Consider the following 144,179-nt stretch of genomic DNA (forward strand, 5'->3'; position numbering starts at 1 on the left):
GTCCATCCCAGAAAGTTTTAATGTTGGGATCTGATAAAGTGGTGAACGGGGAGAGTTGTGATAGGCTAGGTTATCCAATGGGAAAAAGAAAACCAGATGCCATTATGAAGTCGAACCCAATTTTAGAGTTCTGTCAATTTGTGTGATCCCTTATTAATGTTCGTAGCAAATATTTGAGCAAGTAAACAAAGAAACAAATGAACCAACACACCTCCCTATTACTAACCCTTTCTCTCATTTGACGTTAGTAAAGATTGCTCTTCCTACATTTTAGTTAATTCTAAAAAAAGATCATCAATCCTGCAGACTTTATCTTAGAAGCAGATATCATGGACATAGAGACTCGATGCAAGAAAGCGAACTGTGAATTGTCATGCCGTCGTAAAGCACTTGGGTAAAAGTAACATAACATCTCATTCCAAGAGGATTAAGATATCACAAGTATCCAGCAATGCCACAACTCATTTCTCAAATGAAAAGCTGAAACAACATTAAACATGCGGGATTGTTACACGAGCTAACAGGCATTTTTCTGCCACATCAGTACTAAATCATAGCACATCCCTCCGTGAATAAACCACAACAGCCGACTGAAGGTCTCTATCAACCTTGAAATGTGAGTGGAAAAATCTCCTCATCTGCCAACCATAACAATTATTACCAATGAGTTTGAGTATTACTGTTATGAAACAATAAATCCTATCATTATTGACATGTACTCCCTCTGAATCAAACATATGGCGATTTTCTTCTTTTTTTTGTCATCGTCTTTCAAAATACAAGGTTTGTACGAAATAGCAGGGCAGTAAAAAGCATTTTTTTCTGTTAAGGCATCCAAATATTTGCATGTGTAAGCGATTTAAGATTCAAAGTGATAAATAAGGAAATGACTTATGTTAATCAGGATTCCATATAAAATTTGTAGAGTTGCGATCAGTGTCCTAGAGGGCTAGAATACTGCCAAATTCATGGAAATTCCTACGCTAGTTAGTAACAGGTACTGCTTGACAAATAAGAATGCTAGAAAGCGGTAGCTAATGCGTGTCTATTGAACTCTTAAGTGAAAAAGATTAAAAGAAAACAAGTTATATCTAAGGCACAATGATGTGTTACCTCAAGAAAGGAATTGTGCAGAAGCAACTGGAGAACATGTCTTTCTTCTGACTCGAATAATACAATGTGACTGAATGCAGATAAATTTCCAAAAACATCGCCGACAAACTCAGATGGACTTGTAAGGAAACGATGTGACTCATCCAAGGTCCCTTTGTTATCACTGAGTGCAGTAGAACGAGTCAGCAGGGACATATGTATTCAAGCACAAGTATAGATATGAAAGGTTAACTATTTTTTTCATTAAAAAACAAATAAAATAACCACCTAGGAGTGCAGTCCAAAAAACGCATAGGTAGATTGTAATGTAAGGTTGAGTAGTAAGGTGTTGAATGACAAGGCATGAGAAAGAGAACACTCCTCACTCTTCCATCATGGGCTTCTTTTGACAAATAATACATAACATCTTCTGTTCCCCTCTGCCACAATGAATGTTGAATATGGGATAAATGGAAATAATGGATAAGCAACAAAAGTGATCCATAGATGCATAGAGCAATACAAAAATATTGAAATAGGGAAAACCTACTTGATGGAATAAGGACATATATAAAGCCATGGGAACATTGGTTATGACGAGAAGAATAACAGAAAGCTGCAGCCTTGAAAGACTTCCTTTCCTATGCTGATTTTTGCCCTTGGACTGTGACATGGAGGCTAAGCAGTAACCTGAGAACATCAATGCTAAAGGTAGCACTGGAAGAACAAACCTGCAGTATTCAATCTTTTTGTATCATATCATGTGAATAGAGAGAAGAGGTTACTTGACTACAAGGGCACTATACACTTATAGTAAACAGAAATGGTAGGGATTTGTGGGCTTTATGAAAGAAAAATTAAGGATATCAACCAAATGGCCTAACTTATGACATCAGTGACTTCTATAACTTCATTGATGGCCTAATTGACATTAGTGTGCAGGAAAAAGAAATTTCAGACTACACATAGGAGAGCATTAGCACGTCATAGTAAAAGAAGACAAGCAAGCCAAGAGAGCAAAAGACTGGATTTAAGGGGGGAAATGCAACAGAAAAAAGTGCCAAAAAAAGAGGAACGCATCCTCACCACATTTCTGGGAAAGCTTCCTTCTACTTTGCTGGAAAGAATGGGCAAAGGGAGAAAAAGAGAGAGACAGGAGAAAATCTGGCGTACCTTGTTGGCGTTAGGGACCAGCTCCTGCAACGCCTTCATCCTCTCCGTTATCCTCTCCCTCCGGAGCTGCAACGAACGCGCGGCCAGCGTGAGCGAAACTGATCGGCAAAGGCCCGGAGAATGCACCAAGCTTCTGGCTGAAGCAGAGCGCACCTTCTGGCTGAAGCCGTAGATCTCATAGGAGCGCACCTTCTGGCTGAAGCAGAGCTTCTTCTCTAGGAGCATGACGAGGATGAGCAGGGACGCGACGAACGTCGTGGTGTTGCAGACGAAGAGGACCTTGAGGCGCGCGTCGTGGGGCCCTCCCTTGAGGATCACGAAATCCTGTACGCTAGGGAAGGAGGACGTGGATGAAGGCCCTGGTTGTAAAGAGAGTTGAGTTGCAGCTGAGGCGGCGGGAGCAGGGGCGCGGCCGCCGAGATCTGGGATTACCTGACTGAGGAGAGGGGAGGAGGTGGCCTCGGATCCGGAGGACGCGGCGGAGGTGGACGGCGAGGTGTCGGGGTCGGGGGAGCCGAGGAGGACGCATGAGAGGGCGAGGAGGGAGAGCAAGAGGCACACCCACCACGGCCGCTGCTGCCACCGGCGCTTGAACGACGGTCGTCGCTAGTCCAGGAACGGTCGCCGCCTCATCGGACCACGCTCTCGCCGGCAGGGCGGGAGGGGATGCAGCGCGGGCAGTGGACTGCACGGTAGGGGCGGAGGAAGCGTGGGGGAGGCGGGGGAGAGCGGGCGTAGCGGGGATTAGCCGCGGGCGGTTGGGGAATCGCGGGCTCGCGGTGGCGGGGGGCGAGGGAATCGCAGGCGCGTTATCCGCGGGCGAGAGGGGATGCGGCGGGGGCAGTCTACAGTTCGCTCTTAATAGTTGTAGAGATATTTATGTTGCGTTGACCTTTTGGTCTCACGCTGAGCAATTAAATTGTATAGTGGGTGCTTGGACATGTCGACCATGTTACGTCATTAATCGGTTGAGTTATGATATTGGCTAAGCATTGGCTGCGCCCTGGCAACACGACACATTATTTGTGTCGTACGAATTTGGCTACATCATTTGATTGCTATGTCGACATTCACGCTTATTTGGACCACTCTCGTTGAGTCGGACTGCCATCATCGAGTCACGTATTTTTTGTATGCCCTGTAGGCACTATTCGTCTATCGTGATCATCGAACCACAATTGTGCCTGTTGCACACGTCGTGTGGACTTATCTTGTACCCCAACTATTGAGCCACAACTGTGCCTATTGCGTTTATTACGAAGGCTTGCTATACTGTCGTAGCCCTGATGGCCACACACACGTTGACGCCAGATACACTAGAGCTTGTACTCGCGTGGATTGTGGTGGGTCGTTCAAGCCCTTTAAGTCACATTATGCGCAACCTTCATAAACAATTTTGTTTGGCTCTATATTTTATTTGATTGTGTTATGGCATCATATATTTATATATATCGCCAAGAGGCCATAACAACTATATCAAGCTCTATAGTGCTTAGAAAATCTGGGAAATTAAACTGAAAATACAATAAAACACAGATAAGTTAATTCTCTGTTCTATCCTCATGCATAAAGTTTTACCCGAAGTAACCCGAAGATATATAATATAATGCATGAAAGCCTTTTTGGCATATAAGACATCACAAATTGGGATTCTATTAGTAAGCAAAAAGACCTTACCAAATAATTTAAGACCAGAAATCTCAGTCATACATTGCTCAACCAGATGTTAGCACATTGCTCTCTTTTTCACTGAATGATATGAAGCAAACTATGAGATAAAAGGACATGTAATGCCAGCAACACAAAGTTGTGAGTATACCGAGAGGTTATTCTGAGAATTTTTTCACTATGTTGGTGTGAAAACCATAGTGTGTTACCGTCGAACCACATTACTCGTTCTATCTAGGACCTCTATGCTTGTGTCGCATACATCTCTCAGAATTGTAAATACTTATAGTCACTGAATTGACTCGGGATAGTCCTTTGACAAGTTTGGTATACACTGTAAGCTAAATGGTAAAAGTCGGTCCTGAATGGACACATGCCTAGGGTTTATGTAGCCGAACTACACTGAATTCCACCCTTTGGCATGCTTACCATTATCTACCTCTGATCTACCAGAAGTGAGAAGAGTAGACAAATAACTATGAAATCCCACATTACCACAGAGCTTGAAGTGAAATTGGACATTAATATGTCATTGGTCCTTGGCGCCGGAAGATCCATAATTCTTGACCACTAAGCTATTGTTGATGGTAATTTGTGATAGAAATATGAAGATCTTATGGAGACCAGATGTATTCTCCCTTGTCTTGATGACTCCTTCGCATGAGATCAGTATTATTTGTTGTTGAAGACTAGTCCCAGACGAATATTGGTATTTCTTTCGCTCTTGCCAAGCAGTTATCTCCATTTGCTTTGTCGAAAGCGTAGGAATCAGATGATTTTTCCCAGATAAAATGAATTATTGGCCTTGTCTGTTCTATTCCAAAGCTTCTCTTTTTGCTGAGCAATGAAGAGATCGAAATAATGCTTTGTAGAACAAGTTGGTATATAATATGAGGAGAAATGTTTGCCCTGCTGGCAGCATCACAAATTATTAACTATTGTTATAAATTCTCTCTCAAAATTATAATACCTAAAAATGTTGCATAAATCGATACCCAATTTCAGAGCAGTATGAGTAATTGGGTAAACCATGGACAGTGATAAAAACGAGCTGGACTATACATCTCTGCATATAAAAATCTTTGTTTGGCAGCATTGGCCTGATGCCGTGCACTTTACTACCATTATCTACACACATTTTCCTATGTGCTTGAAAGCACAATGCAACCAATGAATGTCTTTGTGAGCGTTAGACCCTGATGGTCATTTTACTTGTTGATTTGAAGTCAACTAATGGCTCCAAACGACGAATGACATTCATGAGCCCCTAAAGGACCCTTATGGATAAAATTGTGTTGTGCATGTTAGTCTAAACCTTAATGATTGACTGTGCATTTGGTAATAATAACAATAACTTTGCAGAATTGTAACCACGAAGCAACTTGTTATTGCGTGTCTCGTTGGATGTTGAGACTAACCCTTCATGTTGAAGGACAAATATGTAGTATTCATGCCACTACATTAATCTAAGTCCAAAGCTCATTGCATAAAACCCCGATCTGTAATGTGCGTAAGATTTCCCAAATAAATCACCACAATAGCATACATTGGCCACAACTGGATGATTGTGGTTGGGGATTTTATCTGTATGCTTTTAGAACATCTCGTCATTAGGGGGAGGATGCCCATATAGTGTAATGCCTCAATATTCTATTAAACGCACAAAAGCCAAACTTGAACCTGTCGTTCGGTGTGTACTCCTGTGTATATGGAGTTTGCCAGAAATCGTTGAGGAGTAACCATATTGGTTTGAATGCTTCTACCTGGTGTAGATGTGGATATACCCGGGATTAATATCATATCCACATTTGACTTATTGGCATTTGATGTATTCTCGGGGACGCTTGCGAATATGATCCATCGGCCTTAGTCAAAGCATATGTTCTGATTGCAGATTCACGTGGTCTGTAATAACTCTCCTCCGATGAACTCGCCCTACTGATGATTTGCCTCACGAAGAGGTTCATCTTGATGATGAAGTTCCTAGCAATGCGCACAATATCATTGTGCTGGGAATACGGAACAATGAATCTTTCGTTTTGGGAAATGATGGAGATCATTATTAAATGTGGGAGACAAATGTGTCGACACCTATCTTGCCTCTATAGATTGCAAAGGGATCCAAAAACAAAGTCCTAGGCATGAGTGCTTTAAGCTCTCTTATCGGGTCATTGATAAATGCAATCGAGGCTGAACCAATAATCGCAAAATAAAAGTCGCGAGCTTGAAGTTCGGACATTTATGGGCTCTATTGAAATAATGTGTGGTGAATGCGATGGTTCAAGTGGCCTTGTGAGAGATCCATCCCACATATATGTTGAATAAACATTGTTCCGTTGTGTAATATATCTGGCAATGGCATGAATTAAAATATGCAGTTAATAGGATTCTTAAGATCCATCATGAGATCCTATGAGGATTCATATCATTTATTTATAAATATGCAACATATAAATCTCGTACCGAATAATACATTCCTGACGAATGAACACTCTCCTATGTAGAGAGAATATCTCCTAGATGAGATTATAGTTCCTTAATGGAACCTTTCTAGAAGAAATAAAGTCCGTGTTAAACACCAAAGTTTGATAATCCCTATAAAAGGATAAAGACCCATACAGAACCAAAAAGGAATAAGATGAGCTACCAAAGGACTTGAAGTTCACCGAATAAGCACATGTGCATTCCATGATCTTTACTCATGGTATTTTCCACTAGATGTGGAATTACGATATCCTCTAAAGCCACGATGGTAGAAATCTATAAGATTTAGGTGTTACTGGCAAAATATCCCCATTGTGCCAGAATGACAGACTATAACGATGTATCTGATCGATGAAAAAACCCTGATGGATTACGATGTTTGATGGACTTTTGTTACACCATCATAGATGTTGCAATGGATAAACGCCTGGAGCAATGTGTCATATTTAGAATATGTACTATTGCAGCTATATTATCCCCTAAGTCCTATTGAAGGACATGTTATTTGTGTTGCACAACTATGTATAAATTGTGGTGTAAGATACAAAATGATAGCACTCCAACCTCATCCATTCTCATTATTCCAGATGAACAATGAGACATATATCTTGAAGAATATGCTTGAGTTATGAGGGATAACGACTTTGACAGATGTCATCGTCAGGGGGAGCGAATATTTATATTGATCACAATCGTGAGACAATAAATGTCATATTCTATGCCCTGAAGGAGTGAGCTTGATGATCAATATGTGAACCTTTATGGAACTTTCTATCAAATATATAGATCCAGTCAATCGAACACCATCAGTCAAAGTGGCTTATTTATATTAATATGTGCACTTACCTCGTATATCCTAGAAGTGAGTAGAGGTAAAGTTCCTGAAATAGTCCTTGCAAGGATATGCAATCCGTTTGCTAAATCTTTATGTGCATATACTTCCAGAAGAAGATGTTTTGCTTTATTGATACGGTTTTGCAAGGATCTGGGGGAGCACATTTCTAAAGTTAGCCCTTGTAGAAGATTTGATAGAATCTTGATCCCAGAGGATCGAAATCTGTCCCGATGACAGCTGTTGTACTCTTTTTCCCTTGGTGAGTTTTCTTGAAGTTTCTCACATGAGGATTTTAACTAGGCAACAAAGTGCAAATGCAATTTGTATCACCGTGCACTCTTTCTTCACATTTTTCCCACTAGATTTTTCGGAGTTTTAACGAGGCATGTGTTGGTCGCGGTATTCGCCCAAAGGGGAGTGTTAAGTAACCCTAGTTAGGGTTATGTCGGCAAATACCTGCTTTGCCCCTGAGGGGTCTCACGTCTCTATATAAGGAACCTGTACACCCCCTCATAATAGAGAGAAGAGAAAGAGGCCAGAGGCCCAACCCTATATCCTGTGTCTCGTGTGTTCCTCTGTCGTGATTCTGGGAAGGGAGACAGATCCTCTACAAATTCTCGCGCCTCTATTGCTGACGGGAGGGAAGGGAGCGGATCTGTTGATTCGTGATAACGTAGTTCTCAACAAAAACGAAGCGATATGGTTTTTTCTTCTTCCCCCTCCTTTTTCATCTCAGCAAGGAGGAAGTTTCCGTCGCGATGCTTGAACGCGTGGTGCCAGCGCTGCTGCTAGCGGTCACAGACCCAGATTCAGGCTGCAAGCGACTGAGCGACGGCAAGAAAGTCGCCACCGGCATGCTCGCGGGGAGGCACGGCAGGGGTGCCTCGAGCCGGAGCACGCTGACTGCCTGTCTGATGGACGGCCTCAGGGCGCGGTCAGGGTGCACGCACCAGAGCGCGGTGACCATCACAGGCTCCGCCTCCTCGCCGTCGAGTTCCCCGCCCAGCCGTGCATCTGCGGCGTCGATGTCAGCAACCTGGCAGGAGAAGATGAAGCACGGAAGGAGGATGCCCGGTCTAGCACCATAGCGGTTAGGCGACCCAGACGCAGCAAACGTTTCTCGAAGCCCAACGCCAAATACTACGGTCCACAATGGGATAATTGAACCCATTTGTAATAGATTCGTATATAAACTCTTACCCGATTTGGTGAACAGCATGCTCTACTGTCGGGTACCATAATTAGGGGTACCCCCAACACTCCTAAACACGACTGGTAACCACCATCAGCACAAGCTGCAGAGACTGATGGGCACGATTCAGGTCAAGGCTTCGCCTACTCAAGGGACGCGATCTCGACTCGCCCAAGCCCAGCCTCGGGCGGGAACAGTAGTCCCAGATAACTTCTCGCCTCGCCCGAGGGCCTCCTCAAGCAACGGGCGCACCCTCGACTCGCCCGAAGCCTAGCTCGGGCAGGCTTCACAGTGAAGCAACCTTGGCCAGATCGCCTCACCAACCGACCGTATCGTAGACACATTCAATGCGAGGATCGCCTGACACCTTATCCTGACACACGTGCCTCAGTCGGCAAGGTCGAAGTTACCGCAGTAACTTCATCCTTCCACTGACCGACCTGACAGGAAAACAACACCGCTCGCCCCTCTCCAACTGTTGTGTCACCCGCTAGGGTGAGGTTAACAACAGCTAAGCTCAGCCTCAGGCGCAACAGGAAGCTCCGCCTCGCCCGACCTTGGGCCTCGACCTCAGGAGTAGGTCTCCACCTCGCCCGACCCTAGGGCTCGGCCCCCGCCTCGGCCTCGGAAGGTGGTCTCCGCCTCGCCCGACCCCAGGGCTCGGCCTCAACCTTGGCCTCGGAAGGAGGACTCCGCCTCGCCCGACCCCAGGGCTCGGCCTCAACCTCGGCCTCGGAAGGTGGTCTCCGCCTCGCCCGACCCAGTGCTCGGCCTCTACCTCGACCTCGGGAAGAATCACGTCCTCGCTCGACCTCGGCCTCGGCCTTAGGAGGAGTCTCCGCCTCGCCCGATCTCGGGCTCGGACCGACCGCACCACGGAGGATGCATCATTACCCTACCCCTAGCTATCTCAGGCTACGGGGGAACAAGACCGGCGTCCCATCCAGGCTCGCCCCGGTAACAAGTAATGATGGCTCCCCGCGTGCGTCCATGACGACGATGGTTCTCAGCCCCCCTACGGAAGCAAGGAGACATCAGCAAGGTCCCAGCAGCCCCGATAGTTGTGCTTCTACAGGGCTCAAGCGCTCCTCCGACGGCCACGATACCACGTACACCGGGCTCTAGCACCTCTCCGACAGCCACGTTGGCATGTACATAGCGCTCAGGCACCTCTCTGCCGGACACGTTAGCGCATTGCAACACCCCCATTGTACACCTGGACCCTCTCCTTGCATCTATAAAAGGAAGGTCCGGGGCCCTCATGCGGGAGGGTCGCGCGGGAGAACGACCTGACGAGCAGGCTCGCTCTCTCTCTCGCGAACACTTGTAACCCCTACTGCAAGCGCATCCCCCTGGCGCAGGATAACACGAGCCGCGTTTTCCCCCTTGTGTTCCATCTTGTGCCAACCCATCTGGGCTGGGATACTGTCGGCGTTTCGAGACCGGGGGGTCCCTGGGCCGACGAGTGAGTGTCGCCGCGTGCCCCAGCCCAGATGGGTCGAGCGCGAGGGCGAGCGCGAAGGGGGGAGAGCGAGGCGGCCGGAGACTGACGTGAGAGAGGTGGGAATCCTGCGGCCTTCGTGTTCGTCCCGCGCCCAGGTCAGGTGCGCTTGCAGTAGGGGGTTACAAGCGTCCACGCGGGAGAGGGAGCGAGCGGCTCCAAGCGAGCGCCTGTCTCATCCCCGCGCGGCCAACCTTCTCTAAGAGGGCCCTGGTCCTTCCTTTTATAGGCGTAAGGAGAGGATCCATGTGTACAATGGGGGGTGTAGCAGAGTGCTACGTGTCTAGCGGAGGAGAGCTAGCGCCCTAAGTACATGCCGTTGTGGCAGCCGGAGAGATTTTGGCACCCAGCTGGTGTGATGTCGTGGTCGTCGGAGGAGCGATGGAGCCTGGCGGAGGGACAGCTGTCAGAGCGGTTGGGTCCTTGCTGACGTCCTCTTGCTTCTGTAAGGGGGCTGAGAGCCGCCGTCGTCACAGAGTACGCGGGGCGCCATCATTGCCTATCTGGCGGAGCTAGCCAGATGGGACGCCGGTCTTGTTTCCTGCGGCCCGAGTCAGCTCGGGGTAGGGTGATGATGGTGCCTCCTGTTGACGTGGCTGGCCTACGCCCTAGGTTGGGCGATGTGGAGGCTCCTCCGAAGCCGAGGTCGAGTCTGTCTTCCGTGGCCAAGGCCGAGTCCGAGCCCCTGGGTCGGGCGAGGCGGAGGTCGTCGGCTGAGGCCAGGGCGGAGTCCGAGCCCTGGGGTCGGGCGAAGCGGAGTTCGTCGTCTTCCGGGACTTAGCCCGAGTCCGAGCCCTAGGTCAGGCGGAGCGGAGTTCGTCGTCTTCCAGGACTTAGCCCGAGTCCGAGCCCTGGGTCGGGCGGAGCGGAGTTCGCCGTCTTCCGGGACTTAGCCCGAGTCTGAGCCCTGGGTCGGGCGGAGCGGAGTTCGCCGTCTTCCGGGACTTAGCCCGAGTCCGAGCCCTGGGTCGGGCGGAGCGGAGTTCGCCGTCTTCCGGGACTTAGCCCGAGTCCGAGCCCTAGGTCGGGTGGAGCGGAGTTCGCCGTCTTCCGGGACTTAGCCCGAGTCCGAGCCCTGGGTCGGGCGGAGCGGAGTTCGCCGTCTTCCGGGACTTAGCCCGAGTCCGAGCCCTGGGTCGGGCGAAGCGGAGCTTCCTATGGTGCCTTCGGCAGGGCCTGACTGCCTGTCAGCCTCACTCTGTCAAGTGGCACCGCAGTCGGGGTGGCGCAGGCGGCACTGTCCTTCTGTCAGGCCGGTCAGTGGAGCGGCGAAGTGACGGCGGTCACTTCGGCTCTACCGGGGGGCACGCGTCAGGATAAAGGTGTCAGGCCACCTTTGCATTAAATGCTCCTGCGATTTGGTCAGTCGGTGCGGCGATTTAGTCAGGGTTGCTTCTTAGCGAAGGCAGGGCCTCGGGCGAGCCGGAAATATGTTCGCCGTCGGAGGGGGGCCTCGGGCGAGACGGAAATCCTCCGGGGTCGGCTGCCCTTGTCCGAGGCTAGGCTCGGGCGAGGTGTGATCGAGTCGCTCGAATGGACTGATCCCTGACTTGATTGCACCCATCAGGCCTTAGCAGCTTTATGCTGATGGGGTTACCAGCTGAGAATTAGGAGTCTTGAGGGTACCCCTAATTATGGTCCCCGACAGATACGCAGCGACAATCTTACTCGTCGGTCCAGGGATCCCCCGGGGTCGAAACGCCAACAGTTGGCGCGGCAGGTAGGGGCCTGCTGCGTGTTGACGAACAACTTCCCGTTGAGTTCCAGATGGGTAGTCTCCAGCAACCTCTTCAGCCCGGGACGCTGCTCCGTTTCGGGAGTCTCGAGTTCATGTCCCTCGACGGCAGCTACGACATGGTGCTCCTTCCCCCGCAGCGCGACAGCGACAACGACGGCCGTCAGCTCGCCCAGCGGCGGCGAACTCGACGACGTCTTCCCCCCGTGGCGGAAGAGCAGCATTCAGGTTTGTCCCGTCACCTTCCTCGCCGTAGGAGGAGGAGACGGGGCAACCGTGGCCAGGCAGGAGGCGGCACCTCGTCGGCTGTCGAGCGAGTCGACGACGCTGGCACCCCAGCGGGGGACATGTCGGGTGTTGTCCTCGTGCCTAAGACAACGACGGGTGTCGTTTCCCCGCAACGTGCCAACCCCAAGCGGACAGATGACGCCAGCACCCTCACGGAGGGCTTGCTGGGCGTTAGCCTCGTACCTGAGATAATGGTGCAGTCCGACCCCGACGCGACTTCGTCACCGTCCATCGATCGAGAGCTACCGTCCGTTTTCCACCTTGTGCCTTTTAGATTTAGCTTCGATCCACCAAGCGACCCCGCTTCGGTGAGCGCTTTCATAAAGGCATATCCTAACCTTCCGGGGTACCATATGTGGTCAACCTGGGACCGACTGACGGCCGTCTCGACCTACGGGGCCCTGGGTTTCGAGGACGAAGACGTGCCCGACTCTGGTTGGGATTTCTCCGGGCTCGGTAATCCCAGTGCCATGCGAGACTTCATGACCGCATGTGACTACTGCCTCTCTAATTGCTCCGATGATGGCCACAACCTTGACAACGAGGGTTGTGGCCCAAGTCACGAATGTTTCCACGTCAATCTAGGGGGTCACGACGAAGGCAACCACCTTGGTATGCCGGAGGATGACGATCCCCCTGGGCCTGCGCCTCGCGTTGATATCCTGCGGGAGCTAGCTGTGGTCCCAGTCCCTGCGGGGGGTCAGGACACACAGCTCGAGCAAATCCGCGAGATGCGGGCCAAGCTCGACGAGGAAGCAAGACAACTTGTGCAGCTCCGGCAAAACATCGAGCAGGAGTGGGCAGGCCGAGCACTCGCCAGAGAAGCGCGTCATCAGGCCCGGGACATCCAGCGCCCTATCGCTGACGATGCCAGGGCAATGCTGTCCCCGGCCTCCAGCGGGGTCGGCCAGAATCTGGCTGCAGCGGCAATACTGCTTCGAGCGATACCGGAGCCATCCACCACCGAGGGGCGGCGTATCCAGGGATAACTCAAGAATCTCCTGGAGGACGCCGCGGTTCGACGGGCCGAGAGCTCTGCCTTCCGAAGGCAAGGGTGCCCCTCGGGGCATCGCGCAGCAACTTCCCGATTCATGCGGGAAGCCTCGGTCCACACTGGGCGCACGCGGGACACAACGCCTGCAGCCCCGGGTCGCCTCGGCAACGAACACCACCACAGTGACCGTCGAGCCCGCCTCGACAAGAAGGTGCGCTGAGGCTACCACCCCAGGCGTGGGGGACGCTACGACAGCGAGGAGGATCGAAGCCCCTCGCCCGAACCACCAGGTTCGCAAGCCTTCAGCCGGGCCATACGACGGGCGCCGTTCCCGACCCGGTTCCGAGCCCCGACTACTATCACCAAGTACTCAGGGGAAACGGGGCCGGAACTGTGGCTTGCGGACTACCGGCTGGCCTGCCAGCTGGGTGGAACGGACGATGACAACCTCATCATCTGCAACCTCCCCCTGTTCCTCTCCGACGCTGCCCGAGCCTGGCTGGAACATCTGCCTCCCGCGCAGATCTCCAACTGGGACGACCTGGTCAAGGCTTTCGCTGGAAACTTCTAGGGCACGTACGTGCGCCCTGGGAACTCTTGGGATCTCCGAAGCTGCCGCCAGCAGCCAGGGGAATCCCTGCGAGAGTACATCCGGTGGTTTTCAAAGCAGTGCACCGAGCTGCCCAACATCACCGACTCGGATGTCATCGGGGTGTTCCTCGCTGGCACCACTTGCCGCGACCTGGTGAGCAAACTGGGTCGCAAGACTCCCACCAAGGCGAGCGAGTTGATGGACATCGCCACCAAGTTCGCCTCTGGTCAGGAGGCGGTCTAAGCCATCTTTCGGAAGGACAAGCAGCCTCAGGGACGCCAGCAGGAAGACATCCCCGAGGCGTCCGCCCAGCGCGGCACGAAGAAGAGGGCCAAGAAGAAGGCGCAAGCGAAGCGCGACGCCGCTGACGCGGATCTCGTCGCCGCTGTCGAGCACAGGAACCCTCGGAAGCCTCCCGAAGGGGCCAACATGTTCAACAAGATGCTCAAGGAGTCGTGCCCCTATCACCAAGGTCCCGTCAAGCACACCCTTGAGGAATGTGTCATGCTTCGGCGCTACTTCCATAAGGCTGGGCCCCCGGCGGAAGGTGGCAAAGGCCAAGACAACGATAAGAAGGAGGGCGACAAGGCAGAGGAGTTCCCCGAGGTCCACTGCTGTTTCATGATCTACGGTGGGCGAGTGGCGAACGCCTTGGCTCGGCACCGCAAGCAGGAGCGCCGGGAGGTCTGCTCGGTAAAGGTGGCGGCGCCAGTCTACCTAGACTGGTCCGACAAGCCCATCAACTTCGACCAAGGCGACCACCCCGACTACATGCCGAGCCCAGGAAAGTACCCGCTCGTCGTCGACCCCGTCATCGGCAACACCAGGCTCACCAAGGTCCTCATGGACGGAGGCAGCAGCCTCAACATCATCTACGCCGAGACCCTCGGGCTCTTGGAGATCGATCTGTCCACGATCCGGGCCGGTGCGGTGCCCTTTCACGGGATCATCCCCGGGAAGCGCGTCCTGCCCCTTGGACAACTCGATCTGCCCATCTGCTTCGGAACTCCCTCCAACTTCCGAAAGGAAACCCTCACGTTCGAGGTGGTCAGGTTCCGAGGAACCTACCACGCGGTGCGGGGAGACTGTGCTACGCCAAGTTCATGGCCGTCCCCAACTACACCTACCTCAAGCTCAAGATGCCGGGCCCCAACGGGGTCATCACCGTCGGATCCACGTACCGACACGCGTACGAATGCGACGTGGAGTGCGTGGAGTACGCTGAGGCCCTCGCCGAGTCTGAGGCCCTCATCGCCGACCTGGAGTGCCTCTCTAAGGAGGTGCCTGATGCGAAGCGCCACGCCGGCAACTTTGAGCCAGCAGAGGCGGTTAAGTCCGTCCCACTTGACCCCAGCAACGACGCCTGCAAGCAAGTCCGGATTGGCTCCGAGCTCGACCCCAAATAGGAAGCAGTGCTCGTCGACTTTCTCTGCGCAAACTTCGAAATTTTTGTGTGGAGTCCCTCGGACATGCCGGGCATACCGAGGGATGTCGCCGAGCACTCGCTGGATATCCGAGCTGGAGCCCGACCCATGAAGCAGCCTCTGCGCCATTTTGACGAAGAAAAGCGCAGAGCCATAGGCGAGGAGATCCACAAGCTGATGGCTGCAGGGTTCATCAAAGAGGTATTACATCCTGAATGGTTAGCCAACCCTGTGCTTGTGAAAAAGAAAGGTGGGAAATGGAGGATGTGCGTAGACTACACTGGTCTAAACAAAGCATGACCGAAGGTTCCCTACCCTCTGCCTCGCATCGATCAAATTGTGGATTCCACTGCTGTGTGCGAAAACCTGTCATTCCTCGACGCCTATTCAGGCTATCACCAAATCAAGATGAAAGAGTCCGACCAGCTCACGACTTCTTTCATCACACCTTTTGGCATGTACTGCTATACTACTATGCCATTTGGTTTGAGGAATGCAGGTGTGACATACCAAAGGTGCATGAACCACGTGTTCGGAGAGCACATCAGCCGAACGGTCGAGGCTTACGTCTATGACATCGTTGTCAAGAAGAGGAAGGCCTCCGACCTCATCTCTGACCTTGAAACGACATTCAAGTGTCTGAGAGCGAAGGGCGTGAAGCTCAATCCCGAGAAGTGTGTCTTCGGAGTCCCCCGAGGCATGCTCCTGGGGTTCATCGTCTCCGAGCGAGGCATCGAGGCCAACCCGGAGAAAATCGCAGCCATCACCAACATGGGGCCTATCAAAGACTTGAAAGGAGTACAAAGGGTCATGGGATGCCTTGCGGCTCTGAGCCGCTTCATCTCGCGCCTCGGCGAAAAGGGCCTACCCTTGTACCGCCTCTTGAGGAAGACCGAGCGCTTCACTTGGACCCCTGAGGCCGAGGAAGCCCTCGGAAACTTAAAGGCGCTCCTTACAAACGTGCCCATCTTGGTGCCCCCGCTGCGGGAGAAGCCCTCTTGATCTACGTAGCCGCAACCACCCAGGTGGTCAGCGCCACGATCGTAGTCGAGAGACGAGAAGAAAGGCATGCACTGCTCGTCCAGAGGCCGGTCTACTTCATCAGTGAAGTACTATCCGAGACTAAGATCCGCTACCCGCAAATTCAGAAGCTACTGTACGCAGTAATTCTGACGCGGCGAAAGTTGCGACACTACTTCGAGTATCATCCGGTGACTGTGGTGTCATCCTTCCCCCTGGGGGAGATCATCCAGTGCCGACAGGCCTCGGGTAGGATAGCAAAGTGGGCGGTGGAGCTCATGGGCGAAACAATCTCGTTTGTCCCTCAGAAGGCCATCAAGTCCCAAGTCTTGGCGGACTTCATGGCTGAATGGGTCGACACCCAATTGCCAACAGCTCTGATCCAACCGGAACTCTGGACCATGTACTTCGATGGGTCGCTGATGAAAACAGGAGCAGGTGCTGGCCTGCTCTTCATCTCACCCCTCGGGAAACATCTCCGCTACGTGCTGCGCCTCCATTTCCCGGCGTCAAACAACGTGGCCGAGTACGAGGCTCTGGTTAACGGGTTGCGCATCGCCATCGAGCTAGGGGTTCGGCGCCTCGACGCTCGTGGCGACTCGCAGCTCGTCATCGACCAAGTCATGAAGAACTCCCACTACCGCGACCTGAAGATGGAGGCCTACTGCGACGAAGTTCGGCGCCTGGAAGACAAGTTCTACGGGCTCGAGCTCAACCACATCGCTCGATGGTACAATGAGACTGCGGATGAGCTGGCTAAAATAGCCTCGGGGCGGACAACGGTTCCCCCTAACGTCTTCTCCAGAGACATACATCAACCCTCCGTCAAGACCGACGACACGCCCGAGCCCGAGGAGGCCTCGGTCCAGCCCGAGGTATCCTCGGCCACCGAGGGTGAGGCACTGCGTGTCGAGGGAGAGCGGAATGGGGTCACGCCCAATCGAAACTGGCAGACCCCATACCTGGAATATCTCCTCCGAGGAGAGCTACCCCTCGACAAAGCCGAAGCTCGGCGACTGGCACGGCGCGCCAAGTCGTTTGTCTTACTGGGTGATGAAAAGGAGCTCTACCACCGCAACCCCTCAGGCATCCTCCAACGATGCATATCCGTCGCCGAAGGACTGGAGCTATTGTAAGAAATACACTCGGGGGCTTGCGGTCACCATGCAGCACCTCGAGCCCTCATTGGGAACGCCTTTCGACAAGGCTTCTACTGGCCGACCGCGGTGGCCAACACCACTAGGATTGTGCGCTCTTGCCAAGGGTGTCAATTCTACGCGAGACAGACACACCTGCCCGCTCAGGCCCTGCAGACAATACCCATCACCTGGTCATTTGCTGTGGGGTCTGGACCTCGTCGGTCCCTTGCAGAAGGCACCCGGGGGCTTCTCATACCTGCTGGTCGCCATCGACAAATTCTCCAAGTGGATCGAGGTCCGACCCCTAACCAGCATCAGGTCCGAGCAGGCGGTGGCGTTCTTCACCAACATCATCCATCGCTTTGGGGTCCCAAACTCCATCATCACTAACAATGGCACCCAGTTCACTGGGAAGAAGTTCCTGGACTTCTGCGAGGTCCACCACATCCGTGTGGACTGGGCCGCTGTAGCTCACCCCATGACGAATGGGCAGGTGGAGCGTGCCAACGGTATGCTTCTGCAGGGACTTAAACTGAGGATCTACAACGACCTCAACAAGTTTGGCAAGCGGTGGATGAAGGAACTACCCTCGGTGGTCTGGAGTCTGAGGACGACGCCGAGCCGTGCCATGGGTTTCTCACCGTTCTTTCTAGTCTATGGGGCCGAGGCTATCTTGCCCACAGACTTAGAATACGGTTCCCCGAGGACAAAGGCGTATGACGACCGAAGCAACCAGACCAGCCGAGAAGACTCACTGGACCAGTTGGAAGAGGCTCGGGACGCGGCCTTGCTACACTCGGCGCGGTATCAGCAGTCTCTGCGACGCTACCACGCCTGAGGGGTTTGACCCCGAGGCTTCTAGGTGGGAGACTTGGTACTTCGGCTGCGCCAAGATGCCCGAGGGCGCCACAAGCTTACTCCTCCCTGGGAAGGGCCATTCATCATCGCCAAGATTTTGAAGCCCGGAACATACAAGCTGGCCAACGAAGAAGGCGAGGTCTACAGCAACGCTTGGAACATCCAACAGCTACGTCGCTTCTACCTTTAAGATGTTTCAAGTCGTTCATATACCTCGTTCTCTTTACATACACAAATAGAGTCTAACTGTCAAGGAAGGGTCAGCCTTGCCTCGGCGAAGCCCGACCCTCTGTGAATCATCTAGGCCCCTTTGGTGATATTTTGGTAATTAATGACAACTGCTTGTGGACTAACGATTCTTCGAGAAATAAGAATGCAGGGTTGGACCACATAAAACAGGAAATGTTGGAGAATCATAAACATTGGTTGTGGATCAGATAAAGGCAAAGGTATAATATAGGTTTTGTTTTTGCCGGTCTTGAGGAGTTTAGAGAAGATACCTGACCGGATTAGTAGGCTAGATAGCCGTACTATTAAGAGGGGTCAATGACTTTGATCTGTGTGAAACTTAGTGCCTCATAGAGCATCAAGTAGTTGCATTTGCGTGAGGACTAACAGCGCTTCAAATCTCGTGAGTTAAAAGTTCTTTCAAAAACAAGTTTGAAAGTTGTAAAGTCTTGGATGCGCGGACTGTCCGGGCCTTGAGGGCGGACTGTCCGCGATCCACTAGAGGGTCCGAAGACTGACTACTTCGGGGGCCACCTTGTTACTTTGCACTGCGGACCGTCCGGGCCTTAGGGCCGGACCGTCCGCAGTCCTGACCAGAGAAGGCTGGTTTCGGATCAGTCCCTGAATTATAGTGCGGACCATCCGGCCGTGCAGGGCGGACAGTCCGCAGGTGTCAAAATGTTTTTTGGTCAGGGACTGTGCGATTTCTTTGATTTGTACTACGGACTGTCCGGGGGACTAGTCCGGACAGTACTATCTCAGGTCGCGGACCGTCCGGATTTATAGGCGGACGGTCCGCGCGTGTTAACTGTTCTTGGTCCAAGGCTCGGGTGCCTCATGCTGCCAGGTCGCGGACGGTCCGGCCTTGGAGGGCGGACTGTCCGGACCTACCTTTTCTGACAGTTCTGACAGTTTTCAAACGGGAATTATAGTCGTTATGTGTACGGCGGACCGTCCGGCCCTAGGGTGCGAACCGTCCGCGTGTGCGCAGAACATGTGCTTTTTGCACATAACGGTTGGATTTTGATGGAGGGGTATAAATAGAAGGGTAGCTCGTGTGAGAGACCTCTCTTGGCTATTCCTTGCTCACATTGAGCTCATTTGTGATCCTCCAACTCACTCTCTCACTCTTTGCTTGAGATTGCATTCTAGTGAGAGATTGAGGGTTCCTAGTGCATTTGCATCATTTGGTGATTCTTGAGGCACTAGGTGGTACACCGAGCAAGCGTCATTGGCTTGTTACTCTTGGAGGTTGCCGCCTCCTAGACGGCTCAGGTGATTGTCTCCGTCGAGCTCTCCAAGAAGATTGTGGAGAAGCCGCGGTGTTGATTGTGATGGGTTTGCGCCTACCTCGCCGGAGCGGCAAAGGTGACATTAGTGGAATCGAGGTATTGAGTGATTTCTTGTCCACTTGGCTCAAAGATCAAGCCGTGACTTGATAGAGGAGCAAGTGAGAGCTTGAAGTCCACCTCAACGTGGATTAGGGGTGATCGGCAAATCACCGATACCACGGGATAAATTTCGGTGTCTCTACCTTCTTGCATTACTTATTGCTTTGGAAGTAATTAGTGTTTTGCATATTGTTCCTCAAGTATTCAATCATCGTAGTTAAGTATTCAATCACCGTAGTTGTTTCTCATACATTGTTTACTTATTGTCACTAGAGAATTTATTCCTCTTGTTATATTGATTAAATTTACCTAGTGTTTTTGATTTTAGTCAAAACCGCCTATTCACCCCCCTCTAGCCGGTGTCCTAGATCCTACAAGTGGTATCAGAGCCGAGGACTCCATTGTTTGTGGATCTAATCATCCCGGAGTGGAACTAAATGGCTAGTAACAACAATGTGCACATTGGGAAGCCACCGCATTTTGATGGGAATAATTATGACTATTGGAAAATAAGAATGTCAATGCATCTTAGAGCAATGGGTGGAAAAATTTGGCCAATTGTCAGGGATGGATTTGTTGTGTTGAAAGAAGATGAACCATCCGTTAGTGATAATGAGAATATCCTCACAAATGATCAAGCCATGAATGTCTTTTATGATGCTCTTGATATAAATGAGTTCAATCGTATCAAGAATCTCACAACCGCTCATGAGATTTGGATTAAGCTAATGGAAATTCATGAAGGAACTACAATTGTGAAGAGTGCCAAACTATATGTGTGCAAAGGGAAGTTTGAGCAATTTATTATGAAAGAAGATGAGAGTGTATCCGATATGTTCAATCGGTTAAATGAGATAGTAAATGAACTCAAGGGACTTGGTTTTAATGTACCGGATGTGGATTTCACTCACAAGTTCCTTATATCACTTCCGGAGAAATATGAGACCATTGTGACAATGTTAGTAAGGAGTGATGTCACACCCGGGTTTTAGGGACACCAAGACCCGGGCGCGAACAAAATCACCAGGTGTGCTGGGACCAAGTCTCACACATATGATGTATAGTGGCACAGGATCGAATGTCACATCTTTATATATAACAGGAGTTCTATACAAAATAAATAATTACATTATAAGGAGACAACGGTCCAGCAACCCAAAGTTGACTAGGAGACGACGGCCTAGACCTCTCACGAACACATCGCAGCATCCTCCAAGCGCCTCATCCTGCGGTACCTGTTCTTGACCTGTGGGGGGGGGGTGTGAGACAGCAAGAGTGAGCTCACATACGTTCATCGCTCAACAAGTTGTGGGGAATAATGTGCATGAACTCACCAAAGGTGGGAGCTCACGTGAAGTGTAAGGCTTACCAAAGAGGATGGTTAGAGCTGAGCATTGATTTTAAAGTTGGTCAAAATTTTATTAGCAATTACTAAGTATAAGTAAATATCAACCCAATTAAATAGTAGAACAGAAGTAACAACATCACCTGCGATGCAATGCATATGACAAATTGAATTTAAGTTCCATAAATTAATCATGTGAGTGTCCGAGCCGCTCATGACCGTGAGCACGGCTAGTATACCAGTTTTACACTCTGCAGAGGTTGCGCATCTTTACCCACAAGTCATGTTACCCATCTGCCAAGGGATCGCGACTTCCCATACACCTCTACCGAGGAGGCGAGGCAGGGTAACACTACGAGGCCTTTACAAAGTTCCACTAGCTTCAGAAAACCCGCTACAGTTTATAGGAAGCTCCAATGCAGGAATCCCTTGCAGGACCGCCATCGCAGCAAAATCCTCCCGAGGGCCTCCCTACACTGACCACTCCCCTACTGCCCTTGCCCCTTTCGGGTAAGGTAGTCTTCCACTAGCTTTCCTAATTAATCGGCCAAGGGCGTCCCATTAAACCCTTGTGGTAGCACTGTTTTCCCGGGTGGTTCTCCATGTTCCAATTAACATAATGATCTTATCATGAACAGTAAATAGCAACTGATAACAAAAGTATGAATAATATGTATCTCAATGCCCAAATCCACATATAGCACTAGCAAGTACTACCCAGAAAGTTTAGTGGTAAACAAGGCATAAAGATAGACAAACTAGGGTAACCTATTGGGTCCCATCAAATTAACCTATGCAGATCATTATGATTAATTAGAACATGAGTGGGTAAAAGAAGTGATCAAGGGCACAACTTGCCTGGGACTTGAGATTCCAGGTACCAACTTGCTCTTCAGATGACACGTGTCCTCACTGCTAAACGTAGCAATACAGAAAAACATGGTATAGGCAAAATGAACATCACATCAAACATAAGATCAAACTGCATAATAATAACCTATGCGTTGCTACGAGAATAACGCAACTCGAACGGATCAAATCGGAGTTAAAACGGGAAAGTTATGAATTTCCGAAGGTTTTATGTACTTGGTATAAGATTAATTAGGGGATAAATTTTATTATTGTTTTCATGTCAAAACAGAGGAACTAGGTGATAAATAATATTAAAACAAAATTATTGCAACTGGAATGGGTCAAAAAGGAGCTAAAATGAATTAGTTATGAATTAAATAAGTGTCTGGATTTATTTTAACACTAAAAATCATTTTCTATGATTTTCCTATCCACAGGACTGCGCCTCAATTAAACAGAAGCGCATGGGTTAACTTAGAACTTTTACTAAGACCCAGCGCACAGTTAGACTGGACTGCGGGTTGATTTGACTCTCTTCGGGGGTCTCTTTAGAAAATGTTACACCGCGAAGGGGTATCTGTTGATATGGGCCGTCAGATTAGAAACGGACGTCCCAGATTAAATACGATCAACCCGAACCGGTATGTATCACGGGCGCTCCGATCCATATTCATCGGCTTGGATTTTAAACATTCAAGATATAATCGTGACCGTCAATCGCAGAACGGACGATCACAGATTGAATCCACCTAAACGCTACCCCTGATCTAATCCCTACCGTCCAGCTCGGATAGACGGCAGGGAGGTCGTCTTCTCCCTCCTCTGTGCCCAGGTGGCGGCGGCGCCATCCCACCCGGTGGAGTTGTGCCAGAGAAGGCCGAGCCGGTGCCCAGGTATCCCAATGCGTCGCGGCTAAAGCTAGAGGCAGCTGAGGATACGGTGAAACAGAAGAGGAGATTACTCACCCGCCAAGCGGCCATGGTGGCCCGCGCACCACACGGCGCGGCGGCAATTCTCCCCGCATGGCATTCATTCATCCAGCCGGCTTGGCGACGCTTGAATTAATGGCCGAGGAAGGTGTGGCGGGGGGTCACTTTTATACTCAGATGAAGCATGAAGGTAGAGTCCGAGCCGAGTCCAACCGAACTCGAATTTGGCGGGCGTGATTTCAGCGGGAGACCCGGCCGAGATGGGATTGGGGATTTCCCCCCCGCTATTTACGTGTTCAGTTCGGGAGTCTGCTGCCAGCGATTCTTGGGGAGAAGACGGCTGACAGGAACGGGAACGCGCGCGCGCGAGCAGGGAGGCTGGCGTTTCGCGAATTTGTTCTGCTCACACGGATTCGCATGGAGCTGCTCGGGGAAGACGATCCTGACGGATTGGGCCCGCCAGCCAGCGTCCCCGAGCCGTGACCTGCGCGCGAGGTGAGTTCCAGGATGGAATGAAGGTTGGCCGATGCGAGCGGACCATAGCATTGGATCGAGGACAGACCGAGCTCGAGGAAGTCCCTGTGCCAGCGATATGCGCATGAACGCAGGATGTGGAGTTTGTGCGGCTAGCTTGCATGCTTATGTCACACATGCATCATGATGACCTCAATTGCGGCAAGAGAATAAAGAAAAAGAAAATGGACGTTGACATGGGCTGCAAGTAAAGCATATTGGGCTGGATTAGTGACGTCCGAATATAGATTATTCCTATTTCTATTGGGATTAGTGAGCATATTAGGCTGCACGTGGTAGGAGAAATACTTTTCTTCTCTTTTTTTCTCTTTTATGTTTTATTCCTATTTCTATTTTCATTTTCTAACTTAAATTCAATAAAGTTGTGAATTACAATTTCAAACACAATGCACAAACGATTAAAACTTAGCATGATATGTAAAGTCACATATATATATATATATAGTTATAGTATTTAGAGCCCTGGGCTCCTAATAACTAAATGAAGCCCTAGCCAACCTAGTAAGTCTGGATCGACCAAACCCAACCGAGCATCTAGTCATATTGACCAAAACCGTCTCCATGCCCCTGAAATTTCGCTCCAATCTGACCAAACTTCACATCTTCACCCAGCGTGCCTGTTGGAACCTGCCCTCAATAGCAAGGAGGCCAACAAGGGTGAACAGTGGTGACAACAGGGTTACGTGCTCGGGGGCAATAGCTCTGTTAATCTAGCCTCTCACGGGCACTGTGCGGGGGTATTTATAGGTATCTGAGTGCCCAACGCCTTGTGTCAAGGACGCATGTGCCCTCAGACACCTAGTTTATTCCCAGAATATTCCCATAAAGCAGGGTTACAAGCTGTAATTACAAGTATGCTTTTACAAGTTAGGCCCGTAATACAGAGGCGGCCACGCGGGGCCTGTTACAATGGGCCAGATCACGCGTGGGCCTTAGGACTGAACGAGGCCGCGCCGCGGGAAGACATCGCCATGGGCCTTCGTCAAAGTGCCGAATCAAGCGAAGGGTGTCCCTGCCCGCTTTGTCTCTGTCAGACCATCCACTGTCGGCGGAGGCCTCGAGCGAAGGGTGGCGTCTTTGCCTTCGCCCCAACATTTGCCCTCCGAGGGACCAGTTCGACAAAGTCACCTGGTGCCGAAGACGTCGCTAGATGGCGGAGACGCTGCCCTCGCTCGAAGTGGTTCCGCGGGGGTTTTTGATGTGACCGTTGATGGACGGCGTACTGTTGGATTGCGGGTTTCCCGAAGCGTCGCGCCCTGTCGGATTGCGGGTTTCCCGAAGAGCCGCGCCCTGCCTATAAAACGGGGCGGGGGTCGGCGCTGTTTGAACTTTGCCTTCCGCGCTCCGTAAAAACCCTAGCCACCCGCCGTCTTGCTGCTCCTCTTCCTCCGCTGCTCCTTTTGCTCGCCGGAGTTCTGGCTCGAGTGAAGCAGACTGCCCGCCGCCGCCGACGGTACGTAGCAATGCCATCCTCTTCTTCTTCCGCCGACGCCACGCCGCCGGTCGCCGCCTCGTCTGAGGAGACGTTGAGTAGCGTGATGGTGGAGGAGTTGCGCGCCGACGACTCTGTTGGTTTTGGTGTGTCACGGATGACGTCAGCCCGCGTTGAAGATATGCAGCGGTTGGGCTACTTTGGCGGCGGAGTCGCTCGTGCTCCGGGGACGGAGGAAGTCCCCGAGCCGGAGGGCGAGTTGGTTGTTTTCGAGGCGTTCTTCGTCGCCGGTCTCCGCTTGCCTGTGCACCGGTTTGTTAGCGAAGTCCTGCGTAGATTCAACGTTCAAATACATCAGCTGACACCGAACGCCATGGTGGCGCTGGCGAAGTATGTCTGGGCGACGACTTCGTACGGCGGACGGCCGTCAGTTGAAGTTTTTGCGAAGAATTATTGTTTGCATTGGCAGAAAAGGATGGTTGAGGACGGAGTTGCCCAGTTCGGGTCATGCACATTCACGCCGAAGACCGGCAAGACCACAATGCCAGTAGTGGAGTTGGTTCCGTGCGCCCGCAACAAGTGGGGCAATTGGAATGAATTTTGGTTTTACGTTGCTGAGGCTACTGTCGAAGGCCACGAAGGACTCCCCGTTTCTGAGATGTGCTCTCACTATTACTCTGCGTATCCGCCTTTTGAAGTGGCAGAAGAGGATGCAGACGAAGGGGCCCTTCGGTGCGCCGCCGGTCAGAGCAGTGGTCGTGATTTAGTTGAAGAGTTCGTGGCATACGGGGTCTGGCCCTTGGCGCACGGCTGGGCGTTGGGCGAAGTGTGCCCTCGCCAGATGCCTTTTCACGGAGGAAGGGTGGTGCGAAGTCCTGCCTTCGCACTGAATTTGCGAAACCGTGACCCGGCCGCCTTCGTGCGTGATGCGTAGGACTTGGCGGTGCGGCTCGTGGGGCGTTACGTGCCGAGGACGGAAGGCCAGCGCAGCTTTGATATCCGCGGGTCCAATGAACGTTTGAACAGGGTCTTCGAATTAAATCAATTGCCGTACGACGGCTACCCTGGTCAAGACGAAGCGGACCGCCGTGGGAAGAAGCCGGCGGTGGAGACTGGAGGCGACCCTGTGCTGGCGGCCGCCCCCTCCTCAAAAAAGAGAAAATTAGGTACTGCGATGGGAGGACTTGGGGTGTCTGATAGTTTTGCTAGAGAGTTAATGAGGACGTGTGCGGCCCCGGGGCAGAGGATGTCTTCGCCCGAGCTCCGGGAGTCTTCGGCTCGGATGCTGAGGGTTACCGGGGGTTGTTGGCCTAGAAATGTTCCTATCCCCTGCGCGGCTGAGGAGGACTGTTTTACATCTCGTATGGTTCATCGGTGGAGAGTTTTTCCTTACGGGCGAAATATCGGTCATGTTGTGTGGGCAGTGATGGACAAGGATCGCCAAGGGGCGGCGCAAAAACGCCAGGCGACTGTCAGGGTTCACGAAGCTCGGCCGAAAAGGCAGCGGGGAACGGCGAAGGCTGCGGCCTCCGGCGGAGGCAAACCGCCGCTGCCGGCGAAGGTGGGCGCCTCTGCACCTAGCAAGGCGCCGGAGGCGACGGTGGGCGCCGGAGGCTCCAAGCTGACGAAGGTGGTGCCGTCGGCCAGCGGAGTGGCGGAGGCTGCGAAGGCGGCCCGAACGTTGCCGCCGCCGGGCAAACGCGTTGCCGACTTCGGCACCGAGATTAATGTGGAGGATTATCTTGGGGGTAAGTCTATATATATATATATATATATATATATATATATATATATATATATATATATATATATTAATTTGTTGACGCGTTGCAGGGTCGGACGAGGGCCCGCTTGCTCTAGTTGCGCCTGGCGCGGCGATCGAGACAGCTGCGCTAGCGCCGAAGGCAAGGGGCGAGACCCTTGGCGTCGGAGGCGAGGTGTCGGCCCTCGCGCTGGTCAGGGACGAGGCGGGTGTGGCGACCCGCCGGCTGAAGGGAGTGACAGAGGCGCTGAGTCAGGCGACGGAGGCGCTGAGTCGGGTCCGCTGAGCTATGCCCTCTCCACCCCCCTTCCCCTCTTTTTTTTAAGCAACGGCCTTACGTGCTCTGCAGGTGGCTGACTTCACCAGCCGCACTGCGTCGGGGGCCCTTACGGCAGCTTTGTCTGCCGAAGTCGAGAGACTTCGGACGCAACATGCTGACGCTGTCCGTGAGAAGTCGGCCTCCGACAGCAAGTGCCGCAAACTGGCGGACAAGGTGGCCGCCCTGGAGAAGGAGAAGGCTGACCTCCGGCGCCAGCTGGCGGGGGAGAGGAGGGAGGCCAACGAAGCCATCGCCAAAGAGCAGGCTGCGCAGGCGGAGGCCAGGCTGGCGCGGGCGGAAGGCAATATTGCCAAGGAGCTCGCCGGAGAGCTGCAGGGGCGGCTTACTGCCCTGGAGAGCCGCGCGGAGGGGGCCGAGGCCGCGATGCGAGCGGAGGCCGAACGGACGCGCACGCAGCTCATGGCTGCATATCGCGAGCTGGGTGCGCGGACCGGTGACTTCGAGGTGCCGGAGCGAGAGGCCGGGCTTCGCTGTCTGGAATGGGTGCAGGAGGAGCTGCAGGAACTCCCCACTGTCTTGGAGGGGTTCATGTCGTTCACCTCCCTGGTCACCTGCGAGGCGGCGATGAACGCACTCTCTCGCGAAGGGTGCCGGCACTTTGAGGCCCTCGACCAGGCAGATGAGGATTTTGGGCGAGATATCTTTGAGGTCGAAGACCCCGTGGTGAAGGAATCCGCCGGGGCCCTCTATGACCGGATGTGGGGTTCGTACGGTCGTGAGGTGGTCAAGGAGCGGGCCGAGGCTGCGAGGGCTCAGGTAACGTTGTCGTTTGTTCGGTGTTTGCTGGATGTGGTCTGTGCGTATGTTTGCTGAATTTTTGTGTGCTTTGTCTTAGACGGAGCGCGACGAGCGGGTGGACGACTTCGGGGCACTGAACAGCGCGTTTCCTGACCCGGAGACGACCCCCGCGGAGGCCGCGGCTGGAGTCGCCCTGGGACCGACCCTAGAGACTGCGGAAGACGCACCAGGCGCCCCCGCATCTGCTGCGGCCGGCGAAGACCTGCCCCCAAAGGTGGCCGAAGGCGCGCCTGATGCCCCCGCAGCTGCTGTGCCGAGCGCTGAAGATCCCGCGGCGGTGGTGGCGGAGGCAGCGGCGGAGGCCTCGGCGGAGGCCTCCGCAGCGGCAGGGCCTTCGCAGGTGGCGTAGTGGGTGTTTAGGGTTGGGGAATTTTTGGATGCTGTACTGAATTTTGGTTGCTGCGCAGGTTCAAGATTTTGGGCCTGCGCACGCAACCGCTACTACTGAGTTTTTGGTGGCTTCGACCGCGGAAGGTGGGAATGAATATGGTGGGTCTGTATCTGAGTTATCTGATTTTACTGACTCTGGGAGCTCGGTTGAGTGGACTGAGGAGTCGTCGGAGGAGGACTTGGATTATTTTGCGGCCTTGGATGTGGCTGCGGCGGAGGCTTCGCCATGCGCCGCGGACGCGCCAGACGTGCCAGGTCCTAGCACCGGGCGCCGACGACGAAGGGCGGTTGCAAAGCGTAGGGTTAGTGCGGAGGAAGGGGCTCGGCTTCGCGTGAGTAGGGCTGGTCGGCAGGAGCTGTTGTCTTTGCCGGCCGCCGCGGGTACAGGGGAAGGGGAGCTGCGAAGTCTTTTTGCGGGTGAAGAGCTTAGGATAATGTTATTTAATTATAGGGAGATGGGAATTATTCCTAAGGTTGAGACGATGTAGAGCGTGGTGCCCTCGCTTGTGTATGTGTAAGGGCTTGTAAGATGGAGTTGTGTGCCCTCGCATGCCTGTGCCTGCGAGGGCGCTGTGTACTTTGTCTGGTATGGTTGGTTATGCTGTGCCGGTGTGATTATAGTTGGTCTTGCTGTCGTTTCTGCTTTCGTTGTACTAGGTCGGCTGCGCCCTTAGGCGGCTCCTGCGCGGAGTCTTTGCGATAGACTTCGGGTTTTTTCGCACTTGTGCTAGTCCGGCTGCGCCCTTAGGCGACTTCTGCGCGGATAGTCTTCGCGATAGACTTCGGATTTTTGCGCACTTGTTGTGCTTAGTCCGGCTGCACCCTTAGGCGACTTCTGCGCGGATAGTCTTCGCGATAGACTTCGGATTTTTGCGCACTTGTTGTGCTTAGTCCGGCTGCACCCTTAGGCGACTTCTGCGCGGATAGTCTTCGCGATAGACTTCTGATTTTTGCGCACTTGTTGTGCTTAGTCCGGCTGCACCCTTAGGCGACTTCTGCGCGGATAGTCTTCACGATAGACTTCTGATTTTTGCGCACTTGTTGTGCTTAGTCCGGCTGCACCCTTAGGCGACTTCTGCGCGGATAGTCTTCGCGATAGACTTCTGATTTTTGCGCACTTGTTGTGCTTAGTCCGGCTGCACCCTTAGGCGACTTCTGCGCGGATAGTCTTCGCGATAGACTTCTGATTTTTGCGCACTTGTTGTGCTTAGTCCGGCTGCACCCTTAGGCGACTTCTGCGCAGATAGTCTTCGCGATAGACTTCTGATTTTTGCGCACTTGTTGTGCTTAGTCCGGCTGCACCCTTAGGCGACTTCTGCGCGGACTTGTCGCACGCGAGGGTGGCTAGCGCTTAGCCTCGCGGTGACTTTGAATTGGTCGAATGCCGAAGACCGTTGTCGCGGTCTTTTTTCGACACATGCTTTTGCGGGGGATTTTTGTCACATATATTGCATGGCTCCGCCTCGTTAAAAACCTCACCCCCCGGGAGGAAAAGAGTGTGGGCCGGTATAAGTTTGATTGCGGCGAATTACAAGGGCGAAAACAGCCCTAAATGGGTCAAACAAAAAATTTGCGAAGGTTGTCGATGTTCCAGGAGTGCTCCAGGTCCTCGCCGTTTGGCGTTGTGAGCCTGTAAGCGCTGGGGGAAGCTTTTGTCTTGACTATGAAGGGGCCCTCCCACTTGGGCTCCAGCTTGCCCTTGGACTCCGTCCGAGCTGTTCGGACGAGTACGAGGTCCCCCTCGCTGAACTCCCTCGGGATGACTGCGTGGTCGCGCCATGCTTTGGTCTGGGCTTGGTATTTGTTTAGGGCCTGTAGGGCGAAGACCCGGTCTCCGTCAATGAGATCTTTTGAAGTTGGCTCGTCCACGTCGGGGACGGCGGGACGGCTGATGGAACTGTACGCGGGGACCCATGCTTTATTTCTTGGGGGTCATTGCCTCCGATCCGTATAGAAGGCGGAAAGGAGTGAACCCGGTTGCCCTGCACTCAGTTGTGTTTAACGCCCAGACTGCCTCCGGTAATAAATCGGTCCATCTGCCTTTTTTTCATCGAGGAGCATCTTCTTGACAGCTGTGAAGATTTTCCCGTTGGCACGCTCCACGACCCCGTTGGACTGCGGATGATAGACTGAAGCGAAGGCAAGCTTGGTGCCGATGGAGAAGCAAAAATCCCTGAAATCTTGACTGTCGAACTGCTTGCCGTTGTCAACTGTTAGCTCGGACGGTACTCCAAAGTGGCAAACAATGTTCTGCCAGAAGAATTTTTGGGCAGTCTTTGATGTGATTGTGGAAACAGCCCTCGCTTCAATCCATTTGGTGAAGTATTCGACGGCTACGAAGGCGAACTTAAGGTTCCCCTGAGCGGTGGGCAGGGGCCCGACAATGTCCAGGCCCCAGCGCTGGAGAGGCCATGTATGGGCAATCAGCTTTGTATATTGCGAGGGGTTGCCTGACCGAGGAGAGAACTTCTGGCAGGCTTCGCAGGACCTTGTGACTCGATTTGCGGCGCAGATCATTGCAGGCCAGTAAAACCCTTGTCAGATCACCTTTGCAGCCAGGGCCCTTGGCCCCGCGTGCGAGCCGCACGTGCCACTGTGGACCTCGCGTAGGATTTGCATGCCTTCGGTTTCGGTGACGCATTTAAGCATTGGCTGACTGACCCCTTTCTTGTATAATTGGCCCTCGATCAGTGCGAAGTCCCGGCTTCGATGTCTGAGGCGCTTTGCCTCACTGACGTCGGTTGGATGATAGTACCCCTGTAGGAACAGGGTTATTGGTGCTCGCCAGTCTTCGGTCATGATTAGGTTGACTATACGGTGGCCCTCGCTATCATTGGTTATTTGGAGCCCTTCGGGGCTCCGGACGGCCGGTGTGCCGATGGTGTGAAAGAACACGTCGGAGGGCAGGGGGTCGCCCCTGGCGGCGGCCTTGGCTAATGCATCGGCCTCCTCGTTCTTGGCCCTGTCCACATGCTGCAGGGTGAATCCCTTGAACTGTCTTTCGAGACTTCGGATAGCCGCGAGGTATTGCATGGGCGCGGGATCTTTTGCTGCATAGTCTTTCTCGACCTGGCCGGCAACTATCTTGGAGTCTGTTTTGATGATACATGTGGTGACTCCGAGGGCCCTTAGCTTGCGGAGGCCGAGGATAACCGCTTCATACTCTGCTATGTTGTTTGTACATTTGTCGGATTCCAGAGCGAAGCTGAGGCGTGCTGCATATCTGTGTTTGACTCCGGCTGGTGAGGTGACGACTGCAGCGACGCCTGCCCCCGCATGACACCATGCACCGTCGCAATGGATAGTCCAGACCTTCTCTGTGGACGGGTCCGGCTGTGTTACTGGCCCAGTCCAGTCGACGACGAAGTCTGCCAGGACTTGCGACTTGATAGCTGTCCTGGGCTCGAAGCTGATGTGGTAGCCGGAGAGTTCGGCTGCCCACTTGGCAATCCTCACTGATGCCTCCGGGTTTCTGAATAGTTTGCCGAGCCCCCTGTCTGAGGTGACTCGGACCTTGAATGCTTCAAAGTAATGGCGCATCTTGCGCGAGGACATAATAACTGCGTAGGCGATCTTCTCCAGCTCTGTCATGTTGCATTTGGATGGTGTCAGGACTTCGGAGACATAGTAAACAGGGCACTGTCTGACTGCGCCCTCGACTGTCTGCTCCTGCACCAGTGCCGCGCTGACCGCGTGCGGCGAAGCCGCGACATAGAGCAATAGGGGGAGCGAGGAGTCGGGGCTTGTGAGGATGGCCAGCTCCGACAGGTACTGTTTTAGTGAGGCGAAGGCCGCTGCTTGCTCCGGTCCCCAGGCGAAGTCCTTCACACCGCGGAGTGTTTTGAGGAAGGGGAGACTTCGCTCGGCGGACCTGGAGATGAATCTGTTGAGAGCGGCCAATCTGCCTGTCAGGCGCTGGACGTCCCTGGCGGACTGCGGAGGCGACATATCGACGATGGCCTGGATCTTGGTTGGGTTGGCCTCGATGCCGCGGCGGGACACCAGGTAGCCCAATATCTTGCCCTGGCGAACACCGAAGACGCACTTTTCCGGGTTTAGGCGGAGTCGTGCATCTCGCATGTTCGCGAATGTCTCGGCCAGGTCGGCGAGATGGTCCTCCTTATTCTTGCTGGCGACGACGATGTCGTCCACATATGTAAATATATTTCTGCCGACCTGCCCTTCGAGTACTGTTTTGGTGAGTCTGGAGAAGGTGGACCCGGCATTCTTGAGACCCTCCGGCATTCTGACAAAGCAATAAGTGCCGAAGGGTGTTATAAAGCTGGTGCTAGCCTTGTCTTCCTCCTTCATGTATATCTGGTGATAGCCGGAGAAGCAGTCGAGGAGGGACATGACCTCGCATCCGGCCGCGCTATCGACTATTTTGTCGATCCGTGGCAACGGGAAATTGTCCTTTGGGCAGGCCTTATTGAGACTGGTGAAGTCTATGCACATTCGCCATTTCCCGCTTTTTTCTGCACCATCACAACATTGGAGAGCCACGTGGGGTAAGCCACTGGCTCGATGAATTTAGCCTCCAGGAGGCGGTGCACCTCCGCCTTGGCGGCCTCTGTCTTTTCGTCTGACATTTTGCGAAGCTTCTGCTTTTTGGGTCGCACCGAAGGGTCAATGCCCAAGCTGTGCTCGATTATGGATCGGCTGACTCCGACCAGATCGAGGGCGGACCAGGCGAAGACATCTTTATTCTTGGCCAGGCAGCAGAGAAGTTTCTCTTCTTCAAGTGAGGTGAGGTCTTCGCTGATAGTGACTGTCTGCTTGGGCGTGGCCTGATCGAGGGGGACAGTCTTGGTCCCGTCTTGGCACTGCAACTGTGCCTTGTCGTGCTGCTTGTCGGTTGGGCTGGTTGGCGCAGGGACCTCGCGCTGGGTCGTGAGACAGTGTACGTTCCTCTGACCAGGCACGAAGTCCCGCTCTATGTTGCGCGCCATCTGCTGGTTGTCGTAGATTGTGATGGCGCCTAGCGGACCTGGTATCTTCATACATAGGTACAACCCGTGGATGGTGGCTTCGAGCTTATTGATGGAGCCCCGGCCCATGATGGCGTTGTATGGATATACCATGTCGACAATGTCGAAGGTTACTTGCTCACTTCGGGCATTGGGTGCTACACCGAAGGAGAGGGGCAACTCTATCTTGCCAACTGGAAAGGTGCCTTTGCCGCCGAAACCATACAAGGGGTTGTCCGAAGGCTTCAGCAAGCTGTGGCTTATACCCATGCGGTCGAAGGCGTGTAGGAAGATGATGTCCGCCTGACTGCCGTTGTCGACTAGGACTTTGTGTAAGTCCCAGCCTGCCACGCTGCAATTGATGACCATAGCGTCAGTGTGGGGGGCGCTGCGCAGATCGACGTCTCGTGCATCGAAGGTTAGCGGTATGTGGGACCACTTCGTCTGCACGACTGGGCCAGTGACCGTGACATGGTTGATGCTGCGGTAGTGGTCCCGCTTCTGCCGCTTGGTGTCGAAGTCAGTGCTGGACCCCCCTGTTATCATGTGAATGACTCCGCGATATGGCTGATCGGCGAAGTCTTCCTGCTTTGGGGCATGGGGGATGTTTTGGTGTTGCCGGTGTGGCGGTGGGGGTGGAGGAGGTATGATTTGTACTTCCTGATGGTGTTGGTAAGCGTGGTGCGGTGGATGCGGAGCGGGAGCGTGGATATATGGTGGAGGGGGTGGCTGGTAATTATGCGCGACAATTCTGGGATTGTCGGCTGGCTGCGCCCGCGCCATTCTGTCTCTGGTGGCCTTCGTCTCGGGGCAGTCTTTGGTTTGGTGGGTGCAGTCTTCGCCGTGGAAAAGGCAGTAGAACCGGCGCGGCGGCTGCGCTCGCCCTCGGCCCCTGCCACGAGCTCCATTTCCGCGGCCCTGGGGGGATATTCCTGGCGACGAGGGGGGTCAGCAGCAGGCTGCTGGTTGGCGATGTTGTGCACTTGCTGTTGACTGCGGCCATCTCGACCGGAGACTGGTTGCGGAGTCCTCGTCCACGTGCGGCTGGACTGCGGGGCATCTTTGGGCTTCCGTTGTGACTCAACCTTGCGCTGGTGGAGCTCTTCGGATTTGGCATATTTTTCAAAGAGCTGATATAGCTCCTGGAGGTTCTTGGGTGGATCTCTGATACAGTGGCTGTAGAGGACGCCAGCCCGAAGGCCACTGATGGCGTAGTGGATAGCGATCTGATCATCGACGGAGGGCAGTTGTGATTTGAGTGTTAAAAATTTGCGGTAATACTCCTGCAGAGTCTCCTTTTCCAGCTGTTTGCAAAGCGAGAGCTCGGCCAAAGCGTCGGTGTCTGGACGGTACCCTTGGAAGTTGAGAAGGAACTTGTCCCTGAGACTTCTCCACGAATCAATGGACAGCGGAGGCAATCTGGTGAACCAGGTGAGTGCTGGGCCCTCTAGAGCGATGATGAAAGACTTCGCCATTGTGGCGTCGTCCCCTCCGGCGGATGCAACGGCGACTTGATAACTCATTATGTACTGTGCTGGGTCGGTGCTGTCGTTGTACTTGGGATATGCCCCTGCTCGGAAGTTAGCTGGCCAAGGTGTCACTTGCAGGTGTGGCGCCAGGGGACTTCGCTCGTCGAGGTAGTTGACCCCTTGGAATGGCGCGCTGTGCTGGAAGGCGTAGTCATGCTGGGGGAAACGCGGGTTCTCCGTCTGCGTGCGGTGTTGCGGGGGTGGGCCATGCTGCAGGCCGAGGTGGCCTTCGCGCGTGTCTTCCGGTTGTGCGCGCTGCTGGAGGGGTGGCTCTTGCTGTGGACCGAGGTGGCCTTCGCGCTGCATCAGCGCGATCTCGCGCTCGAGGTCTTGGGCCTTCTGCTCCTCGTCGCGTATCATTTGCCGCACCTTGGCTAGTGCGGACACACGCTGGCGCTTGGCCTCCAGTATCTCTTTCTGCCTCTGGAGATTGCGGTTCTTGAGGCGCAGGGCACGCAGCTGTAGCTGTTCTTCTGTTGAGACGCCGAGGACCTCGCTGTCCTCGGTGAGATCCGCGCCCTCCAGTGGGGCGAAGCCTAGGGGCGGCTGCGATTGTCCTTCGGGCCCGCAGGTGTGGAGGGTGTCGTCTTCGCAGGTGCGGGAAATATTGTCTTCGGTGGGCTCTTGGTGGGTGGATTGGGTGAGGGCGAGGGCCTTGCCCTTCCTTGCGGCAAGCAGTGCTGCCTTCGCAGCCTCGTCAGCCTTCGGGTTAGCTCTCTTGGGTGCCATCGCGGGTGGTTTGGTCGTAGCACGAACGGTGGGCGCCAAATGTTGGAACCTGCTCTCAATACCAAGGAGGCCAACAAGGGTGAACAGTGGTGACAACAGGGTTACGTGCTCGGGGGCAATAGCTCTGTTAATCTAGCCTCTCACGGGCACTGTGCGGGGGTATTTATAGGTATCTGAGTGCCCAACGCCTTGTGTCAAGGACGCATGTGCCCTCAGACACCTAGTTTATCCCTAGAATATTCCCATAAAGCAGGGTTACAAGCTGTAATTACAAGTATGCTTTTACAAGTTAGGCCCGTAATACAGAGGCGGCCACGCGGGGCCCGTTACAATGGGCCAGATCACGCGTGGGCCTTAGGACTGAACGAGGCCGCGCCGCGGGAAGACATCGCCGCGGGCCTTCGTCAAAGTGCCGAATCGAGCGAAGGGTGTCCCTGCCCGCTTTGTCTCTGTCAGACCATCCACTGTCGGCGGAGGCCTCGAGCGAAGGGTGGCATCTTTGCCTTCGCCCCAACAGTGCCCCATAGCCGAGATCCATGGTGGTGATCTCATTCGTCCCCATGCTAATCTCGAAACATGGGACCCAGCCCAACGGGGACGACGATGCGGTGGCGAGTGGAGAGGTTTAGGGGGTCCGCGAGCAGGCCGTCGATGCTGCTGCTGGGGTGGACAAGAGCCGGAAAGGGTAGAACGGCACCGCCGAGGAGGACAAGGACGGCGGCGGCGATGACTACGACGCCGTGCCGAAGGCCCACATCAGATCCTACACCGGCGGTGGTCGGTGCTTCTGCTTTGTCCTGTCCACCCCCGTTTCAATTCTCCACTCCTCGCGATGTTGCCGATCTCTTCTCGTCTTTTGCCTCATTTCAGATTATTAAGGCAGAACGAAATAAAGGTAACCAACCTTTATGCTTGAGTATCTCCTTTTTCCAGAGAATAACCCCCTTGCTCTCTGCGGCGAAAGAGGAAAGGAGAAAAAGGTACGCCTCCGATTCGAATTTGATGCAGTCGGATGATGTTCAGCGTTCGTCTAGAAATATCTATAAGAATAAAATAATATACCTTGAAAAATAACCCCTATTGTGAACTGAACCTGGCGCCTAAATGTAGGACGTCTAAATGAAGTTGGTGAGGATTTATGCAATCAAGAATATCAGATACACTGGATAAAAGTAAAAGTCAATACAATATCTGGATATCTATCTAAAATGGAGCATCAAAATAGCAGTGAACACGTTTTCTTTTGTACTAGCCTAGTGTGGAACATAAGTTTATCCAAGGATTTATTATGTTCTTTGGTGGGAAGTATCCTGTTAAGGTCTCACCTAAGGTGTCCTTGACTGATGCGTCAGGTTTCTGAGTTCCATTCCACACAACCTCTTGTTGTTCAAATACTTTTGACTCAAAGTATTCAAGCCAAGCAGCCGCATCCTGCATTCAGAAAAGGCTAAAAGGTTATGAATGCCCCATGAGTCTTTGTCTAAGCAAATCTGGGTGCCTGGTTGTAGACTTGTAAAGCCATAACCCTTATTGTGAACTGAACCTTGTGCCTAAATATATATTGAGAGTAAAACAAATGTAATAATGTGTTGTATACATTCTATACGACCTCATATTTTGTGTTTACATATATTATTTTTAGTTTCCCTTCTTAAATAAAACTTTTTTAAAAAATATAAGTTTTATGCCGGCTTACTTGTTGTTTTCTGCAAATGTTCCTAATCTACACAGGTTTACAAGTTGAATGAACATCAAGGATACTTGTTATGTGGACCAAAAAATAATGGTGGTGATGGTCTGGTAGCGCCTATCATTCTAAATATTCTATGTTAGAGGGGAAATTGTAAGCTTTACACAGTTGTAATGATATGTGTTACTTCAAATTTACGCTGTTTCGGATCACGTCTTATGCTTAAATCCACCTGACCTAGAACCCGAGCACGATCGGAGCGCGATTTTAACGTCGTAATTTAGGCCACATTCGTTGTTACGAAATAGATTGATGATGTACGATAAAATTTGTACCCATTTACGCTGTTTGGTTCATGTTTTACGCTGAAATTTGACCAAGCCAAAATCCGTGCACGATCGAATGTGATCAATCTACGTTGTTTTAGCTAATATAGGATTTATGTTAAATTTCGTATTCTTTTACGATGTTTTAGCTCACGTTTTACGCCGGAATCTGCCCTAGCCAGAACCCGCGCACGATTGGGTGCACGCGATTTTCACGCCGTAATTTTGGGCTTCGTTTGCTGTTACAAAACAGATATATGATTTACGCTAAATTTCGTACTCATTTACGATGTTTTAGCTCACGTTTTACGCTGGAATCCGCCCGAGCAGAACCCGCGAACTACGGCTGTAAATTAAAATTTATTTTCTTCTACTAATGCTCCTCGAACCGTAACTGTCCCTTTATTTACGCGATTATGCAGCACGTCTTTCCTTATATCAAACCGGTCAAGATTTATATAATGCATGGTTTATGCTATCATGTTACACATCGTTATGCAGTCGTAAACGATGTGCACATGGTAATATTCGTTTCCGTGAGTCAGGTACAAAAGATCCCTTCTATGCATGATTTATGCACATTACTACATATATTTATGCGTGCGTATTTGTTTCCTCCCGTAACTGCGCCTTTATTTACGCGCACAAAACCGATGGGAGATTTTAAATGTTTGCATAGTTTACGCTAGTATGTATCACAGCGTTATGCAGTCGTAACCGGCAAGCACATGCAAATATTCGTTCCCGTGATTCGTGGCATAAAAGATTCCATTTATGCATGAGTTATGCCCATTTGTACATATATTTATGCATGCGTATATCGCATGTCGCGTCTCAGCCGGGATACGTGGCTATCCTATGCATGGCTGACGCAAAGCTGGCGTACAGTGGGTCGAACGCGACCCGATCGGCCTCCTGGCTGGGGCTTCGCCCACTAACGGAAGCCCAGGGCTTCCATTACCTCTTCCCTATATATATATTGATATATTGATTGCTTTGTTTATTTTGATAAATACTTCTTAATATATAGTTCATGAAAGAATTACTTCACCCCAACAAATAACCTGAAGTTTTTCTTATTCAGTTTAGGAGAAGTTAATATATAATCTTTACCATGAATTATTTTTTTGTTCAAATAATTTAAAAGAGTGTTTTAACAATATAATTTATAAAGGTAATAATAAAATATTGAAGCCTTTTTATCGTTTCAAGTTTTACATCAAATGTTAGCTTCTAAAATGTGGATCTACGTTTTGAACTACCAAACTCTTGCCATTATTATTTGTTTACTTTAGAGAAATATATTTTATAAAAAGGAATGAAAATATTATTATAAGTCCTTTTATCTTGAATCTATTGGAAAATTCCTAAAACAACCAAAATGTGATTTTGGGTGTTACAAATTCTACCCCCCTTAAAATGAATCTCGTCCTCGAGATTAGTAAGGAAAGGAATGCAACAAGTTTGATCTAAAATTTAGTTTCCCATATGGTTTAGGGACCACAAGTTTTGTTCCAAGTTCTTAAATACTAGTTAGTAGATGATTAGGGAAATATGGACAGAGTATGCCTAGCCATCCTATTAGGTTAGATGAGGTACGGTTATGGCAAGTATAGGTCATGGCAAGGATGAGTATAATAAGGAAAGACTTCATCTTGGGTGGTGAATCTTGAATTATCTCGAGATCTGATTTGACTGCTATTTTTCCATGTCGAGGTTGATCTCCATCTTAAGTCTAATCTAGGGACCATCGATCTTTGTGTTAGATGCTATTATCGGAATTGGGATAACAATTGTGGGTACATGTGTTAGGTATGTTTAATATAGTTCTACTTGCTTTTGGGGATAAATGGGTTGGGCAACCTATAATGTAGGTTAGGTTGTTGTTTTACGGACGAGTTGGTCTAAGACACCAATTTTGATTAAAGCATGTTTATAGGAATATGGTCTAATCTATTTCACCAAGATTAACTAACTTGTTTAAGTAACTCACTTTTGAAGATCAGATTAACCATATTAGATCATATGGATTGGGCTAGGTTCAATCAAACTAGGTTAGTTTAGATTAGATGAGGTCTAATTAATTTGGATTAGATCATAGTGGTTACTCTAGAGTGGGAATAGTAGGTTTATTAGAACAAGATGAATTTATAGGGATAGAATACCTCAAGATGAGATGGATCTCTTTTTTTTTGCTAGATTAAGTTTAATGAGGGAAAGTCTAAGTTTATTAATTATCTTGAAAACATGTTTTATTCCTAATTATCTATGTAGATGCAATTGCGGACATTACTCCACAACACATCACACTCAATCAAAGATCCAAATCAGACAAATGTCACAAGAACAAACACTCAAGTGTATAGATACCTATAAAAATAGTTTTTTTATTTGCTCCTAAGAGTAGGTCTCCTATTCCTAAAGGTCACTTTAGGCTTAGGATTTCAAAGTGTGAAATCCACATTTGTCTTTTTAGAAAGAAAAGATAAGAATAATCAAAGTAAAGCGGAAATAGATGGGAAAAGATCAAGAAAAGTTTAGGAAGAATCAGAGTAGCAAGGTAAGTAGATAATGGTTGTCCAATTCTATCTAGGTTTCGTCCTACAGTCAACATTCCTCTGATACCACTTCTGTCACACCCGGGTTTTAGGGACACCAAGACCCGGGCGCGAACAAAATCACCAGGTGTGCTGGGACCAAGTCTCACACATATGATGTATAGTGGCACAGGATCGAATGTCACATCTTTATATATAACAGGAGTTCTATACAAAATAAATAATTACATTATAAGGAGACAACGGTCCAGCAACCCAAAGTTGACTGGGAGACGACGACCTAGACCTCTCACGAACACATCGCAGCATCCTCTAAGCGCCTCATCCTGCGGTACCTGTTCTTGACCTGTGGGGGTGTGAGACAGCAAGAGTGAGCTCACATACGTTCATCGCTCAACAAGTTGTGGGGAATAATGTGCATGAACTCACCAAAGGTGGGAGCTCACGTGAAGTGTAAGGCTTACCAAAGAGGATGGTTAGAGCTGAGCATTGATTTTAAAGTTGGTCAAAATTTTATTAGCAATTACTAAGTATAAGTAAATACCAACCCAATTAAATAGTAGAACAGAAGTAACAACATCACCTGCGATGCAATGCATATGACAAATTGAATTTAAATTCCATAAATTAATCATGTGAGTGTCCGAGCCGCTCATGACCGTGAGCACGGCTAGTATACCAGTTTTACACTCTGCAGAGGTTGCGCATCTTTACCCACAAGTCATGTTACCCATCTGCCAAGGGATCGCGACTTCCCATACACCTCTACCGAGGAGGCGAGGCAGGGTAACACTACGAGGCCTTTACAAAGTTCCACTAGCTTCAGAAAACCCGCTACAGTTTATAGGAAGCTCCAATGCAGGAATCCCTTGCAGGACCGCCATCGCAGCAAAATCCTCCCGAGGGCCTCCCTACACTGACCACTCCCCTACTGCCCTTGCCCCTTTCGGGTAAGGTAGTCTTCCACTAGCTTTCCTAATTAATCGGCCAAGGGCGTCCCATTAAACCCTTGTGGTAGCACTGTTTTCCCGGGTGGTTCTCCATGTTCCAATTAACATAATGATCTTATCATGAACAGTAAATAGCAACTGATAACAAAAGTATGAATAATATGTATCTCAATGCCCAAATCCACATATAGCACTAGCAAGTACTACCCAGAAAGTTTAGTGGTAAACAAGGCATAAAGATAGACAAACTAGGGTAACCTATTGGGTCCCATCAAATTAACCTATGCAGATCATTATGATTAATTAGAACATGAGTGGGTAAAAGAAGTGATCAAGGGCACAACTTGCCTGGGACTTGAGATTCCAGGTACCAACTTGCTCTTCAGATGACACGTGTCCTCACTGCTAAATGTAGCAATACAGAAAAACATGGTATAGGCAAAATGAACATCACATCAAACATAAGATCAAACTGCAAAATAACCTATGCGTTGCTACGAGAATAACGCAACTCGAACGGATCAAATCGGAGTTAAAACGGGAAAGTTATGAATTTCCGAAGGTTTTATGTACTTGGTATAAGATTAATTAGGGGATAAATTTTATTATTGTTTTCATGTCAAAACAGAGGAACTAGGTGATAAATAATATTAAAACAAAATTATTGCAACTGGAATGGGTCAAAAAGGAGCTAAAATGAATTAGTTATGAATTAAATAAGTGTCTGGATTTATTTTAACACTAAAAATCATTTTCTATGATTTTCCTATCCACAGGACTGCGCCTCAATTAAACAGAAGCGCATGGGTTAACTTAGAACTTTTACTAAGACCCAGCGCACAGTTAGACTGGACTGCGGGTTGATTTGACTCTCTTCGGGGGTCTCTTTAGAAAATGTTACACCGCGAAGGGGTATCTGTTGATATGGGTCGTCAGATTAGAAACGGACGTCCCAGATTAAATACGATCAACCCGAACCGGTATGTATCACGGGCGCTCTGATCCATATTCATCGGCTTGGATTTTAAACATTCGAGATATAATCGTGACCGTCAATCGCAGAACGGACGATCACAGATTGAATCCACCTAAACGCTACCCCTGATCTAATCCCTACCGTCCAGCTCGGATAGACGGCAGGGAGGTCGTCTTCTCCCTCCTCTGTGCCCAGGTGGCGGCGGCGCCATCCCACCCGGTGGAGTTGTGCCAGAGAAGGCCGAGCCGGTGCCCAGGTATCCCAATGCGTCGCGGCTAAAGCTAGAGGCAGCTGAGGATACGGTGAAACAGAAGAGGAGATTACTCACCCGCCAAGCGGCCATGGTGGCCCGCGCACCACACGGCGCGGCGGCAATTCTCCCCGCATGGCATTCATTCATCCAGCCGGCTTGGCGACGCTTGAATTAATGGCCGAGGAAGGTGTGGCGGGGGGTCACTTTTATACTCGGGGAAGACGATCCTGACGGATGGGGCCCGCCAGCCAACGTCTCCGAGCCGTGACCTGCGCGCGAGGTGAGTTCCAGGATGGGACGAAGGTTGGCCGATGCCAGCGGACCATAGCATTGGATCGAGGACAGACCGAGCTCGAGGAAGTCCCTGTGCCAGCGATATGCGCATGAACGCAGGATGTGGAGTTTGTGCGGCTAGCTTGCATGCTTATGTCACACATGCGTCATGATGACCTCAATTGCGGCAAGAGAATAAAGAAAAAGAAAATGGACGTTGACATGGGCTGCAAGTAAAGCATATTGGGCTGGATTAGTGACGTCCGAACATAGATTATTCCTATTTCTATTGGGATTAGTGAGCATATTAGGCTGCACGTGGTAGGAGAAATACTTTTCTTCTCTTTTTTTCTCTTTTATGTTTTATTCCTATTTCTATTTTCATTTTCTAACTTAAATTCAATAAAGTTGTGAATTACAATTTCAAACACAATGCACAAACGATTAAAACTTAGCATGATATGTAAAGTCACATATATATATATATATATTGATATATTGATTGCTTTGTTTATTTTGATAAATACTTCTTAATATATAGTTCATGAAAGAATTACTTCACCCCAACAAATAACCTGAAGTTTTTCTTATTCAGTTTAGGAGAAGTTAATATATAATCTTTACCATGAATTATTTTTTTGTTCAAATAATTTAAAAGAGTGTTTTAACAATATAATTTATAAAGGTAATAATAAAATATTGAAGCCTTTTTATCGTTTCAAGTTTTACATCAAATGTTAGCTTCTAAAATGTGGATCTACGTTTTGAACTACCAAACTCTTGCCATTATTATTTGTTTACTTTAGAGAAATATATTTTATAAAAAGGAATGAAATTATTATTATAAGTCATTTTATCTTGAATCTATTGGAAAATTCCTAAAACAACCAAAATGTGATTTTGGGTGTTACAAGTGATCTATCTACAACTTCTCCAACCGAAGTATTGGGAGAAATTCTCACTCAAGGTATATTTAAGAAGTCGCAAGCCGATGCTTTAAGTTTGGCAAAGAAGGTGAAAAATGAATCAATTGCTCTAAAAGCTAAACCCTCAAAGGCAATTGAAAAGGAAGAGAGTAATGATGAAGAAAATGAAAGTGAGAGTGATGGTGACATGGCTCTATTTGTAAGGAAATTCAGTAAATTCATGAAGATGAAGAGAGGTCAACCTAGAAGAGGTCAAACATCTAGAAGAAGTGCTTTCAATGATAGAAAGTGTTTTGAGTGTGGGGAACCCGGTCACATTGCCATGAATTGCCCAAGCAAGAAGAAGAAGGGCAAAGATGAAAGTGACAAGAAGAAAAAGAAATACTTTAACAAGAAGAAAGATGGCAAAGCCTACTTAGTTGAATGGGACTCGGATGATAGCTCGGATGATGATGATGATGACACCTCATCCAAGCTTAATGCCGGAATTGCCATAAAGGAAGCTCCCTCACTTTTCGCATCCCCCCATTGTCTCATGGCAAAGGGAGATGCTAAGGTAAAAATCATCACCGATTTAAATGATATAAAAGATGATGATGATATCGATGATGTTGATGATGATGGCTATTCATATGATGATCTTGTTAGAATGTTAGGTGAGGCCGATGACTACATGCACAAAGAAAAAGAAAAATTTAAGACCTTGAAGGAATTGTATAAAAACCTTCAAGTGTCTTTTTAGTAGCTCAAGACCTCTCACAATGACCTAAAAGAAAATTGTGAGAAGCTTGCGGATGCTCAAAAATCATCTATTGTGCATGAAGTTAAGGTGGTCACTAAGGATATTGGAGTCACTTGTGACTTACTTGATAGTATTACAAGTGAATCACTATCTACTAACTCTATTTGTGATAAATGCAAAATTTCTCTCAATGATAACATTGCTCTTGATGAATCAAAAATTATTGTTGAGAATGAAGTGTTAGTAGATAGAGTAAACACTCTAACTCATGACCTAGAAAAGGCATATGGTGGTAAGGCCAAATTGAATTTCATATTGGGAAGTCAACGATGCTCTCTTAACCGTGAAGGTCTTGGATATGTTCCCAAAAAAGGAAAGAATGCTTTTGTAAAGCAAAAGACATTGTTTGTGAAAGAATGTGATAAAGTGTGTCACAAGTGTCACAAAAAGGGACATGTTAAGAAAAATTGTCCTAAGCTCAAAAATGTATCCTCCACTTGTTTTGAGCATTGTTATGTTCTTTCTCATGATGCAAAAGGTGTTCATGCTAAATTTGTTGGTACTTCAATTGTTGGAAACAAAAAGAAAGCTATTTGGGTGCCAAAGACCTTGGTCACTAACATCCAAGGACCCAAGCAAGTTTGGGTACCTAAAAGAGATTGATTTCCTTTTGTAGGTAAACTACAAGGCGGGAGGGAATCATTGGGTGTTAGATAGTGGATGCACTCAACACATGACCGGAGATATGAAAATGTTTACCCAAATGAGTGAGGAAGATTGCTCAAATTATGATAGTATCACATTTGGAGATAATCGCAAAGGAAAGGTTAAAGGTTTGGGTAAAATTGCTATTTCAAATGATCATTCTGTATCAAATGTGCTCTTGGTTGAGTCCTTGAATTTTAATTTACTTTCCGTAGCTCAATTATGTGATTTAGGATTTTGTTGCAATTTCACGGTTGAAGATGTTATTATCTCTAGTGTTGATGGTAGCAATCTTAAGTTTAAAGGTTTTAGACATGAAAATCTTTATCTTGTTGATTTCTCTTCTAATGAGGCAAAGCTCACAACTTGCCTATTCTCAAAAGCTTCACTAGGTTGGTTATGGCATAGAAGACTTGGTCATGTTGGAATGAAGCAACTCAATCGGTTAACCAAGCATGACTTAGTTCGTGGCTTAAAAGATGTGAAGTTTGAGAAGAACAAATTGTGTAGCTCTTGTCAAGCCGGGAAGCAAGTGGCAAACACTCATCCAAATAAAAGTCAAATGTCCACTCATCGACCTTTGGAATTACTTCACATGGATTTATTTGGGCCCACATCTTTTGTAAGTATTGGTGGTAATTCTTATTGTCTTGTGATTGTGGATGACTATTCAAGATTTACTTGGGTTTACTTTCTTCGAGACAAATCTAATGTGTTTGAAACATTCAAGTCATTTGCTATATTGGCTCAAAATCAATTTGATTTCGACATCAAAAAGGTTAGAAGTGATAATGGGTCGGAATTCAAAAATGCGAGAATTGATGAATATTGTGATGACAAGGGTATTAAACATGAATTCTCTTCCAAATATACCCCGGAACAAAACGGTATTGTTGAAAGAAAGAATAGAACTCTCATTGATATGGCTAGGTCTATGTTAGCGGAATATAGTATATCGGATTCTTATTGGGCCGAGGCAATAAATACCGCTTGTCATTCATCAAATAGACTATATTGTCACAAGCTCTTGAAGAAAACTCCATATGAATTGCTCATTGGTAGAAAGCCAAATATCTCATATTTTAGGGTATTCGGTTGCAAATGTTATATTTTGAGAAAGGGGAGCCGGCTTTCTAAATTTGAGAAGAAATGTGATGAGGGTTTTCTTCTTGGATATTCATCAAATAGTAAAGCTTATAGAGTCTTCAACAAAACTCATGGTATTATTGAGGAAGCATATGATGTTGAATTCGATGAAACAAATGGGTCTCAAGATGAGAGTGATAATCTCGATGATGTTGGGGGAACTCAATTGATAAATGCAATGAAAACAATGGCCATTGGTGAAATAAAACCAAAGGAAGATGATGATGAAAATAGTGTGGTTGTCATTCCTTCATCCTCAACTCTAAATGAGAAAGATCACCAAAGCCAACAACATAATGAAACCATGAATACTCATGATCAAGGTACTTCAAGACTTTCGGTTCCTCCTAATGCTTCAACTAGCAATTATCAAACGGTATCAAGAATTCATCATTCCATTGTGAAGGATCACCCGGTTGATCAAATTGTGGGTGATATTAGTAAGGGTGTTCAAACTCGCTCTCGCATAGCTTCGTTTTGTGAACATTTCTCTTTTGTATCTTGTATGGAACCTAACCGTGTAGATGAAGCTCTACTTGATGTTGATTGGGTGAATGCAATGCATGAAGAATTAAATAACTTCGCTCGAAATGAAGTTTGAGAGCTTGTTGAGAGACCAAAGAACCACAATGTTATTGGTACAAAATGGGTGTTTCACAACAAGCACAATGAAGATGGTGTGGTAGTAAGAAACAAGACAAGATTAGTTGCACAAGGATATACTCAAATTGAGGGATTGGATTTTGGGGAGACATTTGCTCCCGTGGCAAGATTAGAAGCAATCCGGATTCTACTTGCTTATGCTTGTGCACATAATATCAAGCTCTACCAAATGGATGTAAAGAGTGCCTTTCTAAATGGTAAGATTAGTGAACTAGTGTATGTTGAACAACCTCCCGGTTTTGAGGACCCCAAAATACCTAACCATGTGTTCAAGCTTTCTAAAGCTCTTTATGGGCTTAAGCAAGCTCCACGCGCGTGGTATGAAAGGCTTAGGGATTTCTTGCTTTCCAAAGACTTCAAAATTGGGAAGGTTGACACTACTCTATTCACTAAAAGAATTGGCAAAGACTTATTTGTTTGTCAAATCTATGTTGATGATATTATTTTTGGATCTACTAATGAATTATTTTGTGAGGAATTCGGAAAAATGATGTCAAAAGAATTTGAAATGTCTATGATAGGAGAATTGAGCTTCTTTCTTGGTCTTCAAATTAAACAATTGAAAGATGGAATTTTTATAAGTCAATCAAAATATTTGAAGGACATGCTCAAGAAGTTTGGTTTAGAGAATGCAAAGCCTATCAAGACTCCAATGGCAACAAATGGTCATCTAGACTTAGATGAAGGAGGTACTATGGTTGATCAAAAACTTTATCGTTCAATAATTGGTAGTTTGCTTTATATTACCGCATCTAGGCCCGATGTTATGTTTAGTGTATGCATGTGTGCTCGATTTCAAGCTTCACCTAGAGAGATTCACTTGAAAGCCGCTAAAAGAATTCTAAGATATTTGAAGTACACTCCCAATATTGGTCTATGGTATCCCAAAGGTGCTCAATTTGAATTAATTGGATATTCGGATTCGGACTATGCGGGGTGCAAAGTTGATAGAAAAAGCACCTCCGGTTGTTGTCAATTTCTTGGTAGATCTCCTGTTTCATGGTCTTCTAAGAAACAAAATTCGGTTGCTCTCTCTACCGCCGAAGCGGAATATATATCGGCCGGAAATTGTTGTGCTCAACTATTATGGATGAAACAAACCTTATTGGATTATTGAATCATTTTCAAGAATGTGCCTCTCATGTGTGATAATGAGAGTGCGGTAAAATTGGCTACCAATCCGGTCCAACACTCAAGAACTAAGCATATTGATATACGACATCACTTCTTAAGAGATCATGTTGGCAAGGGAGATATCTCTATTTATTCCATAGACACGGATGATCAATTAGCAGACATTTTTACAAAGCCTTTGGATGAAACAAGATTTTGTTCTCTAAGAAGTGAAATGAATGTGATCGATCTCTCAAATGTGGCTTGAAGTTGACTACGCATGTGACGTGCTGCATCTTGGTTCTACATATGCTCTTTATGCTTTTTATTTGATATTATTGATGCATTTTTTCATTCTAAATTGCTCTAGATAGTTTAATGCAAAAATTTGCATAACTCAATTACATAATATGAATATGCATGCATACTAACTCTTGGATTGGTCGAAATGTCCATTTATGAGCACCAATTCGGATTTGAAATTCAAAATCAGAAAGTGGACAGACATTGGAAAACTGAGTATCAGGCCGCGGACCGTCCGCCCATGGACCGCAGACCGTCCGCGGAATCAGGAACTGGACAGTCCGATCAGCAATGCAGACCGTCTGAACTCATCAGGGCGCGGACCGTCCGCCGCCCCTGCGCGGACCGTCCGCGACAGGCAGTAAAAACAGGCAGAGACCGCAGACTTGTCATTTGTGTTACTTGTTCCCTCTCTCTTGCTCTCCTCTAGCCAAATAATCTCCTTTGTTGATTGTGCGCGGACGGAGAAGTGACGTTGCGCACGGACAGTCCGACAGCTTGTGGCAACGTTCGATCAACATGTCTTCATCACGGTATTTCATAAATCTTGTGGATTTCATCAAATTTCTTCAAGTTTTGAGATTATTTGGGTTTCCTCTCTGATCTGAAATTAAGCAGTGGTTTTACATATCTGATTGGTGGGATTGATGGTATTACTCACTATGAATGTTGTGCAAAATTTTGAACTCGGTTGGATGGGTATTCTCTGCACAATCCTCACTTCAACATTTCTGGCGGCTAGGGTTCCTTGAGTCGCCACTGGTCGGTCGCGGACCGTCTGCCTAGTGGGCGCGGACCGTCCGGGCCTCTGGCGCGGACTGTCCGGCCCCCTAGCGCGGACCGTCCGGACCCTGGCAGAGCATTGCAAGTTCTATTCCTTTCTATTTTGGTGATTTGTATCAACTATTTATCTATGGATGTCTGTCACATTATTGCAGTGGTTTTGGTGGTCTCCGCAAGAAACTTGCAGGTCGCTTTAAATCAAAGCGTCCTCGTGGAGGTGATGATGACTATACCCCGACCACTGATTCAGAGGCCCAATCCTCAGCTGGGGGCACTGAATCTATGGATACTGAGGACTTTCCCCATGTCCATCCTGATTATCCCATTGACACCTCTGGATGGACCTATCCAAAGCGAAGGTTTTCTATGGCTGAGTACTGCTCAAGGCGGACTGTGAACCAGTACACTCTGCCATCTGACACCAATATTCAATTTTTCCACACTCAGCTGCAGTTTGATGTCTTTTGGGGCACCTTGGTGGATACAAATTTTCATAAGCATCAGGTGATTGATTGGTCCTTCTTGCTAAGTCAATCAGTCATGGAGGGTCTGATCCCTAAGTTTGAAACATGTGGACTGTATCAGTTTATGGGGGCAACGCACAGACTTCAATGAAATGGTTGTTAAGCAATTCCTGGCTACCTCCGAGATTGATATAGAAGAAGAATCTATCACTTGGATGACTGGCTTCAAGCGCTATTCTGCTTCTTTTGCTGACTTTGCCACTGCCAACAGTCTGGATTATGGCACCATTTCTGCTGGGCTGGATCTTTATACTGAGGATAATTTTGAGGATTTCGTGCAATTTTATGAGCCAGCCAGGCTAGAAATACCCAGGAGGTTTGGAGAGACAGCAGGACTCAGACATCATCCTGCTGTAATCAACAAGATTGCTAGAGTCACCATTCTTCCCAAGAGTGGTGATAAGAGTAAAATACGAGATAAGTTCTGGAACATCATCCAGCACATCATGAATGGTGAAGTCATGAATATTGTTCTTTTCATGATGAGACAGCTTAATGATTTGAAAATGGACAAGAATCAAAATTTAGCATATGCTCCTTACATTATGGCACTCATCAAATCCAAGACAAGATTTGAGGGCCCATGCGAGATTGTTCACACACCATTCAGACCTTTTAAGAATGAGATAGAGTTTCTCACCAGGCCACTCACTCCCTTCCCAGATAATGAGGAAGACCCTGGCTATGAGGGTGGAGCAGCTCCTAATGTTGATGGCGAGCAGATGCCTCCTCCTCCACCTCCTCCTCAGCCTCAGCAATATTGGGAGCCTGGTCAGGGTACTTTGATCCTTATTTTCACAATATGCAGCAGGGGCTTGAGACTCATATTGATACTCGCTTTGAGGGCATGATGACACATGTGGATCACCGCCTCGATGACATGCAGTCTCGCTTTGACAGTAACTGGGATGCGCTCAACTCTGAGTTTTCTGAGTTTCGTGATCATATTCACACTAATGTCACTGATCCTATCATGACCGGGCTGAATAATATGCAACAGAGTTTTCAAGATAACATGGGTGCTCTCTCCAGTCAGTTTGATAATCTTTCTACAAATGACAGCATGCATGATATCAGTCAGAGGCAGCAGCAACTCCAGCAGGATTTTGGCCAGTTCTCCTCCTTGTTTGACACTTTCAGCACTCACTACTACAACATGCATCCTCCGCCTAATGATCAGTGAGGCCTCTCCTTTATGGCAATTGATGCCAAAGGGGGAGAGAAGTGATGAGAAGAGAAGTTGTCTGGCGTCTCCTTCAGGGGGAGTTGGTGGTCTATGTGGACATTAAGACCATGCATATGCATTTTACCTTTTCATGTCGCATGCATTAGTTTATGTCTTACGCATTTGGAACTGGTTTGAACTGTTAACTCTATGTCGTATGTCTGTGGACTATTATCTGTAATATTCTGTGGGATGGGCTATGTTTTAGTTCAAATTACTCTGTGTGTGGTTAATCGAGGAGTGATTATAATTGCTGCGCTTACTCTACGGATCATCTCTTGTATGCCTCGATAACCATGATTGTAGGAAAGTCTCCATCAAACTCCAATATATTATGTGTGTTATATCTTCAGCTTCAAATAATCCTGCACACACTTAGGGGGAGCCTTTCTTACATACTGAGTTTTTTATTGGGATTTATCTATCTCTCGGACAGAACCTCAAATCAAGATAAGTCCTATGAAACTCATCTCCAAGATCCATCTTATACCTTAGGTATGAGGGAGATTTGGAAAAACTAAACTTCTCTTTAATATACTATGTAGTGTTGTCATCAATTACCAAAAAGGGGGAGATTGTGAATCATCTAGGCCCCTTTGGTGATATTTTGGTAATTAATGACAACTGCTTGTGGACTAACGATTCTTCGAGAAATAAGAATGCAGGGTTGGACCACATAAAACAGGAAATGTTGGAGAATCATAAACATTGGTTGTGGATCAGATAAAGGCAAAGGTATAATATAGGTTTTGTTTTTGCCGGTCTTGAGGAGTTTAGAGAAGATACCTGACCGGATTAGTAGGCTAGATAGTCGTACTATTAAGAGGGGTCAATGACTTTGATCTGTGTGAAACTTAGTGCCTCATAGAGCATCAAGTAGTTGCATTTGCGTGAGGACTAACAGCGCTTCAAATCTCGTGAGTTAAAAGTTCTTTCAAAAACAAGTTTGAAAGTTGCAAAGTCTTGGATGCGCGGACTGTTCGGGCCTTGAGGGCGGACTATCCGCGATCCACCAGAGGGTCCGAAGACTGACTACTTCGGGGGCCACCTTGTTACTTTGCACTGCGGACCGTCCGGGCCTTAGGGCCGGACCGTCCGCAGTCCTGACCAGAGAAGGCTGGTTTCGGATCAGTCCTTGAATTATAGTGCGGACCGTCCGGCCGTGCAGGGCGGACAGTCCACAAGTGTCAAAATGTTTTTTGGTCAGGGACTGTGCGATTTCTTTGATTTGTACTACGGACTGTCCGGGGGACTAGTCCGGACAGTACTATCTCAGGTCGCGGACCGTCCGGATTTATAGGCGGACGGTCCGCGCGTGTTAACTGTTCTTGGTCCGAGGCTCGGGTGCCTCATGCTGCCAGGTCGCGGACGGTCCGGCCTTGGAGGGCGGACTGTCCGGACCTACCTTTTCTGATAGTTCTGACAGTTTTCAAACGGGAATTATAGCCGTTATGTGTACGGCGGACCGTCCGGCCCTATGGCGCGGACCGTCCGCGTGTGCGCAGAACATGTGCTTTTTGCACATAACGGTTGGATTTTGATGGAGGGGTATAAATAGAAGGGTAGCTCGTGTGAGAGACCTCTCTTGGCTATTCCTTGCACACATTGAGCTCATTTGTGATCCTCCAACTCACTCTCTCACACTCTTTGCTTGAGATTGCATTCTAGTGAGAGATTGAGGGTTCCTAGTGCATTTGCATCATTTGGTGATTCTTGAGGCACTAGGTGGTACACCGAGCAAGTGTCATTGGCTTGTTACTCTTGGAGGTTGCCGCCTCCTAGACGGCTCGGGTGATTGTCTCCGTCGAGCTCTCCAAGAAGATTGTGGAGAAGCTGCGGTGTTGATTGTGAGGGGTTTGCGCCTACCTCGCCGGAGCGGCAAAGGTGACATTAGTGGAATCGAGGTATTGAGTGATTTCTTGTCCACTTGGCTCAAAGATCAAGCCGTGACTTGATAGAGGAGCAAGTGAGAGCTTGAAGTCCACCTCAACATGGATTAGGGGTGATCGACAAATCACCGATACCACGGGATAAATTTTGGTGTCTCTACCTTCTTGCATTACTTATTGCTTTGGAAGTAATTAGTGTTTTGCATATTGTTCCTCAAGTATTCAATCATCGTAGTTAAGTATTCAATCACCGTAGTTGTTTCTCATACATTGTTTACTTATTGTCACTAGAGAATTTATTCCTCTTGTTATATTGATTAAATTTACCTAGTGTTTTTGATTTTAGTCAAAACCGCCTATTCACCCCCCCTCTAGCCGGTGTCCTAGATCCTACACCCTCCCTCGAGGGCTAGAAGGGGGGAACCCCCTCTGCGTCAAAATTTTCCTCGGAAAAAGTCTTTCTGCCAGAACGTCTTTCGCGCTTTTTGACTGCTTCGATAGCGGGATCCTGAAAACGATGAGAGTACACGTAAGCGGCAAGGCCGACCGAGCCGAGGGACTCCTACGCCTCCGGGATATGGATACCTCACTCGTCACCTTCCGCGATAAGTAACTCATGCTCGGATAAGCGATTCTGCTAACCGAACAAGTCCTAACGCTCGAAAACTTTTTTGCCAGAACGATTTTCGTGCCTTCTCGACTATATCGATAACAGAATCCTACGGACGAGTAAGAGTACACGTAAGCGGCAAGGCCGACCGAGCTGAGGGACTCCTACGCCTCCGGGATACGGATACCTCACTCATCACCTTCCGAGAAAAGTAACTCTCGCTTGGATAAGTGATCCTGCTACCGACGAACAAGTCCTGATACTCGAAACAAGAGGAAAGGAAACACAGCTTTATAACACGACAATAAGATGTTTGGGCCTCGACGGCCGCAACAAGCATATGCATACTACAGACAAACTGTTCCTGCAGGTTCAGACATCGACAGAGGGAGCAGCAGCACCCTCGACATTGTTTCCACCTTCGGCGGAATCTAGCCCGGCCTCGGACGGCGACACGGGCGGAAGGATCTCCACCTCGAAGGAGGACGCCAGCACCGCGCTTGGGCCATCGCAGCCAGGGTCTCCTCCAGGGTCCCGGCCCAAGCGGACACCTCAGCTGGCCGCTCCGTAGCTCAGCCAGCTGTCCCCCGAGGACATCAGCCCGGCTCACGGCCTCGGCAGCGTGACTCCGGGGTTGGTCCCACTCACGGATGACCTGGCCAAGCTCCAGCCACCGCTGCTGCACCTCCTCGGCCTGGGAAACCACCTGCTCCTGGGCCGACGAAGCCTCTTTTCGAGCCGACTCCGCCTCTGTCCACGCTGACACCACTGCCTCCGGCCCCGGCTCATCGCAGGGCTGACCGAGCCGAGGGACTTCTACGCCTCCGGGATACGGATACCTCACTCGTCTCCTTCCGCGCAAGGCAACTCACACTCGGTTAAGCGGTTCGGCTAGTCGACAGGCGAGCCCTAGTGCTCGAAATGAGGAAGAAACACGGCTTCACGCCCAAATACCCAGATGTTCAGGCCTCGACAAGCCACAATGAACAAACACCGGCATTCAAGGTGCCATTACAAATGGAACTCTGATTCCACTCCCGCGGGTATGAACTACCTCCACACCAGAGGGCCTGCGGGACGACAAACTCTAGGTGACTCGCCGCCGACCACTGCACCAGCAGCGACAACGACCTCCGCTCCGGGCGGCTAAATAGCATCAGCGATGACCTCAGGGTAGACGCTACTATGACAAGGCCCTCGCCCACGTCCCCACTCGAGGGACGAGGACAAGCTATCAAAGCCAAAGAGCCGGAGGTCTGTCTGCGGGTGGCGCCAACGGTCTCGTCGGCGGAGAAACCTCCTCTGGCGACCACCACCTCAACATCGACGACAGCGGCCACCTGTGTGCCGGCGCTACGCCAACGAATGGCGGCCGCCCCAGCCTGCACCGGCAGATCCCCATTCAAGTCCTCGCGGACGGGCAGGCACCGACCTCCACGCGGAGGCATCATGCCGGAGTGAGGACAAGACTATCCAAGAACACGAACGCCGCCCTAGCGGTGTGCGACGTCTTGGACGGTCCCCCGGTGCGCACGGCGCAACAGCCGCCCGTATGGTGGGCGGACGGCCACGCCCGGATCAAGCGTCAGGAGGCAGCGTCGGGGGCCGCGACAGAGCCAGCTGAGCCAGCGAGCCAGGCACGCTGGAGCTGACGACGCTTGCGATCGACCGGCCCCGCGTTGTCGAAGTTTGCCCCCTCCGCAAGACCGATGAGCGCCCTCTCCCCTGAATGCCGAAGGAAGAGGCGGCCTGTCGGCCCATGTGGTAGGTAGAACCCCGGCTCGCCCCGCCCTCCTCCCCAGCAAGGATGATGAAGATCCTTGAAGCTGAGGGTGGGGCAGAGGCCGCAGCCCGACTTGCTTCTCCCCACCATCGAATTGGTGGTCACCGTCCTGGGTGACCATTGGTGAGGGAATGCGGCCGAGCTGCATGATGAAAATCCTTGAAGCTGAGCGATGGCTGAAGGGTGCCAACCCCCGCGAGGACGTGCTCCTCCAACGGCAGCAAGACGAAGGCAACGCGGGTGCTCCCCATCCAGGGGCTCAGAAGGAGGAAGGGCGCGATGCATGAGGGGAGTGCGAAGGCATGGCTACCGCCCGGGGGATCGACCCCTTTTTAAAGGCGGCTCTCCCCACTCGCGTCCTCAGGCGTCACGGACAAAGTCTTCAACAACGTGCTCCAGGGTCCTCCCCCTACGACACGGGGGCTGGGTCCCACACGTCATGCAAGCTGACTCGAAACGGAAGAAGCCAAACCGCCGCACGCGGAGCGTGTAACCGCCCCGCGGTTACAAGCACTTCTCCATACTCGCCGAAACCAGCGGTCGAAAGGGCGGACCGCCATGCAGGTGGCGTGCAACCGCACAGCAGAGGCGCACCCCTTTGGCTTCGTCGCATCCAGCATGGAGGCCTAGTCCCACACGTCATGTAACCGGCGCGCCGGTTACTACGTACAAGAAACTGCACCGCCACTTGCGCCAATGTCGCGCCTTCTCGACTGCGGAACCAGTGCCGCGACTCAAGGCAACCCTGCGCATGGCCCAACAGTGCCAATCGAGCACATCGATCACGGGTCACTCAGCCGCGGGAGGAGGCGCGACGGTTGATATGGCCAAAAGTGGACCGGCAGTAATGGCGGCAGCAGATGAGCGGAAGCAGCGGTCAAATCGCCTGCAGGCTCACGTCCCCTCCTGGAGCAGCAGGGGAGCCCTCTCCCACGGACGACGCGCCCGTGTTCCGTTCCTCGAATGGCTCGCGCACGCGGCCGCCCCGTGAACCGTCCGTCTCGTCGCATTAACTCCTCGGCAGGGCGAGTGACGCCTTTGGCAGGCGAAGCGAGCGCTGTTTCACCTCCACCTTGATGACCGCGTCAAAAAACGTGCGCCACACTATTTAAATTCATATCCTTTTCCTCCTCCCCTTTCTCTCTCTTGCTACAGGGACCAGGAAAGGGGATATTTCGAAAGGGATCCTTCTCCGTGAAGGAAGCGGGCCCCGAGCCCTCCTACTGATCAGGGGTTCGAAGGCTGGCCCTTCGGAAGGGTTCGACGGCCGCCCTAGAGCACGCGGGCTTCAAGCTCATTACTGATCAGGGGTTCGAAGGCTGGCCCCTCGAAAGGGTTCGACAACCGCCCTAGAGCACTCGGGCTCCGCGCCCACTACTGATCAGGGGTTCGAAGGCTGGCCCCTCGGAAGGGTTCGACAGCCGCCCCAGAGCATGCAGAGCGAGGGATGACTCTAGGTACGTCCGTTACATGGCCGAGGCTTGGGCTACGCTCCTGAGGTACCCTAGGACATTTCCGAGACCAGCAGGAGTGATTTTGTAACGGAATCCCATCAGATGGAGGCATCGAGCCCTCAGACCCTATCGAACGGGTCCGGGTCCGGCAAATCACCTGCAGGTACTTTTGGAGCGCGCCTCTAGGCCACTAGCCGACCCTTATCGAACGGGACACGGACGTCCACTCGGATCACCCGTTAGCAACTCACTGGAGACACCATGTTCGGCGCCCTCCGAGGGCAACATGGCGCTTCCCCCCCTTCCTCCTTGTGGAAAGGCGACGAAGGGGCGTATGATAAAAGTTGAGACAGTCCTTGATCATCCTCTCGCTCCGTGCAGAGGCTCAGGGGCTGCTCTCGCAAACCCGGCTACGACCAAACCGTTGACAACGTCAACAAACCAGCCTGAAAACTTGGAACCTGACCACGCACCCGTGCTACAATCAGGTCGCATGAGGGGACAACCAGACCGGCCGAGGCATCACGAAAGGCATTAAGACCTCAGAGGAGTCAAACCACTCCTCTGAGGCCTCGGGGGCTACACCCGGCTGGTGCGCTCGCGCGCACCCACCGGAACAAAGTGTAACCAAGAAAGGTCGGTCCCCTTGCAAAAAAGTGTGACAAAGCCTCCAAGCGAGTACCAACACTCCCTTTGAGGCTCGAGGGCTACTGTCGGGTACCATAATTAGGGGTACCCCCAACACTCCTAAACACGGCTGGTAACCACCATCAGCACAAGCTGCAAAGACTGATGGGCACGATTCAGGTCAAGGCTTCGCCTACTCAAGGGACGCGATCTCGCCTCGCCCGAGCCCAGCCTCGGGCGGGAACAGTAGTCCCAGACGACTTCTCGCCTCGCCCGAGGGCCTCCTCAAGCAACGGGCGCACCCTCGACTCGCCCGAAGCCCAGCTCGGGCAGGCTTCGCAATGAAGCAACCTTGGCCAGATCGCCTCACCAACCGACCGTATCGCAGGCGCATTCAATGCGAGGATCGCCTGACACCTTATCCTGACACACGTGCCTCAGTCGGCAAGGTCGAAGTGACCGCAGTCACTTCGTCCTTCCACTGACCGACCTGACAGGAAAACAGCGCTGCTCGCCCCTCTCCGACTGCTGTGCCACCCGCCAGGGTGAGGCTGACAATAGCTAAGCTCAGCCTCAGGCGCAACAGGAAGCTCCGCCTCGCCTGACCTTGGGCCTCGACCTCAGGAGGAGGTCTCCACCTCGCCCGACCCTAGGGCTCGGCCCCCGCCTCGGCCTCAGAAGGTGGTCTCCGCCTCGCCCGACCCCAGGGCTCGGCCTCAACCTTGGCCTCGGAAGGAGGACTCCGCCTCGCCCGACCCCAGGGCTCGGCCTCAACCTCGGCCTCGGAAGGTGGTCTCCGCCTCACCCGACCCAGGGCTCGGCCTCTACCTCGACCTCGGGAAGAATCACGTCCTCGCTCGACCCTGGCCTCGGCCTCAGGAGGAGTCTCCGCCTCGCCCGATCTTGGGCTCGGACCGACCGCACCACGGAGGATGCATCATTACCCTACCCCTAGCTAGCTTAGGCTACGGGGGAACAAGACCGGCGTCCCATCCAGGCTCGTCCCGGTAACAAGTAATGATGGCTCCCCGCGTGCGTCCATGACAACGATGGTTCTCAGCCCCCTTACGGAAGCAAGGAGACATCAGCAAGGTCCTAGCAGCCCCGACAGTTGTGCTTCTACAGGGCTCAAGCGCTCCTCCGACGGCCACGATACCGCATACACCGGGCTCTAGCACCTCTCCGACAGCCACGTTGGCATGTACACAGCGCTCAGGCACCTCTCTGCCGGATATGTTAGCGCATAGCAACACCCCCATTGTACACCTGGACCCTCTCCTTGCATCTATAAAAGGAAGGTCCAGGGCCCTCATGCGGGAGGGTCGCGCGGGAGAACGAGCTGACGAACAGGCTCGCTCTCTCTCTCTCGCGAACGCTTGTAACCCCTACTGCAAGCGCATCCCCCTGGCGCAGGATAACACGAGCCGCGTTTTCCCCCCTTGTGTTCCATCTCGCGCCAACCCATCTGGGTTGGGACACGCAGCGACAATTTTACTCGTCGGTCCAGGGACCCCCCGGGGTCGAAACGCCGACATCTACGAATACGGCGAACTGGGGGCGGGCACGATCCCTGATCGTCGGTCTGAGATAACGAGTGAATTGCCTCGTAGTGAGAGAAACTATCCTGGGTGATCGCTTGTGTTTACATTTCGTATCAGAGCCAGAGCTAGATCCACCACATGAGCAATGGACACGGCTCCAGGCGAAGACGACGAAGATGGCTCCACCACGTCCCGACGACCCCGTGATGCAGATTCTGGCGAAGCTCGAAGAAGGGAACAGGGAGACGCATCGGAGGATGGAGAACATGCAGAAAACGATGGCGAACATGCAAACCACCGTGAAGAGTGTGATGGCCGAATAAGGGGAGTTCCAAAAGTGGAAGCTAGAGGTGGAGGCCAAGGTACAAGAGATCGCCGACGTGTTGATCACGATCCTAGGCAAGGTTGATCGGTTCGTCAAGAAGCAACCGGTGGACGCGCCAAGCAACGACACGTTGAAGGAAGATGGTGTACCGGCTCCTACCCAACTGGGAGCGCCTTCTGGTGAGGCGGTACATGGGCAAGTTTGTCACTGCACTGTTGATCCGTACCAGAGATCGGGTGCTGGGTCGGAAACGACCCGGACACCCCCTTCGGTCTGAGGTACGGTCCAATCCATGAACCATGGTCCTATGCAATTTGAATTTGGGTCGTTTGGGAAACAGTCGGTGGGTGGATCCGTGGGAGGGTGGTCTCAGGGATCGGGATCTAGAATGCCTAGGATGAACTTTCCAGTGTTTGACGGATCTAATCCTAAATTGTGGAAACATCGTTGTGAGACCTATTTTGAGTTTTACTTTGTGCCCATGGAAAGGTGGATCAGACTAGCAACCGTGCATTTTGAGGGCTCAGCATTGCTTTGGCTGCAGTCTGTGGAGTCTAGAATCAGGGAAATGAACTGGGAAGAGTTATGCCTAGCCTTGACCACTCGGTTTGAGAGGGATCAACACAATATACTTATTAGGCAATTCTATCACATCCAACAGAACTCTTCGGTGGGGGAGTACATTGAGTTATTTGATCAATTGGTTCACCAGCTGCTCGCCCATGAAAACCAGCTAACCCCGACCATGATCACCACTAGATTTATAGACGGGCTTAGAGATGAAATTAAATCTGATGTTGTGATTCAACGTCCTCCCGACCTCGATACTGCTTGCTCTCTCGCCTTGTTACGCGAGGATGTGCTGCTGCACATGGGAAGGTGCGATGGAAGAAAGATGGAGCATGGTGCAATCCTGAAGCCAAATCTGAAGCCCCATTACTCCTCCGGTGTACCCTCGATTGTGACCGCTACCAAGGTCTATAACTCTTCTGAAGAAAGGCGAGGTTGAGTCAACAGTGGCAGTCGAGATGAGGATAACAAGTTGACAGCCTTGAAAGCATACAGGCGGGCAAAGGGGCTGTGCTTCAAATGTGGGGAGCGTTGGTGTTACGCCCATAAGTGCTCCAACAGCGTACCATTACACCTAGTCGAAGAAATTTGGGTAATGGTAGTGGCCAATGAGGATGAGAACCTGGTTACAGAGGATGGAGAGTCAGCAGAGCAAGGGGTCGATGAAAGCATCGTGGCTATTTCGGTGGCAGCAGTCAGTGGTAGTGAGGGTAACCTAACCATTCGCTTGTGGGCATCGATCCATTGCCAACAGGTGCTGGTATTGGTTGATTCAGGAAGTTCAGCTAGCTTCATCGGCAGTCATCTCATGGGCATCATACCAAGAGTGAAGTTACTAGATAGGTCGTTGCAAGTAAAGGTGGCCAATGGAGGTATCATGTGGAGCAAATATTAAGTCCAAAACTGTTTATGGCTGTGTGCAGGAACCACGTTCCGTACAGACTTCAAGGTGTTGTCGTTGGGTGGGTACGATCTGATCTTAGGCATGGACTGGTAAGAGGGGCATAGCCCAATAGCAGTCCACTAGGCTGAAAAGTGGATGGAAATCGAACACCAGGGAGCATGGATACATCTGCAAGGGGTTTCACCCAAGCTACAGCAGTGCAGTGCCTTGTCCATGTCACAACTAGAGGCGTTGGCAAGACAAGAAGGAGTGGAACAATTACTGAAGTTACAATCTCTACAAGAAGAAAGTCAGGAGGAGTTATCGAAAGCCATAATAGAGCTGTTGCACAAGTTTCAACATCTATTTCAAACACCACAAGGTCTACCTCCGAAGAGGATGGTCGATCACTCAATTCCTTTACTGCCAAGAGCTCAACCATTTCGGCTTAGGCCCTATCGTTACACCCCGCAGCAGAAGGACAAAATTGAGAGTCAAATCCAAAAAATGCTAACCAGTGACATCATCCAACAGAGTTCAAGTTCGTTTGCTTCGCCTGTTCTGCTTGTTAAGGAGAAAGACGACGAGTGGAGATTGTGCATGGACTATCGACGTTTGAATGCATATACTGTGAAGAATCACTTTCCCATGCCTATCTTCGATGAAATCACCGATGAACTAAATGATACCCATGTGTTTTCTAAGCTGGACCATAGACCGGGGGTATCACCAGATTCGGATGAAAGAGGGTGATGATTATGAAACAACATTTCTGACGCACCACAGACATTACGAATATAAGGTCATGTCCTTCGGCCTGACGGGAGCACCTGCCACATTTCAGGAATTCATGAACAAAATCTTAGCTCCGTTGTTGCGAAAATGTGTCGTGGTTTTTCTGGATGATGTCTTGGTTTACAGTAGGAACCTGACCGAGCATGTGGATCATCTGGACCAAGTGTTCAAACTGTTGGATCAGCATCAACTGAAACTGAATCGTTCAAAATGTTGGTTTGCCCGAGATAGTCTGGAGTTCTTAGGGCACATATTTAGTGCAGTTGTGCTGTCCACAGAACCAACCAAGATACAAGCAATACAAGAGTGGCCACGTCCCACCAGTGTCAAAGATGTAAGGAGTTTCCTCGGCATGGCAGGTTACTATCGTAAATTTGTTCGGGGTTTCAGCATCATCAGTCGTCCCTTGTCCAACTTGCTGCGTAAGGATACCATTTTTGCTTGGACTGACGAAACAGAAGAATCCTTCCGCACTTTGAAACTGACCCTGGCTCAAGCTCCAGTATTAGCTCTACTTGACTTCAGTAAGTCATTCACCATTGAAACTGATGCAAGTGGAAAAGGAATTGGCGCTGTTCTACAAAAGGAGGGACACCCGATAGCGTATATAAGCAAGGCCTTAGGTCCGAAAAACATGTGCCTATCTACATACGAGAAGGAGTGTCTAGCTATTTTATTCGCGGTGGATCGGTGGCACCCATACCTGCAGCACCAAGAATTTATAATCAAAACTTATCAAAAAAGCTTGACACAACTGGATGACCAGCGGTTGTCCACCCCTTGGCAACAGAAAGCTCTGACGAAGTTGTTGGGATTGCAATACCGGATCTGCTACAAAAGGGGGCAGAAAATCGGGTGACCGATGCATTGTCGCGTCGACCAGACATAGATCAAGATACAACCACGTTAAATCAGTTGGCTAGCTCGTCGGTGGTGCCTAAATGGTTGGAAGAGGTTATGCAGGGTTATGAGAATGATGCCCAAGCCTAGAAAATACTTGGAGTGCTAGCAACAGGGGTGAGTTACCTCCGTATGAGTTGACTGATGGGGTGATCAGACATAAGGGGCGAGTGTGGTTGGGCCATAACGAATCACTTCAAACAAAGGTTATGCAGGCACTACATGATAGTGCTCTGGGGGCCACTCTGGTTTTCCGTAACCTACAGGCGAGCCAAATCCATCTTCAGCTGGCCAGGGATGAAAAAGCAGATAAAGGCCTTTGTTCAATAGTGCCATATCTGACAGAGTGCAAAACCTGATCGTGCAAGTATCCAGGGCTGCTAGTTCCACTACATGTGCCGGACCACTCCTGGCAGACCATCAGCATGGACTTCATAACGAGCCTACCCAAGTCTCGCAGGTACAACTGTATCATGGTGGTAGTGGACAAATTTTCGAAATATGCGTATTTCATTCCTTTGGTCTACCCCTTCACAGCTCTGATGGTTGCTAAGGTGTTTCACGCTGAGGTGTATAAGTTGCACGGGTTACCCTCAACCATTATTTAAGACAGGGACCCCATCTTCACTAGTAAACTTTGGAAGGAGTTGTTCCAGCTAACGAGTACAAAGTTGTGCCTTAGCAGTGCGTATCACCCGCAGTCCAGTGGACAAACGGAGAGGGTCAACCAATGTCTGGAAGCTTACCTGAGGCGTTTTGTTCATGCATGCCCGAAGCAATGGTCATCCTGGTTGCCTGTCGCGGAATTCTGGTATAACACTTCTTACCACTCAGCACTGGGTAAATCTCCATTTGAAGTTCTATACGGTCATGCTCCATCTCACTTTGGCTTGGACACCGCCGACCAGTGCACTCTTATGAATCTGAAGAGTTTGATGCATACCAGGCAGGAGATGTTACAGCAAGTTAAAATGCACTTGCTACGTGCACAACAGAGGATGAAGCGACAAGCAGACAAAGGAAGATCAGAACGGACATTTGATGTGGGTGCTCAAGTGTATCTGAAGTTGCAACTGTATTGCCAGACCTCTGTAGCAAAACGCAAGAGCCACAAGCTGGCCTTTCGCTTCTTCGACCCGTTCCGGATTGTCAAGAAAATCAATCCAGTTGCCTATCAGCTCGCTCTGCCTGCTAACAGTGCCATTCATCTCGTCTTTCATGTTTCACAACTTAAACCGGCGATAGGTGCCAACACTCCTGTCAGTTCTGTTATTCCTGACCTGTCACAGACAGTGCAAATCCCAGAAGAGGTGCTCAACTCCCGTCTCACTCGGGGCGGCAACAAGGTGATTCCACAGCTTCTTGTGCGCTGGTCCGGTTGGCCTGCATCGCTGGCGACGTGGGAAGATGAATTGAAGATACAAATGCAGTTTCCATCGGCACCGGCTTGGGGACAAGCTAATTGTAAAGGAGGAGGATATGTCAGCAACCTGGCGGGAGAAGATGAAGCACAGAAGGAGGATGCCCGGTCTGGCGCCATAGCGGAAAGGCGGCCCAGACGCAGCAAAAGTTTCTCAAAGCCCAACACCAAATACTACGGCCTACAATAAGATAATTGAACCCATTTGTAATAGATTCGTATATAAACCCTTGTTCGACGGTGAACAGCAGGCTGTACGAATACGGCAAACTGGCGGCAGCCACGATCCCTGGTCGTCGGTGCGAGATAACGAGCGAATTGCCTCGTCGTGGGAGAAACTATTGTGGGTGATCGCGTGTGTTTACAGTCGAGGATCCTTCCTTGGCCGTAGCGTTCCCAGATCCACTGCACCAGGTGCATGGTGACGTGCTCCTCCTCCGTGTCCACGATCGGCCGCCGGCCGGTGGCGACCTCGAGGACGACGACGCCGAAGCTGTAGACGTCGGAGCTGGTGCTGGCGCTGCCACTGAACATGCACTCTGGGTCCATGTAGCCCATCGTGCCGGCGAGCGCGGTCGTGTGGGACTGGCGCTCGTGGTCGACCAGCCTCGCGAGCCCGAAGTCGCCCAGCTTGGCGTTGAAGGAGGCGTCGAGCATGACGTTGCTCGGCTTGATGTCGCGGTGCAGGACGCACTGCTCCCACTCCTGATGCAGGTACAGGAGTGCAGACCCGATTCCAAGCACGATCTCATGTCTAATGAGCACACATAATAACGCGGCAAAAAAAATATTTAATACAGTATGTAAGAATTTGTTGCTGGAAATTGCTGAATAATGCACGGATGATCTGATGTGATATAGTATGGTGGTGGTCGACCGAGGTACCTGCGCTGCCACGACAGCACATTGCCGGTGCTGTGGACATGAGAGTCGAGGCTTCCATTGGGCATGAGCTCGTAGACAAGCAAGAGCTCGTCGCCGACATGGCACCAGCCGATCAGCTGCACGAGGTTGCGGTGCCTCAGCCGGCTTGTGATCTTCACCTCGGAGACGTACTCCTTCCTCCCCTGTTTGGAGCTCTTGGACACCCTTTTTATGGCGACGTGGAGGTCCAGGTCTTTTAAGTACCCCCTGTACACTGACCCGAAGCCCCCTTCGCCGAGCTTCTCCTTCTCGGAGAAGAAGCTGGTTGCCATGGCCAACTCGCCGTACCGGAAACGCCTCGGCCCCGTTCCTTTCTCAAACGACTCGTCATCCAGAGGCTCGTCGTCGAACACGTCTAGTTCGCGGCGCTCTCCTGCCTTTCGCCTCTGGCGCCGACGCAGCAGGAAGAAAGCAATGACGCCGGAGCAGACGACGAACGCCACGGAACCGACTGTCACGCCGGCTACCAGTGCCGCCGTCGTCGGGCCTGGTGGAGGCGATGGATCTTTTCTCACGTAACGACCAGCCCCGGTTTGAGGGCCCAGGCGAACTCATCGTGAGGTGCCCTCTAAACTATATAAACAATCTATGACTAGGTGAGTGTCCGTGCGTTACAACGGGAACCTATAATGTCACGGTAATTTTATGTATAAATATGTGTTATGTTGTTAAGAGAAAAGGTTTCGTAATCTATTTGTGGTTCTAGTGATAAGATGGAGAGCGAGAAAATTCAAGCTACGGAAATACAGAAAATGAAGAACTGGTCGAAGGTTACCACGCTTTCAGTTCTGTGGGCATCAGAGAATCAAATTCAAAATTTGCATATCCATGAACTGTTGTTCAATAATGATCGAAACTTGGAATAGATTGAAGAGAAACCTCATCGTATGGTACAACGGTCTGTACCAAAGCATGTATGAAAGAGGACACTCGAATATTGTGTAGATTACAATGATGAACCATTTGCTATTTGTTAAGAGAGTAGAGAGAGTCAGAGTCCGATGACGAACCAGACCTGCGAACGGGGCTGTCGTGGATGACTCCAGCTTCTTGTAGGCAGAACCGTCTGAGCTCAGGGCATCGATCAGCACAGGCGTGTTCCTTCAGGATGGTGAGACGTAAGTTGTTAGATCAGATCAGATCAGCACATGCGTGTTCCTACAAGGGGCGGGGAAAGACATAGACACTGAGCTCGCACGCGGGGTAAGAACCACCTGTCAACTATTTCACTGTTGCCGAGCTGTCCGCTAGTGTCAAATTCAATATGAACTCCTCATGCTAGGAATCATCGTACATAGTACATACCAGTCGGCCTCCAACCAAGTCATAATGTGCATAATGTGGGCCTTGTGGCTTTCCAAACACTCTATAGTCCACCTTGTGATTCGGAATGAGTTTCACAGTTTCTAAGAAAAGGGAATACAACCCAAACTGAAATTAGCAATCTACACAGCGAAGCAATTAAGCTAGTAGAAGACAAAAACCATGCACTGCCTACCATAAACAGCATCTGGAGGGCAGATTAGGTCTTTATCTCCAGCCAATGCAAGGACATGAGTCTGACACTCTCGCAAATGATCCTTGTATGAGAAGGTTCCATTTCGGTTGCACAGCCCACCTTCCCTGAAAGCGGTTGTAAGTTGCAGAACAACCTTTGCAGGCATTGTACCTGCAAACCTTACAATTATATCAGCTTCCATGAACATATATACCCTCTGTAGGCAAATAAATCACAGTGATCATAACTATTAGAAGTAGCGCATGAGTAATTATATGGATCTGGAGGTTATACAAATGCAGAGAAGACAAGACAAGACCTTATGAGAGACTACTTACAAAAGTTGTTTGAAACAAGCTTAGCCAGCAACTCCGGATGCATCATGTCCTGAGCTGATATTTGAGGATTAAGCCAGGAAAAAAGATATGGTGGACCAGATGCCCACAGATACGCCGCTATCGAGACACTTGACTCAGGAACATGCTCAAAGGTTGGTATATGAGCACCTGTACTTGCATTAAAACACCATCAAATATTTGAGCACTCACTGAAACTTATACTGTATATTGAAGCACGCTAAGAGAAAGCTCACCTTGTGATCTAAGCGAGTATCGGACAGTCCGATCAATTCTAGGAAGATCTAGGCTCTGAAATTCGAATCGTAAAGGAAGTCAGCCACAGTCAATCAGGGAAGTTCAGTGACATCAATGCATTCACTTCGCTTATGGAATAACAATTGAGATCAGTGCTCAAGGGCAACATCAACTCAATTACCTAAGGATATTCCTGCACTTGAGGCGCAAGAGTCTGCTTCAGCTATTCCTGCACCTGATAAAGCGCCAAATTACATGACAACTAAACATAAAAATGCAACAGAAAGGTTTCACCTGTTACAAATCGTTTACACAGGTTTCCTTGACTAAACTGTGCACACACCTGTTTATAAGAGCACAAAACAGCTTACATACCTTTGTATTTGTACCAATATATGCACAACTTGGTGAAACATCGAGAATGCTGAATAGTTGGTCTTGAGAAAGTGAAGGGTCACTACATAAGCATCCAGCTGTTCATTAGTCAGAACATTAGAACCATCAAGCACCTTCACTGTCTCAATGCTACTCTAGAAAGCATCAGAAGTGGATTTAATACCCAAATCAACAACCTCTTCAAGTTCTTTACTCATCCATCTTGAAAAGCTGTCATTTTTCTTCAAACCAGGAGTCTCAATCGTCAATAGATCCAATGATGACTGCTTCAAGAGTGAATGTTTGATGCTACCATCATTATATCTATCTCTGTTCACCTGAAAATTTTGCATAAATGGTCATTGTCATAAATCATATTGAACACCATCAAATAGTTGTACCCATGCTCACACTATAAGGGCCATACAAGCATTAGATGTACATCTGCTTTCATTGCATATTGTTGTATTTTCAGTTCCTTTTAATCAAATGTATCATTAGCAATTGAAGTACACCTACTCTGAACGAGCTACAACGCTTTTGATGCAACAGGTTTGGAGGCTACAAGCAGCTTTGGGAGAACAATCTGAAATTACCAAGTGTGCCAAACAAGAATATGATGATATTGTAAACCAGTTTAATTCTCAAAGTATTAACATTAGAATCAGGGTTACACTGCCTAAGGCCCTTATATATATTTTCACAAGGATGACCACAAAGATCATACCTTCAATGAGGCTCCACAAACAAGGAATCCATCAACATCTGGTTGAGCTGCAAGTTCTTTGCAGTTAGCTCCATTTACAGACCCTGGAGAGGGAACACAAGAGATTGTGATACACAGTAGCAAACCCTAGTTCAGAGCAATGATAAGCTAACTGTGAACTGTATGCAAGAATTTGACATTCTACAAAAATAGGTTATGCTTAGTTTCCCGGTTCCACAACCAGTCCTAAGGGCTAGTTTGGAAACATAAATCCTCTTGGGATTCCCCTCATTTCCCAGGGTTTGTAACCCCTTCGAGTGACATTTGAATAAGACATTTAGTTATTTGTGGTAGGGTTTTCAACATATTGTAAAGAACTGATATGCAACACAATTAAAAATATTGGTAGTGGTGCTACCTCCATAAATTATCCTTGTCAATTCAGCAACTGCAGGGCTAACATTGGAGTGGAGCCACTTTCTCAGACCACCATGAACCTACAATACCATGCACATCTCAAATGATACACAAAGCAGAATTAAGAACATTGATATCGATATGTAAATCAAGAATATTGGGAGACACAAATGGAAGCAACTATCTACCGTGTGGAAAAAAAATCATGCAGTTCTTGCTCGTGCATAAGAAGCTATACCTCCTGAGCCTGAGCAGGAGTTGCAACCTTGCCGGTACCAATAGCCCAAACTGGTTCATATGCCAACACAATATTTGTCCAATCTGATATTTTTTCTGCAAAACAAAAGGAGAGGCAGTAAACAGTGAATTAGAGAAATTCAGAAGTCCTTCATTTCTGTGTGAAGAAATAAAATTCAAAGCAGCAGCTAGAATGAGCACATGAATTGAGTGCTAACCCTTAGAGAGTCATTTGAACGTTATTATTAGATGTTTCAAGAGTTATAATATCAGGTTTTATAGTTGAGGGGATATGCTTAATGCTGACACGAAGAAATAGTTTCAGAAATATCAGTGCTCTTTGAGCAAGATGATGCGTATGCGTCTTCCTTTTTGCCGTTTTTATGACTTGTATAATGAGAAGGTACGTGCTGCTAGCCTTCATAATACAGCTGACATAAACATATACGTGCTTATATTTCTAGTAGAGAAAGAATGCTACCGTGAGCTCCCAACAACACCGAGTTGGCAGAATTCATGAGAGGTAGATATTCAGCGTAATTTCCATTGCAGAATTTCTAACTTCTTGCGCTGGATAACATGCTACTTTACTTAATTTAGCAGATCTTTTTCCCCTTGTAGTCCTGGATAGCATGCTTACTTTTAGCCGACAATCACGTCGCAGCTCTGCGCTCAATGCTATGTAAAGCAACAGCTAACAAAGGGCGCGTCTAGATTTTAATACAATTGCTAAGTTTGAACAAAGCAGTGCCGGAAGAATTTCAGTGGTGGCTTTGCCTGAGTTGCTTTCAGGCACTCCGCATGGGCCGGAAAAGAACAAAAGAGAGCTCTAAATTTGGAACTACCTTTCTGCCAGTTGTAGGAGACCTGTGATTTTGACCTGTAACTGGCATGAGTTTCTGGACCAGCTCACCTGGTTTGAGCCGTTCTTGGTTAGTGATGTGATGAACTGCTGCACTCATTGAACTGTGTTTCCAGAGTTCACTACAAGTCGCCAGGGTGAGCAGGGACAATGGGCTTCAACGTCGGCGCTGGAGACAGTGGCAGAGGTGTGGAGTCCAACGCAGACGCGAGGTCGAGCACAAGGAATGGCCGGCAACACCAGCGCAAGCCTGGAGCGTATAGAAGACGGTGGAGGAAGAGAAGGAGGCGACATACCTGACCTCATCCACGCTCACCTCCACGGAAATTTAGATCTAACCGAAAAAGTGGTAGGGCATGGCCCTCACCTTCGGCTCGAGGGAGTGCCTAGCAGGTTGGCGGTGCTAGCAGCTGGGACCGGTGGAGCTAGGCGAATAGCTTTCTAGCAGGTGAGCAAGGACGAGATCCACTTTCTAGCAGGAGGGGGGCTAGGAGAGGGGTGAGCAGCGGTGGTGAGCAGGTCAGGGTCTCAGGGAGGAAGGACGCGAGCAGGGGGGACGGAGATCAACAAACACGCGAGCAGGGGGACGAAGATCAACAAACACGGAGAACTCGCGGCGGCTAACTTGGAGGAGAAGAACGCGAGCAGGGGGCGGTGGCTGTCGCGGTGGTGGGTGTGCCCGCGAGTGGGGTGGCTGTCTCAGGGGGAGGGGAAGGCGCGGGCGTGCAGGGCGCGAGCTCGGTGGCGAGAATGGTGGCGCTCGGAGGCATGAATGGCGGGGCTTCCCTCAAGCACGGAGATCTCAAACATAGAGATCTGTCGCGGGGGAGGATGGCGGTCACCGACGGGGATCACGGTCGGGGGGGCGAGGAAAGGGGATCACGGAGGCAGGGGTGGGCGTGAAGGGCAGAACCGTGCGCCGTGATGGAGGTTGCGCGGCCAAGGAGAGGCGCTGGCAATAGATACTGGGCCGCACGTTGAAGAGGAGGGGCGCTGGGCCGCATGTCGAATTGCTGGGCTGCACGAACGCTAGACATAGGCGCTGGTATGGGATTTGTTTGATTAGTACCATACCAGCCACTGAAAGAGACGGAACGTGGCTTATAAACGTTGCTGTGGATCATCCGTTGCTCATTCTAACTCCTCCAGCTCTAGTGCCACACTGAGGTATGTCTTTTTGCGCGGCTGCTTGGGTGATTTTGGCAGGTGTGTACGGCCTGCCTGTGGGGGCCCACATGTAGGAGGCGTGTAGACCGGTGGGGCAGGTAGATGACAAAATAGGTCCACGGTTCAGAGGCAGAACGGCCGTTGGCAAAACATGTCAGAGGCAGAACGGCAGACTATTATTGCTTACTTAATAAGTAGTGGAGATATGAGCATATCACACGATGTACCACGAAACATAGGATGGACGTGTTGCTGCTAGTGATAATGTCAACTATTTTTTTGCTATATTGCCATGATTTTCTTTTGCTGCGATGCGTATATAGTGGTATTGATCCATAATTCTTTACTCACATGGTATATTGATTTAACATGATAAATATGTTACAAGTGTGTAGTGTACTCATTTATTTCTCTTTAGACTGTGCGGAGGTGCTCTGGAGACTGGAGAACAGCTTCCATGCTACGGTAGAGTGACCACACAAGCGAGAAGAAGCCTTTTCGCTGTGCCATATGTGGGTTGGGTCTGTCTGCGCGCGGTGGTGCGCGCGGGGGTGGGGAGGCCGCTGTCAGCGCACTGTGGGCTTCTCTGGGCCACAAGCAGATGGGCCTCCCAGGAAAGGTGTAATGCGTATTGGCAAGCTAAAAATAGTACCACATTGTTCACTAAACTGTACACACATTTGTTTATAAGGTCTAGTACGTACTACAACATGTGAAGCCTTGGTTGGCTGTGAGCTTTAACTCACGCAGCTAGCTTTTTTGGGTAAAAATTTGGTCGCGGTGCACGGGACACAATTGGGAATGGGAAACGGGTCAGGACACTGTTGGGAATGGGAATAAAAACACACAGGGCACATGGGAATGGCAGGAGTTCAGAATGGGAATGAAAACACACAGGGCGCATGGGAATAGCACAAGACACAGTTGGGAATGGGAATGAAAACACACGGGACGCATGAGAATGAGAATGACAGAACCAGGAATGGGGCAGCCTACCCCTTAGAGTTTTAATAGATAGTATAGATACATATAAATATATATGTTCTAACTATGTATCATGTATAATATGAAATGCGAATAAAGAAATTATTTTTTAAAGAATATGCAATTATGTATCATGTATAATATGGAATGCGAATAATATGATCACGTGCACAACACAACACTGAAACTAATTTTGAAAATATCTAAGAGACTTAGACGCTAGCAGGTAATTCTAATATTCTAATTCACCAAATATGTAGGACGCTAGCAGTAATAGGTAATTCACCAATCAAATATTCAAACCACTAAATTCACCATTCACTTACGTATTCACCATCAACCAAATTAATGAATGGATGGGACTGCTCTCACGTATTCACCTGGCCTGGGTGTGGCCGTCTGTCCGTATAGATAGCCAAATGTGCCGGCATGGTCCGACCCGACACGGCCCGTGTTTAGCACGATTCGGTATAGGCATGGCCCCTCAGGTCCGCCTCACTAACCGTGCCTTAAACGTACCCATCTAGCCAGTGCGATTGTAGTTTTATTGTGTTATATGTTGAATTCTTAAGATAAATATATGTAATCTATTATTTTTAAAATAAAAAAATGTAATCGTGTCGTGCCCGTGCCAACACTACGGGTCGAGATGGTGGCCCAAGCACGACACTATAGTCGTACCGTGCCAGGCACTATACTAGTCGGGCCGGGTCGTGTCTGGGCCGTGCTTTTTCGTGTCGTGCCTGGGCTGACCCCTCGTGTTAGTGCCAAATGACCATCTATACCTACCCGCCTCCACACCTGGGCGCCTAGGCCAAGGCTGGCTGGCCGATGGCAATGGATGGGACTCTGACCGTGGCTGTCTGGCTGATCGCAATTCGCGGTGGCGGTCTAGGCGTCTGGCGGATCGCGGCTGCGGTTGGCGTCCGACGATCAGAGATTCAGAGATCGCTGCTGGCTGCGGCGTGCCGTCAGGTGTCTGTTTAATTGGTGATTGAGGGTCTGTTTGGTTCGTGACTAACTGCGCCACATTTTACCTAAGGTTGGGCGTTCGAATTGAAGAACTAACCTTAGGCAGAAAAGTTAGGCAAAGTGTGACAAGTTAGACAGTGAACCAAACAGGCCTTGAGTCTTAGACGATTGGACCTTATATCTACTATCTATTATATATTGGGCCCTCTCTATTCTGGACCCCCGGCGATCGCATCTGCTGTATGGGTCCAAGGCCGGCCCTGGTAACGGCAATTATTAGATGTCTAAACGTTAGAGACAGATTATGATGTGCAAATAATAAGTGAGCACATATGTGGCAGTCAAATATGTATATGTATACTAAACCGGTGGTTGTACAGTCGCCGCCGCCGCCGCCGCCGGCGCTGCGATACCAGGCGGGATGGTGATGCCGAGGTCTCCATCGACCTTGTACGCCACGTAGCAGCTGGAGCCCTTCACGATGCCGTATGTGTTGTTCGGGCGCGAGTTCGATCGACAGCTCGTTGACGAACTTGGCGAGGCACCTGGCGCACTCGTTGGCGGTGAGGTCCCTGGTGCACTGTGCCAGCCCGTACACCACGTGTGAGCTGCCCTGCGAATCCATGTACGCTTCAAGGTCCCGTTCGCTAGACGCAGCGAGTTGCCGTTGCCGGCAGCCTCCTCCGCGAGCCGGGTCATCAGGCTCCACCGCGTGGCGTTCATGCTGGCCATGTCGGTAACGTAGGCGTCGATCCAAACGTAGAACGCCACGTTCAGGTCGGCGAAGGAGAAGAAGGACACGTTGGAGTAGTGGACGACGCAGGCGTCGGCTAAACCGAATTTTTTGTATTTTAGCCATTTTTCGGAAAAAAAATTCACGTTTAGATCTTAAAAAAATTTAATGTCATTTTTAACCCTTTGCTCGGCGACATAGCCTATGGCGCCGAAGTAACACAGCTCGGCGCCATAGGCTATGGCGCCGAGGTCGTGTTGCGTTGGCACAACACGGACGCGTGGCGTCGACGTGGAACCGAGCTCGGCGCCACAGATCTTGGCGCCGAGCTCGGTTGTGTTATTAAAATATTTGTTGCAAACATGAGCACAAAGCCCAGTTAGCCCACTTGGTAGAGCACAAGGCTTCTAACTTTGTGGTTGTGGGTTCAAGCCCCATAGTTTGCATTTTTATTTGTTTTTCTTTTGTTTATGTCGCTGGTGTGTCCGCTCAAATTTATTTCTCGCCTAGATTTTTTTTATCTTTGTCACTACTCATTTTTTAAATAACTCATTAGGTATATTTTTTTTCTTGGGTTTTTGCTGCCAGAACTCATTTTCTTGTGTCCGCTTTTGTGCTAAAATACAAAAAATTCGGTCGATTCGACGAGCCTTTTTGAGCTCGCAATAGGAGGTGCACATAGCTCCGGAATAGGGTTATTCATCAACCATGAGAGGCTTCCTCCCCCGGCATCTTTTTTTTGCCATTATTATGGATGGTTAACCCGAGATGATATTTAGACGCGTCATGTTGCTTCCGTGTTTTCCTCTGTTTTTTCTTTACGAGCATCTCCAATAGTTTAGCACCCTAAAATAAAAATTTAGAAAGTTGCTAAAACATAACACTTTGAAGTATGACCGACGGCACCTCGTCAAATACGCGCTCATCGCCGCCAGGGTGTTCGCCTTCGTATGCCTGATCCTGCTATTAGTCAAAATATATCCATAAACTAATATTCATAAATTAGAAATATTTGCCGAAAGAGAATAATTTGATCGATTTTTTTTTGCTACTTGTGCACAGTCGATCAGAGCTTGTGACAAATAAAAAAACTGGACGGACACAAAAAACATGCAAACTATGAGGCTTGAACCTAGGACCACAAGATGAGTAGCCTTGTGCTTTACCAACTAAGCTAGACAAGCTTTGTACTTATAGCTATCCAACAAAACTGTTGAAACAGAACCGAGCTCGGCGCCAAGATCTGTGGCGCCGAGCTCGGTGCCACGTCGGCGCCACAGCATCCGGGTGTGCCAGCGTAGCACGTACCTCGGCGCCATAGCCTATGGCGCCGAGCTGTAATACCTCGGCGCCATAGGCTATGGCGCCGAGCAAAGGGTCCAAAATTGCTATTAAATTTTTTTAGGGTCTAAACGTGATTTTTTTTCTAAAAAGGGGCTAAAATACAAAAAATTCGGTCGGCTAAATGGGCAGATCTGCTGAACCCCGGCGGCCGCGGCTCGGAGGCACTTCTGGCACTCGGTCCAGTTCCGGTCGGCGTAGCACATGTGACAGCTATGGTAAAAACGTGTCACTAGCAAAATGCAGTAATAACTTAGTGATATCTTTTATTTTACGTATCTCTATCGTGATCTGTTTAATGACATATATATATAAACATGTAACTGACTTTAGACGTTAAATCTATATTTAATGACGTGTTTATATAAACACGTAATGACTTCAAACGACATATATATTTTGTGACGTATATTTAAATGTACATCACTAATACATACTCCCTCTGTTTCTTTTTATTAATCGCTGGATAGTGCAATTTTGCACTATCCAGCGACTAATAAAAAGAAACGGAGGGAGTATATATTATATATAAACACGTCACTGGCTTCAACCTTCCCAACACAGATAAAATTCGAATTTTTCGAATGACCTTAGATAAAAAATCACCAAAATAAAAGCCGTAGGTCTTGAGAATTTATGAAAAATTGTAGTTGGCAACATTTTGATTTGAAATCATCTTGTCATAGAAAAAAGGGTTTAAAATTTTCAAATTTGAAAATCAAAATTTGTAAACGACCTTGGATGATGAAACTACCAGAATAAAAGTAGTTGACAAGTTTCTCATTTAATTCATTTAGTGCCTCTAATAATCAATTCATAGACGGTTTTGTTATAATATGTGGGGAGAGGAAAACGTAATATAGAAATAAATGTGTGGATGATGTAATTGTAGGTCGTGAGCCGCTCGGCACTACAGTAAAACTACAAAATTCCGACGGTCGTATTATGTCCGACGGCCCCATAGGCAACCGTCGGACATAAGGGTATGTCCGACGGCCAACAGCGGCCGTCGAAAATAACAGAAAACAGCCGACGGCTGTCAGATTAACCGTCGGACATAACCTTATGTCCGACGGCCCGCCCCCTGGCCGTCGGACATAAGCGTATGTCCGACGGCCTCGTACCGAGCCGTCGGACATAAGGCTTTTTAACGCGCGGATCCGACCCGCGCGCCTTCAGTTTCACCCGGCCGTTTCTCTCTCTGCCGCCGCCGCCGTCCGAGCACGCCGTCGCCGCCACGCTCGTCGCCGCCACGCTCGTCGCCGTCCCGCCCGGTCGCCGTCCCGCCCACCGCCACGCTTGTGCTCCGGCCGCCGCCGCCCCTTGGTCCGGCCGCCACCGCCCCGAGCTCGTGCTCCGGCCACCGCCACGCTCGTCCACGCTCGTGCCGCCGCCACCACGGTCTCTCTCTGTCGCCGCCACGCTCGTGCTCCGGCCGCCACCGCCCCGAGCTCCGCCCCGTGCTCCGGCCGCCGCCACCGCCCCGTTCGCCGGTCGCCGCCGCCCCGTGCTCCGACCAACGGCCCCGTGCGCCCGCCGCCCGCCCGTGCGCCCATCGCCGGCCGGCTCTCCACACCCGCTAAGTGAGTATACTTAATTAGCAATTTTGTTTATTAAAATTGTATGCTTGTATTAATGTATTTGATTAGAATTGTATGTTTGTATTAATGTATTTGATTAGAAATGTATGTATGAATGCATTTGATTGTTTAGTTTGTTATGTCCGACGGCCAAAATTTGATTACGTAATTAAAGTAGCTTGTTTTAGTTTATTTAGTGGTACTTTAGATAATTTAAATTTTTAATTTCCGAGGGTAATTATTATGCCCTCGGAAATAAGGTCATTTTATATGATTTGTCATTTATAACAATGTTATTTCGTATGTAATATTGTATTGTGGTTTATTAGTTTAATTATTTAATAATGCACGATGATTATAGTTAATCATAGTGTATCGTAGTGTGAACAAACGAAACCTAGGCGTCACCCGTTTCGGCCCAACACACCTTACAAGCGACGCATGTGAGGTATGTTGGGCCGGAATTGTCCCTTTATTGGACAGCCTTGGTGTGACCGACAGAGTGAACATGGTTCTTGGTAATCTTGTTCGTCTGCACTGGCCTGGTCTTGTGACTTTGCCTACTGGCGAGTCTGTCCCCGCCACCACTTGGGAGCATTATCGCTATGGTGTCTGTAGAACGTTTGGCAACACACAGGCACTAGTTTGGGATGCATTCTGGGTATGACTTGTTTATACTATTTTAGTTATTCCATATATGTTTGCTTTTATGATAACACTATGGTTTTTGCAGAAACGGTACAAGTTGCCGGACGATGGATCATATGATATGAACGCTCGTTACGTGTTTGAGTATAACGCGAACGATGTCGTTGCAGATGCAATGTACTATGCACGAATTCAGGCTATAAAGGCATGGTACAGAGCAAATGCTGATGATCGATCGATGCCAAATACAAAGACCGAGTGGTCATCAATTTACTTGACGGAGGAGCAATACCTAGAGGTAAACAGGTTGTTGCCTCTCATATCGCACGAAGCCATGTATTTGCTTGCTTTATTTAAAAAATTTCATGTAGGTGTCGGTGCCGTGGATGGCCACCCGATCAGACGGTTATCGGGCATTGTGCAGATGGTGGGGTTCCCCTGAGTTTCGTGCCATTTCCGAAATGAACAGGGGAAACCGTGGAACTGAGTCGTTCCACAACTACGGCGGTGATGGTCATGTGCGCTTGGCTAAGCGAATGGTAAGTCTCAGTTTGTCGTAACTTTGAATTACATAGAAATGTGTCAATATAACTTTTATGTACAGGAAGTCAAATCCGGCCGTACGCCCACGGATGTGGAGGTGTATATGTGATAGTCGCCTAGAGGGGGGGTGAATAGGGCGAAACTGAAATTTACAGATATAAACACAACTACAAGCCGGGTTAGCGTTAGAAATATAAACGAGTCCGCGAGAGAGGGCGCAAAACAAATCGCAAGCAATGAAGAGTGTGACACGCGGATTTGTTTTACCGAGGTTCGGTTCTCGCAAACCTACTCCCCGTTGAGGTGGCCACAAAGGCCGAGTCTCTTTCAACCCTTCCCTCTCTCAAACGATCCCACGGACCGAGTGAGCTTTCTCTTCTCAATCACTTGGAACACAAAGTTCCCACAAGGACCACCACAAGTTTGGTGTCTCTTATCTCAATTATAAGTGAGTTTGATCGCAATGAAAGAGTCAAGAAAGAAGAAAGCAATCCAAGCGCAAGAGCTCGAAAGAACACAAGCAAATCACTCTCTCTAGTCACTATGGCGTTGTGTGGAATTTGGAGAGGATTTGATCTCTTTGGTGTGTCTAGAATTGAATGCTAGAGCTCTTGTAGTAGTTGAGGAGTGGAAAACTTGGATGCAATGAATGATGGGGTGGTTGGGGTATTTATAGCCTCAACCACCAAAAGTGGTTGTTGGGAGACTGTCTGTTCGATGGCGCACCGGACAGTCCGGTGCACACCGGACAGTCCGGTGCACACCGGACATGTCCGGTGCCCCCGCCACGTCATCACTGCCGTTGGATTCTGACCGTTGGAGCTTCTGACTTGTGGGCCCGCCAGGATGTCCGGTGCACACCGGACATGTACTGTTCCTTGTCCGGTGTGCCAGTATGGGCACGCCTGCCTTCTGCGCGCGCTGCGCGCGCATTTAATGCACCGCAGGGAGCCGTTGGCGCGGAGGTAGCCGTTGCTCCGGAGTTGCACCGGACAGTCCGGTGCACACCGGACATGTCCGGTGAATTATAGCGGACTAGCCGTTGGAGATTCCCGAAGCTGGCGAGTTCCTGAGGCTGCTTCTCCTTGGTGCACCGGACACTGTCCGGTGAATTATAGCGCGAGTGCCTCTGGAAATTCCCGAAGGTGGCGAGTTCGAGTTGGAGTCCTCTGGTGCACCAGACATGTCCGGTGGTGCACCGGACACTGTCCGGTGGCACACCGGACAGTCCGGTGCGCCAGACTAGAGGTGCCTTCGGTTGACCCTTTGCTCCTTTGTTGAATCAAAACTTGATCTTTTTATTGGCTGAGTGTGAACCTTTTACACCTGTATAGTCTATACACTTGGGCAAACTAGTTAGTCCAATTATTTGTGTTGGGCAATTCAACCACCAAAATTATTTAGGGACTAGGTGTAAGCCTAATTCCCTTTCAATCTCCCCCTTTTTGGTGATTGATGCCAACACAAACCAAAGCAAATATAGAGGTGCATAATTGAACTAGTTTGCATAATGTAAGTGTAAAGGTTGCTTGGAATTGAGCCAATAAAAATACTTACAAGATATGCATGGATTGTTTCTTTCTTATATAATATTTTGGACCACGCTTGCACCACATGTTTTGTTTTTGCAAATTCTTTGATAAATCTTTTTCAAAATTCTTTTGCAAATAGTCAAAGGTAAATGAGTAAGATTTTGCAAAGCATTTTCAAGATTTGAAATTTTCTCCCCCTGTTTCAAATGCTTTTCCTTTGACTAAACAAAACTCCCCTTAAATGAGATTCTCCTCTTAGTGTTCAAGAGGGTTTTTGATATATCCTTTTTGAAATGCCACTTTCTCCCCCTTTTGAACACAATAGGATACCACTTGATAAAATTCTTTGAAAACACGCAGTTTTTTGAAATAGGTGATGGTGCGGTCCTTTTGCTTTGGGCTCTCCCTTTCTCCCCCTTTGGCATGAATCGCCAAAAACAGAATCATTAGAGCCCTCTGTGGTGCTATCTTCCCCTTTGGTCATAAATAAATGAGTTAAGATTATACCAAAGACGAAGTCCTTTTGCCTGGTGCTCATGCTTTCTCCCCAAGCATGGAGAGTGATTTGGAGTGGCGGCGAAGGATGAGTTACGGAGTGGAAGCCTTTGTCTTCACCGAAGACTCCGATTCCCTTTCAATATTCCTATGACTTGTTTGAAATTCTTGAAAAAACACATTAGTCATAGTATATGAAGGAGACATGATCAAAGGTATACAAATGAGCTATGTGTGCAATCTAGCAAAAGAAATTGCGCGAATTAAGAATATTGAGCTCATGCCTAAGTTTGTTAAAAGTTTGTTCATCAAGAGGCTTGGTAAAGATATCGGCTAATTGATCTTTAGTATTGATGTAAGAAATCTCGATATCTCCCTTTTGTTGGTGATCCCTCAAAAAGTGATACCGAATGGCTATGTGCTTAGTGCGGCTATGCTCGACGGGATTGTCGGCCATTTTGATTGCACTCTCATTATCACATAGCAAAGGAACTTTGGTTAATTTGTAACCATAGTCCCGCAGGGTTTGCCTCATCCAAAGCAATTGCGCGCAACAATGGCCTGCGGCAATGTACTCGGCTTCGGCAGTGGAAAGAGCGACCGAATTTTGCTTCTTTGAAGCCCAAGACACCAAGGATCTTCCCAAGAACTGGCAAGTCCCCGATGTGCTCTTCCTATTGATTTTGCACCCCGCCCAATCGGCATCCGAATAACCAATCAAATCAAAAGTGGATCCCCTAGGATACCAAAGCCCAAACTTAGGAGTATAAGCCAAGTATCTCAAGATTCGTTTTACGGTCGTAAGGTGTGCTTCCTTAGGGTCGGCTTGGAATCTTGCACACATGCACACGGAAAGCATAATATCCGGTCGAGATGCACATAAATAGAGTAGAGAGCCTATCATCGACCGGTATACCTTTTGATCCACGGACTTACCTCCCGTGTCGAGGTCGAGATGCCCATTGGTTCCCATGGGTGTCTTGATGGGCTTGGCATCCTTCATCCCAAACTTGTTTAGAATGTCTTGAGTGTACTTGGTTTGGCTTAGGAAAGTGCCTTCTTGGAGTTGCTTCACTTGAAATCCTAGAAAATACTTCAACTCCCCCATCATAGACATCTCGAATTTCTGTGTCATGATCCTACTAAACTCTTCACATGTAGACTCGTTAGTAGACCCAAATATAATATCATCAACATAAATTTGGCATACAAACAAGTCATTTTCAAGAGTTTTAGTAAAGAGTGTAGGATCGGCCTTTCCGACTTTGAAGCCATTAGCAATAAGGAAATCTCTAAGGCATTCATACCATGCTCTTGGGGCTTGCTTGAGCCCATAAAGCGCCTTAGAGAGCTTATAGACATGGTTAGGGTACTCACTGTCTTCAAAGCCGGGAGGTTGCTCAACATAGACCTCTTCCTTGATTGGTCCATTGAGGAAGGCACTTTTTACGTCCATTTGATAAAGCTTGAAGCCATGGTAAGTAGCATAGGCCAATAATATACGAATTGACTCAAGCCTAGCTACGGGTGCATAGGTTTCACCGAAATCCAAACCTTCGACTTGTGAATACCCCTTGGCCACGAGTCGAGCTTTGTTCCTTGTCACCACACCATGCTCGTCTTGTTTGTTGCGGAAGACCCATTTGGTTCCTACAACATTTTGATTAGGACGTGGAACTAAATGCCATACCTCATTCCTAGTGAAATTGTTGAGCTCCTCTTGCATTGCCACCACCCAATCTGAATCTTGAAGTGCTTCCTCTATCCTGTGTGGCTCAATAGAGGAAACAAAAGAGTAATGCTCACAAAAATGTGCAACACGAGATCTAGTAGTTACCCCCTTATGAATGTCGCCGAGGATGGTGTCGACGGGGTGATCTCGTTGGATTGCTTGGTGGACTCTTGGTTGTGGCGGTCTTTGTTCCTCATCCTCCTTGTCTTCCTCAATTGCATCTCCCCCTTGATCATTGCCGTCATCTTGAGGTGGCTCATTCGCTTGATCTTCTACTTCATCAACTTGAGCTTCATCCTCATTTTGAGTTGGCGGAGATGCTTGCGTGGAGGAGGATGGTTGATCTTGTGCATTTGGAGGCTCTTCGGATTCCTTAGGGCACACATCCCCAATGGACATGTTCCTTAGTGCGATGCACGGAGCCTCTTCAATACCTATCTCATCAAGATCAACTTGCTCTACTTGAGAGCCGTTAGTCTCATCAAACACAACGTCACAAGAAACTTCAACTTGTCCAGTGGACTTGTTAAAGACTCTGTATGCCCTTGTGTTTGAATCATATCCTAGTAAAAAGCCTTCTACAGTCTTAGGAGCAAATTTAGATTTTCTACCTCTTTTAACAAGAATAAAACATTTGCTACCAAAGACTCTAAAATATGAAATATTGGGCTTTTTACCGGTTAGGAGTTCATAAGATGTCTTCTTGAGGATTCGATGAAGATATAACCGGTTGATGGCGTAGCAGGCGGTGTTGACCGCCTCGGCCCAAAACTGATCCGAAGTCTTGTACTCATCAAGCATGGTCCTTGCCATGTCCAATAGAGTTCGATTCTTCCTCTCAACTACACCATTTTGTTGTGGCGTGTAGGGAGAAGAGAACTCATGCTTGATGCCATCCTCCTCAAGGAAGCCTTCAATTTGTGAGTTCTTGAACTCCGTCCCGTTGTCGCTTCTAATTTTCTTGATCCTTAAGCCGAACTCATTTTGAGCCCGTCTCAAGAATCCCTTTAAGGTCTCTTGGGTTTGAGATTTTTCCTGCAAAAAGAACACCCAAGTGAAGCGAGAATAATCATCCACAATAACTAGACAGTACTTACCCCCGCCGATGCTTATGTAAGCGATCGGGCCGAATAAATCCATGTGTAGGAGCTCTAGTGGCCTGTCGGTCGTCATTATGTTCTTATGCGGATGATGAGCACCAACTTGCTTTCCTGCCTGACATGCGCTACAAATCCTGTCTTTCTCAAAATGAACATTTGTTAGTCCTAAAACGTGTTCTCCCTTTAGAAGGTTATGAAGATTCTTCATCCCAACATGTGCTAGTCGGCGATGCCAGAGCCAGCCCATGTTAGTCTTAGCAATTAAGCAAGTGTCGAGTTCAGCTCTATCAAAATCTACCAAGTATAGCTGACCCTCTAACACTCCCTTAAATGCTATTGAATCATCACTTCTTCTAAAGACAGTGACACCTACATCAGTAAAGAGACAGTTGTAGCCCATTTTGCATAATTGAGATACGGAAAGCAAATTGTAATCTAATGAATCTACAAGAAAAACATTGGAAATAGAGTGGTCAGGAGATATAGTAATTTTACCAAGACCTTTGACCAAACCTTGATTTCCATCCCCAAATGTGATAGCTCGTTGGGGATCTTGGTTTTTCTCGTAGGAGGAGAACATCTTCTTCTCCCCAGTCATGTGGTTTGTGCACCCGCTGTCGAGTATCCAACTTGAGCCCCCGGATGCATAAACCTACAAAACAAGTTTAGTTCTTGACTTTAGGTACCCAAATGGTTTTGGGTCCTTTGGCATTAGACACAAGAACTTTGGGTACCCAAACACAAGTCTTTGACCCCTTGTGCTTGCCCCCAACATATTTGACAACTACCTTGCCGGATTTGTTAGTCAAAACATAAGAAGCATCAAAAGTTTTAAAAGACATGTTATGATCATTTGATGCACTAGGAGTTTTCTTCTTAGGCAACTTAGCACGGGTTGGTTGCCTAGAACTAGATGTCTCACCCTTATACATAAAAGCATGATTTGGGCCAGAGTGAGACTTCCTAGAGTGAATTCTCCTAATCTTGCTCTCAGGATAACCTGCAGGGTACAAAATGTAACCCTCGTTATCCTGAGGCATGGGAGCCTTGCCCTTAACAAAATTAGATAATCTTTTAGGAGGGGCACTAAGTTTGACATTGTCTCCCCTTTGGAAGCCAATGCCATCCTTGATACCAGGGCGTCTCCCATTATAGAGCATACTTCTAGCAAATTTAAAATTTTCATTTTCTAAGTTATGCTCAGCAATTTTAGCATCTAATTTAGCTATATGATTATTTTGTTGTTTAATTAAAGCCATGTGATCATGTATAGCATCAATGTTAACATCTCTACATGAGAGCACCTAGAGGGGGGGTGAATAGGTGATCCTGTAAAAGCTTAAACTTATAGCCACAAAACTTTGATTAAGCGTTAGCACAGTTTATGCCAAGTGGCTAGAGAGGAGTCAAAAACACAATAACCACAAGAATTCAATCACAGAGATGACACGGTGGTTATCCCGTGGTTCGACCAAGTACAAAACTTGCCTACTCCACGTTGTGGCGTCCCAACGGACGAGAGTTGCACTCAACTCCTCTCAAGTGATCCAATGATCAACTTGAATACCACGGTGTTCTTGCTTTTCTTTTCTCAATCCCGTTTGCGAGGAATCTCCACAGCTTGGAGCCTCTCGCCCTTACAAAAGATGTTCACAGAGAATCACGGAGCAAGGGAGGGAATGAGCAACGCACACAAGACTTCAAGAGATTAGAGCAACACGCACACAAGCAGCAATAAGAGCTCGCAACACAACTCAAAGAGTACACAACTCCGCAAGAGCTCTATATGCTATCACAATGAATCGAATGCGCTAGATCAATGTCTTGGTGCTTAGAAAGGTTGTAGGAATGCTTGGTGTTCTCCTCCATGCGCCTAGGGGTCCCTTTTATAGCCCCAAGGCAGCTAGGAGCCGTTGAGAACAAATCTGGAAGGCCATCCTTGCCTTCTGTCGTCGGGCGCACCGGACAGTCCGGTGCACACCGGACACTGTCCGGTGCCCGATTTCTTTCCTTAACAGGCGCAGCCGACCGTTGCCGACCGTTGCAGATCTGGCGCACCGGACAGTCCGGTGCACACCGGACAGTCCGGTGCCTCCTTCCGACCGTTGGCCAGACCACGTGTCACGCGCAGATTTCGTGGCCGACCGTTGGCTCACCGGACAGTCCGGTGCACACCGGACAGTCCGGTGAATTTTAGCCGTACGCCGTCAGCAAATTCCCGAGAGCGGCCTCTTCGGCCGAGGCAGCCTGGCGCACCGGACACTGTCCGGTGCACCACCGGACAGTCCGGTGCCCCAGACCGAAACAGCCTCTTGGCTGAACACAGCCAAGTCTTCTCTTCTCTTCTTCTTTCTGTTTCTAACACTTAGACAAATATATTAGTACACAAAACCAATGTACTAAGGTTTAGAAACATACCTTTGCTCTAGATTTGCACTTTGTTCATCCATGGGTATTGATTCACATTTAAGCACTTGTGTTGACACTCAATCACCAAAATACTTAGAAATGGCCCAAGGGCACATTTCCCTTTCAATCTCCCCCTTTTTGGTGATTTATGCCAACACAACATAAAGCAACTAGAACAAGTGCAAAATCACTTCAAATAAAATAAATTTGAGTTTTATTCAATTTTGGCATATATGGATCATCCTTTGCCACCACTTGGTTTGTTTTTTGCAAATCAAACTCAAATCTCTATCTCTAAGTCAAACACACATGTTGAAGCATAAAGAGAGTCATTCCAAAAGAGATTGATCAAAGATTTTAAAAACTCCCCCTATTTCCCATAGTCAAAACTTCTCCCCACAAGAAGCCAACTTTTGACGAAAGAGACAATGCAAGAGTTTTGAATAAACCAAAAGCTCTATTCTACTATTTTCAAAATCCCTCAAGTGGTAGCTGATCCATTTTTCACTTTGGCCTTTATTTTCTCCCCCTTTGGCATCAAGCACCAAAACGGGAACAACTTTGGCCCTTTAACCCCATTGCCTCACCAAAATCTTCAATTAAGAGCAAATGGCAATAAGAGTTCATGAGATGAACTTGGAATAAGTTACCCTCTCATCGGAGTGCAGTGGAAGTCTTTCATGGTCCAAGTTCACCTTTTCCCTTTTAATTTTCCTTCGAGTCTAAATCAAGCAACTCAAGCAAATGGTTAGTCTCAAAGGGTCAAGTTGTAACACATCTCCCCCTAAACATGTGCATCACTTTGCAACGGACTTGTGAGGTCCAGGGAGTGTTTGTACAACTTGAGCACAACAATAAGCAACAAAATGCAGAATGAACATGATCAAAGGCATAAACACATGTATGCTACCATTCAATCCAAGTTCCGCGAATCTAAGACATTTAGCTCACTACGTAGCCTGCAAAAGGTCTTCTCATCTAGAGGCTTGGTAAAGATATCGGCTAGCTGGTTCTCGGTGCTAACATGAAACACTTCGATATCTCCCTTTTGCTGGTGGTCTCTCAAAAAGTGATGCCGGATGTCTATGTGCTTTGTGCGGCTGTGCTCAACAGGATTCTCCGCCATGCGGATAGCACTCTCATTATCACATAGGAGTGGGACTTTGCTCAGATTGTAGCCAAAGTCCCGGAGGGTTTGCCTCATCCAAAGTAGTTGCGCGCAACACTGTCCTGCGGCAACGTACTCGGCCTCAGCGGTGGATAGGGCAACGGAAGTTTGTTTCTTAGAGTTCCACGACACCAGGGACCTTCCTAAGAATTGGCACGTCCCCGATGTGCTCTTCCTATCGACCTTACATCCAGCATAGTCGGAGTCTGAGTATCCAACCAAGTCAAAGGTAGACCCCTTTGGATACCAGAGCCCGAAGCAAGGCGTAGCAACTAAATATCTAAGAATTCGCTTCACCGCCACTAAGTGACACTCCTTAGGATCGGATTGAAATCTAGCACACATGCATACGCTAAGCATAATATCCGGTCTACTAGCACATAAGTAAAGTAATGACCCTATCATTGACCGGTATGCTTTTTGATCAACGGACTTACCTCCTTTGTTGAGGTCGGTGTGTCCGTCGGTTCCCATCGGAGTCTTTGCGGGCTTGGCGTCCTTCATCCCAAACCGCTTCAGCAGATCTTGCGTGTACTTCGTTTGAGAGATGAAGGTGCCGTCCTTGAGTTGCTTCACTTGGAACCCAAGGAAGTAGTTCAACTCGCCCATCATTGACATCTCGAATTTCTGCGTCATCACCCTGCTAAACTCTTCACAAGACTTTTTATTAGTAGAACCAAATATTATGTCATCGACATAAATTTGGCACACAAACAAATCACCATCACATGTCTTAGTGAAAAGAGTTGGATCGGCTTTCCCAACCTTGAAAGCATTAGCAGTCAAGAAATCTCTAAGGCATTCATACCATGCTCTTGGGGCTTGCTTAAGTCCATAGAGCGCCTTAGAGAGCTTACACACGTGGTCGGGGTACCGTTCATCCTTGAAGCCAGGGGGTTGCTCCACGTACACCTCCTCCTTTATTGGCCCGTTGAGGAAAGCGCTCTTCACATCCATTTGGAACAACCTGAAAGAATGGTGAGCGGCATATGCTAGCAAGATACGAATTGATTCTAGCCTAGCCACAGGAGCAAAAGTCTCCTCAAAGTCCAAACCTGCGACTTGGGCATAACCTTTTGCCACAAGTCGAGCTTTGTTTCTCGTCACCACCCCGTGCTCGTCCTGTTTGTTGCGAAACACCCACTTGGTTCCCACAACATTTTGCTTGGGACGAGGCACCAGCGTCCAAACTTCATTGCGCTTGAAGTTGTTAAGTTCCTCCTGCATGGCCAACACCCAATCCGGATCTAGCAAGGCCTCCTCTACCCTGAAAGGCTCAGTAGAAGAGACAAAGGAGTAATGTTCACAAAAATTAACTAATCGAGACCGAGTAGTTACTCCCTTGCTAATGTCACCCAAAATTTGGTCGACGGGATGATCCCTTTGAATCATCGCTCGAACTTGGGTAGGAGGTGTCGGTTCCGCTTCTTCCTCCATAACATGATCATCTTGTGCTTCCCCTTGATCACATGCCTCCTGTTGATGAACCTGTTCATCGTCTTGAGTTGGGGGATGCACTGTTGTTGAGGAAGAAGGTTGATCTCGTTCAACTTGTTCCTGTGGCCGAACTTCTCCAATCGCCATGGTTCGTATAGCGGCCGTCGGAACATCTTCTTCATCTACATCATCACAATCAACAACTTGCTCTCTTGGAGAGCCATTAGTCTCATCAAATACAACGTCGCTAGAGACTTCAACCAAACCCGATGATTTGTTGAAGACTCTATACGCCTTTGTATTTGAGTCATAACCTAACAAAAACCCTTCTATAGCTTTGGGAGCAAACTTAGAATTTCTACCTTTCTTCACTAGAATGTAGCACTTGCTCCCAAATACACGAAAGTAAGATACATTGGGTTTGTTACCGGTTAGTAGCTCATACGACGTCTTCTTGAGGAGGCGATGAAGATAGACCCTGTTGATGGCGTGGCAAGCCGTGTTCACGGCTTCCGTCCAAAAGCACTCGGGGGTCTTGAACTCTCCTAGCATCGTCCTCGCCATATCGATGAGCGTCCTGTTCTTCCTCTCTACCACACCATTTTGCTGTGGTGTGTAGGGAGCGGAGAACTCATGCTTGATCCCTTCTTCTTCAAGGAATTCCTCCACTTGAAGATTCTTGAACTCGGACCCGTTGTCGCTCCTTATCTTCTTCACTTTGAGCTCAAACTCAGTTTGAGCTCTCCTGAGGAAGCGCTTGAGGGTCCCTTGGGTTTCAGACTTATCCTGCAAAAAGAACACCCAAGTGAAGCGGGAAAAGTCATCAACAATAACCAGACCATACTTACTTCCTCCTATGCTCAGATAGGCAACGGGTCCGAAGAGATCCATATGCAACAGCTCCAGAGGTCTTGAAGTGGTCATCACATTCTTGCTGTGATGCGCTCCTCCCACCTGTTTACCTGCTTGACAAGCTGCACAAGGTCTATCTTTTTCGAATTGCACGTTAGTCAAACCTATCACGTGTTCTCCCTTTAGAAGCTTGTGAAGGTTCTTCATCCCCACATGTGCTAAGCGACGATGCCACAGCCAGCCCATGCTAGTCTTAGCTATTAAGCATGCATCTAGACCGGCCTCTTCTTTTGCAAAATCAACTAAATAAAGTTTGCCGTCTAGTACACCCTTAAAAGCTAGTGAACCATCACTTCTTCTAAAGACAGACACATCTACATTTGTAAATAGACAGTTATACCCCATGTTGCATAATTGACTAACTGATAGCAAATTATATCCCAAAGACTCAACTAAAAACACATTAGAAATTGAGTGCTCATTAGAAATTGCAATTTTACCTAACCCTTTTACCTTGCCTTGATTCCCATCACCGAATATAATTGAATCTTGGGAATCCTTATTCTTGACGTAGGAGGTGAACATCTTCTTCTCCCCCGTCATATGGTTTGTGCATCCGCTATCAATAATCCAGCTTGAACCCCCGGATGCATAAACCTGCAAGGCAAATTTAGGCTTGGGACTTAGGTACCCAACTCTTGTTGGGTCCTACAAGGTTAGTGCAAATATCCTTAGGGACCCAAATGCAAGTTTTGTCTCCCTTGCATTTTGCCCCTAACTTCCTAGCAACAATTTTCTTATCCTTTCTACAAATGGCAAAAGAAGCATTTAAAGCACAATAAATTGTAGAAGGTTCATTTACTATTTTCCTAGGAGCATTATGAACTACATTTCTCCTAGGCATTTGATGTAAATTTTTCCTAGGCATATTTCTATTATGCACATAAGAAGAACTAGAAGCAACCATGACATGAGCATCAAAATCATCATAAGCATTATAACCCCTATAAGCACTTCTAGTTTGTCTTCTATCATGATACAAAAAAGCATGGTTCTTTTTAGTGCTACTAGCCATAGGAGCCTTCCCTTTCTCCTTGGCGAAGATAGGAGCCTTATGGCTTGTCAAGTTCTTGACTTCTCTCTTGAAGCCAAGCCCATCCTTAATTGAGGGGTGTCTACCAACCGTGTAGGCATCCCTAGCAAATTTTAGTTTATCAAAATTACTCTTGCTAGTCTTAAGTTGAGCATTAAGACTAGCTAATTCATCATTCAATTTTGAAATAGAAACTAAGTGTTCGCTACAAGCATTAATATCAATATCCTTACACCTAGTGCAAATTTCAACATATTCAACACAAGAGTTGGATTTATTTGCTTCTACTAGTTTAGCATTTAAATCATCGTTTATGCTCTTTAAGTTAGAAATAGAATCATGGCATGTTGACACTTCACAAGCAAGCATTTCATTCCTCTTAATTTCTAATGCAAGGGATTTTTGAGCCTCTACAAACTTATCATGTTCTTCATACAACAAATCCTCTTGCTTTTCTAAAAGTATATTCTTTTCATTCAAGGCATCAATTAATTCATTAATTTTGTCTATCTTAGATCTATCTAAGCCCTTGAACAAACATGAATAATCTACTTCATCCTCATCACTAGATTCGTCCTCACTTGAAGAAGCATAGGTAGAGTTGCGAGTACATACCTTCTTCTCCCTTGCCATAAGGCATGTGTGACGCTCGTTGGGGAAGAGGGTTGATTTGTTGAAGGCGGTGGCGGCGAGTCCTTCATTGTCGGAGTCGGAAGAGGAGCAATCCGAGTCCCACTCCTTGCCTAGATGCGCCTCGCCCTTTGCCTTCTTGTAATGCTTCTTCTTTTCCCTCTTGTTTCCCTTTTCCTGGTCACTATCATTATCGGGGCAGTTAGCGATAAAATGACCAATCTTACCGCACTTGAAGCATGAGCGCTTCCCCTTCGTCTTGGTCTTGCTTGGCTGCCCCTTGTGACCCTTTAGCACCGTCTTGAAACGTTTTATGATGAGAGCCATCTCTTCATCATTAAGTCCGACCGCCTCAATTTGTGCCACCTTGCTAGGTAGCACCTCCTTGCTTCTTGTTGCTTTGAGAGCAAAAGGTTGTGGTTCGTTGATCGGTCCATTCAAGGCGTCGTCCACGTACCTTGCCTCCTTGATCATCATTCGCCCGCTGACGAATTTTCCTAAGACTTCTTCGGGCGACATTTTGGTGTACCTGGGATTCTCACGAATATTATTCACTAAATGAGGATCAAGAACGGTAAAGGACCTTAGCATTAGTCGGACGACATCGTGGTCCGTCCATCGCGTGCTTCCGTAGCTCCTTATTTTGTTGATAAGGGTCTTGAGCCGGTTGTATGTTTGAGTTGGCTCCTCGCCCCTTATCATCGCGAACCGTCCAAGCTCGCCCTCCACCAACTCCATTTTGGTGAGCAAGGTAGCGTCATTTCCCTCATGAGAGATCTTGAGGGTATCCCAGATTTGCTTGGCGTTATCCAAGCCACTCACTTTGTTATATTCATCCCTGCACAATGAAGCTAGAAGAACAGTAGTAGCTTGTGCATTCTTATGGATTTGCTCATTAATGAATATAGGACTATCCGAACTATTAAAGTGCATTCCACTATCTACAATCTCCCATATACTAGGATGGAGAGAGAATAGGTGACTACGCATTTTGTGGCTCCAAAATCCGTAGTCCTCCCCATCAAAGTGTGGGGGCTTGCCGAGTGGAATGGAAAGCAAATGTGAATTTGAGCTTTGCGGAATACGAGAGTAGTCAAAGGAAAAGTTAGAATTAATCGGTTTCCTTTGCTCGTAGTCGTTGTGGTCGTCGTCCCTTTGGGAAGAAGAGGATTCGTCGCTGTCGTAGTAGACGATCTCCTTGATGCGCCTTGTCTTCTTCTTCTTCCCATCTTTACGTCTGTGGCCCGAGCCAGAGTCGTTGGATTTGTCATCTTTTGGCTCGTTGACGAAGGACTCCTTTTCCTTGTCGTTGATCACGATTCCCTTCCCCTTAGGATCCATCTCTTCGGGCGGTTAGTCCCTTTCTTGAAGAGAACGGCTCTGATACCAATTGAGAGCACCTAGAGGGGGGGGTGAATAGGTGATCCTGTAAAAGCTTAAACTTATAGCCACAAAACTTTGATTAAGCGTTAGCACAGTTTATGCCAAGTGGCTAGAGAGGAGTCAAAAACACAATAACCACAAGAATTCAATCACAGAGATGACACGGTGGTTATCCCGTGGTTCGGCCAAGTACAAAACTTGCCTACTCCACGTTGTGGCGTCCCAACGGACGAGAGTTGCACTCAACTCCTCTCAAGTGATCCAATGATCAACTTGAATACCACGGTGTTCTTGCTTTTCTTTTCTCAATCCCGTTTGCGAGGAATCTCCACAGCTTGGAGCCTCTCGCCCTTACAAAAGATGTTCACAGAGAATCACGGAGCAAGGGAGGGAATGAGCAACGCACACAAGACTTCAAGAGATCAGAGCAACACGCACACAAGCAGCAATAAGAGCTCGCAACACAACTCAAAGAGTACACAACTCCGCAAGAGCTCTATATGCTATCACAATGAATCGAATGCGCTAGATCAATGTCTTGGTGCTTAGAAAGGTTGTAGGAATGCTTGGTGTTCTCCTCCATGCGCCTAGGGGTCCCTTTTATAGCCCCAAGGCAGCTAGGAGCCGTTGAGAACAAATCTGGAAGGCCATCCTTGCCTTCTGTCGTCGGGCGCACCGGACAGTCCGGTGCACACCGGACACTGTCCGGTGCCCGATTTCTTTCCTTAACAGGCGCAGCCGACCGTTGCCGACCGTTGCAGATCTGGCGCACCGGACAGTCCGGTGCACACCGGACAGTCCGGTGCCTCCTTCCGACCGTTGGCCAGACCACGTGTCACGCGCAGATTTCGTGGCCGACCGTTGGCTCGGTCGACCGTTGGCTCACCGGACAGTCCGGTGCACACCGGACAGTCCGGTGAATTTTAGCCGTACGCCGTCAGCAAATTCCCGAGAGCGGCCTCTTCGGCCGAGGCAGCCTGGCGCACCGGACACTGTCCGGTGCACCACCGGACACTGTCCGGTGCACCACCGGACAGTCCGGTGCCCCAGACCGAAACAGCCTCTTGGCTGAACACAGCCAAGTCTTCTCTTCTCTTCTTCTTTCTGTTTCTAACACTTAGACAAATATATTAGTACACAAAACCAATGTACTAAGGTTTAGAAACATACCTTTGCTCTAGATTTGCACTTTGTTCATCCATGGGTATTGATTCACATTTAAGCACTTGTGTTGACACTCAATCACCAAAATACTTAGAAATGGCCCAAGGGCACATTTCCCTTTCACTACATCTAGTACAAATAGATACATGCTCAACAATAGATGTAGAGGGTTTGCAAGATTTTAATTCTACAACCTTAGCATGTAACATGTCATTCTTAGTTCTAAGGTCGGAAATAGTAGCATTGCAAACATCAAAATCTTTAGCCTTAGCAAGCAATTTTTCATTTTCAATCCTAAGGCTAGCAAGGGAAATGTTCAATTCTTCAATTCTAGCAAGTAAATCATCATCATTATTTCTAGAATTGGTAATTGAAACATTACAAACATGAGAATCAACCTTAGCTAACAAATTAGCATTTTCATTTCTAAGGTTGTCTATAGTCTCATGGCAAGTGCTTAGCTCACTAGACAATTTTTCACATTTTTCTACTTCTAGAGCATAAGCTTTTTTGACCTTAACATGCTTCTTATTTTCTTTAATAAGGAAGTCCTCTTGGGTGTCCAAGAGATCATCCTTTTCATGAATGACACTAATCAATTCATTAAGTTTTTCTTTTTGTTGCATGTTGAGGTTGGCAAAAAGGGTACGCAAATTATCTTCCTCATCACTAGCATTATCATCACTAGAGGATTCATATTTAGTGGAGGATTTAGATTTAACCTTCTTTTTGCCGTCCTTTGCCATGAGGCACTTGTGGCCGACGTTGGGGAAGAGGAGTCCCTTGGTGACGGCGATGTTGGCGGCGTCCTCGTCGGAGGAGGAGTCGGTGGAGCTCTCGTCCGAGTCCCACTCCCGGCAAACATGGGCATCGCCGCCCTTCTTCTTGTAATACCTCTTCTTTTCTCTCCTCTTTCCCTTCTTGTCGTTGTCCCTGTCACTGTCACTTGATAATGGACATTTAGCAATAAAGTGACCGGGCTTACCACACTTGTAGCAAACCTTCTTGGAATGGGATTTGTAGTCCTTCCCCTTCCGTTGCTTGAGGATTTGGCGAAAGCTTTTGATGATTAAGGCCATCTCCTCATTGTCGAGCTTGGAGGCGTCGATTGGTTGTCTACTTGGTGTAGACTCCTCCTTCTTTTCCTCCGTCACCTTGAATGCGACGGGTTGAGCTTCGGATGTGGAGGGATCATCAAGCTCGTTGATCTTCCTCGAGCCTTCGATCATGCACTCAAAACTTACAAAATTCCCGATTACTTCCTCGGGGGTCATTAGTGTATATCTTGGGTTGCCACAGATTAATTGAACTTGAGTAGGGTTAAGGAAAATAAGAGATCTTAGAATAATATTAACCACCTCGTGGTCATCCCACTTTTTGCTCCCGAGGTTGCGCACTTGGTTTACCAAGGTCTTGAGTCGGTTGTACATGTGTTGTGGCTCTTCCCCTTTGCGAAGCCGGAACCGACCGAGCTCCCCCTCGATCGTTTCCCGCTTGGTGATCTTTGTGAGCTCATCTCCCTCGTGCGCGGTTTTGAGCACATCCCAAACCTCCTTGGCGCTCTTCAACCCTTGAACTTTGTTATACTCCTCTCTACTTAAAGAGGCGAGGAGTATCGTTGTTGCTTGAGAGTTGAAGTGCTCAATTTGGGCCACCTCATCCTCATCATAATCCTTATCCCCTATGGATGGTACCTGTGCACCAAACTCAACGACATCCCATATACTTTTGTGGAGTGAGGTTAGATGAAATCGCATTAAATCACTCCACCTAGCATAATCTTCACCATCAAAAGTTGGTGGTTTGCCTAATGGGACGGAAAGCAAAGGTGCATGTTTAGAAATGCGAGGGTAGTGTAGGGGGATCTTACTAAACTTCTTACGCCCTTGGCGTTTAGAAGTTACGGAGGGCGCATCGGAGCCGGAGGTCGATGTTGATGAAGTGTCGGTCTCGTAGTAGACAACTTTCCTCATCCTCTTTTGCTTGTCCCCACTCCGATGCGGCTTGTGGGAAGAAGATTTTTCCTTCTTCTCTTTGTGGTGAGAAGAAGATTTCTTCTCCTTTCCTTTGTTGGAGGAGCTCTTCTTCTTCTCCCTCCTCTTGGTGCGGGACTCTTCCGATGAAGTGCTCCCGTGGCTCGTAGTGGGCTTTTCACCGGTCTCCATCTCCTTCTTGGCGTGATCTCCCGACATCACTTCGAGCGGTTAGGCTCTAATGAAGCACCGGGTTCTGATACCAATTGATAGTCGCCTAGAGGGGGGGTGAATAGGGCGAAACTGAAATTTACAAATATAAACACAACTACAAACCGGGTTAGCGTTAGAAATATAAACGAGTCCGCGAGAGAGGGCGCAAAACAAATCGCAAGCAATGAAGAGTGTGACACGCGGATTTGTTTTACCGAGGTTCGGTTCTCGCAAACCTACTCTCCGTTGAGGTGGCCACAAAGGCCGGGTCTCTTTCAACCCTTCCCTCTCTCAAACGATCCCACGGACCGAGTGAGCTTTCTCTTCTCAATCACTTGGAACACAAAGTTCCCACAAGGACCACCACAAGTTTGGTGTCTCTTGTCTCAATTACAAGTGAGTTTGATCGCAATGAAAGAGTCAAGAAAGAAGAAAGCAATCCAAGCGCAAGAGCTCGAAAGAACACAAGCAAATCACTCTCTCTAGTCACTATGGCGTTGTGTGGAATTTGGAGAGGATTTGATCTCTTTGGTGTGTCTAGAATTGAATGCTAGAGCTCTTGTAGTAGTTGAGGAGTGGAAAACTTGGATGCAATGAATGATGGGGTGGTTGGGGTATTTATAGCCTCAACCACCAAAAGTGGCTGTTGGGAGACTGTCTGTTCGATGGCGCACCGGACAGTCCGGTGCACACCGGACAGTCCGGTGCACACCGGACAGTCCGGTGCCCCCGCCACGTCATCACTGCCGTTGGATTCTGACCGTTGGAGCTTCTGACTTGTGGGCCTGCCAGGATGTCCGGTGCACACCGGACATGTACTGTTCCTTGTCCGGTGTGCCAGTATGGGCACGCCTGCCTTCTGCGCGCGCTGCGCGCGCATTTAATGCACTGCAGGGAGCCGTTGGCGCGGAGGTAGCCGTTGCTCCAGAGTTGCACCGGACAGTCCGGTGCACACCGGACATGTCCGGTGAATTATAGCAGACTAGCCGTTGGAGATTCCCGAAGCTGGCGAGTTCCTGAGGCTGCTTCTCCTTGGTGCACCGGACACTGTCCGGTGTACACAGGACAGTCCGGTGTACACCGGACAGTCCGGTGAATTATAGCGCGAGTGCCTCTGGAAATTCCCGAAGGTGGCGAGTTCGAGTTGGAGTCCTCTGGTGCACCAGACATGTCCGGTGGTGCACCGGACAGTCCGGTGCGCCAGACCAGAGGTGCCTTCGGTTGACCCTTTGCTCCTTTGTTGAATCAAAACTTGATCTTTTTATTAGCTGAGTGTGAACCTTTTACACCTGTATAGTCTATACACTTGGGCAAACTAGTTAGTCCAATTATTTGTGTTGGGCAATTCAACCACCAAAATTATTTAGGGACTAGGTGTAAGCCTAATTCCCTTTCAATATGCAAGGCCATAGGGGTTCTGATCCTCAGAATCCTGATGTGTTATGCACTCAGACGGCCACCGACCGTCTAGTGAGTTTTTGATACTCTATTATGTGTTTGATATTGTTTGCAATGGCATAGGGGTTATGCACTTATATTTGATATTGTTTGCCTCCAGGCTTCGTATGGGCAGGATATGGTTCAACGCCATGGGGAGGAGTACGATTGGAGGAGCCAGCCAATCGACCCTCAGGCAGCATATGCTAGTGCAGGAGGACAAGCCCATGGACGGTGAGATTATTTGATTTGGTTTTCAAAATTGTCATCATATGCTTGCGATTCAACTGAGGCATGAGTTACTATACTAAGTGCATGGTTCACTCTTGTAGGTTGGGTATTTTTGATTCTACGATTGATTCCAGAGAGCTGAGACGCCGTGGACGACAATCCACATCGTCGTCTTCACAGTCGTCCCGTTCACGATCAGCAGCCCATGAGATAGAGCTTGCGGTGTTGCGTCAACAGGCAGAGTACCATCAATCAGTCTTGAGGGATCAATTGGAGTACCAGAGGCAACAATCTGAATACCAGAGACAACAAGCCGAGTACCAGAAGAAGAGGGACGAGTATTATGCAAGCCTCTAGGCCCAGAATCAAGCTCTTCTCTCGGTAAGTTGAAGTAACATTTTGTAGCTTATTTTGCAAAACACTTGATGTGTATCTTGTTTGCTCAACAATGACTTGTATATAATTTGTAGCAACTAGCCCAACAAGCGGGCGTCCCGATGCCGACATATGGGATGCCGCCTCCGGACTTTGCACTGCCAATGCCAATGTTGGCGCCTCCACCACCGCCTCCGCCTCCGTCACAATTCCCTATGGTATGTACACATATGCGTGTGTGACATGTTCATAGATGTCTTATGTGTTTAAATGAACAACTGAGTGGTTACTATTTCATGTGCTTGTGTTATAGGGATTTCAGACACCACCCGCTTCAGTTGCCGCACCTGGAGATGGGTCTGGTCAGGACGACACAACACATTCGTGGGTGAACAATCTTTTCAGCACGCATAGTCCAGCCGGAGGAGGTGGCGATGGATATGAGTGATACTGATGTAAAACACTTGTTGAAACCTTTCATGTGAAAGCCTACCCGTCGAATAATGTTCATTTTGGAGTTTGGACAACTATGTTTATGTAAACACTTATTGCAACCATTTGGAACTATGTTGTTATGTTAAATTTTGTGAATGTGAATGCTTATGTGATTATATTTGTGAATGTGTATACTTATGTGAGTATATTTGTTAATGTGAATGTGTATATGTGTATGAATTCTGTTTTGTATTTGCAAATGTCAGATTTTTTAAATTTCAAATTTTTGTGCAATTTCTGAAAAACGTTATGTCCGACAGCTTAGTGTAGGCCGTCGGACATAAGGTTTATGTTATGTCCGACGGCTTTAAACCGTCGGACATAACAGCTGTGGGCCCAGGCAGCGGTTAAAACGGTTACGCCGCCTTATCTCCGACGGTTCGATAGGGCCGTCGGACATAGCGTATGTCCGACGGCTGCCGTCGGACATAATGCTATTTCCGACGCATTATCCACGACGACTTAAAACCGTCGGAGATAAGTTAATGCCGTCGGACATAGCTTATCTCCGACGGTTTAGTTCTTATGTCCGACGGTTTTAGCCGTCGGAAATTTCCTCGTTTACTGTAGTGCGGGGCGGGGTAGGGAATTTTTTTGTCTACGTATTCTGTTAGTAATACATATTCATAAAAACATGTTAGTAAAGTGGTTCTATTAATGACATCTTTTTATATGTCACCATATGAAATAAAATATGAGACATGTTTTACACACGACACTAATTAATCTAAAATGTGTCACTAAAAGCATGTTTTTGACGTAGTGAGTTCCTCATGTCTCAACAATATCCCTATCATCTCTTATTTTAAACATACCACTATAGGCCTGCAATACAAAGTGTTTGCACGGTCGCACCTTTCGTGGTCAAGGCATTAGAACTATTAAGTTCGATGGAAATAATTAAATAAAAGAGAAATGGCTTACGCAAAACCGAGTTCCACAAGTTTGAGCTGCAACTACACGACAGTGTGTTGGACAGCGATGGGACTTGCTTGCGAGTGGGGAGTGGGTAGAGATGGACAAACGGGCCGCCCGGCCCGGCCCGGTCCGGGCTCGGTGAAGCTCGATCCGTTTTGTTCCCGGTCCGTCAGGCACGGTTAGGAAACCGGACCGGGCCTACTAAGCCCGCGGGCTTGGTTTTCTGTCCGAGTCCGGCCCGCAGCGGGCCAAAAACGGGCTAAGCGGGCCGAAAAGCACGTTTTAGTGAAAAAACGGGCTTAACGTGCTTAGAGGTAAACGGGACGTGCCGGGCTAGCCCACCGTGCTTAGTTTCCTGTCCGAGCCCGACCCGCTTATTCGTGCCGAGCCGGCCCAGGCCCGCATAGAACCGGGCTGTGCCGGGCTCGGACCGGGCCCAAACAGCGAGCTTCGTGCCGGGCTCGCGGGCCTCGTGCTTTATGGCCATCTATAGGAGTGGGGACCGGCAAAGCTGCTCCCATGTGCACTTTGAAAGCTGTCAGCCAATTTACCGTCGTCGGGGTTGACCAAAGTTTCAACAAAATATTCTAATATGCATCTAATTTAAATATTTTTAGTTCTTATTTTAGATCTAGAAAATATTTAAATTAGATATATCTAAAATATTGAAATATTTTTTTTGACCTTTACTTAGATTATATGATTGAATTTCGTGAATGGTAATTGGTTCTGTACATTTTACTATGTTTTAATATTTAATTTTGTAATCTAATTATATTATAATATTTTGATGGGATGTCTAGACCATTTTTTCTGTGTTACTTTACATGAGCACATGGCTAGGTTTGTATAGTGAGGGTTAAATCAATCAGAGCACGTTAAATTTAGTGCTAAAACTTGGTTAGAGTGGAGAAAAAAAGGATTATCAGCTATCACGGTATTATTTAAAGAGGGAGTAATTTAGTAATGGTATATCTTGAATTCCTATTCTTAGTAATGGTATTGTTGAGATCCACCTCCTTAAAAATAGTATAAATTGAATTCTCCCATAATATGTCGATGGAACCTTGTGCGAGCTACTCGATCCAAGTTAATAAATAGTTTCACTATTGAAGAAAGGGTCATCAATATTTGTTGAGAACTAGCATACGGGGTTCCTAAGTAGTACTAAGCAGTCAGGGCTAAAGGAGTATAAATCACAATTGGTCGTTTATTCTCTAAATTTTTCGAAGTGTCAATCTTCAAACTTGTGAGAAGAGGATGTTAAATTTATCCTTCTCGCAACTTCGACCATTCAAAGTGTATCACTTGTACACGAGTATACACTCGATAGCGCACAAATTATTTTATGGTGTGATTGACACGTAAAATAGACTATAGGAAGTGCACAAGAGCTTTAAGTTTGGGGACTAAATAGAAATATTTAGAGTTTACCTGTTTCGCTGTCTAACTTGTCACATTTTACATATTTTTTTGACTAAGGTTAGTTTTTCAATTCGAATAATAATTTTAGACAAAATATGATACAGTTAGTCACGAACCAAACAATCCCTTAAAATTTCACTATATTCGAGGACCTCGTTTAAGAAAACGTTAGCGGATGATTTTTTGGGTTAACAACACCTTGAATTTATTTTATGGACATTTTATTTGGGAACTAGTAGAGATGATTTTAGATCGTGATTTATGTATGTGGACCATGTGCACCAAAGTTTGTGTTCTAAAATGTGCCAGCGCCAATGTAGGGCTCCCCACACGCGCTCTGCCTTTCGCTTCCTGCGGTCCTGCCTTGTGTTGTGTCAGACGGAGGGAGTTTCTCCGAGTCCGACGACCGGACGGCGCGTGCGGACGGGGGAGGCCGGCTACCGCGAAAGCGCACTGACTGAGCGAGCACGGTGGAAGCTGCTGTGGGCTTGTGGCGTTAGATTCGCTGCTCATATAATGGGCCATTTTGCTATAGCACTAGATGGGCCAGGCCCATGACAGTCAGCAGCGTAACCCTAGGCTGCGGCGGCCGCCGTCTATATAAAGTAGATATCCATCGATTGCTTGCCACGCAGCAGTACCCCGTAAGCGCCGTTCTTGCCTCGATCACCGGCACTGGTGAAGTGAATCTGTTTATTATCTTATTGTTTGGTTTCTTTGTACTCGTTTCTTGAATTCCTTCCTGTTTGGGGGCGAAGTGAGGAATCTCAATCCATACACCATCCTCTGCATCACCAGATGATGATTGCCAAATTACATGCACTACCATCTGATCTCCCCAATCCCAATCTCTGTTTTCTCCGCTATGTTTTTGGATGGATCTGGATCTTTCTTGGCTTGCTTTGCTTTGTTTGCTGGAGCAATCGGTGATGAAGTCGTATATTGTGCTGAGGTTACCGGTGATTATCGCACAACAAAAATCACCATCTTTCGGCTGAGAGATTGCTATATAGCTCGTCTTTGGTTTTTCTGCCGGTGTTTTATGAATTTCTTTTTGACTGCTTGTTTGGAATGAAATGAAATGCCATGTGGTATCTGATGCCTGGTCTCGTTTCAGTGGCCTCGCGTCTCGTAAGAGTGGCAGACAGTGATGGGCGGGTTCTTTGCGACACGGGCTGCTCTTCGACCATGAGCTTCCTGTTACTATTCCCCCGCGACATTTGTTCGGCGTCTCTGGAAACGATTTTCTTTATTTATATTACACTAAGGTGCTGTTTGGTTCACGAAATGTAACGTAAAGGGTAATGGTAATGGTTTACACTTGATTATTGGCGGTAACAATTTTGAGTAGTCCGGTATCAATTTTTAGTATGGTATCTGATTACGGTTAGACTAAAATAAACATGATTTAACGTTATCACTTACCCATTACGTTACAAATACGTGAACCAAACGGTACCTAAAATTAAAGCCTGAAACCGCGCCGGCAACTGGATCTACCAATCTGACATAAGCAGAATCTAAATACCAACGTTCAGGATTACTATCGTTAAGGGCTTGCTTTGTTGGGAACCTATTTTTCTCGGCATTCTCATTTTATTTTGGGAAAATGAACTTATTTTTTGGGAAAATAGAAATACTTTGGAAAAATGTGGTTGCCACACTACCCAAAAATCAGAAATCTAAATAACCCAGTCACTCATTGCATGATTTTTCACACGTTAAGGTCCTATCCTATCCTTACAATCCAGACCAGGCCCAGGCAGCGATCAGCACCGGAGGAGCATCGGTATGCGCGACGTCTCAAACAAACATGTTAGGATGAGCTTTCCATTCAAATCTGAATAAAATAACGCTGTGTCCTTGGTTAATTGATGGACAATGATCACATACAAACATGCTTGGTTTCGAAATGTGTCAAATCAACCTTTTCCTAATTAATTCCAAAAATAGTATATACTTTGAGAGGAAGAGCAAAAAGTGATTCATGGAGAATATATTAATGTAAAACTGACCATAGTTAGGCTATCCACATCAACTTACATATCCTCGCATATATATAGCTGGACTAATGTGCACACTTTGAGAGGAATAGCAAAAAGTGAGAAATGAAGTTGGAAATAGGCTTTGGAACCTTTTGAGCTATCAAGTTTGCCAAGAGCTAAGATTTGGAGATTAGACTTCTAAAAGAGTTAGGTGTTGTTTGTGATATTTTACAATACCAAGTTAAATAGTTTACAAAATATTTTTAATTTAAATAATAAAAAATACATATGGAATTCGTACTAAAGACGTGTCCCGAGGCTTCATTAATTGGCTTCATTAATCTAGCACGTCACATACACGCCCACCTTGTATTGCTGCATGTAGACTAACTAGTACTCCTCACCTCGCATGCGCATGCGTCTGTTCATATATAAGCTGTTTGGTTTGAGGAATGATCTAGTCCATCGTCTTCTCATTCCTCACTTTTTTGATTGGTTTGTGGAATGGATTGAGTTGATCTATCATCACCTCATTCCTTATAGTTATTTAGTTAGTACTAATATGAGGAATGAGGTCATCCCACCAAATTTGAGGAATGGATCCATGATGCACCACCAAATTTTAGATGAAGTGATTCCTCAAACCAAACACCCCCATATACTCCTACATCGAGCTCACTCCTCTGCCGCGATCTTGAGTAAAGATTCTGAGGCGGCGTCGAGCTCTCGGCATGGAGGATGGAGGAGAAGCAGCAGTGCAAGTTTGTTGGTCTCGGCGAGCAGCGCTAGGAACTGAGGTGCGGTGACAGCGAGTAGACTTCGAAGAAGAAGAGGTTCGAAGAAGAAGAGGTCCGACGTCAAGAGTGGCGACGCAAGCACAAACGCTTTTGGTCGTGCTCTTGTTTTTGAGTTGGTACCAGGAGCCCAATGCACGGCTTAAATAACCGGGTGACGAGCTCCAAGAGCAGGTGCAAGTCAGACTGAAACTACGTCCTCGACAAAAAATAAAAGAGGTGTATCATTCATGCAAAAAATGGGAGGCCACAAGAATCGGACTCAGGTGGGCACGATAGAAAGCAGCACTGCTCACTAGTTGGAACCTAAAGAGAATTCAATGCATGAGACAACTAAGGGTATTTAATATGGGTACGATTGTAAATATGACTTCTAATTAAACACTCCTTGGTATGTGAATTCATGTCCAAAATGATTAGTATTTCAATACCAAAGGGAGTAATAGGTTAATGAAAAGGTGCAAATTGATGACAAGGTTTTGTTATGTTCACTGGAATGTTTGGATATACTCAGAACATATCTAAGTTGTAGAAGTGACCAAGGAATTAGCCAAGTGAAGTCGAGGAAGATGTGTCCAAACAGACTAAGTCTAGCTGTTGAGAATGCATCGAATCAGCCTAGTGTGCGCTTGATCAGGGCATTGGACTTGGTATGAAGAGATGATGTTTTAGGGCTGTGGTAGCTAGGTGCGCCACGCTGGTTTCGACGTGCAACCAAACTAAACACGTAGAGAGCTCGTTTTGAACTTATGCAAATGGGTGCACTAGACCTATGGAAAAGGAGTATGGTGAGCACTGAACCAACAATAAACACATCGATCGGACGTGCAACCGAACTAAACGCGCAGAGAGCTCGTTTTGAACTTGGGTAGATGGGTGCACTGGACCTATGGAAAAGGAGTATGGTGAGCGGACCAACAATAAACACATCGATCGGAATACAACGATATGATGATGTGGTGTGGATGTGAAGTTCAAAGAGGCACTAGACGGTTCAGTGAGTTCTGATAGCTGATAACTTTACTAAATAGCCACTGGCCGGATACAAGTTTGATGTGCACTGGGCCTGCTACAGTGAAAGGTCTAGAAACATTTTGGCAATGACTAGTTTGGTCTTATAGGGCTATCTATACCACCCCTCTATGGCTCCAAAAAAAGCAAGCAAGTGCCTAGCAATGTTGTAACTCATTCCTAGCAAGTTGATAGTGCATCTATCCCCCTTTCTTGGTGAGAGATAATGCTTAATGTGAGATTATGTGTTAGAGAGCAAATAGAGAAGCTAGAGGAGTGAGTTTTGAGCTGATGTGCTGCTTGTAGAAGCTAAAAAGAGCTTAGAAGGGCAAAGCAACGTTTAGCAAGTGTGTTGGGCTTCTGACGTTCGATTTAGTCATTCGATGGAGAGCTTCCAAGACGTGGAGAGCCTTAGGATTGTTGTAAAGTAATCAAGCGATAGTGAAAGGCTCAATTTATTGTAAGAGGTGACAAACTTGAGTAGAGGAGCGGGTTAAAAAAGACTGAACACTAGTTGGTTACCTCAATAATGTGGAGTAGGTAAGCATTTGATGTTTGGCTGAACCACATGATAAATTGTGTCTTATCCCTTTGCTTATTTACTTTATTTGCACTTCATAATACATATTTGATATTTGTGATTGAGAAGTGCGGGCACTTAGTTGGACTTGACATTAATTAGTTGCATCGATTTTTTGATTAAGTTGAGTTCATAGAGCATAAGATTTTCCAACTACCATCTATTCACCTCCCACTTGGTGATATCAAGATCCTTCTAGTACCTCTAAGGTACTTTCATCATAGGATTATCCCGTGCCTGACACAATAGAGAGAAAATGGGCTGGTATGGGTAGCACGGGATTGTTCGGTGCCACCCACGGGACTTTGCGGTGTGCACCGGACAGCCAGGTGGCTGTACGTCTCAAACTCCTCAGCCTTGGGCTCCTCTGCTATAATTCGCTAGGCCGTTCGGGCGTGATCACCGGGCAGTTCGGTAATCAATTTTCGACGGCTACTTCATGGATGCCACAACATCAAACAGTTATCTGGACGCACCGGATAGTCTGGTGCCCCCCCAGAAAAGAAAGGCAACCAATCAACAATCTGGTGACCTTGTACCGTGCGTGTCCAGTGTGCTATCGGACAGTCTGGTGCACACGCAGATAGGGATGGCTGAGAGCTTCCAAATGAAGGTCCAATGGCTCCTAGGCCCCTTGAGGCTATAAAAGGACCCCCTATGCGCCATGGAGCGGTACACCAAGCATTTTAAGAGCACACTACAACTACGAGACTCCATGACCATGCTGTTTGAAGTGTTTGAGAGATTTGAGCGCGTTTCTAAGTTCTTACTCTATCGTTCTTGTTCTTGCGCTCTTTTCTTCGCTTGTGCGTGTTGTTGCTGTGATTGTGCTCTAGTGTGTGCGTTCTTACTCTCCTCTTACTCCGGTTTTGATATTGATCAGTTGTGTTAGGCGTGAGAGATTCCAACGTGTGGAGATTCCTAACAAACGAGAGAGTAATAAGGAAGTCATACGTGACACTCAAGTTTGATCTTTGGATCATTTGAGAGGGATTGAGTGCAACCCTTGACCAAAGGAGGTGACCACAACGTGGAGTAGGCATTAGCCGAACCACTATAAAAATCGTTGTCTCTTTACTTACTTGCGATTATTGTCTTCTTGAGTTCTCATATTCACTTGGAATATTGCTGCTAGTTTAATACTTGTCTAAAGTGAGCAATCAAGTAAAGTGTTCTCATCTCCCTTCTCTCTACTCCCAAACTTGGTTTTGATTTATTCTAACTCATTATAGACCAGGGTTGTATTGTTTTTAGCAAAATTTACAGGATCACCTATTCATCCCCCTTTATGTGCTCTAACATGGACAAGTTCCAAATTACCCAAGAAACATTTAGAGAATGGTTGGAACCCTTGAAGGTTTTAGAAATGGAATATGGTGTTCCAAGGGTCAAATATAGATAAGTTTGAGAATAAATGAACAATCGAATTTAAGGAGCATCTCGCGCATAGAGGGAAGAATGTCAAGAAATGTCTCTCTACTTCTTAAGACATAAATGCGTACTTCCAACTTGGCATAGATAAGACAAAAGGCAAGAAGCGTGATAGGTTCAGGCAACAACTGAGTGCATATGAGGCAGCACGAACCCATTTTGGTGAATCAAATGACGATGACTTTGAGGATGAACTTTAGGTGGCTCTGCATCAGCCACGTGTGGATCACGAATTTATACAGGGCTGGTGCAATGTATGACAGTGGTGGTGGATCTAGATCCTCCAGCCAGAGGATGATGCTGGATTATATGGTGCAGGAGGGAGTGGTGCATGAGATTGTAGGTCTGAGAGCACCTAGAGGGGAGGGGTGAATAGGTGATCCTGAAAAAACTTGAAACTTAATGCCACAAAACTTGGTTAGGAGTTAGCACAACAAAGCCAAGTGGCTAGAGAAGAGTTCTTGCAAGACACAATAACCACAAGAAGATCAACACAGATAGACACAGTGGTTTATCCCGTGGTTCAGCCAAGTTCAACACTTGCCTACTCCACGTTGTGGCGTCCCAACGGACGAGGGTTGCAATCAACCCCTCTCAAGCGGTCCAAAGACCCACTTGAATACCACGGTGTTTTGCTTTTTACTATCTTCCGCTTGCGAGGAATCTCCACAACTTGGAGCCTCTCGCCCTTACAATATGATGTTCACAAAGAAGCACGGAAGTAAGGCTGGGATGAACAACGCACACAAGACACAAAATCAGAGCACAAACGCGCACACAAGTCACAACTCGAGCTCACAACTCAACCCAAAGAGTTCTCTACTCAAATGGAGCTCTAGTTGCTATCACAAAGGATCGAATGCGCGGAATTGGAGTCTTGGTGCTTAGGAATGCTTAGAGAATGCTTGGTGTCTTCCTCCATGCGCCTAGGGGTCCCTTTTATAGCCCCAAGGCAGCTAGGAGCCGTTGAGAGCATTCCAGGAAGGCAATTTTTGCCTTCTGTCGCATGGCGCACCGGACAGTCCGGTGCACCACCGGACACTGTCCGGTGCGGATTTCTTTCCTTCTTTGGCGAAGCCGACCGTTGGAGATTCAGAGCCGTTGGCGCACGGACAGTCCGGTGCCCCTCCTGACCGTTGGCTCTACCACGCGTCGCGCGCGGATTACGTGGGCGACCGTTGGCCCGGCCGACTGTTGGCTCACCGGACAGTCCGGTGCACACCGGACAGTCCGGTGAATTTTAGTCGTACGCCGCCGATGATTTCTCGAGAGCTGCCTGTTTACCAGAGCCAGCCTGGCGCACCGGACACTGTCCGGTGCACCCAGACCGAGTAGTCTTTTGGCTATACACAGCCAACTTCTCCATAATTGTTTCTCCTGTTTCTAGCACTTAGACACAATACATTAGTCTTCAAAACAATGTACTAAGTCTAGAAACATACCTTTAATCTTGATTTGCACTTCTTGAGTCCTTGGCACAATTTAACACTTAGGCACTTGTGTTGGACACTTAATCACCAAAATACTTAGAAATGGCCCAAGGGCACATTTCCCTTTCAATCTCCCCCTTTTTGGTGATTTATGCCAACACAACAAAAAGCAACTAAAAGAAGTGCAACATCAATGCAAATGAGAACACAAATTTGTTTTGATTCAAATTTGGCATATTTGGATCATTCTTTGCCACCACTTGGTTTGTTTTTACAAATCAATCTCAATTTCCTATCTCTAAGTCAAATGCACTTGTTGAGACATAAAGGGAGTTGTTCAAAGATAAATTGATCAAAGATTTCAAAAACTCCCCCTATTTCCCATAATCAAATATTCTCCCCACAAGAGATCAACTTTTGACAAAAAGAGACATTTAGAATTTTGACAAATCAAAATTCCTAACTCTACTATTTTCAAAATTCTCAAGTGGTAGCTGATCCATTTATTGCTTTGGCCTTATTTTCTCCCCCTTTGGCATCAAGCACCAAAACGGGATCAATCTTGGCCCTTGAACCCCATTGCCTCACCAAAATCTTCAATTAAGAGTAAAAAGGCAATAAGAGCATGGAAATGAACTTAGAGTTAGTTACTCTTTCATCGGAGTGCAGTGGAAGTCTTTCATGGTCCAAGTCCAACATTCCCTTTCAATCCACCTTTGAGACTGAATCAAGCAAACTCAAATACACAGTTAGTCTCAAAGGGTCAAGTTGTAGCACATCTCCCCCTAAATATGTGCATCACTCACACATGGACTTTTGAGGTCCGGGAAGTGTTTGTACAACTTGAGCACCATAAATATACAACAATATTGAAAGGGAATTAGGCTTACACCTAGTTCCTAATTGATTTTGGTGGTTGAATTGCCCAACACAAATAATTGGACTAACTAGTTTGCTCTAGTGTATAAGTTATACAGGTGCCAAAGGTTCACACTTAGCCAATAAAAAGACCAAGAATTGGGTTCAACAAAGAGAGCAAGGGATAACCGAAGGCAGCCCTGGTCTGGCGCACCGGACTGTCCGGTGCACCATGGAACTCCAAGCCAAACTCTTTACCTTCGGGAAAATCCAGAGGCGCTCCGCTATAATTCACCGGACTGTCCGTTGTACACCGGGCAGTGTCCGGTGCCCCAGAGGAGAGCGACTCTGGAACTTGCCAGCTTCGGGAATTCGCTCCGCTATAATTCACCGGACATGTCCGGTGCACACCGGACTGTCCGGTGAGCCAGCGGAGCAACGACTACTTCGCGCCAACGGTCACCTGCAGAAGCATTAAATGCGCGCCAGAGCGCGCAGAAGTCAGGCACGCGCGAAGTGGCACACCGGACACTCTACAATACATGTCCGGTGTGCCACCGGTCATCCAGGCGGGCCCAACAGTCAGAGCTCCAACGGTCGGAACCCAATGGCCTGGTGACGTGGCTAGCGCAACCGGACACTGTCCGGTGTGCACCGGACTGTCCGGTGCACCATGCGACAGACAGCCTCCACCAAACGGCTAGTTTGGTGGTTGGGGTTATAAATACCCCCAACCACCCCTCATTCAAGACATCCAAGTTTTCCAACTTCCAACTACTTACAAGAGCTAGACATTCAATACAAGACACACCCAAGTGATCAAATCCTCTCCCAATTCCACAAAAGCTTTAGTGTTAAGTGAGAGTGATTTGTTGTGTTCCTTTGAGCTCTTGCGCTTAGATTGATTTCTTCTTTCTCATTCTTTCTTGAGATCAATACTCACTTGTAACCGAGGCAAGGGACACCAATTGTGTGGTGGTCCTTGCGTGGAAGTTTTGTTCCCGGTTGATTTGAGAAGAGAAAGCTCACTTGGTCCGAGGGACCGTTTGAGAGAAGGAAGGGGTTGAAAAAGACCCGGCCTTTGTGGCCTCCTCAACGGGGAGTAGGTTTGCGAGAACTGAACCTCGGTAAAACAAATCCGCGTGTCACACTCTTTATTCGCTTGCGATTTGTTTTGCACCCTTTCTCGCGGAATCGATTTTATTTCTAACGCTAACCCGGCTTGTAGTTGTGATTAACCTTGTAAATTTCAGTTTCGCCCTATTCACCCCCCTCTAGGCGACTTTCAATTGGTATCAGAGCCCGGTGCTTCATTAGATCCTAACCGCTCGAAGTGATGCCGGGAGATCATGCCAAGAAGGAGATGGAGACCGGCAAAAAGCCCACTACAAGCCACAGGAAGGTTTCATCGGAAGAGTCCCGCAAAAAGGGAAAGGGGAAGGAGAAGAAAGCTTCTTCCCACAAGTCGCATCGGAGTGGCGACAAGAAAAAGAAGATGAGGAAGGTGGTCTACTACGAGACCGACACCTCATCGCCATCTACCTCCGGCTCCGACGCGCCCTTCGTAACTTCTAAGCGCCATGAGCACAAGAAGTTTAGTAAGATCCCCTTACACTATCCTCGTACTTTTAGACATACTCCATTACTTTCCGTTCATTAGGCAAACCGCCAACCTTTGACGGTGAAGATTATGCTAGGTGGAGTGATTTAATGAAATATCACTTAACCTCACTCCACAAAAGTATATGGAATGTTGTTGAGTTTGGAGCACAGGTACCTTCCGTAGGGGATGAGGATTATGATGAGGATGAAGTAGCCCAAATCGAGCACTTCAACTCCCAAGCCACAACCATACTCCTCGCCTCTTTAAGTAGGGAGGAGTACAACAAGGTGCAAGGATTAAAGAGCGCCAAGGAAGTTTGGGACGTGCTCAAAACCGCGCACGAGGGTGATGAACTAACCAAGATCACCAAACGGGAAACGATCCAGGGGGAGCTCGGTCGCTTCCGTCTTCGCCAAGGGGAGGAGCCACAAGACATGTACAACCGGCTCAAAACCTTGGTGAATCAAGTGCGCAACCTCGGGAGCAAGAAGTGGGATGACCACGAGGTGGTTAAGGTTATTCTAAGATCACTTATTTTCCTTAACCCTACTCAAGTACAATTAATTCGTGGCAATCCTAGATATACACTAATGACTCCCGAGGAAGTAATCAGGAATTTTGTGAGCTTTGAGTTTATGATCAAAGGCTCAAGGAAGATCAACGAGCTTGACGACCCCCCACGTCCGAAGCGCAATCGGTCGCATTTAAGGCGACGGAGGAGAAGAAGGAGGAGTCTACACCGAGTAGAACACCTATCGACGCCTCCAAGCTCGACAACGAGGAAATGACGCTCGTCATCAAGAGCTTCCGCCAAATCTTCAAGCAAAGGAGGGGGAAGATTACAAGCCCCGCTCCAAGAAGGTCTGCTACAAGTGTGGTAAGCCCGGTCACTTTATAGCAAAATGTCCTATTTCTAGTGACAGTGACAGGGGCGACGATAAGAAGGGGAGAAGAAAGGAGAAGAAGAGGTACTACAAGAAGAAGGGCGGTGATGCCCATGTTTGTCGCGAGTGGGACTCCGACGAAAGCTCTAGCGACTCCTCCTCCGACGAGGACGCCGCCAACATCGCCGTCACCAAGGGACTTCTCTTCCCCAACGTCGGCCACAAGTGCCTCATGGCAAAGGACGACAAAAAGAAAAAGGTTAAATCTAAATCCTCCACTAGATATGAATCCTCTAGCAATGATAATGCTAGTGAAGAGGAAGATAATTTGCGTACTCTTTTTGCCAAATTAAGCATGCAACAAAAAGAGAAATTAAATGAATTAATTAGTGCCATCCATGAGAAGGATGATCTCTTGGACTCCCAAGAGGACTTTCTAATCAAGGAAAACAAAAAAGCATGTTAAGGTTAAAAATGCTTATGCTCTAGAAGTTGAAAAATGTGAAAAAATATCTAGTGAACTAAGCACTTGCCATGAGACTATAGACAACCTTAGAAATGAGAATTCTAATTTGTTAGCTAAGGTTGATTCTATTGCTTGTAATGTTTCAATTCCAAATCTTAGAAATGATAATGATGATTTGCTTGCTAAGATTGAAGAATTGAACTTATCTCTTGCTAGCCTTAGGAATGAAAATGAAAAATTAATTGCCAAGGCTAAAGATTTTGATGTTTGCAATACTACCATTTCCGACCTTAGAAGTAAAAATGATATACTGCATGCTAAGGTTGTAGAATTAAAATCTTGCAAACCATCTACATCTACCGTCGAGCACACTACTATTTGCACTAGATGTAGAGATGTTAACATTGATGTTATTCATGATCACATGGCTTTAATTAAACAACAAAATGATCATATAGCAAAATTAGATGCTAAAATTGCCGAGCATGACTTAGAAAATGAAAACTTTAAACTTGCTAGAAGCATGCTTTATAGAGGGAGACGCCCTGGCATTAAAGATGGCATTGGCTTCCAACAGGGAGGCAATGTCAAACTTAATGCCCCTCCTAAGAAATTGTCCAACTTTGTTAAGGGCAAGGCTCCCATGCCTCAAGATAACGAGGGTTACATTTTGTACCCTGCCGGTTATCTTGAGAGCAAAATTAGGAGAATTCATTCTAGGAAGTCTCACTCTGGCCCTAACCATGCATTTATGTATAAGGGTGAGACATCTAGTTCTAGGCAACCAACCCGTGCTAAGTTGCCTAAGAAGAAAACTCCTAGTGCATCAAATGATCATAACATTTCATTTAAAACTTTTGATGCATCATATGTTTTAACTAACAAATCTGGCAAGGTAGTTGCCAAGTATGTTGGGGGCAAACACAAGGGATCAAAGACTTGTGTTTGGGTACCCAAAGTTCTTGTGTCTAATGCCAAAGGACCCAAAACCATTTGGGTACCTAAAGTCAAGAACTAAAATTGTTTTGTAGGTTTATGCATCCGGGGGCTCAAGTTGGATCATCGACAGCGGGTGCAGAAACCACATGACAGGGGAGAAGAAAATGTTCTCCTCCTATGAGAAAAACCAAGATCCCCAACGAGCTATCACATTCGGGGATGGAAACCAAGGTTTGGTCAAAGGATTTGGTAAAATTGCTATATCACCTGACCATTCCATTTCCAATATTTTCTTGTAGATTCTTTAGATTACAATTTGCTTTCTGTTTCTCAATTATGTCAAATGGGCTACAACTATCTATTTACTGATGTAGGTGTCACTGTCTTTAGAAGAAGTGATGATTCAATAGCATTTAAGGGAGTGTTAGGGGGTCAGCTATACTTGGTAGATTTTGATAGAGCTGAACTCGACACTTGCTTAATTGCTAAGACTAACATGGGTTGGCTCTAGCACCCCCGACTAGCCCATGTTGGGATGAAGAATCTTCATAAGCTTCTAAAGGGAGAGCACATTTTAGGATTAACAAATGTTCATTTTGAGAAAGACATGATTTGTAGCGCATGCCAAGCAGGAAAGCAAGTTGGTGCTCACCATCCACACAAGAACATCATGACGACCGACAGGCCACTGGAGCTCCTCCACATGGATCTATTCGGCCCAATTGCTTACATAAGCATCGACGGGAGTAAGTACTGTCTAGTTATTGTGGATGATTATTCTCGCTTCACTTGAGTATTCTTTTTGCAGGAAAAATCTCATACCCAAGAGACATTAAAGGGATTCTTGAGACGGGCTCAAAATGAGTTCGGCTTGAGGATCAAAAAGATTAGAAGCGATAACGGGACGGAGTTCAAGAACTCACAAATCGAAGGCTTCCTTGAGGAGGAGGGCATCAAGCATGAGTTCTCTTCTCCCTACATGCCACAACAAAATGGTGTAGTGGAGAGGAAGAATAGAACTCTATTGGACATGGCAAGAACCATGCTTGATGAGTACAAGACTTCGGATCGGTTTTGGGCCGAGACGGTCAACACCACCTGCTATGCCATCAACCGGTTATATCTCCACCGAATCCTCAAGAAGACATCATATGAACTCCTAACCGGTAAAAAGCCCAATATGTCATATTTTAGAGTCTTTGGTAGCAAATGCTTTATTCTTGTTAAAAGAGGTAGAAAATCCAAATTTGCTCCTAAGACTGTAGAAGGCTTTTTACTAGGATATGATTCAAACACAAGGGCATATAGAGTCTTTAACAAGTCCACTGGACAAGTTGAAGTTTCTTGTGACGTTGTGTTTGATGAGACTAACGGCTCTCAAGTAGAGCAAGTTGATCTTGATGAGATAGGTGATGAAGAGGCTCCGTGCATCGCGCTAAGGAACATGTCCATTGGGGATGTGTGTGCTAAGGAATCCGAAGAGCCTCCAAATGCACAGGATCAACCATCCTCCTCCACGCAAGCATCTCCACCAACTCAAAATGAGGATGGGGCTCAAATTGATAAAGGAGAAGATCAAGCAAATGAGCCACCTCAAGATGACGACAATGATCAAGGGGGAGATGCAAATGATCAAGACAAGGAGGATGAAGAACAAAGGCCGCCACACCCAAGAGTCCACCAAGCAATCTAACGAGATCACCCCGTCGACACCATCCTAGGAGACATTCATAAGGGGGTAACCACTAGATCTCGTGTTGCACATTTTTATGAGCATTACTCTTTTGTTTCCTCTATTGATCCACATAGGGTAGAGGAAGCACTCCAAGATTCGGATTGGGTGGTGGCAATGCAAGAGGAGCTCAACAACTTCACTAGGAATGAGGTATGGCATTTAGTTCCATGTCCTAATCAAAATGTTGTAGGAACCAAATGGGTGTTCCGCAACCAGCAAGATGAGCATGGTGTGGTGACAAGGAACAAAGCCCGACTTGTGGCCAAGGGATACTCCCAAGTCGAAGGTTTGAATTTTGGTGAAACCTATGCACCCGTAGCTAGACTTGAGTCAATTCGTATATTATTAGCCTATGCTACTTACCATGGCTTTAAGCTCTATCAAATGGACGTGAAAAGTGCCTTCCTTAATGGACCAATCAAAGAAGAGGTCTACGTTGAGCAACCTCCCGACTTTGAAGATAGTGAGTACCCTAATCATGTCTATAAACTCTCTAAGGCGCTTTATGAGCTCAAGCAAGCCCCAAGAGCATGGTATGAATGCCTTAGAGATTTCCTTATCACTAATGGATTCAAAGTCGGAAAGGCCGATCCTACTTTATTCACTAAAACTCTTAAAAATGACTTGTTTGTATGCCAAATTTATGTTGATGATATTATATTTGGGTCTACTAACGAGTCTGCATGTGAAGAATTTAGTAGGATCATGACACAAAAATTCGAGATGTCTATGATGGGGGAGTTGAAGTATTTCTTAGGATTTCAAGTAAAGCAACTCCAAGAGGGCACCTTCCTAATCCAAACGAAGGATACTCAAGATATTCTAAGCAAGTTTGGGATGAAGGATGCCAAACCCATCAAGACACCCATGGGAACCAATGGGCATCTCGACCTCGACGAGGGAGGTAAGTCCGTGGATCAAAAGGTATACCGGTCGATGATAGGTTCTTTACTCTATTTTTGTGCATCTCGACCGGATATTATGCTTTCCGTATGCATGTGTGCAAGATTCCAAGCTGACCCTAAGGAAGCTCACCTTACGGCCGTAAAACGAATCTTGAGATATTTAGTGTATACTCCTAAGTTTGGGCTTTGGTATCCTAGGGGATCCACATTTGATTTGATTGGTTATTCGGATGCCGATTGGGCGGGGTGTAAGATTAATAGAAAGAGCACATCGGGGACTTGCCAGTTCTTGGGAAGATCCTTGGTGTCTTGGGCTTCAAAGAAGCAAAATTCCGTAGCTCTTTCTACCGCCGAAGCCGAGTATATTGCCGCAGGCCATTGTTGCGCGCAACTACTTTGGATGAGGCAAACCCTTAGGGACTATGGTTACAAATTAACCAAAGTTCCTCTTCTATGTGATAATGAGAGTGCAATTCGCATGGCGGATAATCCCGTTGAGCATAGCCGCACTAAACACATAGCCATTCGGTATCACTTTTTAAGGGATCATCAACAAAAGGGAGATATCGAGATTTCATACATTAATACTAAAGATCAATTAGCCGATATCTTTACCAAGCCACTTGATCAATTAACAAACTTAGGCATGAGCTAAATATTCTTGATTTCTAGGAACTTCTTTTGTTGATTTGCACACATAGTACATTCATATACCATTTGATCATGTCTATTTTATATATGCTATGACTAATGTGTTTTCAAGTAAATTTCAAACCAAGTCATAGGTGTATTGAAAGGAAATTGGAGTCTTCGGCGAAGACAAAGGCTTCCACTCCGTAACTCATCCTTCGCCGTCGCTCCGAGCAACTCTCCAACTTTTGTATAATCTTCTCTTATATCTTTTACCAAAGGGGGAGAGAGTAACAAAAAGGGCTCTAATGATTCCATTTTTGGCGATTTATGCCAAAGGGGGAGAGAGCATGAGCCCAAAGCAAAAGGACCGCACCACCACCTAATTTTTTTAAAAAAGAGATTTTCAATTGGTAAATTTCAAATTGGTATCTTATTGAGTTCAAAAGGGGAAGAAGTTAGTATTTTCAAAATGATATCCTAAAACCCTCTTGAACACTAAGAGGAGGAATTTATCAAGGGGGAGTTTTTGTTTAGTCAAAGGAAAAGCATTTGAAACAGGGGGAGAAAATTTCAAATCTTGAAAAATGCTTCACAAAATCTTATTCATTTACCTTTGACTATTTGCAAAAAGACTTTGAAAAGAATTTACAAAAGAATTTGCTAAAAACAAAACATGTGGTGCAAGCGTGGTCCAAAATGTTAAAAATGAAGAAAACAATCCATGCATATCTTATAAGTATTTATATTGGCTCAATTCCAAGTAACCTTTGCACTTACATTATGCAAGCTAGTTCAATTATGCACTTCTATACTTGCTTTGGTGGTGTTGGCATCAATCACCAAAAAGGGGGAGATTGAAAGGGAATTAGGCTTACACCTAGTTCCTAATTGATTTTGGTGGTTGAATTGCCCAACACAAATAATTGGACTAACTAGTTTGCTCTAGTGTATAAGTTATACAGGTGCCAAAGGTTCACACTTAGCCAATAAAAAGACCAAGAATTGGGTTCAACAAAGAGAGCAAGGGATAACCGAAGGCAGCCCTGGTCTGGCGCACCAGACTGTCCGGTGTGCCACCGGACAGTGTCCGGTGCACCAGGGAACTTCAAGCCAAACTCTTCACCTTCGGGAAAATCTAGAGGCGTTCCGCTATAATTCACCGGACTGTCCGGTGTACACCAGACAGTGTCCGGTGCCCCAGAGGAGAGCGACTCTGGAACTCGCCAGATCGGGAATTCGCTCCGCTATAATTCACCGGACATGTCCGGTGCACACCGGACTGTCCAGTGAGCCAACGGAGCAACGACTACTTCGCGCCAACGGTCATCTGCAGAAGCATTAAATGCGCGCCAGAGTGCGCAGAAGTCAGGCACGCGTGAAGTGGCGCACCGGACACTCTACAGTACATGTTTGGTGTGCCACCGGACATCCAGGCGGGCCCAGCAGTCAGAGCTCCAACGGTCGGAACCCAACGGCCTGGTGATGTGGCTGGCGCACCGGACACTGTCCGGTGTGCACCGGACTGTCCGGTGCACCATGCGACAGACAGCCTCCACCAAACGTCTAGTTTGGTGGTTGGGGTTATAAATACCCCCAACCACCCCTCATTCAAGACATCCAAGTTTTCCAACTTCCAACCACTTACAAGAGCTAGACATTCAATACAAGACACACCCAAGTGATCAAATCCTCTCTCAATTCCACAAAAGCTTTAGTGTTAAGTGAGAGTGATTTGTTGTGTTCCTTTGAGCTCTTGCGCTTGGATTGCTTTCTTCTTTCTCATTCTTTCTTGAGATCAATACTCACTTGTAACCGAGGCAAGAGACACCAATTGTGTGGTGGTCCTTGCGTGGAAGTTTTGTTCCCGGTTGATTTGAGAAGAGAAAGCTCACTTGGTCCGAGGGACCGTTTGAGAGAGGGAAGGGGTTGAAAAAGACCCGGCCTTTGTGGCCTCCTCAACGGGGAGTAGGTTTGCGAGAACCGAACCTCGGTAAAACAAATCCGCGTGTCACACTCTTTATTCGCTTGCGATTTGTTTTGCACCCTTTCTCGCGGACTCGATTTTATTTCTAACGCTAACCCGGCTTGTAGTTGTGATTAACTTTGTAAATTTCAGTTTCGCCCTATTCACCCCCCCTAGGCGACTTTCAAATATGCATAAGGAACATGATCAAAGGCATAAAACACATGTATGCTATAAATCAATCCAAGTTCCGTGAATCTAAGACATTTAGCTCACTACGTAGCCTGCAAAAGGTCGACTCATCTAGAGGCTTGGTAAAGATATCGGCTAGTTGGTTCTCGGTGCTAACATAAAACACTTCGATATCTCCCTTTTGCTGGTGGTCTCTCAAAAAGTGATGCCGGATGTCTATGTGCTTTGTGCGGCTGTGTTCAACAGGATTATCCGCCATGCGGATAGCACTCTCATTATCACATAGGAGTGGGACTTTGCTCAGATTGTAGCCAAAGTCCCTGAGGGTTTGCCTCATCCAAAGTAGTTGCGCGCAACATTGTCCTGCGGCAACATACTCGGCCTCAGCGGTGGATAGGGCAACGGAAGTTTGTTTCTTAGAGCTCCACGACACCAGGGACCTTCCTAAGAATTGGCACGTCCCCGATGTACTCTTCCTATCGACCTTACATCCAGCATAGTCGGAGTCTGAGTATCCAATCAAGTCAAAGGTAGACCCCTTTGGATACCAGATCCCGAAGCAAGGCGTAGCGACTAAATATCTAAGAATTCGCTTCACGGCCACTAAGTGACACTCCCTTGGATCGGATTGAAATCTAGCACACATGCATACACTAAGCATAATATCCGGCCTACTAGCACATTGTAACACCCTTAATTTGGGGGTATAAAATTTCTTTTCTAATATCCACCAAATTCAGGTGTTACTCTCTCAGTTCTTCGCTTTCCTTTCTCTTTTCCCTAAAAATGGAGAATTATTTTGTTTTATATTAGCGTAAACCTAGGGGAATGAGCCCTAGAGGCACTTTGGTTGTTGCATTCATGCCATTGCATGGTGTTTCTAAGCGCAAAATGTGTTTGAAACATGTTAACATATCTTGTAGAAGCGCTCGGTAAATTTTCATATTTTTCGGAATATTTTTCTATTTTCTGGAAACCAAAATCTATTTATTTGAGGAACTTAAAAATGTTTTTAGAAATTCTAATTATGTTTTTTGAGTTCATTAGGTGCCAAAACATTTATAGAAATTTTTCTGGAATTTTTTAAAGCATATATAATATTTTGAGCACAAAATATGGATTCCTAGGATTTTCTGAATTTTAAAAATGGTAAATTCCGAATTTTAACCGAATTTTAATCTCATCCAAACCCTAGATATATATACATGTCCGGCTTCATCTCGTCGAGCCCGTTCCAGAACATGAAACGTTTCCCCCAAATCCAATCCCTAGCTCCTGGTATTGCTCGCCGAAGTTTGGAGCGGTTCCAACTCCGGCGAGCAATTACTCCCAATCCGTGCATTGTCTGCCGAATCCGAGGGTACCGCTGCGTTCGTCTCGTCGAGGGCTTCGTCACAGCGCGTTCGGTTCGTCGATTGAATCCCCGAATCTCCGGCAATCGACGGATTTCCTCTCGGCTCCGCCGAGGATCTTCTTCCCCGGTGAGAACCTCCATTGTTGTACCTAGGGTTTCTTCGTGTTCTTCGTTTTCCCGTCCGCGCAGGGCCTCCCTCACTCTCCTCTCACCGTCCCCGGCGGCGCCCCTTTCCCCCTCCCCGGCGGCGGCGGCGGTGGCCGGCGGTGGCGCCCGCGTTCCCGTGCTCCCGCGCCCGCGCGCCCCTCCCCGACGGCTGTGGCCGTGCCCCACGCGCCCGGTGCGACCACGCCCGCCCCTGGCCGGCCCGGTCTCGTCCTCCCCCTGCGCAGCCCCCTCCTCTCCCTTCCATGGATGGGAGAAAGAAGATGAGAGGAAGAAGACGATGACAATCTCGTAAATTTAGTCCGCGCGAATTACAGTATGGTTTAAAACATTCATAACTTTTGCGTTTTAAACTCGATTTGATTCATTTAAGTTGGGTTAGATTCGTATTAAAATTATTTTAATTTAGAAATATTTATCCTAATTTTTGTACATTTTATTTAATTTAGTTAAACATTTGTTTAACCAGTGGCTACTAGAACGACGTTTCAATTTAAAAACCTAATTTAGGAATTCGATTTGCGTATTTATAATTAGTCACAATATGATTAACCTTAACCGAAATGTTATTTATTAATAACTATTTAGTTTAATCACGTTGTTTAATTATTAGTTTCGCATGTCGGTCCGCGCGTGCCGCGGTGCTGTTTCGCACGTCGTCGCGTGTTGTTCGCGAGTGTTGCGCGTGTTGTTCGCACGCGTTGTCGTGTGCCGCTCGCGTGTGTCGCGTGCCTTGCCACGTGCCGTTCGCACGTATCACGCGTTGTCCGCGCACTAAGTCGTTTGTGTCCGCGCGTTGCGCACATCGTGTTTGCACGTCGTGCGTCGTTAATTCGTCTCGCTTAGAATCGCTCATATTCATTAAGTTACTTGCTTAACTGTCAACTATTAAAATAGTAAGTTAGTCAAAACTAGGTAATAATATTAATTTACAGTTGATTAATATCAATTAATATAATTATGTTGAATTGGATGTTCTAATTAGTACTTGTTTAACGTAAACGTGTTAACCACTCGACCGTAGCTTCGACTATCGTGGTTCTTTTCCTCGCGTAACCGTAGAGGCGCTCTCTATTTTATATTGCTCGCTTTTATAACATTTTTATCTTGTATGGTGTAATGTTCTTATGCATATGTATATGTTTGTTTGCTTGTGCCTGTTCGTCTTCGCGTCGCGTTGCGATTAGATCGCGGTTCGTTTCTGAGCTTCGAGGAATCGACGGTCAAGCTTCGGCGACCAAATGACCCAGCTCTTCGAGTTCTACAAGGCTGAAGATTCTGAGCGTCTGTTTGGTGAAGGCAAGTGTCCTCTGACCTATTATGTCCCATTTACTTTATAATTCATCAACCCGCATACCATGATCAACCTAAGGATTGACTAGCTTTGTATTTACCTTGTCCTTGATTACCTTTTGGGTTATTATGGTTAGCTTCATGCTATTGCTTTACTTTAATCAATGAACATGATGTGAACATTTATGATACGATGTTGTCTCTATGATTATGATGTTGGACTGGTGATACTTTAGGGGGCTCGAGCCGTTTCTCGAGTGCCTCTCCGTAAGGACCTGTTCGTTGGATGACCGCCCGGGAAAACAGTGCAACCATGAGGGTGGAATGGGATGCCCTTAGCTGAATAATTAGAGGAACCCCGGTGTAGTTCGCTTAGCCATCGTGCCGTTAATGGAGCTCGGTGTATGCGGCTCGCTCTGCCAAGTTTGGTTCGCCCCTTGGGGAGGAGTGCGGTGCATTTAGGAAACCTAACGGGCGGCTACAGCCTCGGGGAATCTTTGTAAAGGCTACGTAGTGAAACCCTGCCTATTCACCTTGGTAGTGTTTAAGGGTTTGATCGACCCGAGGCAAGAGGGAATCACGGCTTGTGGGTAAAGTGCATAACCTCTGCAGAGTGTTATGAAACTGATATGTCAGTCGTGCTCGCGGTTATGAGCGGCCAAGGGAGCTCCATTGATTAGAGATACTTGATCAGAGATGGTTTGTTTACAGATGATGATGAGGAGGATGGTTATGATTATGCTTATGGTAATGGTAAGTGGTACTCTTTCCGTTTGGAAAGGGTACTTTGGGTTAATAACTTGGGTTAATGCTAAAACCTGGCTTTCTACTAGTAATAATAACCTAACCAACTAAAAGCAACTGCTCGACTAAACCCCATATAAAGCTAGTCCACTTCAGCCAAACGGGACATTTGCTGAGTACGTTGATGTGTACTCACCCTTGCTTTCACAAAACACCAGGTTGCCCTTGGTGCAATCTATGCTCAGGTAAAGAAGAAGGCGTCGAGGTGGATCTCCAGGAGTTCAAGGACTTCGACGAGTTCGAGGATTAGGCTAGCGACCTCCCCAGTCAGCTGCCTGTGGTGGGTTGTTTACGTTGGCTACGTTTCGATTCTGTGTACTTTGATTTATATTATGTAAATGGCTCTAGCATGTAATATTATTCCTTACTCTTTATTGTAATTCGAAGCATTGTGCTATGATGAGTCTTTTATGTAATCGCTGTGTACGTGAATTACTGATCCTGGCGCGTACATGGTTCGCATTTGGTTTACATTCAAAACCGGGTGTGACATAAGTGGTATCAAAGCCATGCTGACTGTAGGACCGCTGACCTAGAGTAGCATTGGCCGTTTTAAGGATTTATTGATTATTACTCCATCTCATCCTTGATTCTGCTTCAAAATATTAGTCACCTCGACTAATTCTATGTTGTGCTCCTATATGCCCCCTTGCCAAAAAGTATTTTATTCTAGTATGGTCTATACTTCTCTCAATCTATTAGATCTTATCTTATCTTGTGCTTGCGACATCTTTGTAGATGCCCCCGACCATAACCTTTAGTCTTTTGGGACTCTTTCCTCATCCATTATTAAATTGCTACCATTTGACCATCTTTATTCCATTTTGTTATTGACATGCTCGTATCGTTGCATTTTTAATACCCTTATCCCTTAATCTAAAGCACTTACCCTTGTACCTCTACTACCTATTTAAACATTTCAGCTTATATGACTATGATCTTACTGTCTTTTGAGACCCTTTCCTATTCTATTGATAAGTCGCTATCTTTTTGGCAATTTGTACTTTCTTGGTCTTGGTATGCTCGTACCATTGGAATGTTGCATACTCTTATTTTTATATATGCTTGCCTTTATGTCCCAATATCTGTTTGAAATATTTCAGTTAACATGCCCTTGACCACCCTTGTTTCCTAATGATCCATGAGTGATCATTTTATTTTGCACACCTGTAGTAATCTCGTTGTTTCCTTGTAACTCCACTCGGTAATGAATCTTTACTTCAACCCTTATGTTGGAACCTTACCGATCTTACCCTTGATTGTTTTCTCCACTTTGTCGTTTCGCGAGTCTTGTCTTAACTATATCCTTTGTTATGCTTTTTAATTATTATCATATGCATCCTTGACACCTCTATATCCTACATTGATGTTTGTCTCATACCTGCCCTTTAAAATCACCCCTCTTCCGTCTCATACCTTCTTTCTCTTGGTCGTATCCTCTTCTTTGGCTCGCGAGTTTGTAACCTCATCCTTTGTTGTGCTTTTGCTTCTTATTGCCTTTACCCTTCTCATCTCTCAATCTTACCTTGGTGATTACGCTATGTTCGTTATCTAAAACCTCCAATCTCCTACCTTAGTTCAAGCATGGTCTCTTACTTATCTCACCTGTGGTTATATCCTATACTTTACCTCTTGCAAGACTTATCTTATTTCTATTCTTGATTGTACCTAGATTCCTGGTTTTTTATGCACATTTACCTCTTCCTTTATATCCTTGCCTATTATCACCTTCGACCCTTGACCTCTCTCCATATTTACCATGATGTTTACCTATTTCTTAGCCTCACTTATTCCATTTCAATCCGAGAGTGTTATTTTCCCTATCCTGCTCTTGTTTGTTTCCTTTCCCTTTGTCGCTTTGCAAGTCTTGTCTTACCTTAACTTCATCCTTTGTTGAGCTTTTGTTTGATATCATCCTTACCTTTGTAATCTATAGATCTTGCCTTGATACTTATCTTAGGTCTGCTTGTTGAAATCCCCTCTTTTCTATCTCAATTCGAGAGATATGTCTTACTTATCTCACCCTTGACTATATCCTCTTCTTTACCGCGTGTAGGCCTAGACTTAACTCCATTCGTTATTGTATTTGTACCACTTGATCTTCTATGCCTTTATCTTTTCTCTTACACCCTTGTCCGTTATCGCCTTTGGCCCTTGCGATATTTATGTCTTCTACCTAAATGCTTACCTTAAACTTATCCTTTAAATCCTCCCCTTTCTTTCAACCCAGTTTGAGAGTTGCGAGTTACCTACCTCTCCCTTGATTTCTCTTCACTTCTTTTCGCCTTACAAGTGTTGTCTTAATTCCATCCTTTGTTGTGTTTTGATTTTCTATCACCATCACCTTGTCATCCATCGATCTTGCCTTGATACTCATCTTTATTCATACTAAAAAAAATCTCCGCTCTTCCACCTCAAATTGAGAGTGGTAGTTTACCTATCTGGCCCTTGGACGTACCCTCTTTTTTTTTCACTTGCACGTCCTGTCTTAACTCCACCCTATGTGGTATTTATATCCTTGGTTCTTATACCCATTTACCTCCTCTTCTACATCCTTGTCCATTATTACCTTTAAACCCCTGTGATACCTATGCCCTTGCCCACATGCTTATCTTGAACCTACCCTTTAAAGCCTGCTCTTTTTCATCGCTGTTTGAGGATAATGCCTCACCTACTTCACCATTGATTGCTTCCCCTTCTTTGATGCCTCACAAGTTTTGTCTAAAATACATCCTTGGTTGTGTTTGTCTGTTATCACCTTAACCCTTGTCATCCCTTGATCTTTACCATGATGCTTATCTTGCACCAGCATTTTAAAGCCTCCTCTCCCATTTCATTTCAAGAGTGATCTCTTACCTATCCCACTCTTGTTCGTTCCCTTTTCCTCTGTCGTGTTGCAAGTCTTGTCCTAACTCTATCTTTTGGTGTGCTTTTGCCTTTCATCTCCATTACCTTAGTAATCTCTAGATCTTTCCATGATGTTATCTTATGCCTACCTTTTGAAATATCATCTTTTCCATCTCGATTTGAGAATGGTGTTTTACCTATCCTGACCTTGGTTGCATTATCTCCCTTGTCGGTTACAATCATTGCTTTAGCTCCATCCTTTATTATGCTCATGCCCCTACCCTCCATGTCTTATTATTCCCCTTGCCTTTTGTTGGCCTTAGAGGAAAGACCACCATTTAATTAAAAGGAACGTATAGCAACGAGATGTTTGTTGATGTGTGCTCATGATGTTTGTCCTTCTGCTATGACTGATTTGCTTTTTTGGAATGAGTGTTGATGTGTTGTGGCCCTTGGTCCGCAATGGAATCTGTTTACTAGGTGAGTGCCATAGAGTTAAGTAGTTGGGTTCTCCCCCTGCTCTCTCTAATTCGTCTATACTTACCTTTTCTCGTTATTCTTTCCTCTTGCACCTGTCCTTTTGGCAACCTCCAACTCCTCCAAATCAGTCAAGATCAGAGTCGGCAACATCTTCATCGAGTGTGTATCAATGCTCTTGTTAAGGGGGTTAGCCGCTAACCCCAATGAAGACAATGCAATCAATATCAACTAACAAGATCAGAGTGGCGCAGCGAAAGCGTGTGTGGGTCCTAACCCACAGGTCCAGGAGATCCTCAAGAATTGCATCAATTGGTCTCAAGCATCCGATGGTCAAAGCAACCAATCCACAAGTCAAGCCAGCGGAGTCAAAGTTGAGTTAGAAAAAGCTATGAAAGACTAATGAACCAATCTCATTTTCCTGCTAGCCTCTTCTTGAATCTCGAGGACGAGATTCTGTTAAGGGGGTTAGATTTGTAACACCCTGAATTTGGGGAGTATAAAATTTCTTTTCTAATATCCACCAAATTCAGGTGTTACTCTCTCAGTTCTTCGTTTTCCTTTCTCTTTTCCCTAAAAATGGAGAATTATTTTGTTTTATATTAGCGTAAACCTAGTGGAATGAGCCCTAGAGGCACTTTGGTTGTTGCATTCATGCCGTTGCATGGTGTTTCTAAGTGCAAAATATGTTTGAAACATGTTAACATATCTTGTAGAAGCGCTCGGTAAATTTTCATATTTTTCGGAATATTTTTCTATTTTCTGGAAACCAAAATCTATTTATTTGAGGAAATTAAAAATGTTTTTAGAAATTCTAATTATGTTTTTTGAGTTCATTAGGTGCCAAAACATTTATAGAAAATTTTATGGAATTTTTTAAAGCATATATAATATTTTGAGCATAAAATATGGATTCCTAGGGTTTTCCGAATTTTAAAAATGGTAAATTCCGAATTTTAACCGAATTTTCATCTCATCCAAACCCTAGATATATATACATGTCCGGCTTCATCTCGCCGAGCCCGTTCCAGAACACGAAACGTTTCCCCCAAATCCAATCCCTAGCTCCCGGTATTGCTCGCCGAAGTTTGGAGCGGTTCCAACTCCGGCGAGCAATTACTCCCAATCCGTGCATCGTCTGCCGAATCCGAGGGTACCGCTGCGTTCGTCTCGTCGAGGGCTTCATCGCAGCGCGTTCGGTTCGTCGATTGGATCCCCGAATCTCCGGCAATCGATGGATTTCCTCTCGGCTCCGGCGAGGATCTTCTTCCCGGTGAGAACCTCCATTGTTGTACCTAGGGTTTCTTCGTGTTCTTCGTTTTCCCGTCCGCGTAGGGCCTCCCTCACTCTCCCCTCACCTTCTCCGGCGGCGGCCCCCCTCCCCCCTCCGTTTCCCCTCCTCGGCGGCGCCCCTTTCCCCCTCCCCGGCGGCGGTGGCGCCCGCGTTCCCGTGCTCCCGCGCCCGCGCGCCACTCCCCGGTGGCTGTGGCCGTGCCCCGCGCGCCCGGTGCGGCCGCGCCCGCCCCCGGCCGGCCCGGTCTCGTCCTCCCCTGCGCAACCCCCTCCTCTTCCCCTCCTCTCTCTTCCATAGATGGGAGGAAGAAGATGAGAGGAAGAAGACGATAACAGTCTCATAAATTTAGTCCGCGCAAATTACAGTATGGTTTAAAACATTCATAAATTTTGCGTTTTAAACCCGATTCGATCCATTCAAGTTGCGTTAGATTCGTATTAAAATTATTTTAATTTAGAAATATTTATCCTTATTTTTGAACATTTTATTTAATTTAGTTAAACGTTTGTTTAACCAGTGGTTACTAGAACGACGTTTCAATTTAAAAACCTAATTTAGGAATTCGATTTGCGTATTTATAATTAGTCACCAATATGATTAACCTTAACTGAAATGTTATTTATTAATAACTATTTAGTTTAATCACGCTGTTTAATTATCAGTTTCGCATGTCGGTCCGCGCGTGCCGCGGTGCTGTTTCGCGCACGTCGTCGCGTGTCGTTCGCGAGTGTTGCGCGTGTTGTTCGCACGCGTTGTCGTGTGCCGTTCGCGTGTGTCGCGCGCCTTGCCGCGTGCTGTTCGCACGTATCGCGCGTTGTTCGCACACTAAGTCGTTTGTGTCCGCGCGTTGCGCACATCGTGTTTGCACGTCGTGCGTCGTTAATTCGTCTCGCTTAGAATCGCTCATATTTATTAAGTTACTTGCTTAACTGTCAACTATTAAAATAGTAAGTTAGTCAAAACTAGGTAATAATATTAATTTACAGTTGATTAATATCAATTAATATAATTATGTTGAATTGGATGTTCTAATTAGTACTTGTTTAACGTAAACGTGTTAACCACTCGACGTAGCTTCGACTATCGTGGTTCTTTTCCTCGTGTAACCGTAGAGGCGCTCTCTATTTTATATTGCTCGCTTTTATAACATTTTTATCTTGTATGGTGTAATGTTCTTATGCATATGTATATGTTTGTTTGCTTGTGCCTGTTCGTCTTCGCGTCGCGTTGCGATTAGATCGCGGTTCGTTTCTGAGCTTCGAGGAATCAACGGTCAAGCTTCGGCGACCAAATGACCCAGCTCTTCGAGTTCTACAAGGCTGAAGATTCTGAGCATCTGTTTGGTGAAGGCAAGTGTCCTCTGACCTATTATGTCCCATTTACTTTATAATTCATCAACCCGCATACCATGATCAACCTAAGGATTGACTAGCTTTGTATTTACCTTGTCCTTGATTACCTTTTGGGTTATTATGGTTAGCTTCATGCTATTGCTTTACTTTAATCAATGAACATGATGTGAATATTTATGATACGATGTTGTCTCTATGATTATGGTGTTGGACTGGTGATACTTTAGGGGGCTCGAGCGGTTTCTCGAGTGCCTCTCCGTAAGGACCTGTTCGTTGGATGACCGCCCGGGAAAACAGTGCAACCATGAGGGTGGAATGGGATGCCCTTAGCTGAATAATTAGAGGAACCGGGGTGTAGTTCGCTTAGCCATCGTGCCGTTAATGGGGCTCGGTGTATGCGGCTCGCTCTGCCAAGTTTGGTTCGCCCCTTGGGGAGGAGTGTGGTGCATTTAGGAAACCTAACGGGCGGCTACAGCCTCGGGGAATCTTTGTAAAGGCTACATAGTGAAACCCTGCCTATTCACCTTGGTAGTGTTTAAGGGTTTGATCGGCCCGAGGCAAGAGGGAATCACGACTTGTGGGTAAAGTGCGCAACCTCTGCAGAGTGTTATGAAACTGATATATCAGTCGTGCTCGCGGTTATGAGCGGCCAAGGGAGCTCCATTGATTAGAGATACTTGATCAGAGATGGTTTGTTTACAGATGATGATGAGGAGGATGGTTATGATTATGCTTATGGTAATGGTAAGTGGTACTCTTTCCGTTTGGAAAGGGTACTTTGGGTTAATGCTAAAACCTGGCTTTCTACTAGTAATAATAACCTGACCAACTAAAAGCAACTGCTCGACTAAACCCCACATAAAGCTAGTCCACTTCAGCCAAACGGGACATTTGCTGAGTACGTTGATGTGTACTCACCCTTGCTTTCACAAAACACCAGGTTGCCCTTGGTGCAATCTATGCTCAGGTAAAGAAGAAGGCGTCGAGGTGGATCTCCAGGAGTTCCAGGACTTCGACGAGTTCGAGGATTAGGCTAGCGACCTCCCCCAGTCAGCTGTCTGTGGTGGGTTGTTTACGTTCGCCACGTTTCGATTCTGTGTACTTTGATTTATATTATGTAAATGGCTCTAGTATGTAATATTATTCCTTACTCTTTATTGTAATTCGAAGCATTGTGCTATGATGAGTCATTTATGTAATCGCTGTGTACGTGAATTACTGATCCTGGCGCGTACATGGTTCGCATTTGGTTTACCTTCAAAACCGGGTGTGACACACATAAATGAAGTAAAGACCCTATCACTTGTTGAGGTCAACATGTCCGTCGGTTCCCATTGGAGTCTTTGCGGGCTTGGCGTCCTTCATCCCAAACCGCTTTAGCAAGTCTTGCGTGTACTTCGTTTGGGAGATAAAGGTGCCGTCCTTGAGTTGCTTCACTTGGAACCCAAGGAAGTAGTTCAACTCGCCCATCATCGACATCTCGAATTTCTGAGTCATCACCCTGCTAAACTCTTCACAAGACTTTTGGTCAGTAGAACCAAATATTATGTCATCGACATATATTTGGCACACAAATAAGTCACCATCACAAGTCTTAGTGAATAAAGTTGGATCGGCTTTCCCAACCTTGAAAGCATTAGCAATTAAAAAGTCTCTAAGGCATTCATACCATGCTCTTGGGGCTTGCTTAAGTCCATAGAGCGCGTTAGAGAGCTTACACACGTGGTCGGGGTACCGTTCATCCTCGAAGCCAGGGGGTTGGTCCACGTACACCTCCTCCTTGATTGGCCCGTTGAGGAAAGCGCTCTTCACATCCATTTGGAACAACCTGAAAGAATGGTGAGCGGCATATGCTAGCAAAATACGAATGGACTCTAGCCTAGCTGAGAGCACCTAGAGGGGGGGTGAATAGGTGATCCTGTAGAACTTCAAAAACTTAAGCCACAAAACTTGGTTAATTGTTAGCACAGTAATTTGCCAAGTGGCTAGAGAAGGATCTCAACACAACACAATAACCAAGAGATATCAATCACAGAGAAGGCACATTGGTTATCCCGTGGTTCGGCCAAGACCAACGCTTGCCTACTCCACGTTGTGGCGTCCCAATGGACGAGGGTTGCAATCAACCCCTCTCAAGCGGTCCAAAGACCAACTTGAATACCACGATGTTGCTTTGCTTTTCTTAATCCCGCTTGCGAGGAATCTCCACAGCTTGGAGCCTCTCGCCCTTACAAAAGATGTTCACAAAGAATCACGGAGCAAGGGAGGGATTAGCAACTCACACACGACACAAAGATCACAGCGAATACGCACACGCAAAACCCAGACTTGAGCTCAAGAGACTAGCACACTAGAATGGAGCTCAAATCACTAGAATGTCGAACAAGTGCGCAAGAATGAATTGTGAGTGATCAATGATGCTCAAGGATGCTTGGTGTACTCCTCCATGCGCCTAGGGGTCCCTTTTATAGCCCCAAGGCAGCTAGGAGCCGTTGAGAGCAAATCTGGAAGGCCAATCTTGCCTTCTGTCGTCGGGTGCACCGGACAGTCCGGTGCACACCGGACACTGTCCGGTGCCCGATTTCCTTCCTAAAATGGCGCGGCCGACCGTTGCAGATCTGGGAGCCGTTGGCGCACCGGACATGTCCGGTGCACACCGGACAGTCCGGTGCCCCCTTCCGACCGTTGGCCCGGCCACGTGTCGCGCGCAGATTCCGCGGCCGACCGTTGGCCCGGCCGACCGTTGGCTCACCGGACAGTCCGGTGCACACCGGACAGTCCGGTGAATTTTAGCCGTACGCCGTCGGCGAATTCCCGAGAGCGGCCACTTCACGCCGAGTCAGCCTGGCGCACCGGACACTGTCCGGTGCACCACCGGACAGTCTGGTGTGCCAGACTGAGCTGAGTCTTGGCTGTACACAGCCAAGCCTTTTTCACCTCTTTTCTTTTCTTTTTCTTTCTGTTTCTAACACTTAGACAAGTATATTAGTACACAAAACCAATGTACTAAGGCTTAGAAACATACCTTTACTCTTGATTTGCACTTTGTCCATCCATGAGCATAAATTCACATTTAAGCACTTGTGTTGGCACTCAATCACCAAAATACTTAGAAATGGACCAAGGGCACATTTCCCTTTCAATCTCCCCCTTTTTGGTGATTTATGCCAACACAACATAAAGCAACTAGAACAAGTGCAATATCACTTCAAATAAAACTCAAATTTATTTTGATTCAATTTTGGCATATATGGATCATCCTTTGCCACCACCTGGTTTGTTTTTGCAAATCAAATTCAAATTTCTATCTCTAAGTCAAACACACATGTTAAGACATAAAGAGAGTCATTCCAAGAGAAATTGATTCAAGATTTCAAAAACTCCCCTTTTTCCATAATCAATACTTCTCCCCACAAGAAGCCAACTTTTGACAAGAGAGACAATAAAAGAGTTTTGACAAACCAAAAGCTCTATTCTACTATTTTCAAAATCTCTCAAGTGGTAGCTGATCCATTTATTGCTTTGGCCTTTATTTTCTCCCCCTTTGGCATCAAGCACCAAAACAGGATCAATCTTGGCCTGATAACCCCATTGCCTCACCAAAATCTTCAATTAAGAGCAAATGGCAATAAGAGTTCATGAGATGAACTTGGAATAAGTTACCCTCTCATCGGAGTGCAGTGGAAGTCTTTCATGGTCCAAGTCCACCTTTTCCCTTTCAATTCTCCTTCGAGACTAAATCAAGCAAACTCAAGCATATGGTTAGTCTCAAAGGGTCAAGTTGTAACACAACTCCCCCTAAATATGTGCATCACTTACACAAGGACTTGTGAGGTCCAGGGAATGTTTGTACAACTTGAGCACCACAATAAGCAACAAAATGCAGAATGAACATGATCAAAGGCATAAACACATGTATGCTACAATTCAATCCAAGTTCCGCGAATCTAAGACATTTAGCTCACTACGCAGCCTGCAAAAGGTCTTCTCATCTAGAGGCTTGGTAAAGATATCGGCTAGCTGGTTCTCGGTGCTAACATGAAACACTTCGATATCTCCCTTTTGCTGGTGGTCTCGCAGAAAGTGATGCCGGATGTCAATGTGCTTTGTGCGGCTGTGTTCAACAGGATTTTCCGCCATGCGGATAGCACTCTCATTGTCACATAGGAGTGGGACTTTGCTCAGATTGTAGCCAAAGTCCCGGAGGGTTTGCCTCATCCAAAGTAGTTGCGCGCAACACTGTCCTGCGGCAACATACTCGGCCTCAGCGGTGGATAGGGCAACGGAAGTTTGTTTCTTAGAGTTCCACGACACCAGGGACCTTCCTAAGAATTGGCACGTCCCCGATGTACTCTTCCTATCGACCTTACATCCAGCATAGTCGGAGTCTGAGTATCCAACCAAGTCAAAGGTAGACCCCTTTGGATACCAGAGCCCGAAGCAAGGCGTAGCAACCAAATATCTAAGAATTCGCTTCACCGCCACTAAGTGACACTCCTTAGGATCGGATTGAAATCTAGCACACATGCATACGCTAAGCATAATATCCGGTCTACTAGCACATAAATAAAGTAAAGACCCTATCATTGACCGGTATGCTTTTTGATCAACGGACTTACCTCCTTTGTTGAGATCGGTGTGTCCGTCGGTTCCCATCGGAGTCTTTGCGGGCTTGGCGTCCTTCATCCCAAACCGCTTTAGCAGATCTTGTGTGTACTTCGTTTGGGAGATGAAGGTGCCGTCCTTGAGTTGCTTCACTTGGAACCCAAGAAAGTAGTTCAACTCGCCCATCATCGACATCTCGAATTTTTGCGTCATTACCCTGCTAAACTCTTCACAAGACTTTTGGTTAGTAGAACCAAATATTATGTCATCGACATAAATTTGGCATACAAACAAATCACCATCACATGTCTTTGTAAAAAGAGTTGGATCGGCTTTCCCAACCTTGAAAGCATTAGCAATTAAAAAGTCTCTAAGGCATTCATACCATGCTCTTGGGGCTTGCTTAAGTCCATAGAGCGCCTTAGAGAGCTTACACACGTGGTCGGGGTACCGTTCATCCTCGAAGCCAGGGGGTTGGTCCACGTACACCTCCTCCTTGATTGGCCCGTTGAGGAAAGCGCTCTTCACATCCATTTGGAACAACCTGAAAGAATGGTGAGCGGCATATGCTAGCAAGATACGAATTGATTCTAGCCTAGCCACAGGAGCAAAAGTCTCCTCAAAGTCCAAACCTGTGACTTGGGCATAACCTTTTGCCACAAGTCGAGCCTTGTTCCTCGTCACCACCCCGTGCTCGTCCTGTTTGTTGCGGAACACCCACTTGGTTCCCACAACATTTTGCTTGGGACGAGGCACCAGTGTCCAAACTTCATTGCGCTTGAAGTTGTTGAGTTCCTCCTGCATGGCCAACACCCAGTCCGGATCTAGCAAGGCCTCTTCTACCCTGAAAGGCTCAATAGAAGAGACAAAAGAGTAATGCTCACAAAAATTAACTAATCTTGATTGAGTAGTTACTCCCTTGCTAATATCACCCAAAATTTGGTCGACGGGATGATCCCTTTGGATCGTCGCTCGAACTTGGGTTGGAGGTGCCTGAGGAGCTTCTTCCTCTTCAATTTGAATATCCTGTGCTCCCCCTTGATCATGCGCCTCCACTTGAGGTACCTGTTCGTCATCCTGGGTTGGGGGATGCACCATAGTTGAGGAAGACGGTTGATCTTGCTCCAAATGTTCCTGAGGCCGTACATCTCCAATCGCCATGGTGCGTATCGCGGCCGTTGGAACGTCTTCTTCATCTACATCATCAAGATCAACAACTTGCTCTCTTGGAGAGCCATTAGTCTCATCAAATACAACGTCGCTAGAGACTTCAACCAAACCCGATGATTTGTTGAAGACCCTATACGCCTTTGTATTTGAATCATAACCTAATAAAAACCCTTCTACGACTTTGGGAGCAAATTTGGAATTCCTACCCTTCTTCACTAGAATGTAGCATTTACTCCCAAATACACGGAAGTACGATACATTGGGTTTGTTACCAGTCAGCAGCTCATATGAAGTCTTCTTGAGGAGGCGGTGAAGGTAGACCCTGTTGATGGCGTGGCAAGCCGTGTTCACGGCTTCCGACCAAAAGCACTCGGGGGTCTTGAACACTCCAAGCATAGTCCTCGCCATATCTATGAGCGTCCTGTTCTTCCTCTCTACCACACCATTTTGCTGAGGTGTGTAGGGAGCGGAGAACTCGTGCTTGATCCCCTCCTCCTCAAGGAACTCCTCCACTTGAAGGTTCTTGAATTCGGACCCGTTGTCGCTCCTTATCTTCTTCACCTTGAGCTCAAACTCATTTTGAGCTCTCCTTAGGAAGCGCTTGAGGGTCCCTTGGGTTTCAGACTTATCCTACAAAAAGAACACCCAAGTGAAGCGGGAAAAGTCATCAACAATAACTAGACCATACTTACTTCCTCCTATGCTCAGATAGGCGACGGGTCCGAAGAGGTCCATATGCAGCAGCTCCAGAGGTCTTGACGTGGTCATCACATTCTTGCTGTGATGTGCTCCTCCCACTTGTTTACCTGCTTGACAAGCTGCACAAGGTCTATCTTTTTCGAAATGAACATTGGTTAGACCTATCACGTGTTCTCCCTTTAGAAGCTTGTGGAGGTTCTTCATCCCCACATGTGCTAAGCGGCGATGCCACAACCAGCCCATGCAAGTCTTAGCCATTAAGCATGCATCTAGACCGGCCTCTTCTTTTGCAAAATCAACTAAGTAAAGTTTGCCGTCTAGTACACCCTTAAAAGCTAGTGAACCATCACATCTTCTAAAGACAGACACATCTACATTTGTAAATAAACAATTATATCCCATATTACATAATTGACTAACAGATAGTAAATTATATCCAAGAGACTCTACTAAAAACACATTAGAGATAGAGTGCTCATTGGAGATTGCAATTTTACCTAGCCCTTTTACCTTGCCTTGATTCCCATCACCGAATATTATTGAATCTTGGGAATCTTTGTTTTTGACGTAGGAGGTGAACATCTTCTTCTCCCCCGTCATATGGTTTGTGCATCCGCTGTCAATAATCCAGCTTGAACCCCCGGATGCATAAACCTGCAAGGCAAATTTAGGCTTGGGTCTTAGGTACCCAACTCATGTTGGGTCCTACAAGGTTAGCACAAATATCCTTAGGGACCCAAATGCAAGTTTTGTCTCCCTTGCATCTTGCCCCTAATTTTCTAGCAACTATCTTCCTATCCTTTCTACAAATAGCAAAAGAAGCATTTAAAGCATGATATATTGTAGAGGGTTCATTTACTTTCCTAGGAACATTAACAACATTTCTCCTAGGCATATTATGAACATCATTTCTCCTACCAACATTTCTATCATGCACATAAGAAGAACTAGAAGCAAACATGGCATGAGAATCAAAGGCATTATATGCATTACAACTCCTATAAGCATTTCTAGATTGTCTCCTATCATGGTACATAAAAGCATGGTTCTTTTGCACACTACTAGCCATAGGGGCCTTCCCTTTCTCCTTGGTGGAGATGGGAGCCTTATGGCTTGTCAAGTTCTTGGCTTCCCTCTTGTAGCCAAGTCCATCCTTAATTGAGGGGTGTCTACCAATCGTGTAGGCATCCCTTGCAAATTTTAGCTTGTCAAATTCATTCTTGCTAGTCTTAAGTTGGGCATTAAGACTAGCTAATTCCTCATTTAATTTGGAAATTGAAACTAAATGATCACTACAAGCATCAATGTCAAAATCTTTACACCTATTACAAGTTTCAACAATTTCTACACAAGAGTTAGATTTACTAGCTACTTCTAGTTTAGCATTTAAATCATCATTAAAACTTTTAAACTTAGCAATAGTTTCATGACAAGAAGATAATTCACTAGAGAGCATTTCATTCCTCTTAATTTCTAGAGCAAGAGATTTCTGAGCTTCTACAAATTTATCATGTTCTTCATACAACAAATCATCTTGCTTTTCTAAAAGTATATTCCTATCATTCAAGGCATCAATCAATTCATTAATTTTGTCTACCTTGGTTCTATCTAATCCCTTGAATAAGCATGAGTAATCTATCTCATCATCATCACTAGACTCATCCTCACTTGAAGAAGCATAAGTACTAGTATTATGAGTGCTTACTTTCTTCTCCCTTGCCATGAGGCAAGTGTGACGCTCGTTGGGGAAGAGGGATGACTTGTTGAAGGCGGTGGCGGCGAGTCCTTCATTGTCGGAGTCGGACGAAGAGCAGTCCGAATCCCACTCCTTGCCAAGATGAGCCTCGCCCTTTGCCTTCTTATAGTTCTTCTTTTTCTCCCTCTTGTTCCCTTGATCCTGATCACTATCATTGTCAGGACAGTTAGCAATAAAATGACCAAGCTTACCGCATTTGAAGCATGAGCGCTTCCCCTTGGCTTTGGTCTTGCTTGGCTGTCCCTTGCGACCTTTAAGCACCGTCTTGAATCTTTTGATGATGAGAGCCATCTCTTCATCATTAAGTCCGGCCGCCTCAATCTGTGCCACCTTGCTAGGTAGCACCTCCTTGCTTCGTGTTGCCTTGAGAGCAAGGGGTTGCAGCTCGTTGATCGGACCATTCAAGGCGTCGTCCACGTACCTCGCCTCCTTGATCATCATTCGCCCGCTAACGAATTTTCCAAGAACTTCTTCGGGCGACATCTTGGTGTACCTGGGATTTTCACGAATATTGTTCACCAAATGAGGATCAAGAACGGTAAAGGACCTTAGCATCAGTCGGACGACGTCGTGGTCCGTCCATCGCGTGCTTCCGTAGCTCCTTATTTTGTTGATAAGGGTCTTAAGCCGATTATATGTTTGAGTCGGCTCCTCGCCCCTTATCATCGCGAACCGTCCAAGCTCGCCCTCCACCAACTCCATTTTGGTGAGCAAGGTGACGTCGTTCCCCTCATGAGAGATCTTGAGGGTGTCCCAGATCTGCTTGGCGTTATCCAAGCCGCTCACTTTGTTATATTCATCCCTGCACAATGAAGCTAGAAGAACAGTAGTAGCTTGTGCATTCTTATGGATTTGCTCATTAATGAATATAGGACTATCTGAACTATCAAAGTGCATTCCACTATCTACAATCTCCCATATACTAGGATGGAGAGAGAATAGGTGACTACGCATTTTGTGGCTCCAAAATCTGTAGTCCTCCCCATCAAAGTGTGGGGGCTTGCCGAGTGGAATGGAGAGCAAATGTGAATTTGAACTTTGCGGAATACGAGAGTAGTCAAAGGAAAAGTTCGAATTAACCGGTTTCCTTCTCTCGTAGTCGTTGTGGTCGTCGTCCTTTTGGGAAGAAGTAGACTCATCGCTGTCGTCGTAGTAGACGATCTCCTTGATGCGCCTTATCTTCTTCTTCTTCCCTTCCTTTCGTCTATGACCCGAGCCGGAGTCGGTAGGCTTGTCATCTTTGGGCTCGTTGACGAAGGACTCCTTCTCCTTATCGTTGATCACTATCCCCTTGCCCTTAGGATCCATCTCTTCGGGCGGTTAGTCCCTCTTCTTGAAGAGAACGGCTCTGATACCAATTGAGAGCACCTAGAGGGGGGGTGAATAGGTGATCCTGTAGAACTTCAAAAACTTAAGCCACAAAACTTGGTTAATTGTTAGCACAGTAATTTGCCAAGTGGCTAGAGAAGGATCTCAACACAACACAATAACCAAGAGATATCAATCACAGAGAAGGCACAGTGGTTATCCCGTGGTTCGGCCAAGACCAACGCTTGCCTACTCCACGTTGTGGCGTCCCAACGGACGAGGGTTGCAATCAACCCCTCTCAAGCGGTCCAAAGACCAACTTGAATACCACGGTGTTGCTTTGCTTTTCTTAATCCCGCTTGCGAGGAATCTCCACAGCTTGGAGCCTCTCGCCCTTACAAAAGATGTTCACAAAGAATCACGGAGCAAGGGAGGGATTAACAACTCACACACGACACAAAGATCACAGCGAATACGCACACGCAAAACCCAGACTTGAGCTCAAGAGACTAGCACACTAGAATGGAGCTCAAATCACTAGAATGTCGAACAAGTGCGCAAGAATGAATTGTGAGTGATCAATGATGCTCAAGGATGCCTGGTGTATTCCTCCATGCGCCTAGGGGTCCCTTTTATAGCCCCAAGGCAGCTAGGAGCCGTTGAGAGCAAATCTGGAAGGCCAATCTTGCCTTCTGTCGTCGGGTGCACCGGACAGTCCGGTGCACACCGGACACTGTCCGGTGCCCGATTTCCTTCCTAAAATGGCGCGGCCGACCGTTGCAGATCTGGGAGCCGTTGGCGCACCGGACATGTCCGGTGCACATCGGACAGTCCGGTGCCCCCTTCCGACCGTTGGCCCGGCCACGTGTCGCGCGCAGATTCCGCGGCCGACCGTTGGCCCGGCCGACCGTTGGCTCACCGGACAGTCCGGTGAATTTTAGTCGTACGCCGTCGGCGAATTCCCGAGAGCGGCCACTTCACGCCGAGTCAGCCTGGCGCACCGGACACTGTCCGGTGCACCACCGGACAGTCCGGTGTGCCAGACTGAGGTGAGTCTTGGCTGTACACAGCCAAGCCTTTTTCACCTCTTTTCTATTCTTCTTCTTTCTGTTTCTAACACTTAGACAAGTATATTAGTACACAAAACCAATGTACTAAGGCTTAGAAACATACCTTTACTCTTGATTTGCACTTTGTCCATCCATGAGCATAAATTCACATTTAAGCACTTGTGTTGGCACTCAATCACCAAAATACTTAGAAATGGCCCAAGGGAACAACCTGAAAGAATGGTGAGCGACATATGCTAGCAAAATACGAATGGACTCTAGCCTAGCCACAGGAGCAAATGTCTCCTCAAAGTCCAAACCTGCGACTTGGGCATAACCTTTTGCCACAAGTCGAGCCTTGTTCCTCGTCACCACCCCGTGCTCGTCCTGTTTGTTGCGGAACACCCACTTGGTTCCCACAACATTTTGCTTGGGGCGAGGCACCAGCGTCCAAACTTCATTTCTTTTGAAGTTATTGAGCTCTTCCTGCATTGCCAACACCCAGTCCGGATCTAGCAAGGCCTCTTCTACCTTGAAAGGCTCAATAGAAGAGACAAAGGAGTAATGCTCACAAAAATTAACTAATCTAGAACGAGTAGTTACTCCCTTGCTAATGTCACCCAAAATTTGGTGGACGGGATGATTCCTTTGAATCATCGCTCGAACTTGAGTTGGAGGTGCTGGTTGTGCTTCTTCCTCCATTACATGATCATCTTGTGCTCCCCCTTGATCACATGCCTCCTCTTGATGAACCTGTTCATCGTCTTGAGTTGGGGAATGCACCATTGTTGAGGAAGAAGGTTGATCTTGCTCCTTGAGTTCCTGCGGTCTCACGTCTCCAATCGCCATGGTGCGTATTGAGGCCGTTGGAACGTCTTCTTCATCTACATCATCAAGATCAACAACTTGTTCTCTTGGAGAGCCATTAGTCTCATCAAATACAACGTCGCTAGAGACTTCAACCAAACCCAATGATTTGTTGAAGACCCTATACGCTTTTGTATTTGAGTCATAACCTAACAAAAACCCTTCTACAGCTTTGGGAGCAAACTTAGAATTTCTACCTTTCTTCACTAGAATGTAGCATTTACTCCCAAATACACGAAAGTATGAAACATTGGGTTTGTTACCGGTGAGAAGCTCATATGACGTCTTCTTGAGGAGGCGATGGAGGTAGTGAAAGTGCATTCATCCCTTTTGTGAGTTTTGGTGATTTGGATAACAACACATTTAAAGGTCTAACGAGTTTGCTAAGTGTTGAACAGGAAATTCAGTATGATGAACATACTTGAATAGTGTATAATGATCAGTGAACAAAGGTTCAACACGAGGTTAAATAACCAATGAGACAATGCAAATGGATATAATATGATCTCTATATTGGTTTGAATATATGGACAAGACCTGAGAAATCACTACATACATATGACCAGAATAGAGGACAAAGTGATTTAGAGGATTGGTCAAGCCAAAGAGAATAAGATATGAGGAATCGTGAATTGGCTTGACCATATTACTATCAGTCCATATATGCTTCTATGAGAATCAAACTAGAGCTTGATTAATCTTAACAGTTATATCTAGAAGACATTCAAGCAAGGTTCACAATATTGAAGAAATGATTCTCTCAATGGATGCTCAATATGATGTGACTCAAGAATGGCTTGATAGGGTGAAGATAGCAAGGAAAGGGCTTCGAGGAACTAAGCGAAGGTGAAGGCCAAGCGACGGCTTGTGGACCGAGGTACCATGGCTAAGGTGAAGAAGAGAGTACTTGCACTAAGTCGATGAACTAATCAGCTATGAAGAGTTATAACATGTTGATGCATCAGTACGGTGACTTGAAGCCATGATTTGAACTCACATATGGTGATATGGTACAAGTCACAGGGTTTGATTTATGTTTGCTTCAAAAGGTGAGACAAGGATGTTTGTGATCCTTATGAAGCAACGCCATGGAGAAATCACACATGAGACGCCAATGACTCAAGAAGTTTACTTAATTAATTTTATTTAATTTGAGTATAGGAATCGTCGTACTATAAAGGGGGATCCAAAAAGAAGGTTGGTGTTTGCCAAAGCTCAAACCTCTCTATTCAAAAGCTATTTTTGAAAAGCAAAAATCTCTTTAACGTTCTATGGTTGACCGTGGTTAGGGTTGAGAAACCTAGAGTGTTCTTGCTGAAAAGCAGCTAAACTTCTTCAACTGCAGCTGAGCTTTCCAGCTGAACTTGACTTCAGCTGAGTTGAGCTTCTTCAGCTGCAGCTGAGCTTTTCAGCTGAGCTGAACTTCAGCTGAGTTGAGCTTTCTCAACTTCAGCTGAACTCAACTTCAGCTGTGAACCTCTTTGACCATACACCAGCTGAACTTGCCTCCGGGCAGTTGAGCTGGGGTTTTCTCTCCTAAACTCACTGGTCAAGACCAGTTGAACTGGTCCTGAGGGGCAGTTCAGCTGGTCTCTGACCCCTCTGACCTCTGATCTGCAGTCTGCCAGTCAGACTGGCAAACAGGTCGCTAGGAGCTGTCAGGGGCGGTTCAACCGCCCCCCCTGGGCGGTTCAACCGGTGTTGGTCAACTTTGACCAGTCTGCGGTCAGTCTGCGCATCAGTCTGCCAGTCAGACTGGCAGACAGGCTGCCAGGTCTGCCAGGGGCGGTTCAACCGCCCTAAGGGGTGGTTCAACCGGTCTCAGGAAGAAAAATCTGCCCAAATGGCTAGTTTTGAGCTCCACCTATATATACTCACTCCTACCTCTCCCCCACAGCAATGAGCACGATTTGAACTCCATTTCTAACCCGAGAAACACCTCCCTCTCTCTCTCACATCTCTTGCCTCTCCCATTTCAAATCTTTGGAGAGAAATCTTTGAGTGAGCGTGAGAGCTGCGGTTTTGTGCTTCATCTCTAAATCTCTCTTGCTCTTCTTCTTGATTCGAGCTTTGGTTCTACATCGAGTTCTTTGTGGATTCATTACTCTTGGAGCTTCTAGCTCCTAGACGACTAGGTGTCTCTTGTGAGTCTCCAAATCTTGTGGAAGACCACAAGAAAGTTTGTATTACCCGCTCGTTTGAGTAAAGATTAGTGTGTGAGCTTGACCTTTGTGGTCGGCAAAAGGAGGATTAGGGTTGAAAGAGACCCGGCTCTTTGTGGGCGCCTCAACGAGGAAGTAGGGCACCTTGGTGGTGTGACCGAACCTCGGGATAAATCTTGTGTCTCTTGTGTTCTTGTTCATTGTTCTTATTCATGTTCTTCGTTCTCTCACCATAGCGTGGAAGATTTGTTTATATATTTTTGGTGTGTGGATTTTGAGAAGTGCCCTTCTCAGATCTACTACTTTGAACCCTGTGGATCAACTAGAACATCTCATTTCCAAAGTTAACTGTGTGAATTTCGAGATCAATTCAGTTTTACCCAGTTTGCTTTTTGTTTTTGTTGAAAAAGTTTTAACTTGCCTATTCACCCCCCTCTAGGCAACTTTCAATTGGTATCAAAGCCTAATCCTCGTTCTAACGCTTAACCGCGTGAGGAAAGATCATGTCGGGGGGACTAAGAAACGAAAGTGCTTCTAAGCTTGAAAAAGTTGAGATTGTCTCGACTTCATCTTTTGGTGCAGATGTTGATCCTAGGGCAATAGATCTTGCCATGAGAATCGCCGAAAGGATGTTCCTCAAAATGAAGGAAGATGAGGCGAAGAAAAGTATTGAAGAAGAAGAAAATGATCGATGGAGACCAAACGACGAATCCACCTCTTCACAAGGTTCGTCTTTCAAATCCACTTCTCATATGTGCTTTGTCGCTAATGGGAGTGATAGTGAAAGCGAAAGTGAGGATGAGGATGAACATGAAAGTGATAGTGAAGATGAGAATGATCTTCAAAAATTCTCGCTCAACTAAGCAAGAAGAATCGGATGAGCTTGCTCAAACTCATGAAAAGAGCGGAAGAACAAAAGGAAATGCTTCATAAGCAAGAAGATATCCTCATCGAAAAAATCAAAGACTTGGAGAAGTTGACCAAAGAGCATGAGAAGCTAAAGTGCTCTCATGATGATTTGGTCCAAAGGTATGAAAAGATTTCAATTGAGCAAACTAGTACTTCAAATGCTTTATCTTGCGTTGCTCAATTAGAAAAAGAAAATACTATGCTCAAGAACACGATAGAAAAGCTAAACATTGAAAATCTAGCTTTGCAAGAAAAACATGATATGCTTGTGTGCTCTCATAATAAATTTATGGATTCACATATCATGTTAGAAATGGCTCATGAGGTTGTGTTAACTAATTTGAAATCATACCAACCTCACATATGCACATGTACTCAAATAGAAACTATATTATCATGTGCTAACAAATGTTGCTCTCAAGAAAGTCAATCTTCCATTGAGCTAGAATTTTCAGGAACAAGTAATGTTTCCTATGCAAAAGAAAACAATGAGCTCAAGGAAGAAAATGAGAGGCTAAGAAGGAGCTTGATTCAATTGAAGGGAAAGTGTCATGCTCAACCTTCTCAAGATAACCGTGATAACATGGTGAAGAAGCTTGAAAAGGGGACAATCGTAGCATGCACAAACCCCCTTCAAAAGAATGCTAAGTTCCCTAAGAAAGGCATGAGCAAACATCAAGAGAAGAAAGCCAAAGCTCATGACAAGTGCCTCAACCATGCCTCCACATGCTCCACACAAGGTAACAAACAAGCCACTCTTTCAAATAAGAGAAGATGCACAAGAAAGTGTTATCAATGTCATGAGAAGGGACATGAGATTAAGTCATGTCCCTACATAAAAGATAGTGGCTTAAATTTGGAAAGAAAGAGGCTCACTAACCATGTAGCAAACAAGAAGCAAGGCAAGAAGGAGTCTTGCAAAATTAAAAATCAGATTTGCTACACTTGCCGAAGAAAGGGACACCTATGCAAGGATTGTCCCATGAGTGAGTATCCTAAGCCTACCATGTCAATTCATTCATATTCACTTAGGAGACCCAAAAATGACACTTGTGCTAGAAAGGTAAGTAGTTCACCTAAAACTAGCACAAATGCCATTTGGGTGCCTAAGTATTTATTAGCTAACCTTGGTGGACCCATCCAAAAATGGGTACCAAAATGTACTTAATAAGTTTTGCAGGTACTCAGAGATGATATGAAGCTTTGGGGTGCTTGAGCGGTTTAACTCAATTCTTATCTCAAGCTATCAATCTTACATTGTCTATCCTTTAAGATTGACCCAAAGATGAATTGAGTTGTTAAATCACTAACTTCATATTCATCTCTAGCAAGAACTTGTGTTGTAGTGAATAAGGATTAACCTTTGTGGGAATCAAGCAAAAGGCCTACAACCAAGTGATATCCAAAGGATGGTAACATTTAATTCTTAAGTGCACATTGCTTTTAATTGGTATATTCCTTTGTGTCTTTTGTAGCCACATAGGAAAAATGAAGCACTTGAGAATGAACTTAAAAGATTTTACCTTGCTTTGGAAAGGATCTAATTATATGGTAGATTGCAAGTTCATATTTTTATATTGTGACAATCTACATGCTTTAAATTGATTGTATGTATCTTGTGGCATATTTCAAATTGATTATCGTATTATTGCCATGACCTAGACATAAAGAGGATTATCCCATGTTCTTAAATGAATAGAGTGCTAAGTAAGAAATTCAAATTCTTAAAGCACTTACCAAAAGGGAAATTCTCTATATGATTAGAGTTGTGAGACTAATGTTTTTATCTAAGTGATTTATGTAGTTTCACAACATGAGAATGTGTTTCCCAAATGGAGTGTGACATTCAACGTTCAAAGAAGATCTAACCAATACTATGTGATGTATTCATTCTCATTTAAATTGGTTTTGAGTCTTCTACATTAATCACTCACCATGCTATGAATTAAACTTGCCATGTAAACTTAATTAAATAATCATGTTTTTTTCACCTTGTTTAATTTTGGTGTTATGCATGATGCTTGTAAGGGTAATTTAGTTCTATCATGAGGTTTCGTTATTTTAGTAACCTTCTTGTCATTCATATACTAGAGGTTGCTAAATAGGAAACTATTGCTTGTGTTTCTAATGCAATCTCTTTTAAGCTATTTCATGATATTAATAAGTAGAGATTGTGCTCTTTCAATTGGTAAAATCACAAGTATTAAAGGTTAATCTTCACCTAAAAGAAAGATTAGGAATGCTCAAGGCAAAGGTATGGAACTAATTGTTTCATTTGGTAGGTGATCAATAATAGTTTCGTTCAAGTGACATTCTTTCAATTGGTAATAATCTATTCTATGGAAAGAAATGTCAATATAAAGGTTAAATTCCTTTTGGCTTAAATTTGTAAATTGGTGCATATTGTTAATTCACTCCTCCATGTGCATTAACTTAAAAGGAATTTAATTTATGCCTTTACGCCTCATAAATGATGATTTGTTTGCCATTCATATATAGATATCATCATTCATTAAATACTTCCTCGTACTACTAATACCTTTTTTTGAAGTGTTTTATTGACTAGTTTTAAAAGGAAAAGAGATAACAAAGAAGGAAGTCTCCACAAATGATGAAAAGAAGAATAATAAGGTGACACCACCACAGATAGTAAGATCTGTCAAATTGGTATAAAAAAATGGTACATTCTATATGGTGGTAAGTATTCTTAGGCATAAGTTAATTCATTGCAAATTTGTCATTCCTTGACCATGCTATGTAATGTACTCCTCATGAGAACTCTTAACTGAATTGAAAGTGCATGTGGTAAGTCATTCAAATACTTGATGCACATATCTAGTGGGAGAACATTATATATCTTGTGTCATAGAGAATAAGTTTCCCTTGAGTAAGCTATGCTAAGACAATCCAAAATGATAAATTTGTATCTCATTCATATGAATTGTAATCTTTGTTTTCTAAATAGCTACTCTTGATGCAGTTTAAAATTCCCTTATCGTTAAATGTGAAAGTGCATAAGAATCTTTTTGGTGATATTCATGACATACATATGCACTAACATGGATATGATTTTTAAACTGTAAAAGGTACAATTAGTGATCCATACTCTCTAAATTTTGGAAACCCATATTTTGATATCTTAGAAATCTACTTCAATCGGTATCCATATGCTTCACATTGAATTGGATCACTAAGTTGCAAATTCCATGCATAACTTGTCTTCATGATATGAATGTTTGTGCGACTAACCTTGATAAGCTAGGCGCACCCAAGGTCAAGCTAGGTTCATCATCAAGAAGGCAACACAACGATGTATCAAGAAAAGGAGAAAAGGCTCCTATTCTTAACTCTAGTTTTTATCTATGTGATTAAATATTGAATTGAAACCATGTAAGATGGTTGTCATGTATATGTGGGTGCCTACACAAAGAGAAAGGCCACAATAAGGATTGTGTGGGTACTCAAGGCTCTTCCTACTAATCTCAAAGGACCCAATTCAAATTGGGTACCAAGATATGAAGCTTAAACTTGTTTTGCAGGATCACGCCTTCAATGGATCAAGTTGGATGCTCGATAATGAATGTATAAATCATATTTGGAGATAGTAGCAAGGGTGGTAACAACTGAATCTCAAGTGCATATTATTTTCAAATCTTATCTTTTTGTGACTTGTGTAGCCACTAAGGAAAAAGAAGCACTTGAGGATATACATCAGTTGTTGATTATGAAATAAAGGTCTAATTGGAAGTTGAATGAATATTATCATATGGTGAACAATCCAAAATTATGTGATGTATTCTCTATCTAGTTAATTTGGATTTGATTCTTCTATATTAGACACTC

At 47.0% G+C, this 144,179-nt stretch overlaps 2 long non-coding RNA genes, 2 other non-coding genes and 1 pseudogene across 4 annotated transcripts; 4 read left to right on the plus strand and 1 right to left on the minus strand.

Annotated features, from left to right (window-relative positions):
- Positions 1 to 1,971: 1,971 nt before the first annotated feature.
- On the minus strand, positions 1,972 to 75,539 carry LOC103645465 (cysteine-rich receptor-like protein kinase 25; annotated as a pseudogene).
- Positions 75,540 to 96,157: 20,618 nt separating this feature from the next.
- LOC103643696 (uncharacterized) lies at positions 96,158 to 96,629 on the plus strand. The gene is made up of 2 exons (XR_561203.3): positions 96,158 to 96,196; positions 96,292 to 96,629. It is a non-coding gene; the product is annotated as an uncharacterized lncRNA (long non-coding RNA).
- Positions 96,630 to 99,435: 2,806 nt separating this feature from the next.
- Positions 99,436 to 100,157, plus strand: LOC103643697 (uncharacterized). Its single transcript, XR_561204.3, has 2 exons — positions 99,436 to 99,494; positions 99,934 to 100,157. It is a non-coding gene; the product is annotated as an uncharacterized lncRNA (long non-coding RNA).
- Positions 99,567 to 99,655, plus strand: LOC111590685 (small nucleolar RNA Z195/SNORD33/SNORD32 family). Its single transcript, XR_004855727.1, has one exon. It is a non-coding gene; the product is annotated as a small nucleolar RNA Z195/SNORD33/SNORD32 family (small nucleolar RNA).
- On the plus strand, positions 99,896 to 100,038 carry LOC111590746 (small nucleolar RNA F1/F2/snoR5a). Its single transcript, XR_004855787.1, has one exon. It is a non-coding gene; the product is annotated as a small nucleolar RNA F1/F2/snoR5a (small nucleolar RNA).
- Positions 100,158 to 144,179: the final 44,022 nt, after the last annotated feature.

Source organism: Zea mays, chromosome 1 (assembly GCF_902167145.1).
Source record: "Zea mays cultivar B73 chromosome 1, Zm-B73-REFERENCE-NAM-5.0, whole genome shotgun sequence".
Lineage (NCBI taxonomy): Eukaryota > Viridiplantae > Streptophyta > Magnoliopsida > Poales > Poaceae > Zea > Zea mays.